Genomic DNA, 144,179 nt, shown 5'->3' with positions numbered 1-144,179 from the left:
CCCTGCGCCCCCCCCCCCCCTCTGCCCCCCTCTCCACCCCCCCCCCCCCCCCCGGCTCACGGTTAAACCCGATACGCCATCATCCGCAGTGTTAGAGAAACGGGCCGCAGCGTCATGTGGTGATCACAGGGTGGGATCATACTTGAAAAACCCTGTGCATACTGAGACCACGGTAAATATAATAGATTCTAGTAACACGTCATCGTAACTGCCAATAAACACGATTCTTTTAAGTTATTGAGGAAAAAAGGTGAGGAACACAGCAAACACACTAATTTGCTCTGAAGTGGTGCAGCGACGTTGAGTTTGCCACTCTTTTTCTTCTCTAATAATGCTAGTACAGCAACTCGCTCTTTTCCCCGCAGACATAAAAAACATGTTTAAATGGAATAAACTTGTTACCGTCTGTGTCTGCGACTACAGTCGCTTCGCAGAACACCCACCTACTGATAAATCTTTTCCTTTGATACAGATACTTCTGCAGCTTTGATTGTGCTTTAGCATGGGAAAACGATTTCCGGGCCACAAATAAATCTCTGTCAAAACAACACAATTTTACACTTCTGTACATGGGCTGCAGTTGAGCTGCTCCTCGAGAAAATTAATTCCGAGAACATCAGAGAGGAGAAAAGCCAACGTCACAACATAACAACTGTAGAGGTTACAATATACAGATGTTTCTTCATAAAGCATGAAAGTTAACACTATTATCAGATAGAACACTTGGAAATAAGTTACTCACAAATTTACCTACCATTCCTAATAGGATCAAGAAAACAGAACTGAGAGTACGCTATAGGACGTGGCACAACGCATCGAGGTGCCCAGCCTTGGTGCGTTTCATGTTCTTGTCATACCATGGATTCCAAAAGGTGTATATTAAGCAAAACGCAGAAATGGTCCTGTAACCTGACAGTCCATAGTATGTCACAGAAGCTCTCCTTGGTAAAATCCCCACATTTACGTGTGTCGGTTACAATGTCCAAAAATTTCAGTATGAATTTGCAAGTTATTCCATTTTCTGACCAGAAGATAGAGGAGATAACAGTGTAAAAATTGCCTGTCTAATTGTTACTTGCCCGAAGTTACTTGCTGCTCCCGATAGCATACGAACAGGACAAAAACGTCATGTTACAAATCGCCGGAGTAGATAATGATTTGTCCGCAGCTCGTGGTCGTGCGGTAGCGTTCTCGCTTCCAGCGCCCGGGTTCCCGGGTTCGATTCCCGGCGGGGTCAGGGATTTTCTCTGCCTCGTGATGACTGCGTGTTGTGTGATGTCCTTAGGTTAGTTAGGTTTAAGTAGTTCTAAGTTCTAGGGGATTGACGACCATAGATGTTAAGTCCCATAGTGCTCAGAGCCATTTTTAGATAATGATTTGTTCACAACAGGTTTCAGTCTTCAAGGCACAACAATCTTACAGTTATTTATAATAGATTATATGGCAATACCTGAAACTAGGTAGTCGTTTTTCCTTCGCTCTGTTTGCTACTGGAATGGAAAAAGGAATTATTAGTAGAGGTACATGATACCCTCGGCTATGTAATGTATGGTGGCTTGAGGAGAGTAGATGTAGATACAGATGTAGATGTGGAAGATCTGACAATTGAAACCGGTTGTCAGTAAAAGGTAGCTATCGGCAGCTCTTCCCAGTTGAAGTATGACATATTTTAAATTCTTACGAGTTGAGGAGCATCGCGTTCACAAAATACACGAAAAGAATTTGGCATAGATTATCTTCTAATGTTGTTTCTCTAAAACTTTAGGTAATCTATGGTTCATATCCTACGGGAAGTTTCCGTAATGGAAGCGCTTCCTTGCGGTGACCATTAGGCATTATCGGATGATTAAGTGGACCTCATCGCAAAGGATGCAGTGCACAGAGGCTACTGGCCTTCCCCTGAGCTCAATGCATTCGACCATATACCTGCACACAAAGCAATTGTATATAAGGTGGAAACAAGTGCGGAAAGAAACAAGATGACAGAGTGTCCGTCACTGATGTAAGGTCTAACGTGCCATCCCCCAGTACACTAACGTCTTCCGGAACTGGCGGGGTGGAGGGGGGGGGGGGGGGGGAGATGGTACGTTAGACACCAGTGCTTTGCTTTGTGTGCAGGTGTTGTTTTGTGGTCTTCAGCCAGAGAGCAGTTTGATGCTGCTCTCCATGCTACTCTATCCTGCGCAAGCTTAATCATCAACCACAACCTACATCCGTCTGAATGTGCTTAGTGTATTCATCTCTTTGTCTCCCTCTACGATTTTTACCCTCCACACTGCCCTCCAATACTAAATTGGTGAACCCTTGATGCCTCAGAACGTGTCCTACCAACCGATCCCTTCTTCCAGTCAAGGTGTGCCACAAATTTCTCTTCTCCCTAATTCTGTTCAATGCCTCCCCATTAGTTATGTGAACTACCCATCCAATCTTCAGCATTCTTCTGTAGCACCACATTTCGAAAGCTTCTATTCTCTTCTTGTCCAAACTATTTATCATCCAGGTTTCACTTCCATACATGGCTACACTCTATACAAATACTTTCAGAAACGACTTCCTGACACTTAAATCTATACTCGATGTTAACAAATTTCTCTTCTTCAGAAACGCATTCCATTCCATTGCCAGTTTACATTTTATATCCTCTCTACTTCGACCATCATCAGTTATTTTGCTCCCCAAATAGCAAAACTCCTTTACTACTTTAAGTGTCTCATTTCCTGATCTAATACCCTCAGCATCACCCGACTTAATTCGACTACACTCCACTATCCTCGTTTTGCTTTTGTTGATGTTCATCTTATATCCTCCTTTCAAGACACTGTCCATTCCGTTCAGCTGCTCTTCCAGGTCCTTTGCTGTCTCTGACAGAATTACAATGTCATCGGCGAACCTCAAAGTTTTTATTTCTTCTCCATGGATTTTAATACCTACTCCGAATTTTTCTTTTGTTGCCTTCACTGCTTGCTCAATATACAGACTGAATAACATCGGGGATTGGCTACAACCCTGTCTCGCTCCCTACGCAACCACTGCTTCTCTTTCATGCCCCTCGACTCTTATAACTGCCATCTCGTTTCTGTACAAATTGTAAATAGCCTCCGCTCCCTGTATTTTACCCCTTCCACCTCCAGAAGGTGAAAGAGTGTATTCCAGTCAACATTGTCAAAAGCATTTCTAAGTCTACAAATGCTAGAAACTTAGGTTTGCCGTTCCTTAATCTAGTTTCTAAGATAAGTCGTAGGGTTAGTATTGCCTCGCGTGTTCAAACATTTCTAAGGAATCCGAACTTATCTTCCCTGAGGTCTGCTTCTACCAGTTTTTCGATTCGTCTGTAAAGAATTTGTGTTAGTATTTTACAATCGTGGCTTATTAAACTGATAGTTAGGTAATTTTCACATCTGTCAACACCTGCTTTCTTTAGGACTGGAATTATTACAATTTTCTTGAGGTCTGAGGGTATTTCGTCTGTCTCATACATCTTTCTCACCAGATGGCAGAGTTTTGCCATGACTGCCTCTCCCAAGGCCGTCAGTAGCTCTAATGGAATGTTGTCTACTCCCGGGGCCTTGTTTTGGCTCAGGTCTTTCAGTGCTCTGTCAAACTCTTCACGCAGTATCGTAGCTCCCTTTTCATCTTCATCTACATCCTCTTCCATTTGCATAATATTGTCCTCGAGTACATCACCCCTGTACAGACCCTCTATATACTACTTCCACCTTTCTGCTTTATCTTCTTTGCTTATAACTGGGTTTCTATCTGAACTTTGATATTCATACAAGTGGTTCTCTTTTCTCCAAAAGTCTCTTTAATTTTTCTGTAGGCAGTATCTATCTTACCCCTAGTGAGATATGCCTCTACATCCTTACATTTGTCCTCTAGCCATCTCTGCTTAGCCATTTTGCACTTCCTGTCGATCTCATTTTTGAAACGTTTGTATCATTTACTGCATTTTTATATTTTGTCCTTTCATCAATTAAATTCAATATCTCTTCTGCTACCCAAGGATTTTTACTAGCTCTCATCTTTTTATCTACTTGATCCTCTGCTGCCATCACTATTTCATCCCTCAAAGCTACCCATTCTTCTATTATTGTATTTCTTTCCCCCATTCCTCTCAATCGTTTCCTCATGCTCTCCCTGAAACTCTCTCCAACCTCTGGTTCTGTCAATTTATCCAGATCCCATCTCTTTAAATTCCCACCTTCTTGGAGTTTCTTCAGTCTTAATCTACAGTTCATACCCAATAGACTGTGGTCAGAGTCCACATCTGCCCCTGGAAATGTCTTACAATTTAAAATGTGGTTCCTAAATCTCTGTCTTACCATTATATAATCTATCTGAAACCTTCGAGTATCTCCAGGCCTCTTCCATGTATACAACCTTCTTTTATGATTCTTGAACCAAGTGTTAGCTATGATTAAGTTATGCTCTGTGCACAATTCTACCAGGCGGCTTCCCCTTTCATTTCTTACCCTCATTCCATATTCACCTCTTACGTTTCCTTCTCTTCCTTTTCCTACTACCGAATTCCAGTCACCCATGACTATTAAATTTTCGTCTCTCTTCACTATCTGAATAGTTTCTTTTATCTCATCATACATTTCATCAATCCCTTCATCATCTGCGGGACTAGCTGGCATATAAATTTGCACTACTGTGATAGGCGTGGGCTTCGTGTCTATCTTGGCCACAATAATGGGTTCACTATGCTGTTTGTAGTAGCTTACCCTCGCTCCTATTTTTTATTCATTATTATACCTACTCCTGCATTACCCCTATTTGATTTTGTATTTATAACCCTGTATTCACCTGACCAGAAGTCTTGTTCCTCCTGCTACCGAACTTCACTAATTCCCACTATATCTAACTTTAACCTATCCATTTCCCTTTTTAAATTTTCTAACCTACCTGCCCGATTAAGGGATCTGACATTCCATGCTCCGATCCGTAGAACGCCAGTTTTCTTTCTCCTGATAACGATGTCCCCCTGAGTAGTCCCCAACCGGTAATCCAAATGGGGGACTACTTTACCTCCGGAATATTTTACCGAAGAGGACGCCATCATCATTTATCCATACAGTACAGCTGCATGCCTTCGGGGAAAATTACGGCTTTAGTTTCTCCTTGCTTTCAGTCGTTCGTAGTACCAGCACAGAAAGGCCTTTTTGGTTAGTGTTACAAGGCCAGATCAGTCAATCATCCAGACTGTTGCCCCTGCAACTACTGAAAAGGCTGCTCTCATGGGTGTGTGTGTGCAGGTATATAGGCGAATGCACTGAGCTCAGGGTTAGGCCAGTAGCCTCTGTGCATTGCGTCCTTTGCGATTAGGTCCGCTTACTCATTTCGTTGGGTGCTTTGGAGTGATGGTATCCAGAGGAACTTCAGTACTGGTATTGCTCATATCCATATTCTGCACTATGTTCTTAAAGTGAACGTTGTTATCATTAAGACATAGTAAGTTGCTGGATGTTAATATTAGCCTTAAGGAGTTAGATGTAACAACAATAAGAAACCTCACAGATTGCAAACTCTGCATGACGGTATCTGGCGTAAATGCTGACGTGTTCTGAGGGAGGGTCAACTTGGAGATAAGTACAAAAGAAGGGGCTATACAGCTGATTAATGATTTTCGACCGACCATTGATTTTAATCGTTTCTGGACACTCCATTTGCACGGTTGTCCTGTGTTGTTAATGTTTGACGTTTGATGTTTCGGAGTCACACGGATGTTGCGCTAGCCGAGTAGTAGAGGAGAAGTAATCTGGAAGTGGTGGCATGTCGGTGAACTCAAGGGCAACGCAGTGTTCACCCGTAATTTGCACGTGGTGCTATAGCGGCAATTGCTAGCGAAAATGCTGCAACCGGCCCACGCCAATATAAACGGCGTTATAACTGCAAGCTTAATAATGTTCTCACTATGCACTGGTTATGGCCGGCTGCTTAGCCCTTCTTGGCACTTCCGACCCAGAAATGCCACAGGATTGAGATAATGGGCAATAATTCAACACGGAGGGAATCAGTGCTACTCTATGATTCAAATTAAGGCATTTGTGGCAGAATTGGTTTCTGTTCTGAAACATTATTTCACTTGGCTGCACTGTTCATATCCTGATTTTATATTCACCTAATATTACACTACTGGCCATTAAAATTGGTACACCAAGAAGAAATGCAGATGATAAACGGGTATTCATTGGACAAATATATTATACTAGAACTGACATGTGATTACATTTTCACGCAATTTGGGTGCATTGATCCTGAGAAATCAGTACCCATAACAACCACCTCTGGCCGTAATAACGGCCTTGATACGCCTGGGCGTTGAGTCAAACAGAGCTTGGATGGCGTGTACAGGTACAGCTGCCCATGTAGCTTCAACACGATACCACAGTTCATCAAGGGTAGTGACTAGCCAGTTGCTCGGCCACCATTGACCAGACGTTTTCAATTGGTGAGAGATCTGGAGAATGTGCTGGCCAGGGCAGCAGTCGAACATTTTCTGTATCCAGAAAGGTCCGTACAGGACCTTCAACATGGGGTCATGCATTATCCTGCTGAAATGTAGTTTCGCAGGGATCGAATGAAAGGTAGAGCCACGCGTCGTAACACATCTGAAATGTAACGTCCACTGTTCAAAGTGCTGTCAATGCGAACAAGAGGTGACCGAGACGTGTAACCAATGGCACCCCATACTATCACGCCGGGTGATACGCCAGTATGGCGATGACGAATACACGCTTCCAATGTGCGTTGACCACGATGCCGCCAAACGCGGATGCGACCATCGTAATGCTGTAAACAGAACCTGGATTCATCCGAAAAAGGACGTTTTGCCATTCGTGCACCCAGGTTGGTCGCTGAGTACACCATCGCAGGCGCTCCTGTCTGTGATGCAGCGTCAAGGGCAACCGCAACCATGGTCTCCGAGCTGATAGTCCATGCTGTTGCAAACGTCATCGAATTGTTCGTGCAGATGGTTGTTGTCTTGCAAACGTCCCCATCTCTTCACTCAGGGATCGAGACGTGACTGCACGCCCTGTTACAGCCGTGCGGATAAGATGCCTGTCATCTCGAATGCTAGTGATACGAGGCCGTTGGGATCCTGCACGGCGTTCCGTATTACCCTCCTGAACCCAGCGATACCATATTCTGCTAACAGACATTGGATCTCGACCAACGCGAGCAGCAATGTAGCGATACGATAAACCAGGCAACGCCGATGAACTGTTGTTTGTGTATGAGAAATCGGTTGGAAGCTTCCCTCATGTCAGCACGTTATAGGTGTCGCCACCGGCGCCAACCTTGTGTCAATGCCCTGAAAAGCTAATCATTTCCATATCACAGCATCTTCTTCCTATCGATTAAGTTTCGCGTCTGTAGCACGTCATCTTAGTGGTGTAGCAATTTTAATGGTCAGTAGTGTATATACTCAGCTCAACTTCAGATACAACGATAGAAAGTTCACGAGTACATCGTATAAAACAATACCTTAGTGATCAATCTTTACAGTTCAATTCACAGTTCGATGCACATGGCCTGTTCAACGCGGTGTGGTAGGTATTGAAGACTATAAAATCCTTCTAGCATATATTGTTCCCATTTATATTGTGCCCATTCCGTGGCGTACCCGTACACGCACTTCTATCGCCAAACTCTGCTCCACACACCCGTGAGCAAGCCGGTTCCTAAGGGATTTCCTAAATTACTTTCGTGCACCAAACGATCGAACGTCAGCGGCGTACTAGCTTTGTAGTCGTATTTTCTTGAGCTACTGCTGCTTCTTACAAATCTAGGGCAACCAGTGTGCTTCTCAGAAATATTCTGGTCTCGATGTCAGTTAAGCAGGGCACAAAATGGACACTGCGGACGCGGAAACGCGTTACAGAAAAAAAATGGAATACCTACGTTCGACGGGCTATCAGCGGTCGGCAGACAGGCTGGCCCGCGCCATGCAGCGGCCGACGAAGGGGCTAAAAATTTAACGGAGCGCAAGAGCTTGCGAAAAGTTGGCCGCACCTCGCTAAAGGATTCCGATAGCCCGCGGCCGGCCGGCCGTCTCTATTCGCCGCCTTGCCGGCGGAGTTTCCGGGATCAATCACGGGCCGCGCCGCACCTGTTCCCTGCCGACTGCCAGCCCCCTGCTGCGTCTACACATCAACTCCGTAGGTCACCTTGGGGTGTTTGGCAGAGGTACTTTGTGTCCCACTCTCTCACAATTCAAGAATGACGAAGAGTAGGCTGAAGTTTAAGGGAGTCAATTTTAATGAAATTACATTTTTAAAAAAATAAACAGTTACCTTTTTTAAATTTGTTTTTAGTTAATTTGCCTTTCTTTCCTTCTGTACGTACGAACTTTGTTGTAGAACCTCTTATTTACGTGTGGTAATAAAAATTCATTTACACAGAATTAAGTACATTTAAAATTACGTGAATTCATATAACTGATTAAGAATATTTAGTTGAGAATTAAATCCTTTACATAATTCGGCCTTGGCACGCATTTTCTAAATGCAGTGGTTTTTTTTTTTAAATATTTACTGAATTCTTTCCCAGCGTTAGCTATGGAACACAAGACTGTCTCTATTAGCAGAAAATGGTTAAATATTGCCATGCCGACGTTTAATTATCATTGATAAAACACACTTCACTATACATTTAAGGTATTTGAAAGAACCAAAATTGTTAAATTTCAACGTTAACTATCCGCCTATGAATGCACAAATGTGAAACTAGTAATAAATTCCGTCAGTCTCAGGATCGCTGTAAAAGAAAAACATTTTCTTAATTCACTGCTAATTTTTATCTGCTCCCGATTTACGGGTTTGGTTAATTTTTCTTAGCAGAACAATTTTTTAAATGTGCCGCCGCTGCAAATCGTTCGGTCGCGGCACAGCCCAGCAACACCGCTAAAAATGCTGAAAATTCTTTAAAGAAATATTATAGATGACATGGGCAAGCTAATTTACATTAGTAATACACACTTTTATTAAATTATAATGTATTTAGACACAACAATAATTCAACTTACATTAGTTTGTAATTTCTCCTCTAATGGCGGCTAAATCTAGATACAGACAAAAGAAGTCTACCCATTCATAAAATGCTACGTCACAGGTTCCTCTCACTTTCAGCTCTCCAGGAAGACGGGGCAAAGAATACATACTACGTGGTGCTTTTTATACTACTGCTGACCATCAACATCTCTTTGTAATCTTACAACATTATTTTCCTCTGTGGCTGAATTTTACATTTTTGTTATCGCAGATATTGACACATTTCGCAATTACATTATGAGTATAGAAATATTACAATCATAAATACACCGACAATATTACTACAGAAAATATTACAATGATAACGAATGTCCTTTACACAAAATTAAATAATATTTTTTGTTAAATAATTACAGTATATACAAATTGCTTCATAGCGGCGTATATAGTACAATTAAATTTTAGTTTATTGATAGTGTGAGTGTTGCCAGGGAACGTCACACAATGTACGAACGAGTGGGAGGCGGAAGTACCAAGGAATGAAGAGACGAAGTTCTCTGAGCCTATAGATACTGCTATAAGGACTAGCTCACTATGCAGTTCAGTTGAAGAGCAGTGGACATCTCTAAAAAGGGCAGCTACAGACTTTGGAAAGAAAAACGTAGGAATAGAGAAGGTAACTGCAGAGAAACCGTGGGTAATAGAAGAAATACGCTGATCGATGAAAGAAGGAACTACAAAAATGTTCTGGGAAATTTAGGAATACAGAAATACAAGTCACTTAGGAATGAAATAAATAGAAAGTGCGGCGAGGCTAAGGCGAAATGGCTGCACGAAAAATGTGAAGAAATCGAAAAAAATGATTGCCGGAAGGACTGACTTAGCAAACAGAAAAATCAAAACAACATTTAGCGAATTTAGAAGCAAGTGCAGTAACGTCAAGAGTGCAATGAGAATTACGCCGTAAAATGGAGATGACTGAATGGAGAGATGGAAAGAGTACACTGAGTGCCTCTATGAGGTGTAAGACTTGTGTGATTTGATAGAAGAAGAAACAACAGAGATAGGAGATCCAGTGTTAAAATCACAATTTAAAAGAGCTCTGAAAGACTTAAGATCGAATAAGGCAGGACTGATAGGTAATATTCCGTCAGAATTTCTAATATTATTTGGGTAAGTGGCAACAAAAAGATGATTCACGTTGGTGTGTAGAATGTATGAGACTGGCGATATACCATTAGACTTTCGGAGAAAAGTCATCCACACAGTTCCGAAGATTGCAAGAACCGACAAGTGCGAAAATTATCGCACAATCAGCTTACCACCTCAGGCATCCCTGCTGCTGACGACAATAGTATATAAGAGAATGGAAAAGAAAATTAAGGATGTGTTGGAAGGCTCTAGCTTGCCCTTACGAAATGAAAGGCACCAGAGACGTAGTTCTGACGTTGCGGTTGGTAATGCAAATAAGAATAAAGAAATATCAAGACATGTTCATACGACTTGTCAAACTGGAAAAAGCGTTAGATAATGTCAAATGGTACAAGATGTTAGAAATTCTGCGATAATTCGGGGTACGCTATATGGAAAAAGGAAATTATAAGAGTGAAGGGCCAAAAACGAAGAGCTTGTATTAAAAAGAGTGTAAGGTAGGGATGTAGTCTTTCGCCCCTACTGTTCAATCTATACACCGACGGAGCAATGAAATAAATAAAAGAAAGCTTCAGGAGTGGAATTAAAATTCAAGGTGGAAAGATATCAATGATAAGATTCGATAACGACATTTCTGTCCTTATTGGAAATGAAGAAGTGAGGAAGAACTGCAAGAGCTACTGAATGGAATGTACAGTGTAATGAGTGCAGAATATGGACTGAGAGTAAATCGAAGAAAGAGGAAAGTAATGAGAAGTAGCAGAAATGAGAACAGCGAGAAACTTTACATCAGGATTGGTGATCACGAAGTAGATGAAGTTAAGGAACTCTGCTGCCTAGGCATCGAAATAACCCATGACAGACGGAGCAGGATGGATAGAAAAAGCAGACTAGTACTGGAAGAAAGGGCATTCCTGGCCAAAAGAAGTTTACTAATATCAAACAAAGGCCTTAACTTGAGGAATAAATTTCTGAGAATGTACGTTCGGAGCATAGTATTTTATGGCAGTGAAATTGGACTATGGGAAAACCGGAAAAGAAGAGAATCGAAACATTTAAGATGTGGTTGTAGAGAAGAATCTTGAAAATTAGGTTGACTGATAAGGTAAGGAATGAGGAGGTTCTCTACAGAATCGAAGAGTAAATGACTACATGGAAAACACGGACAAGAACAAGGGACTGGTAGGACATCTGTTAAGACATCAGGGGGTAACTTCCTTGGTACTAGAGCAAGCTGTAGAGGATAATGACTGTAGAGAAAGATATTCAGGAAATAACTGAGGACGTAGGTTGCAAGTGCTAATCTGAGACAAAAGGATTCGCACAGGGGAGAAATTCGTGGCGGGTCGCATCAAACTAGTCAGAAGACTGATCACTCAGAACAACAAGAACAACAAATCACTTCTCCCTCCCCCTATCTTTTCCCTGTCCCAGTCGCGGTTTCTGATCGGAAAAACGACTGCTGTTATGCTTCCGTACGAGATCGAAACTATCTAGTTTCACCTACATGGTCTCTTTGTGAGATATACTTCGGAGGAAGTAGTATGTTGGGTGACTCATTAAGGAAAGTACGTTCTCGTAATCTGAACAGTAAAGCACACCACGATGCACAATGCCTTTTTTTAGTGTCTGCTACTTGGTTCAAATGGCTCTGGGCACTATGGGACTTAACATCTGAGGTCATCAGCCCCATAGAACTTAGAACTACTTAAACCTAACTAACCTTAGGACATCACAAACATCCATGCCCGAGGCAAGATTCGAACCTGCGACCTTAGCGGTTGCGCGGTTCCAGACTGAAGCGCCTAGAACCGCTCGACCACCACGACCGGCAGTGTTTGCTACTGAAGTTAGAATAACATCTCCGTGGAACATTCGCTCGTGTTAAACGAACTTGATACGAATGCTGCAGCTCTTCTTTGGAACTCCTGTATTTCCCTGACGAATCCTATGTGGCAAGGGTCCAGGCCTGACGAGTAACAATCATACATCGGTTGATGGAGAGTTTTGTAAGCCACTTCCTTCGTGGGTGGACCACGTTTCCAGAGGATTCTTCCCACGAATCTGTTTGGTATCTGCCTTTCCTTCGATTACTTTTATGTCGTTGTTGCACTTTGACTCTCTTCGTAAGCGTACTCCCAGATATTTGACGGATTCACGTTTCCAGTGCTCGTTCACAGGCGTCTAACCATTGCCCTTTCTGCCTGTTTGTGCGCAATGTGCTACGTTAGTTTATGATGAGGGTCAACTGCTAATCCTGCACAAAGTGTCGATCCTCTGCAGGTCAACCTGCACTACGCTTCAGTTTTCCAGCGTTGCCACCTCTCTTGTTAAGGGCAGCATGCCGCTTTCCAGAACATCATTTGTAATGATGAGGTCCCATATTCCAAGGAGCGTAGGGGGACAATGCGGGAGACACGCACTGCCGATTAGGCAAGGTCCTAGCGGAGGTGGTTTACCATTGCCTTCCTCCGACCGTAAGGGGGGGTGAATGATGATGATGATAACGACACAACAACACCCAGTCATCTCGAGGCAGGGAAAATCCCTGACCCCGCTGTGAGTCGAACCCGGAACCCCATGCGTGGGAACCGAGAACGCTACCGCAAGACCACGAGCTGCAGACTATAGTTTGTATATACAGGGTAATTCCGACAGGATGTTACGAATTTTCAGAGATGACGGAGATGAGAAAATTTCAGTTTGATGTAAGGGACCCTGGTACGGAAACGATCGAGTCGAAAACTATGAGAGAAAATCGTTCTCAAACTTCCCACAGTGGAATACACGCACCAGTACTGTTGTTGCTAAGATGTAGGGTAGACAACTTTGAGACCTGGTAGGATGTTCCAAACAAGAAAAAATTGTCTGGTAAACATGGCCTCCAAAATACATACACTTGAGCACATGTTCATCTTCAATACTGTGAAACAAATCTACTGCAACCCCTTTGTTTTCCATAATTTTGGGACGAGATACTTGAGCCATGCTCACTCCGAACTATCCATTTCATTGAACTTGGCTGGCTATCTGAGTTTGGTTTCCCGCCGTGGTTGCCGTTATGCCATGGTTCTTCCTCCTTCTACATGTGGCAGCAGTGATGTGTATTGATATTTTCAGCGTGTACCATCTTTGGTCCTGAAGCTTCCTGACAGATTAAATCTGTGTGCCGGACCGAGACTCGAACTCGGGACCTTTGCCTTCGCGGGCAAGTGCTCTACCGACTGAGCTACCCAAGCACGACTCACGCCCCGTCCTCACAGCTTTACTTCTGCCAGTACCTCGTCCTACTAGTCGAAGGTAGGAGACGACTGTCTCTTGGTTGGGTTACCAACAGATCAAGTGTAGTTGGGCCCATCATCTGTCTCAGTTAAGTGTGAACATTAATGTTTCCTGGGCAGCCCTTCCCCCCCCCCCCCCCCCACCCCCACCCTGGAGGCGCCTGTGCCGTTGTCTATACTGTCCTTTTCATGGGTGTTTAATGTTCTGTTGGTAATCTAATATAGCCAATGCTTTAAAAAAAATTTTATTGTGTTTTATGTAAATCAAGGGTCTTCAGCCATATAAGTAAGTTTGAATTCTGGCAAGTGGATATTTTGCTGAATGTTACTGTTGTTGTGCTATCTTTACATTTAGTGTGCTGTCAGCCACTTAAAATTTAAAGGTTTAAGGTATTTTGAATGTTTGGAAAATCAATTGTGGGCCTTCAGCCGCTTAAAGCCTTATCCTTAAAATTTCCCCTTAAGCGAAAACATTTCGGCCTTTTGCCTTAAAAGATTATGGTAATATATTTTAAAATTATAATATATATATATATATATTATTTTATTTGCAATTTTAACTGCGTGTCTTCAGTCACTTGAAATTTATCTTGTTGATTTTCAAGCTTCGTGTTTGGAGGACTTCAACCGTGAAAGAATTGGATTTTGAAACTCGTTGTTGCAAAGGTACGGCTATGTGCCGTTTTGGTTTAAATGTATTATTAAATTACAATAAATTACAATTTTGAAGTGAAACTGACCGCTACCTTATTTGGCCATTTCCACAATCCTAATCACCTGTTCTGCCCGGCGGGTTTAGCGGCCGTTTTAACAATGTGGATCAAAACAATAAACGCTGTCTGGTAAATGTAGATTCTAAAATACAGGGTGCCCGTAATTAAAGTGGCAGTTTCAAAATATTGTAGAAAGAATACCACAGCTCATAATGGCATCAAATTTGAACAGTATATTACTGATGCAGGTGGAAACGCTGTGGAACAAAGTAATTTAACGAAACTTTTACCAACAGATGGCTATGTGAGCGTCTTTACACAAATCGGATCGGCTACAAATGACATATGAACCGCAATAAGACGGCTGTAGCTTGAGTTACACATTACACCATGCGTATTGTTCGTTGTGAATGACTGTGTAAGTTCGGCCGTTAACCATTGTGGCACTGTTAGTAGGAAGAGCCCATCAACCAATGCAAGGTTTTACCGGATTGTAAAAATCGGTTTTTAATCTTCCTGTGGCCCAAAACCGCATAGAAAGCATAATGACATCGGTTTTTGATCGTCCTGGAGCCAAAAAACGCATAAAAATCAAAATGACATTGGTTTCTACTTGTGGTGAGACTGGCAATAAACATGTTCAGTATGCTGTCCACCATTTTCTCCCACAAGTTGAAATCGAGAAACAGCATTGGAATGTCTCGGGCGTCACGTTCAGAACGTGTTACTCAATGCAAACCTTCAATGCAGCCATGTTCGTAACTGGAACACCGAACACAACTTCTTTCAGATAACCCCATATCCAAAAACCAAACGGTTTAAAATCAGGTGGTCAGGACGGCAAGGCTGTAGGAAAAACGCGTAAGAGGTCCGAGCAGATGTAATTTCGATGTATTGCTCACGCGCTGCCTGCGATATGCAAGGTATAAGAGAATCTCTGACCAGTGAGCAGTGTTGACTGCAGTAGGAACTGTGAAGCTGTAGCAGTAAGTTGTTGGCTAGTCTGCAGTCTGCTCTTGTCTGGTCTGGTGTATCGTGTTGGCTGGGCCGGTCGCGGTGCAGCGATGCCGGAGCCTGAGTATTATTGTATAAGGTAAAAAGCAGCCTCGCGCATATGTAATAATGTTATCTCAAGTCCCATGTAAATGTTTTAAAAATGACGTAATAATAATCTTTCTAATAAAAAATTACTTTTAACAACCATTCATTTCAATTTAAAGAATTTACTATTTTTTCCAATCCATGATCCTCCCGATTATTGCAAAAGAAATATCAGTTGCTCCCTTTCATAAATGACAAATCTATCGGTCAGCATTGCACAGGGCTGTGCCAAAAAAATTTATTGTAAGAGCAGATATATATGCGTTATCCGGCGACTGCATTGAGGTAAGAATTTTTCTTTTTTGTTCAGAATGATCTTTCAGGGCCATCACGCAGCACTGCTGACGTCCTAAATTTACCAGATTAAATTCACAGTTAATTATTGAAAAGTCATAAGTGAGCGACAATTTAATTGAGAGGTTTGTTACATTGTATTATTACCAGGTTACGGAAATTATTTTGTTGGGACGTTACACTGAATGAGAACGACATAATTATAATTTTTTACTGTTGAGAATTTAGGAATTTTTCTGTCTTGAGGTTACACTAAATGTGAATGAATTTTGTGGAGAGGTTACACTTGGCGACAACCGGCCAGGATCGTATTTTCTTTGTGAATTTCTGAAAAGTAGTCATATATCTGCTCTTATTTATTTAAATGTAGTTTGCATCTGGCGCAACGCATTTACTAATTTGTCACTCTTTCTTTTACAGATCATCGGCAATTTATTTCTCTTTGTTGTAATTGTGTTTGTTCGATTTTTGCTTTGTCTTTGTTTCATTTTGTGCTTAATTTTGATTTGTGAGAAAATGCCGCGAAAAACTGTTAACAGTACATCGCGATGTGCAATGAGTGAAATAGCCAACTCGAATAATTTGACCGATAATACTTGCGACACTCGGTGTAATAGTGATAATCCTCTAATTACGGACAGTTGGTGCGTGCCGACCACTGGTGGTGATTTTAATGCTAATGATGAGCAAACAAATTCAATTGTGTCCTCTGTTAATTTAACGACAATTGATAACGTGGCACGTTCTGATACAATGAACGCTGCCCAGTTTGACACACCTGGTTTGCAAAATTTGGATGGTGAACAGATAAATTTTTCTCACGAAGATGAACAATGTAGTCAAAATACGTCACATTTATTTGATTTCGATGTAGTGACCAACAGTGCACATCCAATTGGCGAACCTTTTCAAGAATCAGAGAATGACCAAATGGTTACACAAAACGTGGCAATTGCAGGTACGCCATTAAACAGCACAGAGAATAGAGTAGGTAATATTGGCATGGATCAAGTTATGGCATTATTACTACAACTTCATGAATCAAACAAACAACTTAATGAAAATTTCAAAGAACTTAATGAATCGAACAAGCAACTTAATGAAAAACAAGACAACCTTAATGAAAATCTCAAACAGTCGAATGATAAGCAAGACAACAATTACAAACAACTTAATGAAGATCTCAAACAGTCTAATGATAAGCAAGACAACAATTTCAAACAACTTAATGAACAGAACAAACAAATTAGTGAACAGATTACAGCCATTGCCGTGCAATGTCATGATACTAAAGAACATTTACGTGAGGAAATTAAGGCTTGTGCTAGGAGCAGTAGTGAAGAAATTAGATCTGTGGCACAAGAATTAAGTAATACACATGCAGCCACAACTAAATTACTTAGAGATGAAATTAGTGCAGTCGCTAAACAATGTTCTGAAAACGCAACACAGTTACGCGACGAGTTTAAATTAATGTCAGCAAAACTTTCGCGCGCACTGGATGCGAAAGTAGACACGAAATTTGACCAACAGAACAGCTAAATTGACAAACGTTTTAATCACCACCTACAAAACAGTGAAACGCGTTACCGTAAATTTATACAGGAACAGAATAAAATAAAGCAACAACTCATGGAAACAATTACTGCACAAAGACAGGAAGATAAGCGTAAATTGTTTACGAAAGCAAAAACATACATCGACAACAATATTGCTACAGTATCAGATGAAATCAAACAGTTGAACACCGAATTGCATGATGAAATCTCCGATCTTAAAACAAAAACAGACACACACACACTAGACTTTCAGACAATGACCAACAGACTTGAAAAGTTGGAATTAATACAGGATCCCGATGCCATTAAAGCAGACGTTAAGAAATTGAACAAAACCACACGTAAAATACAAAAACAAATCAATGCTTGTGATACTAAAAACGATGATCAGGCAAAAGCACTGACTGAAAAATATGATGAATTGGCCAGTCGTATTGACGTTATCGAAAGTAATAATGACACCAAATCAGACGATACATCACCTGTTTCGTTTAATCAAACACCCGAATTCCAAAATTTAATGCAGACGATCAGTGAGATAGGTTCGTCTAATAATACATTACGTAGAAAATTGTCATCCTTACAGCAAGAAGTCACGGAGATGAAAAATATTTCAGCCTTTAACACATCACAGCATACGCCACATTCCGAACATCTGTCAGACTCACACAGCCAGTATAATTTAGGTAATTTACAGAGAGCACGTGAGTTAAATTCCGAACAGTCACAGACAAACAGATTATCATACAACCCTGAACCTGTTCATGCATACAGAGACGATAATTTTGATTACAAGCACATTCTATCTGTGAGAAAATTTGAGGTATTTAAAAATGACAGAACCCAAATACATCCTTTGGACTGGATACGACAATTTGCTTCTTTATTTTCACCAGCTTGGCCTGTAATGCAGAAAGTAGCATTGGATTGGATACAACAAATTGCTTTTGAATTTTCACCGGCATTGCCTGTAACACAGAAACCAAAAATTATTTGCAGCACGTAATAGACCTCAGGAGATTCATTACACTTCGATGAATATGTGCCGTAGCGTGCACAGGGCCCCGAGCCGTAGTAGCGCTATTTCATCTTTAGTTTTCTGCACTGCTGCCTTCCTTCTACTATCCTTTATATCTATCAAAACAGCTCTTCAACTATCGATCTATCTAGGAATAAGAATGAGTAAAGAAAACCTGATATGACAAGTTTTACCGAAAGCGACAATTTTCATTAGACACTCGTGAAATAAAAAGAAATACAAGCATAATTTTAATAACAGACAAAATTTTAATTATCAGTATCGTCAAAATTATCAGCAACAGGAACCACATTTTGGTAACAATAGAGGTTTTTCTCAACAACAGCAACAAAACCAGCCGGTTAGCATACCTAACCAACAATGTAACGTGCAAGGTCAACCAAGCTTTAATGTTTCGCCGCCTACACGTATAGCGTCGGCTCCGCCAAATAGTAGCGCACAGCAACAAGGAAATAACTACGTACAGAAAACACATCATTGTAACTCGTATCGCAACGCGCCGTATAGCAATGACTATCATGACAAACGTAAAAGTAATGAGCACAATTTTCAGCGTACGTTTAATAACAGTCGGTCTTACCAGCAGCATAATCATCCGCAACAATAGATTATCATGAATGAACCAGACAGTAGTTATCATCCCGAACGTAATACGTCAGGACGAAATAACAGAACAGCACAAATAGTCGAAATGCCACAGCATCCTCCTGCAAATAACAGCACGTCAGAAAGAATTTGACTATATATAGTACAGGTTGCATCTTCCAGCAACGCAAGCAATACTTTTGACACAAAGAATCTTGTTCATGAAAATGTTATTACTTTTGACGACATCCGAGACACTCTTTTGCAGAAAAAACCAATTATTCAAAAAAAAACGTTTCCCATCCTATCATTGAAGTAAAGATTGGATCATCCAAATTTTATTTACCGTTCAGTTTAACTATTTCTTCAGCAGCATTTATTCGCGGTTTGAATACTGTACTTCCGACAGAACTAAAAGACAGAATCACAACGTACGTAGACGACATTCTTATTGCAGAAGCTAACTGGTCTGAACACAATCTGATTCTTGAACAACTGTTGCAAACTTTTCGTGCACAAGGACTCACAGTTGATCTTAGCAAATCACACTTTGGCAAAACTTCTATATAATTTCTTGGACATGTAATTTCAGCAGAAGGCATTGCGCCTGACCCGGAAAAACTTCAAGCTTTACGTGACATTACTGTACCTACGACGAAGAAACAATTACGCAGCTTTCTGGGATTAATTAACTTTTTTCGTAAATTTATTCATTACCCTGCTTTAGACACCCCTAGATTACGTCAATTGACAGGTAAAAACACTATTTGGTACTGCGATAGCCAAGCGCAGTCTGACTTTGTCAATTTGAAACAAGCTTTTTTGAATGCACCACTTTTATCACATCCAGATTTTACTAGAAATTTTTCCATTGCCACCGACAGTTTTAACACCGCTTTAGGTGTACACATTTTTCAGGAAATTGAAGAAGATGGTTCTACAGTAATTAAAAACATCGCGTTTGCGAGTCGCATTCTGTCACCTGCTGAACGCAATTATTCTGTTACAGAACTTGAAACATTATGTGTTGTATGGGCATTTACAAGATTTCGGCATTTTCTTTATGGAAGACATACGACCGTTTACACAGATCATAGAGCTATCCAGTTTTTACTTTCAGCAAAATTTACACATGACAGGTTAAGCAGATGGAAACTTTATTTACAGGAATTTAATTTTACAATTGATCACATTCCCGATATACAAAATATTGTAGCAGATGCACTATCCCGTTCTCTCAGCAACAATCATTAAGACATCGCAACCAACTTCTGCCAAGCAAATTCTAGCGTCATGTATATTCAACAAGTTGCATTCGAAAATTTTATTTCGGCATCCTTACGAGATATAGCACAAGAGCAGAGCAAAGACATCGTATGGAAAGAAATTAAACGCCTTTGGCAAGACAGGAATAATGTTGCCATCAGAAACCATTACACTGTACGCAATAATATTCTGTTTCGCCGCTCTCACCCTGACAGCAACAACTGGTTACTATGTATTCCTAACGAACTTGCTAACAAATTAATTTGGTATACTCATTTAAGTTACGCACATTACGGAGCCAGAAAACGTTTTCTTGTACTGAGACAGAACTGTTATTTTGCCAACATGAAGAAACGTATACGACGAGTTTTAACGTCATGTAAAATCTGCCAGAAAGCTAAGTCAGACACGACTTCACATATTCCTCCGTTACATCCCATTGTACCTGTTAAATTGAGACACATGGCCACTGGAGACATTTTTGGTCCGATTCCCAGATCTAATAGAGGTTTTTGTTACATCTTTGTCGCCGTTGAACTCACTTCGAAATTTGTTACCTTCACTCCGTTACGCAAAGCTACTGCTAAATCGATTTCGAAAGCATTTGTAAAACATTTTCTATTTCATGTAGGGCATGTATTGAAAGTAATTTCCGACAATGGACCACAATTTCGATCTGCTATATGGACAAGTATGTTACGAGCAAGAAACATTTCTCCGATCTATATATCCAGGTATCACGCTTCTTCGAACACTTGTGATCGCCTAATGAAAGAAATTGGTAAACTGTGTAGAATATAGTGCCATAAAAAACATATTGATTGGGATACACACATACTATCATTCCAGGATGTAATTAACTCGATACCAAATAAATCTACTATGATATCTCCGACTGTCATACTGAAAAATGTTGAACCACCCAACAAAATTAAAGAACTAGTATCTTTTCCTACATCTCGTCGACTACGCCACCATGAAATAATTGACATTGCGCTCAACAACATCAAACGTGCCGCAGAGCGCCGGAGAAGACAGCAATAACAGGTTTGTACACGCCGTGACTTTCATTGGACAGAAGATATTAGTATGTACACACTATTTATCCAACAGAGGAAAGAGTAGATGCAGTAACTTCTAACTTCTATACGCAGGTCCATATCGAATTCGCAGCATTCCTCACCCCAATGTAGTACACGTCGAAAATTTGAGAACCAGAAAAAGCAAGGGCAATCACCATGTCTCCAATATTAAACCCTTTATTGAATGAACATACTTTATGATTTATCACACTGTAATGCCATTTCCTGATTTTTATATGACCACTTACGCAATTACATTCATATGAACACTTACTGATGATTATCATATTTCTTCTTGGCAAGTGCCCGGCAACGTAAGGTTAGCAGGTCGCTTTTCTTGTCGTTATGTATCAGACCGTGCACATTTTCCATTTTTGTGTATGTATGATCGTTTTCCTATTGAAAGTAGATTTTTTGTCTGTATGCACTATGTAATCTTTAAGATATGACAAACACCAGTTGACTTTGACATTTTTTCTTATGATATCTCAATATCTTGACTATTCTACATTTTTTTGGCTACTGGATTATGAGACTGTGTGTACATTTTTGCACCTGAACACCTTCTATGTTTTGACATAATAAGTTTTCTGTCATGCTATGCTGTATGCTTAATTATATCACTAGAAACAAGTTTTTATTTAATGAGTATATGATTTAAATTCAAGATATTAATCCTTATTCATCATTTTCAGAAAGCAATAACGTGTAAAGGAAATAACTCAAACAAACCACAGTGGATTACTATGAAACAGGAATTTCACCTTCGGTATGAACGAAAGAAAATGCAATACCTTGTCATGAAGAGTAAATAGATCAGAATTAACAGGCATTAACAAGAATATACTATACACATCATATGATAACAGTCTTAACTAATTATTTTTCTTTCAGAATACGAGCGCGATTGATGCAGGCTGTCAGAACTACACATCTTAGTTTTAGTGATGAAATATGCTAGAAATAAGAAACTCTATACTATGAATAGTTGTATGAAGTAAATGGTAATATGAATGGGAATAATGAAGTGTCTTTTTTGAAGATGATAATGAATGATGATGAATAATTATATGAAGAATATGCTAATATGAATAATGAGGTTTTTCTTTGCAGGTGATGATAGTAATGAAGTTATGGTAATATGAATAATGAAGTTTTTCTTTGCAGATGAGAATAATGATGAAGTTTATATATTTACTATTAGTTAAGAGATGCTATGTAGTTATTTAAGTATTTGTTGCAGTTCGTTTTGACAGTATGTCTTATGTCGCATGGTATAATGACTGAATGTTTTGGAAAGGACAGCTAGCGTATATACATATTGAGTACACGTTTCATTACCTGTTGATTCGAAGTTCACTACTTTTCAGCATAATATGCGTTTCTTCTTTCAGCTCAATAATCCATTTTGTATTTTTTCCAGGAGAAGCTATTCATGAAATTAATGTGCTATAAGCAGTTAGTCATTAAACCTGTTCAAGTACTTGCATTTTTTTACCCATTTGTGTGTGTCATTCATGAATGTGATCACATATACTCTACTTGTTCATAACCTTGCTACAGCTGACTCATGACGAATGATGTTATTAATCCTTATTTCCAGTAATAAGTCAAAAGCAAATATTTTCTTGCCCCAGCAATTAATTATCGATCTCAACGCAATGCATTGCTAGCACAAAAAAATGTATTACCAGTCCCAAATAACGCTACCAGTTTAAGAGATATTTCTAGTTCTAAATGTAATGCAAATTTCTCAGATGTATTGAATCCATTATATCTATGTATTATTGGACCACAGACCTTGAGTAATAGTTACAGTGTGTTACATTTTTAAATATGTCCTATGTCACTTGATTGATGAGTTCTGAGTAATACTGAATGATGTTTTGTAATAATGCATAAATGCTATGCCAATAATTTCTGTAAATAATATTTTTGTTGTACTCTATAAATGCTATGCCTATAATTAACTCTCATTTTGAATGATGACTACTGAGTAATACTGAATAATGTTTTGTATAATGCATAAAAATACTTTGTAACTGGCCAATGAGTGCCAATAATTACCGCAATCAGGTGAGTTATGAAAAATGTTTTATAATATTGAATACTTGCTAAATGTTTAGTAACTGGCCAATGTATGCCAATGATTACTATAATTAGATAAATTAGGTAAATGCTATGCCATTAATTAACTCTTGCTTTGAATGATGACTTCTGAACAATGCATAAAAATGGTTTGTAACTGGCCAATGAGTGCCAATATTTACTGTAATCAGATGACTTATGAATAATGTTCAGAAATACTCCATACATAGTACAGAAATGTTTAGTAACTAGGCAATGAGTGCCAATAATTACTCAAATCGGTTGATAGACTAATGTAATTCTCAATGATGACTAGCATAAGACTTAATGTCCTTCACCTTCCTACCTAATTACCAGAAATTACTGCAATATCCGTTTGTCCTGTCCATCCTCATGATCATGGAGCACTATTTGGATTTTGCACTAATTCTACGTTGCTGAAAGAGTATGGATTCTACAGGAATGTGGTATTGAAACATCATGCTGTCCACCACCTTGAACGATGGAGATGTTATTATGATCCTACTGTTTCGTGTACCTAATGTACTACCAAAATGATAACATTGAATATTAATACGACATTTCAGTGAGTTGGCTACATTGATTAATTCTTCAGGGAAGAGAACTTCAGATTGTCTCACTTGGTGTTGTGCTTCTGTAGAAAAATATGGACTTTCAGTGCAGCTACGTGCAACCTGCTGTGCTACAACCATGCGCAATCCTTCCCATTCCTTTCCTAGTTCTTGTAAAATGGTAAAAAATATATACGGTGCGTGTGCACTTTATATCATTTGTTAATATGTTTTGTACTCATTGTGTATACATTTTGTCATTGCTTGATATGGTCTGCATTCAGTGCATGTGCACTCTATTTCATTTCATGTTCTGCACTTATATATATGTATATACTCTGTGACTGTAGACTTAGTTAATTAAGTAGATTATAAAAAAGTTTGTTGCTCATGGCAAGTCCAATTGACTCACCAGTGCTGCCAAATTTTTGCCCCCTCCCCCTCCCCCCCCCCCCCCCCTGTGGAGGGTTTTGTTAGAGGTCCGAACAGATGTAATTTCGATGTATTCCTTATGCGCTGCCTGCGATATGCTAGGTATAAGAGAATCTCTGACCAGAGAGCAGTGTTGACTGCAGTAGGAACTGTGAAGCTGTAGCAGTAAGTTGTTGGCTAGTCTGCAGTCTGCTCTGGTCTGGTCTGGTGTATCGTGGTGGCTGGGCCGTCGCGGTGCAGCGATGCTGGAGCCTGAGTATTATTGTGTAAGGTAAAAAGCAGCCTCGCGCATATGTAATAGCGTTATCTCAAGTTCCATGTAAATGGTTTAAAAATGTCGTAATAATAATCTTTTTCATAAAAAATAACTTTTAACAGCCATTCATTTCAATTTACAGAATTTACAATTTTTTCCAATCCATGATCATCCCGATTATTGCAAAAGAAAAATCAGTTGCTTCCTTTCATAAATGACAAATCTATCGGTCAGCATTGCATAGGGCTGTGCCAAAAAAATTTATTGTAAGAGCAGATATATATGCGTTATCCGGCGACGTCATTGAGGTAAGAATTTTTCTTTTTTGTTCAGAATGATCTTTCAGGGCCATGACGCAGCACTGTTGACGTCCTAAATTTACCAGATTAAATTCACAGTTAATTATTGAAAAGTCATAAGTGAGCGACAATTTAATTGAGAGGTTTGTTACATTGTATTATTACCATGTTACGGAAATTATTTTGTTGGGACGTTACACTGAATGAGAACGACATAATTACAATTTTTTACTGTTGACAAGTTTAGGAATTTTTCTGTCTTGAGGTTACACTAAATGTGAATGAATTTTGTGGGGAGGTTACAAACGACCGCTGGTAATTCCAGCATTTCCTAACTACCTCTGCAGCAGCCGAAGTACTGGCTGTGCAATGTGCGGAGAAGCGCTGTCTTGCACGGAAATGATCCTACCCACACTGCTGAAGGGTTTATGCGCAAAAAACTTTCATAGCGTTTACCAGTAACGATATAGGTAAGAAGGCCCCCAGGACTCATCTCCTCAAAAAAATATGGCCCTACGACAAACGATGTTATCAACGCTCATCACTCACTCGCTTTGCAGAATCAAGTGGTACCGGTAGATGTTTACGTGCGGATTTTCCGTTGCCCGTATTCTGCAGTTCTACGTATTGACATTTCCTTGGAGACGAAAATGGGCTTCGTCTGTCAACAGAATGTTCCATGGCCGTTCATTGTCCATTTACATGATACCAAGAAATTCCAGAGCGAGCTTTTAGCTTGCTGGGACATCAGGAGGAAGCAACTTCTGAACATGGGTGATTTTGTATGGATAGCAATGCAGGACGTTTCGTTCCATTTTATGTACCATACTGGCAGGCATGTCCAACATTCGGACAATTCCCCGTGCACTGCATCTTTGCACATCACAGCTCGACCCCTTCTGCATTGTTGTGGTAACGTCTTCGACAGATGTCGTATTACGTTTCTCCCTCTGGTACACTGCACTTCAAAAGAACCTGTCTCTTCGAATTCTGTAATCATTTTCTCGAGGCCCTTAGCAGACATAGGACCAGTATTTGTTTCGTACCCTTGAGTGGCCGTGACTCCCGCAGGGCTCCTGCAGCTTGGTCACCCTTCTAGTAAAGGAGTTTTACCAGCAGCGCGAGATCCATCATGCAAATAGTCATGATACGCGTCTCGGACTGAAACTAAGGAATAGGCGTCTGCCGCGCGATGTCGATGTGCAAATTCTGACGATTACAGCGCTCTCTATTTGTCAAATTTTCCCTAATTTTTTCCATGACTTTTCTCCCTGCGTCAGTAATGTGCTGTTCAAATTTGACGTCATTCTGAGCAGCGATTCCCTTTCTACAGCGTTTTGAAACTGGGTCTTTAATTCTGGACACCCTGTACATATCTTAAGAGCCAAGAGCACTTATTCAGTAGAAACGATGTGTTTGACAGTAGCAAAGTTGAACAAGTGCTCAGAACTCTTAAGGTATGCATTTAGGAGTCCATGTTTACAGGGCTTTCTTTTCTTTGTTTTAGTTGGTAAGACCACCTCTGAAAGTTGCCTACCCTACAATCTTAGCGACAACAGTAACAGTGCATGCATTCCACTGCGAGAGGTATCAGGACGATTTTCTCTTGTAACTTTCGACTCAGTCGTTTCAATACCAGGATCCCTGTCATCAAACTGATAAATTTACCTTTCTCCATCATCCCTGAATGTTTTTAACATAGTCACGCGCTTACCCTATATATTGCGAACAGTAATGGCCCCATGACACTCCCTTGGACATCCCCCAAGCTGTTTTTCTCATTATGTTACCTCAGAACGGAATTCTGTGTTCTGTTTGGTTCTTTACTCATGCTGAATAACGTTTATACCATCATTCTATGAGGCTATATTGCCTGTCAAGATGAACTGCGTCCTGCCTACAAAAGGGACATTACTGTGACTACATCCAAGAAAGAGAAGCAGAACTAATCCATGATCGCATCGACAATATTACAAGGAAACCAGGGATATATGAGAGCTTCCACAACAATACAAGTTGTGACATAATCGCAGCAAAATCCACATCGATTCGGGAAGATATTTTTATATTTATTCAATTTACGGAACACAACATTTTGTACATGGTAACAAGTTTCGGACTATGATTACCAGCTTCGTCCTTACAAAACAATGGACTAGAGGTATTTTGCCTTGTAAATGGCACCAAACTTGCAAAGCTGTACAACCAAAAATTAATTTACATGTAACTGACACTTCACATACCTGAATGTAAACAGTTTTCCAGTCACATCAAGCCAACATAAATAAATATGATGCAGTCAAATCAATAAGCAAAGCAAGCTTCGTTGTTATTATTTGAATATTTACGTGCGACATACACTATTCTAACAAGTATGTTGACTCAATTAGACCTGTTAATGGACTGCCGTGAAACGATGACGGACGTGCCTAACGTACAGCGCGCTGGGTGTCGCTGCAACAAATCCAATTCATATGAATTTCGCGTAAGTTATTTATGGGAAATCAGAAGTTCACAACCGTTTCAATAAGAGTCAATAAACTTGCCACAAGTGCATTCAGCAGAAGTCATATTACATAAAAGTACAAACAGGAAGGAGACTTTTTTTAATAAAAGTAACAAATATTACAAAACAGACAGTAAAAACTCGACATTGCGTAATTTGAAACAGTCGGTAACAAAAACCAGCTTTAAGTAACATTTCTAATGCAACATGAAATCGATATAAAACTAAAAATCTCCCCCTAGCGGAAAATTTGAAAAGTGAAACTATCGATATATGTACATGAATAAAATTAACATCAACTTATTGTACGCCTGTGATTTAAGTGTTTGATAGTTTCAGGTAATTTTTTAAAATACATTTCTCGTCATAATGAAGAGGTGCTAATACAAAAATAAAATGTAGTAGTTCTTCGTGGGCCAAGATTTAAACTAAGACGAGTGCAATACGACAATCTATCTTCTGACAAAAAGTAATAAGCAGCCAGTTTTATAAATGCATGTTGGCTCTGATAGGCTGGTGACAAGCGGAACTTAATCTTTAGTATAACTGTCTTGACTGATGATAATCCATTTGCCTTGAACCATAACGTCGCGGTTTCAAACTTTCACTAGCTGCCTTTTCACGAAAAGGAGTGCTAGTTGTATACTTGTGTTATCTATAAAAGAAACAAAACTAGGATCTTCTGATAATGCAAGTGGAACGTCATTTGTGTGCACGAGAAACTTCGAGGCACCTAAAATAAAAACTGCGATATGTCAAATCTGATTGCTTCCAATTCTGAGTGCCTTTCGCTATGTGATTGAAATGGAACAGGATACGATACTTTCTGACAGGCCGTTAAAACATACTTGATATGTGTCGTATTCCGTAATATGTTGTCAGTTGCATCTGTCTTATTAGCCATCAGTCTCACTGAAATGTATCATAAGTATCATTATAAACAATAAGTTAAGACTTTAGTCTCTCAACAGCTGCTGTAGTAACTCTAATAAATCATTTTGATCCTTTTGTGAAAGAGCTACTATAACAGATGTTTATGGCGAATAGTGCGATTTATAGTAGCAGCTGTTCTGTCTCACATGAAGCGGAAAATATCATGTGCAAAAAGAGTGTAAATAATAGAGACCACGAAAGACTTGTTCCACTCCAAAGGACACCATTAGACCAAAGTCATGTCGGTCTGTTTGATCCTCCAATTCGCTTTCTGCAAATTAGCCGGTTCTTTCCGGTGTTTTTCTGCCTCCATCCTTTTCATAGCCTCTGGGTCCCCTACGTCGCTTCACGGTCGGGCGGGAACGTATTCTGTCGACGAACCCGGGCGGGGTAAATACTGCGTGCTCTGGCGACGCCAGCGCTGCGGCGGCAGCGGAGAAAATTATGGGTGTAGTTCGCGTTGACAATACGGTCGAGGGGTGGGGTCGCGGCCCACGCGCGCGTCCCCACAGCCCTCTGGGAATTTTTATCGCTGCGCCTGTCTCAAATGTGTAGGTTCATAACAGCGCTCTCTTAGACAAATTGTCCGTTCGTACTCCTGTCTGCTACCTTTATATTTTTTATTTTGCAGCTGTGTTCTGCCCTTACACTGTATGCGAGAACAGCTAACTGCAGCGGAATGGTATGCAGCAGTTTTGTTCCCGGCACTGTTTAATGATGCAGAATAAGGAAGATTAACATTTTCACGCCATCTGGCACTGAGAATGGCTGGCGTTGGCCCTGAAATTCAAGCTTAAACCTGTAAGCCACTAAGCATAAACCTATATGCCACTCCAACCTCTGTCTCCGCTGTTACATTTGCATCACTGAGATCAGTTTATGATTAAAATAAACTAAAATTGCTATGCCTAGCAGTAGTGACCCTCACTGCTGCTGATCTCTCATTATATAGGGCAGCCCACTAAAAGCATTTCATTATTTCATTTGGGTATTACAAGATTTAGCGTATACTTACGTCAATATAACTTATAGGTAACGGTTCTACACGCATTGGCATTACTGAAAAGCCTTTTCTCAAAAGGTACGTCACACAAATTCTTTCATTACTGGTGATGCATTGCTAAAGATGTTCACGTAAGCTCCTCATTACGTTGTCAAGCGTTCCTTGAGAAATGGCATCTGTCTCTTCCTGTATTGTCGATTGCAGCTTGCAGCTCATCAGTCGTGTGAAGTCGCCACCTGCAGTTTATAAGAGTGAAATTTTAAATCCTGTTACGCAATCTTGTGCAAAGACTTGAGAGGGATCTGTGATGTTCTGGAACGGCAACTGAGATACCGCTATGGGTTTCGTTGCGAAGTTGCACGAACGCGTCGGATATTTCCCGGCGTTCGAGCTGTCGTTGCAGGTCCCTTATGCTTCACATAGGTTATGTAACACGTCTCACGTCATTTTCTACCCGCAAGGATATTTTCATGTGTTTGGATCAGGGAAATGATGGTTCCTTCCAAGACGCTTCGAACAGCTGCAACAAACTGCACACGACAGAACTCCTCCACTGCCTCAATACGAGCCTTCGCAGCCAAGTTCCCACAGAACTGTATTGCATACTACACTACTCAAAATAATTAGGGGAACATGACTTTGGTCGTCTGTCATACTCCACTGAAAAGTAATTGAGGACCGGGTATGTTACCAAATTATATCTTTTATCTTTAAAAAATTAAGTACTCAACAAAACGTCATTACATCCTTGATCGTTTACATAAAAACAATTGAAATGTCCGTCAGATGTCGAAAACAAAGTCTAAACAATCATTTATGCCGTCATTGGACTCTGTGAGCTTCAATAATGTGTATGTCCACTGTAAGCGTTTTTCACAGCCTGACACCTACGTGGCATGCCCCGTGTGCCTACGGAGGTCAACCTATGGTATCCGTTCCCATTTATCACTGAGAATCTATGAGAAAAGTTTTTGGAGAGCCTGTGATGGAACAGATCGCCCAAGAACGGTTGTGTCAAGCATGTAGCACATACGCTCGATTAGGATTTAGGTCGGGACTCATCGCCGATTATTCCATTACTTCAATGTCCAGGCTTAACAAGACATCCCTGCTGACGTACGCCACATACACCGTGACATTAGAAGGAATTCAAGGTAACCACCGTATACAGCAGTCGCCATATGATTCAACAGGGTGTGTTCGATGCACCATACTTGTTAGTCGTATACAACCGCTCGCTCGCAGAAAGATAAGTACCCAAAAACTGGAATTTTGCACAAGTCAAACCAGTACCCAGGAGAGGAAATAGGAGATATCCGCTGAGTTACAGATGCTTATTACCAACGTCGATTTGCAGTAGGATTTTGGAACATATGTCGTGCTAGAACACTACGAATTACCTCGAAGAAAACAACAGCGAAGATTTCCAGAACGCTTTTGACACCGTCCCCTACAAGCAGCTTCTAAACAAACGGCGTGCCTATGAATTATCACCTCAATTCTGTGACTGGATTCGTGATTTACTGCCAGAAAGGACCAGTCCGCAGTAACTGAGAGAAATTCATCCAGTAAAACAGAAGTAATACCTGGCGTTATCCAAGGAAGTGCTACAGCCTTCTGCTGTTGCCATAAATGATTTAGGGGACAATCTGAGCAGCCCTCTAAGAATGTTTGCAGACTGTGCTGCCATTTACCCTCTTGTAAACTCATAAGATGATCAAAAGAATTGCAAAATGATTTAGACAGGATATCTGTTGTTGTGGTCCTCAGTCCTGAGACTGGTTTGATGCAGCTCTCCATGCTGTTCTATCCTGTGCAAGCTTCTTCATCTCCCAGTACCTACTGCAACCCACATCCTTCTGAATTTTCTTACTGTGTTCATCTCTTGGTCTCCCTCTACGATTTTTACCCTCCACGCTGCCCTCCAGTACTAAATTAGTGATCCCTTGATGCCTCAGAACATGTCCTAACAACCGATCCCTTCTTCTTGTCAAGTTGTCACACAAACTCCTCTTCTCCCCAATTCTATTCAATACCTCCTCATTAGTTATGTGGTCTACCCATCTAATCTTCAGCATTCTTCTGTAGCACCAAATTTCGAAAGCTTCTATTCATTTCTTGTCCAAACTATTTATCGTCCATGTTTCACTTCCATACATGGCTACACTCCATACAAATACTTTCAGAAACGACTAACTGACACTTAAATCTATACTCGATGTTAACAAATTTCTCGTCTTCAGAAACACTTTCCTTGCCATTACCAGTCTACATTTTATATCTTCTGTACTTCGAACATCATCAGTTATTTTGCTCCCAAAATAGCAAAACTCCTTTACTACTTTAAGTGTCTCATTTCCTAATTTAATTCCCTCAGCATCATCCGACTAAATTCTACTACGTTCCATTATCCTCGTTTTGCTTTTGTTGATGTTCATCTTATATCCTCCTGTCAAGACACTGTCCGTCCGTTCAACTGCTATTCCAAGTCCTTTGCTGTCTCTCACAGAACTACAATGTCATCAGCCAACCCTAAAAGTGTTTATTTCTTCTCCATGGATTTTAATACCTACTCCCAATTTTTCTTTTGTTTCCTTTACTGCTTGTTCAATATACAGATTGAATAACATCGGGGATAGGCTACAAACCTATGCCACTCCCTTCCCAACCACTGCTTCCCTTTCATGTCCCTCGACTCTTATAACTGCCATCTGGTTTCTGCACAAATTGTAAATAGCCTTTCGCTCCCTGTATTTTACCCCTGCCACCTTTAGAATTTGAAACAGAGTATTCCAGTCAACATTGTCAAAAGCTTTCTCTAAGTCTACAAATGCTAGAAACGTATGTTTGCCTTTCCTTAATCTTTCTTCTAAGATAAGACGTAAGGTCAGTATTGCATCACGTGTTCCAAAATTTCTACGGAATCCAAACTGATCTTCCCCCAGGTCGGCTTCTACCAGTTTTTCCATTCGTCTGTAAAGAATTCGCGTTAGTATTTTGTAGCTGTGACTTATTAAACTGATAGTTCAGTAATTTTCACATCTGTCAAAACCTTCTTTCTTTGGGATTGGAATTATTATATTCTTCTTGAAGTCTGAGGGTATTTCGCATGTCTGATACATCTTTCCCACCAGATGGTAGAGTTTTGTCAGGACTGGCTCTCCCAAGGCTGTCAGTAGTTCTAATGGAATGTTGTCTACTCCCGGGGCCTTGTTTCCACTCAGGTCTTTCAGTGCTCTGTCAAACTCTTCACGCAGTATCCTGTCTCCCATTTCATCTTCATCTACATCCCCGTCCATTTCCATAATATTGTCCTCAACTACATCGCCGTTGTATAGACCCTTTATATACTACCTCCACCTTTCTGCTTTCCCTTCTTTGATTAGAACTGGGTTTCCATCTGAGCTATTGATATTCGTATAAGTGGTTCTCTTTTCTCCAAGGGTCTCTTTCATTTACCTGTAGGCCCCTGGAAGAAGCCTGGAGGTAGTAGAAGGTTTCAGAGAGATTATATTATGGTAAGACAGAGATTTAGGAACCTGGTTTTAAATTGTAAGACATTTCCAGGGGCAGATGTGGACTCTGATCACAATCTTTTGGTTATGAACTGTAGATTAAAACTGAAGAAACTGCAAAAATGGTGGGAACTTAAGGAAATGGGACCTGGATAAACTGACTAAACCAGAGGTTGTACAGAGTTTCAGGGAGAGGATAAGGGAACAATTGACAGGAATGGGGGAAAGAAATACAGTAGAAGATATCTGTATAATGCGAAAAATGGTAACTAACCCTAGTTAATAGAAAGTGTGAAGTCATCCACAAGAGTACTAAAAGGAATACGATAAATTTCGGTTACGCGATAAATCACATAAATCTAAAGACAGTAAGCTTAACTAAATACTCAAGGATTATAATTGGCAATAACTTAAATTGGAACGATCACAAAGATAATGTTGAGGGAAAGCAAACCAAAGACTACTGCTTATTGGCAGAACACTTAGAATATATAACAGGCCTACTAAAGAGACCGCTTACACTACATTTCTCCGCCCACTTCTGAAATACTGGGATCCGCATCAAATAGGGTTGACGGAGGACATCGAAAAATTTCAAAGAAGGTCAGCTCACTTTGTACTACCGTGAAACAGGAAGAGATTGCCACGGATATAGTACACGAATTGTGGCGGCAGGCATTAAAACAAAGGCGGTTTTCGCTGTGGCAGGACCTACTCCCAAAATTTCAATCGCCAGCGTTGTCCTTAGAGTGTGAAAATATTTTGTTGGAGCCTATCTACATAGGGAGAAACGATCATAAAAAAATAAGAGAAATCGGAGCTCACACGGAAGGATTTAATTGCTCGTTTTTCCAGCGCGCTATTCGAGAGTGGGACGCTAGAGAAGTGGCTTGAAGGTGGTTTCGATGAACTCCCTGCCAGGCATTTCAGTGTGCACTACAGAGTAATCACGTAGATGTAGATGTAGAAGTAGATGTAGATGAACAAGAGTTTTGTAAGTGACATCTTTCATGCATGAATAACACTTCTCCAGGATTTTTCCGATAACCATTAGTGTGGCGTGTACCTTAGTTACAGACAGATGTAAGTGGCTGTTGTACTTGTAATTACTAGGGTCAAAGCAGACTCACCACCGCCCAGTCGTCATCGGGCAAAGTAATATCGAGTATTTGTTGGGACTCCCATGGTGACATGCCAAGGTATTATGCTCATTATGGACTAACCGTCGCTGGAATGTATTTCCGAAATCCTCTGGCGAGGTTACAGGAAGCTGCCAAATCACAGCACCTCGATAGTTGACCGAGAGAGTGTGTACGCTCCATGACAAGACACGCATCATACAGCTCAGCACATACTTAACTTTTTTCGCCCCCCCCCCCCGCCACCCCCTCCCTTTCCCCCCCTCCGCCCCGCCCCCTCCCCCTTCCCCCAAAATTATAGCGTTACACCAAATGATTCATTCGTTTTCGTTGTACAAATATGATTGATGGACGAAGATGATTGATGCATGAATAGAACCGCAATCTCACCAAGTTTGCACCTTGGTCTCTATAGTTGCTCTATGAGAACCCCTCTGGTCACACGATACACGTCCAAGCGACAGTCAGGTTCCTTCCAAATCCAGTGTAGCAACAGTCTGTCAGTGGTCATCATAGCAGCATTGCTGCGTTTTCTGAAGTGTTCCAATGTTCTTGGCAGTGGGGATACGTAAATATGGGTCTTAATGTACCACCTAACAAGGGAACCTCCCCATCGCACCCCTCTCAGATTTAGTTATAAGTTGGCACTGTGGATAGGCCTTGAAAAACTGAACACAGATCAATTGAGAAAACAGGAAGAAGTTGTGTGGAACTGTGAAAAAATAAGCAAAATATACAAACTGAGTAGTTCATGGCATGATAGGCAACATTAGGACGTGGTAACGTGAGCAGCTGCGTAACGAAAGGTCCTTGGTTCAAATCTTCCATCGAGTGAAAACTTTAATTATTTATTTTCAGTTTATGTGACAAACTCTTATGTTTTCATCACTTTTTTGGGAGTGATTATCACATCCACAAGAAAACCTAAATCGGGCAAGGTAGAAGAATCTTTTTACCCATTCGCCAAGTGTACAAGTTAGGTGGGTCGACAACATATTCCTGTCATATGACGCACATGCCGTCACCAGTGTCGTATAGAATATATCAGATGTGTTTTCCTGTGGAGGAATCGGTTGACCTATGACCTTGCGATCAAATGTTTTCGGTTCCGATTGGAGAGGCACGTCCTTTCGTCTACTAATCGCACGGTTTTGCGATGCGGTCGCAAAGCACAGACACTAAACTTATTACAGTGAACAGAGACGTCAATGAACGAACGGACAGATAATAACTATGCAAAAATAAAGAAAGTAAAACTTTCGCTCGTGGGAAGACTTGAACCAAAGACCTCTCCTTCTGCAGCTGCTCACTCTACCACGGGACCACGGCGCTCCTGAACTCACAATCTCCTTTATGTTGCCTATGTGGCCAAGACTGATGACCAGTTTGTATATTTTGCTTATTTTTTCACAGTTCCACACAACTTCTTCCTGTTTTCTCAATTGATCTGTGTTCAGTTTATCAAGGCCTATCCACTGTGCCAAGTTATAACTAAATCTGAGGGGGGTGCGATTGGGAGGTTCCCTTGTAAGAAGAAAGATACAAGGCATTACGTCAGGCGACTTGGGGAGCCAAAGGGAACAGAGTCACATCATATTTACCACTATTCCCAATCCAGCTGTGCGTTTAGGTAGCGACGAACATCGATGCTCCAGTGAGAGGGTGCTCCATCTTACTATAAGGTTAATCCTCGGTATCAGCAGTCAGTTATGGAAACAACTACAACTGCAACATATCAAGGTATGAGGTACCCGTCACAATTTCCTCACAGAAGAAGGACCTACGCAGCTTGCACAGATAAGATTAACCTTCAGCGAATCTCGCTCATGCACCACGACGTCATAAAGATATTCAGTGCCCTACGTTCTCACATGGTGTCGATCAACCTCTCCAGAAAATGGAAAGTTGCTTTCTCGCTGAATTCCAACTTGGAGGCGAAATGTTCAGTCTCAAGTGCTTCCTGCATCGTGATGCAAAATTGAAAGCGCCAGCCATAATCTTCCGAGTTTAATTCTCTGTGTACGAAATTCTCCCTCGCTTTCTCGACTGTTGCATCTGGCACACTTGGTAGACAGGAACTTTTCGGTTTACAGAGAAAACCAGTGTCCCTAAACTGTCGATGACTGCGCAAAATGGTCTAACTGCTTGGCGCTTCATTTCCGTATTTCCCTCTGAATGCACGCTATGCTATTGTAACCAACTGATGGGCACAATACCAACTCGGTGAGTTTATGGTTCAGTTCGTGCAACACACATATTTACAAATGTAACAATGTGGAATTCAGGCAGCAGCCCCATTTGTAGATGAAATACTATGGAAAATATATAACCTTGAAAACGAGTCATCTACAGTAGCCTCGTATTTTCCTGGCAAAGCACCCGACTACTTGCTTCTTCCTCGGATGAGAAACCAACTGCGTATCAGGCATTTTCGAAAGATGACGAGGTGGTTTTCTAGATGGAATGGCTTCTGAACAGCCAAAATTCGGACTTCTGTGATCGACGTCTTTGTCTAGTCATCCATCATTGGAAAAAATGCGTCACACTGAAGGGTGAACATTGAAGGGCTAACACCATGTTTCACGGTCGTAGGTGGATTTTTTAGATAATAATCAAAACTTTATGATTACCTCTCCTAGTTTCCTGATAGGTGCTTTCCTGTAATCTGTTTCCAACTTCATACATCCCGGTGATTTGGTTTGCATTCAGTGATCTGTCGCTCTGCTATCATTAAAGCAGCTGACAGGATATGAGGGTTACAGCATAAGTTTGCGCTTAGCAGCCGCCCAGCAAAAGAAAGCTCTATCTTACAGATCTCAGAACTTCCTCTATGACTGATGAGAGCAGTTTTGATGTATGGTTTGTCCTCGACTATCTCGTCTTTTAATTCTAAATTCCCCACTTTCCCGACGAAGTTTAATCGAGTCTGTAGCACTCATGAAAGTGTTATCCAATATACTGCCATAAAATGAATGAATTCCCACTTTCTCAAAAGACGTTCATACTGATTTTATTGAAACAAAGCCAAAATTTTTCTCAAAAATCCATGACCCCCAAGAAAAGTGGTAATTCACACTCATTGCTCTGTTCTTCATTGTCCTACAAGGCTTTAGATAGTTTGTAATTAATTTGCCAAGTTCATTTTTATTGTGTTTTCGTTTTTTTTTCTCTGTTGGAACATTATCATCTACAAGTGCCAATCCTTTCTTCATGCCTCAAATGTGTCATATATTAGTCCGGCATTAGTCTCTGAATGTCATTTTTATTATTAGTTGTCTACAGTTCTAATTCATCTCTTGAGCTATACGAGTCTTTACAGGAATCTTCAAGTACTTGACAGTTTCCTCCTTTTCATTAGCTATTATTCCTCCTACAATATTAATCGATGCAAAGTGATACCTACCTGATATAGATCTCTATTTCTTTTTCTTCATATTCTCATTGTTTCCAGTTGTTTTCTCTTATGAAATTTTCATTCCTTTGTCTCTCATCGTCTTGAAATCATTTCGAATAATTTCGTTTGGTTCAGCATACCCTAACAAAAACTTATTATTGAGTGTTTTAAATTCTCGCCTTTTCTTTAACAGTTTTCATTTTTTTATTTTATTTTCTTTCCCTTTCTTCACACCAGCAGTGGGTTGCGCTGTTCTCCTTCGTACGTCTCTCAAATAGCTGTCCCTTTCGTCTACGTAAAAGCTTCATTTTTCAAGGTTTTGAATTTTTTCCTGATTTTGTTTTGGTACATCTCCCTGTTCTTAGTGAAACTGTGATAGGGGAGACCTGGCATGATTGTCACATTTTTTATTTCAATTATTTCACGCGATCACCAACATAAATATTCGCACTCTTATTTAATTAATTTGTAGTCTATAGTTTTAACAATCTGTATAAAAATAATTTATGGCTTCATAATTATTATGATGAAATTAGCATTGCCTTTTCCATTACGCGATGTCTGTGACTACCGTCTCCAGGACTGTGATTGTTGTCACAGCGATCAGGATTGCTCGTCACGAATCAATATTACGTGAAAGACACAGGTGTTTGACGAAACTAAATCCTTCCTGCATTCATATAAGTTACTTCAAGCCAAGTGAGCATTCAAAATTGAAACCTAACTAACCTATTTAACACTAATAACATAGCGGCAACCAAAATAATTCTCATGATTGTACACAAAAAGTTCAGCTGTTGAAATCACACAAGGAAAAAATAACTTCAAAGCTAATATCATTGGCCTACAACAGTAGCCTTCAGTGATAACTGGTAACAGCCGAGAAATAAAATTGTTAGGACTCTACAAAATTAATCTGAAAAACCATTCTGGTAATTTTGACAAGTAAAATGGGCACCTCCTGATGTACATTTCTCATATGCCCATTTCTTGCGGTCTGTACATTGTACGCACATTTTCCTTAATCTGCTATTTCTTTTATTGTTTTTCCTTCTTAGTTTTAGTCTTTTTCAGCTGTGGAAAGACGTTTCTTGATATACGAGGAACTTTGCTTTTTTTTCCTTTCGAGTTCCTCTTTCACAGGAGTGTCTGTGAAGACTGCCGAGCATCTATTTCTGTTGTGGTTGCTTCGTTGTTTTCTTTCTCCAGCTTTGCGGGAAGGTCTGGTACCTTTTGGAGAAACAATAGTAGTCCTAGACTAAACATTCTCCAAGCCACTGCTAGAAGGCTGGGACTCAGTTTGCCTATGTCATTAATTCGGTTATTTCAAACCTCCAAGGTTGAATTTGGTTGTTCCCTTCTTCTATGTCGGCATCACTTAGAGCAGTAGGCCTATTTAGGGTTTGATCGAAGCCAGGAGCAAATTTGTGCTCGCCAAAAACGTCTCTATTGAAAGCACAAATGCCACAAGTCTTGTAACTTTTCTGGTATTTGATAGCAGAAAGGCAAGAGGATATGCAGAACTCACTATTCCCTGAATGTCATACATTGTCATCGCGTAACCCGGATGATTTAATGTCCACGAATCACTTGCAGTATTCACGCACTTCTTCAGTGACCCGTACACTGTCTAGTCTAATGTGTGCAATCTATGGGAACATTGAGAAGGAAATGACAAAAAAACAATGCCATTATCTTTCGCATAGTTCAGCGTATTAATCAACAGATGAGAACTAAGGTTATCAAGGAGAAGAAGACAAGGACAATGTTTACAACTCTTTGTGTTAATAACAAAGAGTTTCAAAAACTCGCAAAAATGTTCTTTCATCATCCATTCAGAACGGTTACTCGCTCCACCACGAATTAATCGTTCTTCGAAGTGTATCCGAGGAAAAATGAAGAATGGTGGAATAGAGTTCCCAGTAGCAGAAACAGCAGCAACTAATGTAACTAGGCTACCTTGTAAGGCGTCAGGCAAATCCAACACCTTCCATGAAAACCCTGACATGATAAGCAAATCCAGTAGTATGTCACATAGCTCCGAATAAATCGTGACATTAAATTAACCAAAGTAATACGAGTAACGAGTGAGCAAATGAAATACCACAGACTAACACAAGAATGCCTAAATGCATGTCATACCTTCCCACCGTGAGACAGACGCAGTTCCGAGGGGAGAAACGAGAACAGAAGCCAAGAGCAGAACCGGGTTAAGTTAGAAGGCCCTATGATAAGGGACGGACACCCACGTCGCCAGCTAACCGTTAGGACCAACCCCCAGCCCATGTTAAAAGCTAGAGGCTTAGCGTGAGACTTTTTCGCGTCTCTGTTACGTTAGGACCACCTCCCCAGCCCATGTTAAAAGATAGAGCCCTCCAGAAGAACGGTATAGATCTTACTATAACGCTAAAAGGACCACACCAGCTGCAAGTTTTAGCGTGAGGCTTTTTCGCGTCCCTGTTACGCTGCAAACTTTAAAAACATAACGTTTCTCATTGGATGGACAGAATTTTTGTAGGCAGAGCTTAAGGTTAACATTAAGACCCTGATTGGTCAGATGAAAACACAGCCAGATAGTTCTTTTAAACCAACTTTGGTAAATTGTACTAAGGAGAAGTTAGGAGGGAGTTGCTTCCGAGATGGCGAGGTGAGCGGAGCTGTGCTGCCCGCCGCCCCCTGATGAACACCGACAAGGTAATAAACGCACGCAATGCCGCATAACAGTGCATAAAGCTTCACTCAGAACTGCAGAAGGCTCATCTGTTACACCCCCTCTTTGCGTAATACTAGTGTTGATCGTCAATTAAAGCTCATGGTGTTCACATTTGCCACTTGAAGTAAAAATCTGAAACGCGATGATTTTTTTGTTATATAGTTATTGAGAAGCCACATCAGCCACTGTAATTTACGACAAGTTAGATAAATAATTAAAGATAATTGGGGGTCACTGTAGACCATTTTGATAGTTTTCTCTCTTGTGAAACCTAATTTAAACCTAGACTATAGATGTGATATGGCATAGGTCATCCTTCAATCCATTGTAGAACTTGGAAACCCACTCAGGGAATATTCGTTCACATTTTTGTTGAATGCAGTTGGTTTTTACCATCCTGTATTAAAACATTTCCTTTTATCAATAGTGCAATTTATAAACAATGTTTTGTGAGTAGAATAAAATTTCCAATGATAAACTTAACTGCTTTTTCGACTTTATTTTACCAGCTAACTAAAATTAGGAAAGCCTTGAACCCCTTCCACTAAATTTAGTTAGTATTAAGATTCTTTTACAGGGAGTGCAGTGGAGCTGACGCTGAAATCGTTAAGTATTTGGTTATATCATCGCTAGTCTCACTGAACTCTTCTGAATTCTACATGTCATGTGTGGTCTGGCGTCTCCTTACCAGCAACAGGTCCCAGGTTCAAACTAGTCAATTCCCTAAAAAACATGCTCAGAGCGTCGTTGCGCGAAAGTGATAGGGAGACACAATATAGAACAAACAGACACCACGCAGAATGTTAGAAAATGGCGACCCTGCCAGGATGGTAAAATACCATGATTGAAGGTCGACCACATGCCTAACTAGGTCAGAAAAATATCCTGTAGAAAAATTTTCGTAATAAAAAAAATTTTTTTTTGAACGTTATAAATAGTCGAAAACAGTAGCTGCAGCGATAGATAGTAAGAAAGTATTCAATAGAAAGTGAGTCTGGCAGAGACAACAGCATAATTAACTTATGAATTTTAATATTGTTAGAATTAAGTTTTCTCTCCAATGCAAGCGCACAGGTGGCGGATACATCGTTGACAAGTTGGTTCTGACCCAACAAGTAAGTGAATTGATTGTCAAGTCGTGTGTGCAAAAAGTTTATGAAACGCGTGAGATCGTATGAACGCATGTTGATACGAAGTAGGGCGCGTGAATTGCTTTTAAAACAGAAAATAAGGGATTCGGAAAGATTAGCAATGGCAGATCGACACCTTGACCGAATTGAGGTAGAGACCTAACATGAAGACGGACAGAGAATAGAGGACAGTACAACAGACGATGCAGTATCGCGAGAAATAGTACAGATAACGCACCATAACGGGGATAATGTACGCCAAGGCACAGAAAACCTAGGTCAGGGGAGCAGGAAAGTAGAGAGAGAGCCGATGAGGATGCTAACTTGCGTCTTGAATACGTAGAACCCATAGTACAAGTAATCAGAGCTCCCTCACCACAGAGTACAAGGAATGCGAGCAGAAACGTGCCACAGCACAGTTCAATGCAATCGGTTGCAAACCAACAATTGGGCGAAAACACAGAGCGTAGGACGTCGGAAGAAAACGCAATAGGACGCACCAATCTGGCAGAATTATTACAATTAATGACGGAAACCATGACAAGACAAAATAAAGAAATAGCGAACAAAATTAAAATTCAGAATGCAGAAATGACGAAACAAAATGCAGAAACCACGAGACAAATGCGTGCGATTAAAGAACAAAACAAAAAAATTCAGTTACACCTAAGTCATATTGAAGACGAGGCAAAAGAATCTCGAGAAGTGATAGGAAACTTAATAACAGGTCACAATCAAACACACATTGACAAGGTACAAGCGGACGTACAAACTTTGCGTAGTGACACTCAGGACGAGATCAAAACATTACGTAACAACACCCAGGGAGAAGTCAAGAAATTAGAGAAACAGATAAACGATAAGACAAGCAGCAGGTAAAGCGCGTGAAGTTGTTGAAAACAGTGTGTTAGACAAACGTATCACAAAAGCAGCGCTGAAAAGATATGATAACCGCATAGTCAAAATAGAAGCGCAAACGAAGCGACAATCTCAGAAATTGCGAACAGAGTTGTTGCAAACCATTGAAGAGCGTAGTGAACAGGATCGAACAAGCACAGAGTCTGCGACCACATCCGTATCTGTAACAGCACCGGAAAAACAAGCAATTAACGAAGATATTACGCATTTGCGATTCCAATCACAGGCGGAAAGTAACATACGTGAAATCAGACAGCCTGCACAGCAACAAACACGTATCGAAATTCTTGATGAACAAACGTCATCACAAACACATGCGGAACCACAAATGTATGTTTCAAGACAGTTTGGATCGTGCAATGAAGCAGCAAAGTTAGCCAGACAAGATACCGAACCAATACCTGACAATGGAAAGCCAGGTCGCGAAGAGTACAGTGCAATTCGTTCAGCAACACGTTCACAACCGACGGAAGAAAATTATTGCGTACCACTCCAACGATACTACGCAAGGGTAGGCGAAAGTTACAGTGGACAATATCCAATGGATCTACCACAACCGGAAAGAACGACGGGAGAAATGATCAGAAACAAAAGTGGCGAAGAATCGCGAATTTCATATGGAACTATGACGAAGTTCGACAACGATCATTTCCTCACAGTCAGAAAATTTCAACACTTTCGAGGAGGAAATTCATTACATCCACGAACTTTTATTGATCAATTCCGAGTAGGACTACCAGAACACTGGACGCTAGCACACAAATTACACTTTATATGTGCACACATGTCAGGAACAGTCGCAGAAACCATGCAGAATGTTGCAGCGACATGCCGATCGTACGAAGATTTCAGAGAGAAGTTTCTCTCACGATACTGGTCCACCGAAGCACAGAACAGAGTGAAGTACGAACTATTACAGATCCCATATTTTGAAAATTCCGGAGAGAAGAGTCCCGTGAAATTTTTCGAATTAATGGCAAAGAAAAATCAATGCTTAGATGTATCATACAGTGACGGAGAGTTGATTAAATTATGCGCGATGAAGCTACCATTGAAATACCAGCAATCATTAGTAGGTCGCGGAGGCAATGGCGTCGAACCATTTAAAGATATTCTAAGGGAACTAGAGTTCATATTTTCGGAAGATGACGCAAGAAAAAGACGAAGCTCACGTGAAAACGAAAGCAAAAAGCAGTGGAATCCACAAGACACAGTACGAAGAAACAATAATTACGAACCATGTGATAACTTCTCACCAAGAAACGACAATAGATTTCAACAAAGAACCGGTTATGGATTTAGAAGAGAATATGGCAATAACTATAATTCACCCAGGAACGGCAACAACTATTACGGAGGGAATAACGGCAACCGGAACGGGTACTGGAGAACCAATAGACCGACAAATTATCAACAAAGAAACCACTATCAACAAGCTGAATAAGAAAAGAGAATACAGATAGAAGAGGTGGAGGTAAGACCACCAAACCCCGATAAACGTTCGAATTGACAGTTAAGCGCCCATGCCAAAGAGAATGACGCACCGACACAGGACAATTACAGCACCTTGAACAGAGAAGTAAAAATCTTATCACGAGAAGAGAAGAAGGAAGAAACAAATCCGCAGGGACCAGATGAAAACGAAGACAAGAAAATAACAATATCGTGTTGGGACGAAATTAATTGGGAGAATACTGACGAGGAAGATGAATTACCAGAGGCATGCACAACGAATGTAGGAGGAAAGGACGAAGTAATGAGTATTGCAGAGCTATTTGAGATGGAAACCAGGGAAAGCGAATTCAATGAGGATAATGCGCAGTCGACAGAAGTTGAAAATAAGTTACGAGTGGGCACACAACCCAACGTATATAATGAAGGAAGTTACGAAGCGATAATTAGAGCATTTAGATGCGATTATGTGGAAGTAGCGACGAAGAAGGAGAAGATAGACGAGGATGAGGAAAAAGTAGAGGATGTTGAAGAAAGCATAAATGAAGGAAGAAATAGAGAAGAGGAAATAAAAGAGAGAGAAGTAGCAGTCGAAGCTTATCCTACAGAAAGTTCGAATTCACAAGGGAAATTCCTAAAAAGACTCATGTATGATTCGGTGGAGGATTCGTTGATGCAAGAAGAAGAAGAACAGAGCCAACCCTTTCAAATTCATCCAATTGTGAAGGCCATGGTAAAGCAAATCCCAGTCAATATTGTAACTGATAGCGGAAGTGAACTGAGTGCGATCTCAGAAAATTTATTCATGCAGTGTAATGCCAATGAAGAATTGCCAGTTCTGAAAACACGTAAGATTAAAGTAAGAGGTCCTATTAGAAACAATCCTGCGGAAGTTACGAGACAAACAAGGTTAACTCTTTCGTGTCAAGGTCAAAAAACCGAAGCCAACTTCGTGATTATACCTAACTAACTGTAGATTTGATTATAGGTGCAGATTTTTTAAATGAGAGACGAGCTATAGTAGATATGGGGAAAGATAGCGTAACGTTCGGGAATGTCACACTTCTCTTTGAGCAAAAGCTAAAATTAGAAGAAATACCAGTTATAAACAAACAGTTAAGAACGACGCGAGATAAAGAGGATGAAGCATTAGAATGGTATGCACAAAAGGGGGAATCGCCTCAACTCATGTTAGAAGTTCATAAAGAAATCGACGAAAAATTGCAAGAAGTTCCAGGTATTTCGGAACACAGTAAAAGAGAATTAGAGGGTATTTTACGAGATAAAGCAGAGGTATTTTTACCTAAGACTGGCAGTATTAAGCACTTTCAGTACAAGTTTGAAGTAAAACAGCACAAACCATTTAGAGTGCCACCCTATACAATCCCATTAGGCTACAGGAATAAAGTATTCCAGGAGATATCTAAAATGATAGATGACGATATTATTGAACCAGCTACCTCCACATATAACAGCCCGCTCCATATTGTACAAAAACGAGATGGGAGCATCAGGTTAGTGCTTGATTCCAGACCGATCAACACAATCATAATCACTGAGACAGATCGCCCAGAAAAATTAGAGGAATTGATACAAAACTTCCATGGTGCTAAGGTATTTTCATCAATTGATTTACGGAGTAGTTTCTGGCAAATAGAATTGGCCCCAGAATGTAGAAAATTTACAGCATTTATCGTATTCGGTAGATGTTACCAGCTTAAACCATTGCCATTTGGTTTAAACATATCATCAGCAGCGTTTATTAGGGGATTTAATACTATACTCAGTCCTGAAATTTTACAAGAAATTACTTGTTATGTTGTGATGTGATTATAGCAGAACCCTCTTGGGAACATCACAACGACACATAAAATCAGTTTTTACAGATCATAAAAGAGCATGGGGTCACAGTAAATATAACAAAATCCAAATTTGGAAGGCGAGAGGTCAAATTTCTAGGATACGTAATTTCCGAGAAAGGGGTAATGCCCGACCCAGAAAAACTAATGGCAATCAAAGAATTCTGCACTCCATATAATAAGAAAACTCTCAGAGGATTTCTAGGTCTCACCGGATTCTATAAAAAATTAGGATCGACTCTCTCGCAACACCACACCTATGTGCATTGACTGGAAAAAACACGCCATGCGTATGGGATCAACAAGCCAATGAAGAATTTTTAAAAGTGAAAAACGCACTAACAACAGCACCGATTTTAGCACATCCTGATCTAACACAAAATTTTTGTATGGCCACTGATAACGTGAAAACAGGTTTAGGAGTTGTTTTATTCCAAGAATACGAACAGGCAGGGCTAAGATCATATAGAACAATTGCATTTGCCAGTCGGGTATTCACAAAAAGCGAGAAATACTATTCAGTCACGGAGCTGGAAGCATTGGCCATTGTATGGGGCTTCCAACGTTTTCGATACTTCCTATTCGGAAGAAAAACAAAAGTATACACTGACCACAAAGCATTAGAATTTCTGTTATCCGCCAAACTAACTCATGGGAGGTTAGCCAGATGGATGTTAATACTACAAGAATTTAACTTCACTATTACACACATACCAAGACCAGCGAATGTATTAGCAGATGCTTTATCACGATGTCCCAAGGGTGCATCCAATAACATAGGTTTGGAAGCAGCAGAAGACCAGTTTACAGTGTACTATATGAAACAAGTACCTTTCGAAAACTACATTACGACAGCATTGAAAAACATAGCCAAAGAACAGGACAAGGATCCCGAAATACTGGGAATCAAACACAAGTGGAGAAGTAAGGATTTTCCAGACATTCGGCAGCACTATCTCGTAAAAAACAATATTTTATTTTTTAGACGAAATGTTGCAACGAATGAATGGTTAACTTATATCCCAGATGAACTAATTAATAAGTACATATGGTATACACACTTAAGTAATGGCCACTTTGGACCAAAGAAATGCTTTTTAAAAATAAAACAAACAAGCCATTTTCCTAATAAGGAAAGAAGAATTAGAACAGTATTAGTGAAATGCAAAAAATGTATGAGGGCTAAATACATCACTTTCCAAACCAAACCACCTATGTTTCCAATAATCCCCAGAAGATTAAAACAAATAGCTGCAACAGATTTGATGGGGCCCCTCCCACGCACAAAAAATGGATATATTTTCATATTTGTCGTTTTGGAACTTACTTCTAAACATGTTACCTTGACACCATTAAATCGGGCAACAGGTCTTACTATAAGTAAAGCATTTAGACAAGATTTTCTCAGACAAGTAGGTCGAGTGGAAAGAATAATTTCGGATAATGGCCCACAATACAAATCAGTGCAATGGCAGAACACGTTAAAACAACACAAAATAAAAGCCATCTACATATCTAAGTACAAACCTAGCGTAAATCCAGCAGAACGATCTATGAAGGACATAGGCACTTTATGCCGATTATATGCAGGCAAAAGACATAACACTTGGGACATATACCTTAAAGATTTCCAAGAAGTAATAAATGAAATGCCACATAGCACTACACTACTACCTCCAGTTACTGTACTTAAAAATATTTTACCCCCAAACATAACCAGAGAAAATGTTATATTTCCTATTGTACTACGTAGACAGCACAAACAAGTCATAGCAACAGCACTCTCCAACATCAGAAAGGCAGCCATTAAAAGAAAAGAAAGAGGAGATAGAACAGCAATTAAAAGAACATTCTCAGTAGGCCAGAAAGTATTTGTAAAAACACACCATCTCTCCAGCAAACAGAAACACAAAATACATAAGTTTCACGCTGCATACAAAGGACCTGTTGTAAGTAGCCTAATTGCTCATGATAATGCTGTGGAACTAATGAACCCAAAAACAGGCAAAACCTTAGGACTTCACCATGTGAGCCATATCAAAAAGTTTGAAGATTAATTTTATTACTGGTAAATAATCAGGACAATATTTCAAGATTATGTTGCAGATAAATCGTTAGGAGAAAGAAGAACGAAGAGAGCAGAAGGTGGGAAAAAGAGAGTAGTTTCAATAAAAACAAAAACAAAAATAACACCAATAGTACCATAGATTAAGGTGAAGGGGTAAAGGGTAGATAGTCTAACAGCATGAAATACTAAAATGCTATACACCACGACACTACACAAAAATAAAAAAACACGAATTTGAGGATTTTTGTAGAAGTTAAGACTCAAAATATCTTAGAATTGTAACATGAAAAGGGCGCCGAAATTTGTAAACCTTTTTAAGAAGGCATAAAACAATGTAGGTTCTAGACATATGTTAGATGAATATAAGTAAAACTTTTTGTAAGAACCATTGTAAAAACACCAGCAAGGACGAGATGCAACGACCCACAAGTTGCAACGCGAGAAGTATCAAGAAAAAAAAGGGCGTAATTAGCAAGACACAATTCCTACAAGGCAGAAGCGTCAAGAGAAGGGAAAGGACAGCGAGACCAACAGAAGGCCCTTGTAGCTGAAGTGGGCTGTATATCTGCTGGGACAGAACACGGAACCCTGCAGAGACACGACAGGACACCGAACGCCAGAAGGGACCAGTGCAGGGACTGACAAGCAAACACTGGACTTTCACCGCTCATAAACCCCCGAATGCCCCCACTCAGCGGAGCGATCAAAAAATGGCCCGACGAGAAGACCACTTGGGCAAGCCACCACTGGAAAAAAATTTGTGTCAAAGTCACACTACCGCTATTAAACAGCACGCTGATGCACGAAACTGAAGAAAACTTCCACAAAGTGAAAATGACACGCCCAAACAATTTATCAAACTGTTACTAAGAGGAGAACTTCAAAGCGACTAGGTATCAATAAATATTTCCATATCCTGCCCAGAGAAGAACCAAGAAGCAGAGAAAAAGCAGGAAGAACAGAAGTTGAAAATTCGCAAGATTGAGACCAAGAAAGAAGATGGGTGAAGAATAGACGACATACCTTCCCAAATCCCTATCCTATCGTAAACTAGTCATCTGCGAAGTATTACAACGAAAAACGACCGCTTTCAGCGACACATAACGATGACTTTCACCCATACAAAGCCAGTAAACCACGAGATTCTGCACTCACAGCTCCATTCCATCATGGGACCTCCACAACAGCAACACACACTTGCAAAGCCAACAAGGAATGACGAACGAAGCTGTACATCAAATACTCACCCACATCCATCTCGCTCAAGTCCATCACCTTCGTGCAAAAAACATTCGCCAACCTTATGCTTAAACATTCATAGGATTGTGTGAATGTGTGAAATCAAATTATGTGATATAGGAATTGTGCAAAAGAAACGTGTGAAAAACTAAATAAGTTAAGCACACCAGACAGCTAATAAACTACAAAATAACAGTCATTGACTATGGACTTAAGTAAAAAATAGACTATTGATAAAAATAAGTCATTAGTTCTGAAAGGACAGTATATAAAGAACAAAAGTATGGCATAATAAACACTAAAACTATATGCCACTCATTTTCTCCTCATAAAAAGAAAAGAATAACTATATTTTACTTATTTTCTCCTTATAAAAACAAAGAATAAAAAATTATCTTGTTGGATGTTTTCCCTTTTTTTAACATTTGTACCATTTGTTAGGATAATATCTCAATACTTGTGTATGTATATTTCTTTGTCAAAGCAATTCTTGGAAATAATTCTGATTTGTTAGTGCAACTATGTTGAAATGAGTGTCTAGAAACAAAAACATTTTACTTGTACATGATATTTAGAAAATGTGTTAGGAATAGATTTTACTTAATTACTACATTTATAAGAAATATATATATTTATAAGAAAACCGATGTGAAAGACTCCTCACTTTCGATAAAAAACTTCTTAAAAAACAAACTTCACACTTAAATAAATAAAGAAAATAATTGAAAATTAAAAATAGCATAAAAATATTCTCTTGTCTTTTTGAGAATAATGTGGAAGAATATAAAAATATAAATTAGTAATACAAACTAGCATAGAACAGAATAATGTGGCTGAACAGTAGGCAACAAAATTTAGATAACAGAATAATTTTTGACTGGCTTAGACAACGATTCAATCATTGCCTAACTTCAGTACAAAAATTAAGTTCGAAGGGTGGTGATATGTAAGGTGTCAGGCAAATCCAACACCTTCCATGAAAACCCTGACATGATAAGCAAATCCAGTAGTATGTCACATAGCTCCGAATAAATCGTGACATTAAATTAACCAAAGTAATACGAGTAACAAGTGAGCAAATGGAATACCACAGACTAACACAAGAATGCCTAAATGCATGTCATACCTTCCCACCGTGAGACAGATGCAGTTCTGAGGGGAGAAACGACAACAGAAGCCAAGAGCAGAACCGTGTTAAGTTAGAAGGCCCTACGATATGGGACGGACACCCACGTCGCCAGCTAACCGTTAGGACCAACCCCCAGCCCATGTTAAAAGCTAGAGGCTTAGCGTGAGACTTTTTTGCGTCTCTGTTACGTTAGGACCACCTCCCAGCCCATGTTAAAAGATAGAGCCCTCCAGAAGAACAGTATAGATCTTACGATAACGCTAAAAGGACCACACCAGCTGCAAGTTCTAGCGTGAGGCTTTTTCGCGTCCCTGTTACGTTGCAAACTTGCCCGCGAAAGGCAAAGGTCCCGAGTTCGAGTCTCGGTCGGGCACACAGTTTTAATCTGCCAGGAAGTTTCATATCAGCGCACACTCCGATGCAGAGTGAAAATCTCATTCTGGAAACATCCCCCAGGCTGTGGCTAAGCCATGTCTCCGCTATATCCTTTCTTTCAGGAGTGCTAGTTCTGCATGATTCGCAGGAGAGCTTCTGTAAAGTTTGGAAGGTAGGAGACGAGATACTGGCAGAAGTAAAGCTGTGAGTACCGGGCGTGAGTCGTGCTTCGGTAGCTCAGTTGGTAGAGCACTTGCCCGCGAAAGGCAAAGGTCCCGAGTTCGAGTCTCGGTCGGGCACACAGTTTTAATCTGCCAGGAAGTTTCATATCAGCGCACACTCCGCTGCAGAGCGAAAATCTCATTCTGGAAGCATCCCCCAGGCTGTGGCTAAGCCATGTCTCCGCTATATCCTTTCTTTCTGGAGTGCTAGTTCTGCATGGTTCGCAGGAGAGCTTCTGTAAAGTTTGGAAGGTAGGAGATGAGATACTGGCAGAAGTAAAGCTGTGAGTACCGGGCGTGAGTCGTGCTTCGGTAGCTCAGTTGGTAGAGCACTTGCCCGCGAAAGGCAAAGGTCCCGAGTTCGAGTCTCGGTCGGGCACACAGTTTTAATCTGCCAGGAAGTTTCATATCAGCGCACACTCCGCTGCAGAGTGAAAATCTCATTCTGGAAACATCCCCCAGGCTGTGGCTAAGCCATGTCTCCGCTATATCCTTTCTTTCAGGAGTGCTAGTTCTGCATGGTTCGCAGGAGAGCTTCTGTCAAGTTTGGAAGGTAGGAGACGAGATACTGGCAGAAGTAAAGCTGTGAGTACCGGGCGTGAGTCGTGCTTCGGTAGCTCAGTTGGTAGAGCACTTGCCTGCGAAAGGCAAAGGTCCCGAGTTCGAGTCTCGGTCGGGCACACAGTTTTAATCTGCCAGGAAGTTTTAAAAACATTGCCCCAGCACGAAAAGTATAACGTTTCTCATTGGATAGACAGAATTTTTGTAGGCGGAGCGTAAGGTTAACATTCAGACCCTGATTGGTCAGATGAAAACACAGCCAGATAGTTCTTTTAAACCAACTTCGGTAAATTGCAGTAAGGAGAAGTTAGGAGAGAGTTGCTTCCGAGACGGCGAGGCGAGTGGAGCTGTGCTGCCCGCCGCCCCCTGACGAACACCGACAAGGTAATAAACGCACGCGATGCCGCATAACAGCGCGTAAAGCTTCACTCAGAACTGCAGAAGTCTCATCTGTTACACCCCCTTTTTGCGTAATACTAGTGTCGATCGTCAATTAAAGCTCATGGTGTTCACATTTGCCACTTGAAGTAAAAATCTGAAACACGATGATTTTTCTGTTATATAGTTATTGAGAAGCCACATCAGCCACTGTAATTTATGACAAGTTAGATAAATAATTAAAGATAATTGAGTGTCACTGTAGACCATTTTGATAGTTTTCTCTCGTGTGAAACCCAATTTAAACTTAGATTATAGATGTGATATGGCATAGGTCATCCTTCGATCCATTGTAGAACTTGGAAACCCACTCAGGGAATATTCGTTTACATTTTAGTTGAATGCAGTTGGTTTTTACCATCCTGTATTAAAACATTTCCTTTTATCAATAGTGCAATTTATAAACAATGTTTTGTGAGTAGAATAAAATTTCAAATGATTAGCTTAACTGCTTTTTCGACGTTATTTTACCAGCTAACTAAAATTAGGAAAGCCTTGAACCCCTTCCACTAAATTTAATTAGTATTAAGATTCTTTTACAGGGAGTGCAGTGGAGCTGACGCTGAAATCGTTAAGTATTTGGTTATATCATCGCTAGTCTCACTGAACTCTTCTGAATTCTACATGTCATGTGTGGTCTGGCGTCTCCTTACCAGCAACAGGTCCCAGGTTCAAACTAGTCAATTCCCTAAAAAACACGCTCAGAGTGTCGTTGCGCGAAAGTGGTAGGGAGACACGATATAGAACAAACAGACACCACGCAGAATGTTAGAACCTTGTTCTCCAGATGTGACTGACCCCACTTGATTGAAACCCTTTCGTGACACAATACGGCTAGCCTTTTGGCCTGTTGTAATACCATTCTAGCCAATGTTCCAAATACACTCCTGGAAATCGAAATAAGAACACCGTGAATTCATTGTCCCAGGAAGGGGAAACTTTATTGACACATTCCTGGGATCAGATACATCACATGATCACACTGACAGAACCACAGGCACATAGACACAGGCAACAGAGCATGCACAATGTCGGCACTAGTACAGTGTATATCCACCTTTCGCAGCAATGCAGGCTGCTATTCTCCCATGGAGACGATCGTAGAGATGCTGGATGTAGTCCTGTGGAACGGCTTGCCATGCCGTTTCCACCTGGCGCCTCAGTTGGACCAGCGTTCGTGCTGGACGTGCAGACCGCGTGAGATGACGCTTCATCCAGTCCCAAACATGCTCTCATGGGGGACAGATCCGGAGATCTTGCTGGCCAGGGTAGTTGACTTACACCTTCTAGAGCACGTTGGGTGGCACGGGATACATGCGGACGTGCATTGTCCTGTTGGAACAGCAAGTTCCCTTGCTGGTCTAGGAATGGTAGAACGATGGGTTCGATGACGGTTTGGATGTACCGTGCACTATTCAGTGTCCCCTCGACGATCACCAGTGGTGTACGGCCAGTGTAGGAGATCGCTCCCCACACCATGATGCCGGGTGTTGGCCCTGTGTGCCTCGGTCGTACGCAGTCCTGATTGTGGCGCTCACCTGCACGGCGCCAAACACGCATACGACCATCATTGGCACCAAGGCAGAAGCGACTCTCATCGCTGAAGACGACACGTCTCCATTCGTCCCTCCATTCACGCCTGTCGCGACACCACTGGAGGCGGGCTGCACGATGTTGGGGCGTGAGCGGAAGACGGCCTAACGGTGTGCGGGACCGTAGCCCAGCTTCATGGAGACGGTTGCGAATAGTCCTCGCCGATACCCCAGGAGCAACAGTGTCCCTAATTTGCTGGGAAGTGGCGGTGCGATCCCCTACGGCACTGCGTAGGATCCTACGGTCTTGGCGTGCATCCGTGCGTCGCTGCGGTCCGGTCCCAGGTCGACGGGCACGTGCACCTTCCGCCGACCACTGGCGACAACATCGATGTACTGTGGAGACCTCACGCCCCACGTGTTGAGCAATTCGGCGGTACGTCCACCCGGCCTCCCGCATGCCCACTATACGCCCTCGCTCAAAGTCCGTCAACTGCACATACGGTTCACGTCCACGCTGTCGCGGCATGCTACCAGTGTTAAAGACTGCGATGGAGCTCCGTATGCCACGGCAAACTGGCTGACACTGACGGCGGCGGTGCACAAATGCTGCGCAGCTAGCGCCATTCGACGGCCAACACCGCGGTTCCTGGTGTGTCCGCTGTGCCGTGCGTGTGATCATTGCTTGTACAGCCCTCTCGCAGTGTCCGGAGCAAGTATGGTGGGTCTGACACACCGGTGTCAATGTGTTCTTTTTTCCATTTCCAGGAGTGTATCTTTCGGTTCAAAGTTGTACCGTTTTATTACAGTAGCCATGTTACCGAAAAAGGGGCCCAAATTTGTTTTATTGGAGCTAGAAGCTCGGTTTAAGCTGGTAGCTTCAGGAGTCCTAACAGACAAGTGTTTGTGTCTCTTAATGAACCCAGAAAAGCAATCAGACCCGGCTTGTGGTTTCAGTCCATTTTGCCGGTACTTCCAGCCCATTAGAAATAGCTGACTGATAACACAATTTTCGCACTTCTTTTGGGATGAGACCGAAGCATATATCAGACGCAGCTTTTATACATTCTGCCAGTTCATTTTCAAGAGCAACTGTCAAGAATAAGTCTGTTACAATAGCAGCCTACATGCAGTGAAGGGCAGGTGACATCATTTCTTATATCCTCATAAGAAAACTTTTTACAGTAACGAGCCAATGTCCGGTACTTTATATCGTAATCATTGGAAACACTACGTATGGATTTATTTTCCAATATCACTATTCGAGCCAGTTTCAGCATAGTGTCTGCGGGTGTTAGACCCTTATCTTTTTTCCGTTCGAAATTTCTAGGCATTTTGATACTGAAAACAACAAGAAGATAGGATTGTATCAGAATTTGAAAAGGAAATACCTTCGCGGGGATGGTTGTCCCGTTGGTTGTGTGACAAGCAAACGCGAAACGCCATTACGAAAGCTTTAGCTAGTATCCAGCATTTTGTGTTTCATAACTATTTAGAAAGACCGTACATAATCTATTAAATTATACGCTACATGACTGTCGAATCCGATCATCAGAGCAGCAAAAAGTTCTGTAGTTAAATCGAAAGAAAATAATGCTTCATATTTTACTCGCCAGCACTAACTCCTCACTTAAGTGAAGGAAACATCTAAACCTTCACACAACATACGCAAATAGTGCTGCCACTCTTAACAAAGTCATTCCAGTGCAGTGTGACATCTAGTAGCCGAGTTATTAACTGTGGAACAACTAACCCGTGTGACTACTATACCCAATCTCCACTAATCTAAATTTTTAATTTCCAGCCTGATAAGTTTGTTCCTTTCCAGTTTTGTGTGTATTTTTTCTATGAATCATCATCCTAGGCCATCATCACTTGAAATTTTAAAGTCACGCCACATCTAGTACAATTACTTCATTGTTTAATAAAATATAGTAAATCATAATTTATGTTCTTTTGGTATTTATCAAATCTGCTGCCTATTTGTTTTCTTCCGAAATGAACATGTTTTTCTTCTCCACAAATTCTGACAATGTACGACCTTTGTCATTTCTGGTAACATACTCAAAGTTTCAGTGTCTTTTTCTAGTTTTTGTTCTGGTTTTACATGGTTTCCCATTATCGCGTATCAATGAGAAATGCTGCCAATAATAGTTTCTATAACCGTTCATAAAAGTCTTCCGCCTCTCAGGAAAGCCTGAGCACGTTGCTGGATAGGCTTCAACGACTCCTGTTTGCCTTTTGTTTACTCTCAGATTTGTGTGGACCAAATTAACTTTTTCTATGGAAATCAGCATGGCTTCTGAAAAAGACGATCACGCAACACTCAGATCACCTCTTCTCACCGTGCGTCTCCTTAGCGGTGCTGTGGATAGAGTAAAGCAGACAGATTCTGTATGTCTACAACTTCGAAAATTTTTTGATTCATCTACACCAAAAACTAAAATGCGCTGCCTGACAAAAGAATTAAGAACCCAGAATTGAAGGAGGAAATGAAATGAAACTCAACAACTTTCAGCATGCTGGAGAAGTTGCAGGGCAGCAACTTTTGTTCATAAGTACTACGGAAAAGCAGCCAGAGCTGCTAATCTCACTTTTATTCACTTGATGACTGGTTTCTAGTTGGGATCAACGACGCCTGTCGGACGGGTTCTGAGGCGATCCGCAGCTCGTACAGGTGGCTAGCAGAGGTGGTGAAGACTGCGGGGTGCAAACAGAGCTCGCAATTTGCAGCGTCGTCCCAGGAGTTGATCGGGGTCCTTTGGTTTGGAACCGAGTGGAGGGTCTCAAACAAAGAATACGTCAACCCTGTGACTGTCTTGGCTGCAGATTTCTAGACTTGCGTTATCGTGTGGGGATTTGTAGGACGCCCCTTGATAAGTCAGGGGTGCACTACACAAAGGAAGCAGCTGCTCGGGCAGCAGAATAATTGTGAGGGTTTTTTAGGTTAGGCTCTGATCAACACTCGCCGGTTGATATACAGCAAGGGCAGTCAAATGACATTCAGAATAATTTTATCTGTAAATTACTGAAGTATTCGTAATAAAGTTCCAGAATTTACTAGCGCTCAAACTATTCTTGGGACCGAAAGCTGGCTGAAACCCGAAGTGGAAGGCTCTGAGATATTTAACGAGTCGTAGAATGTATATCGAAAAGAAAGATTAGAGTCCGTAGGAGGGGGAGTGTTCATTATTGTTGAAAAAAGTATTGTCTCTATTGAGGTCGAAGTTGAGTGTGACAGTGAAGTCATCCGGTCAAGTATAACAGGTGTAGGTGAAGCCAAGTTAAACGTATAATGTTTTTACCGGGCGCCCGAATCAGCTGTGATTGTTCTTAGAGTCATTCAAAGAAAGTCTACTGTCAATAGCGCGTAAATACCCAGATCATGCAATACTAGTTGGAGGCAAGTTTAACCTACCGAGTATCACAAAATCTCCAAGAGAGGCGATCTTTTACAGAAGCTCGAAATTTAGTGCGGACTTTAACGCGAGAAGCCTATAACAGTTTCCACATGGAAACTTTGTCTCGAAACCTGACAGAAAATCCAAAGAGATTCTGGTCACATGTAAAGTATACTAGTGGCAAGACACAATCGATGCCTTCTCTGCGTGATAGCAATGGAAATACTATGGACGGCAGTGCTGCCAAAGCAGAATTACTAAACACAGCCTTCCGAACATCCTTCACCAAAGAAGGCGAAGAAAATATTCCAGCATTCGAATCAAGAACAGCTGCCACCATGAGCAACTTAAAAGTAGATATCATTGGAGTAGTGAAGCAACTTAAATCACGTAATAAAAGCAAGTCTTCTGGTCCACACTGTATACCAATTAGGTTCATTTCAGAGAAGGCTGATGCAGTAACGCCACACCTAATAATCATATACAACCGCTCGCTCGAGGAATAGTTCCGTAGGCAAAGACTGGAAAGTTGCAAAGGTCACACCAGTATTCAAGAAAGGCAATAGGAGTAGGCCACTAAATTACAGGCCCATATCATCCATATCATTAACGTCGATATGCAGCAGGAGTTTGGAACATACTTTGTGTTTGAACATTATGAATTACCTCGCACAGAACGGTCTATTGACACACAGTCAACACGGATTTAGGAAACGTCGTTCTTGTGAAACACAACTAGCTCTGTACTTACACGAAATGCTGAGTGCTATTGAAAAGGGATTTCAGATTGATTCCGTATTTCTAGATTTCCAGAGGGCTTTTGACACTGTACCATACAAGCGGCTTGTAGTGAAATGGAGTGCTTATGGAATATCGTCTCGGTTATGTGACTGGATTCGTGATTTCCTGTCAGAGAGGTCATGGTTCGTAGTCATCGGGTAAAACAGAAGTGATTTCTGGCGTTCCAAAAGGTAGCGTTATAAGCCCTCTGCTATTCTTTATCGTTATAAACGATTTAGGAGGCAATCTGAGAAGTCGTCTTAGGTTGATTGCAGATGATGCCGTCGTTTATCATTTATTGAAGTCATCAGAAGAGTGTAAATTGCAAAACAATTTAGAAAAGATATCTGTATGCTGTAAAAATTGGCAATTGACTCTAATTCATGGAAAGTCTGAGGTCATCCACGTGAGAGTCAAAAGGAAGCCGGTAAACTTAGGTTAAACGATAAATCAGTCAAATCTGAAGGCCGTAAATTCAACTAAATACTAGGAATTACAATTACGAACAACTTAAATTGGAAGGAACAAATGGAAAATGTTGTGGGGAAGGCAAACCAAAGACTTCGTTTTAGTGGCAGAATACTTAGAAGATGCAGCAGATCTACTAAAGAGATTCTCTAGATTACCCCTTGTCTGTCCTCTTCTGGAGTACTGCTACGCGGTGTAGAATCCTTACCACATAGGATTAAAAGAGCACATCGGGAAAGTCTAAAGAAAAGAAGCATTTTTTTGTATTATTCAGAAATAAGGAGGGAGTGTCACTGACGTAATACGGGATATGGGGTGGACATCATTAAAACAAAGGCGTTTTTCGTTGCGACGGAATCTTCACACGATATTTCGGTCACCAACTTTGTCCTCCGAATGCGAAAATATTTTGTTGACGCCTACCAACATAGGTAGAAGCGATCAACATAACAAAATAAGGGAAATCAGGGCTCGCACGGAGAGGTATAGGTGTTCTTTTTTTCTGCGCGTTGTTCGAAATTGGAATAGCTGAATTATTGTGAAGGTGGTTCGATAAACCCCCTGCGATGAACTTAAGCGTAATTTGAAGAGTATCGATGTAGATGTAGATGCAGAAGTTGACGACATACTAGGATGTTTATGGATTCATTGGGGGCGGTGGGGGGGTGGGGGGGGGTGGGGGAGGGGGGAAGGGGTACAGAAAGACAATCATGCGAAATACAGGTACACTGAAGAGGCAAAGAAACTGGTACACCTACCTAATATCGTGTAGGGACTCCGTGAGCACGCAAAAGCCCCGCAACACAACGTGGCATGGACTCGACTAATGCCTGAAGTAGTGCTGGAGGGAACCGATACCATGAATCCTGCAAGGCTGTCCATAAATCCGTTGGAGAATGAGGGGATGGAGATCTCTTCTGAAAAGTACGTTGCAAGGCATCCCGGATATGCTCAATAATGTTCATGTCTGCGGAGTTTGGTGGCCATCGGAAGTGTTTAAGTTCAGAAGAGTGTTCGTGCAGCCACTCTGTAGCAATTCTGGACGTGTGGAGTGTAACATTGTCCTGCTGGAATTTCCCAATGGACCTGAATGGATGTAGGTGATCACACAGGATGCTTATATACGTGTCACCTGTCAGAGTCGTATCTAGAAGTATATCACTCCAACTTCATACGCCCCTCACCATTACATAGCATCCACCAGCTTGAACAGTCCAATGCTGATATGCAAGGTCCATGGATTCATGAGGTTGTCTCCATACCAGTACACGTCCATCCGCTCGATAGAATTTGAAATGAGACTAGTCCGACCAGGCAACATGTTTTCAGTCATCAACAGTCCAGTGTCGGTACTGACGGGCCCAGGCGAGGCGTAAAGCTTTGTGTCGTGCAGTCATCAAGGTTACACGAGTGGGCCTTCGGCTCCGAAAGCCGATATCGATGACGTTTCGTTGAATGGTTCGGCCGTTGACACTTGTTGACGGCCCAGCATTGAAATCTGCAGCGTTTTGCGGAAGGATTGCACTTCTGTCACGTCGGATGATTCTCTTCAGGTGTCGCTGGTCCCGTTCTTGCAGGATCTTTTTCCGGTCGCAGAGATGTCGGAGATTTGATGTTTTACCGGATTCCTGATATTCACGGTACACTCGTGAAATGCTCGTACGGGAAAAGCCCCGCTTCAGCGTTACCTCAGAGGTGCTGTGTCCCATCGCTCGTCCGCTAACTATAACATCACGCTCAGACTCACTTAAATTTTGATAACCTGCCGTTGTAGCAACACTAACCGATCTAACAACTACACCAGAAACATGTTGTCTCATATAGGCGTTACCGACCGCAGCGCTGTATTCTGCCTGTTTACATATCCATGTATTTGAATGCACATGCCTGTACCAGTTTTTCTGGCGCTTCAGTGTACTTCTGAACACGTTTTGTGAAAACTGTCTTGAGCAGCCAGGTCGGCAGGCCACACGCAGTGGAAGAAATATCTTAGGCCTTGCAGCTACAAACAGGCCGGAACTTATCAACAATGTCAGTATAGAAATGTTCAAATGTGTGTGAAATCTTATGGGACTTAACTGCTAAGGTCATCAGTCCCTAAGCTTACGCACTACTTAACCTAAATTATCCTACGGACAAACACACACACCCATGCCCGAGGGAGCACTCGAACCTTCGCCGCGACCAGCCGCGCAGTCCATGGCTACAGTGCCTCAGACCGCTCGGCTAACCCTGCGCGACGTCAGTATAGAAACGAGGATTAGCGATCAAGATGTCATTACAGCAACCGTGGTTACGATAGTTAATAAGTCAGTCAAGAAGGCTAGGAGAGTGTTTCTGCTAGATACAGCAGATAAGCAGCTACTAGCATCTTACTTAACAGTAAACTGGCATCACTTAGCCTAATTCGAGTAAAATGTTTGTAGAGAAATCTTGGGCAAAGTTTAAGCAGATTGTAAATCGTGATCTGGAGAGTTATGTGCCTAGTTGTAGATGCTGAGGAAGCATAGGCTGTTGCACTCTCGGTTCAAAAGGCCACCCACAAATGACGACAAGCGAAGGTTGGTAGAAAAAGATCTATGCACGAAGCATACAACTACCACCGTCACACATTAGCAAAAGATCTGGCAGAGAACCAGAGAAAATCCTGATCTTACGTAAAATCCCTAAAGCGGGTCTAGGGCCTCCATTCAGTCTCTTGTTAACCAGCCTGGTGTGACAGTTGAAGAAATTTTAAATTTCACGTTCAAGAAATCGTTCACACAGGAGAATCGCACAAACATATCATCATTTGACCATCGGATAGACTCCTATATGGACGGCATAGTAATAAGCATCCCTGACCTAGAGAAACAACTGAAAACGCAAATAAATCGCCAGATCCGGATGGAACCCCAGTTCAGTTTTACAAAGGGTACTCTATGGCATTGGCCCCTTACCTAGCTTGAATTTACCGTGAATCTCTCACACAAGACAACTTCCCAAACGACTGGAAAAAAGCGCAGGTGAATCCAGTATATACGAAGGGTAAAAGAACGGCTCCGCAAAATTACAGGCCAATATCTCAAACTTCCATTTGCTGCAGAATCCCTGAACATATTCTAAGTTCGAATATAACAAACTTCCTTGAGACTGAGAAGCTTATGTCCACGAATCAGCATGGTTTTAGAAAGCATTGTTCGTACGAAGCTCTGCTTGTCCTTTTCTCTCGTGATACGCTGGGAACTATGTATGAAGCTCAACAGGCAGATTTCATATTTCCAAATTTCCGGAAAGCACTTGACACGGTGCCCCATTGCAGGCTGATAAGGAAAATACGAGCATATGGTGTAAGATCACAGATATCCGCCTCGAAGATTTCTTAAACAATAGAAACCAGTATGTTGTCCTCGACGGGCAGTGTTAATCAGAGACATGGCTATTGTCAGGAGTGCCCCATGGAAGCGTGTTAGGAATCCCTGGAGAGAAGGTGCTTTTCGAGAAACACTACTCAGAAAATTAGAGAAGTGGCATCTGAAGCTGATTGTCGAACGATTCTTCTGCCGCCAAAATACATTGCGTGTATTGGCCACGAAAATAAGGTACGAGACATTAGGTCTCATACGGATGCATATAGACAGTCGTTTTCCCCTCGTTCTGTTTGCGAGTGGAACAGGAAAGGAAATGAGAAGTAGTAGTACACGGTACCCTCCGCCAAGCACCATATGGCGGCTTGCAAAGTATCTATGTAGATGTTGATGCAGATGTAGACCCGAGTTATCTGTATGCTCTGTAACTGCTCGTTTGCACTTATGTGTAGGTTTGTAATCTTGACATGGTTCTTATATTTTGGAAAATACCATTTTGACTAGTTTGATGATTTGCAAAAGTTTACAGACTCGAAGCTAGTCATCTGGTCAATCTCTAACTTTGACTGTTTTTCTGTTGTACTTTAATGATACTTCACGTGTTTAGAGAGTATGTGTCGTTATTTCAGTGGTTAAAAAATCGACCCATATTTGTAGAGAACTGGGCAGAACGGACTCTCTTAGCAGTGTGATGATGCAACTCCCTGGCGTCGAATCACGCATTGATTCGGTTGGGAAGGGTGTCATAATGCCTTTGTATACCCTCCTCAGGCAAACTGCCCCACAGCTGTTATAATTAGTCATTGATATCCTGGATACCGGCAATGGGACAAAGTTAGTCCCACACGTGTACTATCTGGGACAGATCTTTATAGTATATGTCGTTGTATTACGAGTTTTCTGTTCACCAGAATTGCTGTTTTCTGTACTTTGGTGATCTTCTGCGCCCAATGCCTATTGCTGCCTCTGCTGCTGGTATTTTGTTCATTTCCGTTCTCTTATCGTTAAATAAAATATTATAATTCTGTATCGATTCTTGGTGGAAATTAGATGTGTGTAAAGCTGGGCAAGGACACTGCCGTATTGATTATTCAAATATTATATCGAGATTTGTGGACTATAATTGAAGATGCCAGTAAATGTCTATATTGGCATAAGGTCAGACTAAGTCTTGTATCACAGTGTCTGCGTAATTATTCTTAGATTGCAAGATTACATGGTGTTTCCGTCGAGGATGAAAATTTTGTGGCATGGTTCGTTTTGCGGTATCGTTAGCCTGCTGTCGATGTCGAGTTTAACTGTATTGTACCTACTATTTCAAAATTTTTATCCACGCCAACCATTATCTGTTCAATCGAGCGAGCATTGCACCACCGCGCGCTGTCTTCTAGCCACTCAAAAGATAGTTCAGTTAAAGAAAAAAGCAATGTTCTGTATCTTGGTAGCCACGGAAGTACTTCAGCATCACGCAGACTGTTCATAGAGACTCGTGTCACATATGGATGAGCATTGCCTTGTTGCAAAATAGCGCCACGACACTGTCACATGAGATGTAACACATGAAGACGGAATATGTCTGTGACGTGCCGTTGTGCCTCCAGAGTACCCTCCATCACCACGAATTGTGAGCAGACGTCATACTCTACCGCTCCCCACACCACGCTGCTGGGGTTAACACTGCAGTACCTCCACAAAACAGTGGAAGGATTCAGCCTTTCCTCAGGTCGCCCCCACATTCGCCGACGATGGTCATCCGGGGTCGTACAGAAGTGCAGACGTGAGGGGATTTCGATGTGCTTGGTGCGCATTAGAGCGATCCTCCCTTGTAGTCAGACTTGGTCGTCTGGGACCTTGACAACGATTATGCCTGCCCTCAAGCTCCCACGCAGCCCAACACTGGACCACTTTCACATCCGAATGCCCCATAAATCTGTACACTTCACATCCCGACCAACTGGCCATGTGGAGACCCACAATGAGAACCCTTTGAAACTCTGTCAGTTTCTGATAACGCTGTCTCACACGAGTATGTGGTATGCCCGTGTACTTTACAGTGACCACTCAATATCTGACGTTGTTCACGCCATTTATATGTCCTACCAGGCCTGATAACGACACTAAATACGAACAGCACTAATGCACTCATTTTTGTATGTCCAGCCTCGTGATTTGAGGTCTGGGGATCTTCAGGCGTTCACTTACGTAAGAAAATGAGACATCTGTAGCCGTCCTTGTAATGTATGCGTAGCAGTTTCGGTGTTTCAGTGCACCATCCAAATACACGATACATCAGTGGCCAACATAACTGGCTTATGCAGACTACCTGTAACTGTGATGCTGTCTCTCTATCCAACAACTATCAACTGATGGTTGGAGAGACATCACAGTTACAGGTAGTGTGCATAAACCAGTTATGTTGGCCACTGATGCAACCTGTATACGGATGGAATTAGCCTCTTCAGCATCAGCTAAGGCCTGAAGATGGTGCACCGAAGCACCGAAACTGGTAGCCGTATGTTAAATGACATTTTCTTACATTAATGCACTCTGGTGGCCATTTTAGCTGTCAGAGAAAATTATAACTCTTATGAAACATACCCTTAGAAACATTTATGAATTACCGTGCTGGTAAACCTCTTGCGTTATTTGATTTTCGAAAAGCTGAGCAAAACTGAACATACTCAGACATTTCTCTCTCTACTTATTCTGATCAACATTAAACTGACACACAATATTTTAACGCAACGCAATCTGACTTTCAATAATCCCTACAAAAGAATGGCCCTGAGTAACAATAACCTATACCTATCACAAATCACTTACCTCACAAAAATCTTCGTTACTCGAACTACTGCAATACAGCGAGTGCCAATACTGACAGCTAAATAAAAGACTCTAACTACTGAAGGCACTAAAGACTAATAAGCATAGTTATCAAATGAAAGATTTTGATAGAGAACAAACAACGTATTTACCTTAATAGTGTTCAAAAGTCATAATATATATATCACTTCATGACATCCAGCCTTACAAATTTCCTTTTTCCGACGGACACACGTCCAGATCGTCCCTCTCAAAATTCTGCCATCTCTTTCCCCGCATCCACCACTGCTGGCGGCTCACCTCCAACTGCGCAACACTATGCGCTGTCCACATTCAACTGCCCAACACTGCAATAGCAAATATTCCAACAATGCAAATCAGCCACAGACTGCACACAGCACTGTCAGTGATTTACATACAGAGCGCTACATGGCGTTACCAACACAAAAACCTAAACAGTCTACTTACATAGCCCCCATGCTTCCCACAAAAATTTTACAAATTGTTTTCGGCATTGACCAATATATATTTGTTAAAATTTTTTGTATTGACGCTAAAAAATATATCAAAGGGACACACTTATCGATACAATGTTGGTCAAAAGCAAAAATTTTCTCGCAGTCCATAAATACAGTCCTGATCATTCATCACAGTAGTAATTGCAGTTTTTTTCTCAAACTCTGAGCAGTAAAAGAAAATGCAGACGGAAGTAGTGGATTTACATGCAGTCTTGAAGAAGTAGTGTTGTCCTTCCAACAGAAAGACAGTGCTAACTCTTGATATGCAGACAGGTAATGGGCCACAACAGAGCAAACCCACAGCAGAGTCAGTCGAAGTTTTGAAGAATATTGGTAGGTAGGTCATCACAGAGCAGACCCACTGCAGTCCTGGTAGAGAGTACGGTATTGGTGGGCCATCAAAGGTGCAGACCCACTGCAGTCCTTGTAGAGATGGCCAGGAGCCATCTGTTGCGACTGTGCAGGTGCACAATCACCATCGAAGAGTCTTGCGGACAATATAGCAAGTCCATAAACCACCACTTGTGCACTCACAAACTTTTTGGAACTGTCCTTAGAACTATAATGCTGTTAAGCAGTTCTTTGCTGAATTATTAACACACGTCCACACACTAACAACCCCCCTTTTACTTTATTTTATTCTTTTTTTTACGTTTCACATATTGTGCATATACTATGACCAGCAGAAACGTGTGCAGTGAAATGAAACTTAATTTGAAGAACTGGTGTCTATACAATTATAAATTTACAACGTAAGAAACAATTACAAAGGTACAAAATACATCATAAAAGAACATAATAATACAGATAACATGTGTAGTAATACAGGCTTTAAAAAAGAATAGAAATAAACATATACATCAGTGTTACAGGAATTATGACGTAAGTAAGTAAATAAAAAAGTTAGAAGGGCTTTCGAAAGATTAACTTCACACATGAGCATTAAAACAGAACAGAATAAATTATGTCTAAACATCTTTACAAAGTAAATAACATATTATTAGAAAATTTCTACAACATAACTCTTACCAGATAAACACATAAAGACAGGAAGAACACAAATACACAAGGGTACACAAACGCGCAGCGGAATAAGACAAAAGGAAAGGACAGGGTTTGTTTTACTGCAGTATTTATCGTATCTGGTTTGTAAACAAAACTTTCTTTACTTCTTGGAGATCTCCCTTAGTTCATCATTATTCCCAAAAAGTCCTATTAATACCTGCTGTCCTTAAACCCTACTGTTTGGTACATATCCTCTTTCAAAATAATTATTTCTCATTGTACAATACTCATTTTGGCCCAAATCTTTTTCATATAACTTCTTAATCCATTTATTCCCATTCATCACAACTCATTCTTTTATATAGCCTACCCCATCTTAAGCTAACTTAAATCTACTGAGCTCAAATGTATAAACTAAGGGAAGAGGCAATGCAGCAGCACAAAACAATTAACACAAACAGCAATGACAAAAAAAAAATGCAAATTGGCAAAGCAAGCAGCAGAATGACTAAATCAGCAAAGCAAATGCAATATTACAACTAATATGAGCCAATGAGCAGCAACAAGAAAAATAAATCTGTAGTAAAACTGGCTTGGCAGTGTAATACAAAGTGACAAATGCTATAACTTATAGCTAAACATGATAAAGCTCAAGCAGAAAGAATATTACAGTAAAGATAGGAAACGTGTAATACCTTCGTCAGACCTTAACACTAGAGTGATGCATCATAAAAACTTCATCTACTAGAAAAGTTACCAAATCGTTGAAAAATTATGTATGTAATTCCTGTGAACGGAAATGTTTATTTGTGCTCCCTTTTTTAAGAAAGTAGATCATAAAATTATTATATACTGGGTCTGTAGACAGAAAACATTTCTATTAATACATCTATTAAATTTTATTTTAACCAATTCTGCAGTGCAGCTAGAAACCAGATATTGAAAAAAAAATGAGCAAATATATACATAAAGCAAGTCGTGAAACGTCATTCATTAGCCATATGGCGTTTCATAAGGCACTAAAAAATCTCTCAACTAGCAAGGCAATAGACATAAAATGTTTCTCTTCATTAGGCATTTCAGTAAATATCAGAAATAACGAGCTCCAAAGTGTAAGCATATGTTTTCAAGTATGAACGTGTCATATTTGCGGTGCTTTCTACAAAGAAATGTCAGTAGCGAGGTTAATGGGCGCTCCTTTTTTTTGTTGTGCCTCTGAGAGGCACGGCTTTTTTTTCATGCGACTGTCGCATAGCTGGGCGCCTATAGAGCATTACGTCAGGGTCACTTAGCTTTCTTACCGAAATATTTACAACAGCAGTTTCCGCTACAGTGACAGTATATATATATATATATATATATATATATATATATATATATATATATATATATATGCACACATTGTACACACATTTCATAACTCTTAAAGTACGACTCTTGGTTTCCAACATCCTGTTTCACAAATCAGAGTCCGTAATCGTTACTCATTATTCCTTACCTTATTAAATGTATACATATTCGTCGATACTTCTTCAATATTTCATCATAATAAATACGTAGAATAATCAAATTCCTCATAAAGCATCAGCTTATTGACCATAAACATACCTCAACAGCATAATACACATCGTCATCGTAATAACTTCATCATTGCAGCTTCATTCAATAATTTCAAAACCCAAAAAAATTCTCTGTTCATTTCAATAGTCATCCACCTCAAACGTACTTTAAAAGTCATGATCCCTTACCAAATACCTCATTCAAAGCTCTCATAGTATCACAATGGTTCCAAAAAAATATGAACAGTTTACAAAGTACAGACAAAATACAATTTCGTAACTGTGAATTCACTGACGTAGTAAAAAAAGAATGTTGGTCTCTCTTAAATGATCAGATAGCTGCTTAATTCTGTGTTAGAGAAATATGGTACCAATGTGTAAAGTTGTATAAGCAAATACCATATTAGCTAGGGCTCCTAGCGCTTGCCACACACTTAGTACACAAAGTAGGCGTGTACCTCCTGAGGATTAATGTAATTTATACCCTTGGGTGCTACAGATTACAGCAATGGAATGAAATGTATCACGGAAAACCTTTGTATCTTTGTAATTCAAAAATCTTTAAAAATAAATGTTTTAAGTACAAAATTAATCACTCAAATACATGTACTGTAGCGCTAAGCTGTGCGTTTTGCTGTAACATAAACTCTGTCATTACTTCAGGGTAAAAAATGTGCCAAGTGTCGTAATTATCGTCGTCCGTAAGCAAAGTTCTGTAGAAGTCACTGTATTTACCTCGTAATAAACAGAAGTGAAATGCTATGCGTATAGATATCGTAGTAATTACATACATTACTGTGATCAGGAAAGTACTATACTGTATCGTATTGTTTTGCTATGGAAAAGGCTTTCTAATTGTAGCTATACCACAAAAGTTACTACTAAAACATGTTTTATTTTCCAGAAGAATTCAGAAAAACTGTGCAAATATAAAACAGATACATCGCAAAAGCAATAATATACATTGTGTCACTCGTTAGTTGCGTCGTGATAATTATAATCGTGTAGCTGTCAAATATCCTAACCACTGTGTCATCTGGTATCTCTCAGAAAGTACTTTAAATCCAGACCGTATTTTCAAATAACCGAAGTGTTGCTTTAAAATCTCATTAGCAGTACCAGTATATGTTCTAAGTACAAAAGCCTTATAGTCGTTACGTAATAGTGCAATTAACAAGCAAGGATGTACACACACAATAATACTGTGTCGTATGTTCACTATAACAATGCATTCGTAATTACTGTCTAAATATGTTCCCTAGGTTCTGACTGGATAGTTAACTTCAAAACATTGTTGCATGTTAACGGTTCATAAGTGTGTCAAAGCGTGTAAGTAACGTGAAGTGAAAAATTTTATAGCAAAGACTAAGTTAAAAAGCAGATTATCTCTCAATAAACGGTTTTACATGTGAAATGTGGTGCAATCCATTACTCTTCCTAGTATGCAGAGTTTCAACTTCGACGCAATTATCATGTGGTATACATCGGTAAAGAACGCTCAAATTTTTCTCAAGGTTAGCGTATATGTTATTTTTCTCTGAGCCAACCAGCACACGTGAATGCCTGTAGTGCGAGTCATTGTCTGTTACCTTTGTTGTCGCGTGTCGTTACTGGGATTTGGAGATCTAACTTCTACAAATTCACTTTGTTGAGAGGGTCCTGCCCTGTTTGAATCCTGCCACTTCTGATGAAACTCAGGCCTGTCATTATGATTATATCTTCTGTCATCATGTTGGTAGTTTCTTTCTTGTGGGTTAAGTGGTGGAGAATTTCTCCCTGAATTGTAACTGCACAGTGGATCATTGCATCTGAAGTTATTCTATCTCCCTTGATAATCATTATTTCAGTTCCCATATTGTCTGTTTCTCTGGTTGTTTCTGTCATAGTCATTACCGTGGAGAGGTGATATTTCCCTGTAATTATTATTACTCTGCCAACGGTTGTCATACGGGTGGTGCCTGTTTTGGTCACCATTTGCGTTGTAAGAATAGCCTTGTCCTGTCCAGTTATTATTTCTGTCATCATGGAATAGTGACGGGCGTGACCTGTAATGATTGTTTTCCTGTACTTGCGTCCCGCGATTGTCAGTGTCAATTTCCACTTCTTGTAACACTCCATGTCGTCTTTGCAACGTCCTGGCAAAATAATATTGTAGGGAAGCAGCATACTCACGCCTTATAAAATTCACATCAGTCTTTCCATTGTGTGCCAGCCTAGTCTGCTGTAACTAACTCTGACGTCATAAATGTTGCGCAATACTTTAAAAATCAAGTAAATAACCTGAAACGTTTCTAGCATGTCAGGAGTAATACTAAATCAATATGTGTTGAATATCAGTTCAATAACTTTAAGCATTTTCTAAATTTGGACTTTTTCTGTAAAAATCATTGGCGCAACAGAAAAGAGCTAGAAACTTATAAATTTATATTTAGATTCCTTTTTCATAATAACTTAGTAGAAACAGTATTCTGGATCTCACAAATTAAAATTTTAGTTGAATTCATGATTTTCTGGTCTTTGTCCTAAAAATTAAGGAAGCAAGATAGATTAAGTACAAGAATAAATAAAGCTAGGATATTTAAATTTGAGTAGAAGGGAGATTCGCTATAATCATAAAGATGTGAGAAGTTTCAACTGAATAACTATGAAACTATAGCGATAGCGTACCTCCAAAGGGCAAGTTCACAGCTCGCCTACTGCGTGTAGTGTAATTAAATTAATTCTCTCGCCCAAAATATTTGACTTAGCCACGTCAGACTTTTATTATGATTACTTACCTGTGTGCTGATTGCACATTTAAATTGATAGCTTCATCGGCCATCAGAAAAGGAAGCAATGATTTATTCGATAACTTAAAGTGGTGCATTACCAGCCCAGCAGCTAGTCGGGAGAGCGGATTTGATCAGGCGTTCCCTTAGCCGTCCGCACCGCGGCTTTATATGTAAGAACGCTGCGTGAGAGAGAAAGGCCCCAGTTCTCTCCAGACGCTGATTAGCGCACTACCTGTGCCGGGAGTCACGTCGCGTCAGTATCATTGCTATAAACAGCCTCGGATGCCGTAATAAGTTATTCGGGATACGCGTAACCATGAAATCGTTTTCGAGTGAAGTGTTAATTCTGGGATGACTTTAATGATCTATCTTCGGTTTGCATATGTCGTATTTTCACGTGCCGACGCGGGACAGACATTCTACCATTATTTAGCGTGGCGTTTGATGAACATTATCATCAAATTATGGCGAACATTCACTTACAACATTTAATTTGGACAGTTATAGTTGCTTCAGCGCATTAGACTCTGAACTGCTCTGGTAGTTGGTTTGTGTGGATTCTTTTGGTCTGTGACTTTCAGAATATAGTGAACATTTTAGAGATAATGGTTATTTTGATTATGTATCCCAGACAATCTCCTAATTCCTCAGAGCTATAAGCTGTAGCTATAAATGTATTTCTCAGATGAAGTGGGCACTAGGAATTCTAATTACAGGCTTCGCATTTTGCTAATCACTTTCTGGTTGCCAATATTGTAGTTAGAGAGCCAGTGTTGAGAATGGCAAACAACAGCATAAATACAAAACATTTATTCTACTAATTTCCACCCACCGCCCCACATATGGTGCATCGGCCGGGAAATACAAAACATATATAACAATTATTTCCACCCGCTGCCCTATATATGGTGCATCTTTTCTACATTACATTCTACATTATATAACAAAAGATTCCACCCGCCGCCCCACATATGGTGCACCGCCCGGGAACCAAACTGAGTAAAAGTGAAAGTGATTTTTAAATATTCGGATTTGGAAGTGGAATGCGCCACGCAACTGAGCAATGGAACAGTGATAGACAGTGTTACGTGTGCATGTGGACAACGCAATTGGATTAACAACGCATCTGGATTCACGGAGCCGGCGTTGAGTCTAGCTGCACTGCTGGCATCGCGAGAAGTCAGTCTCGCCGCACTGCAGTCGTCCGCTGGAGCAACCGGAGCCGCACCTGCAGTTGCGGGCCACGCAAACACACAGCAGCCATCAAAGTGCCATCTGCAGTTCAATGCGCCGCGTCGCATCAGTAATCCTGTTACACTGCGCCGGCAACGCCATACGTCGTGCAGAAGGAACTAAGTTAAATGAAAAGCTGTTAAAAATTTTGCTAACCTGCACTAACAGACTGTCGGCGATGGAACCGCCAAAAGAAACTGAGGTTAAGCTTAAATCAGAACCTATGTCTGTTGAAGAAACTGTAAATCCAGACAACGATTCAAGTGTAAATATGCATGAAAATAGTAATGTTAAAGTGAACTGTGAAGTATTGTCTCCTGACAGTAGTGTGAAAAGGTGCAGTGATTCAACAATAGAGACCCCTGTAGTAAAGCAGAAATCAGAAATTGTTAATTTATTGGATGACAGTTTCTCTGATGAATTAAAAATGAAACAGTCATCAGAGATGGTAGAGTTTAAAATGGAGAAGTTAGATATGACTGATCAATCAGAAGTTTCATTTAGTTTTGATGATTCTGGTGTTGGAGCTAGTTTTTTGTCTCCTGAGTGTGATAAAAAGCCAGCTAGTGAGCAACCCAAAGATACTGGGGCTATTGATTTAAATGTTATATTACAAGCAATAGCTACCAGTAATGCTGAATTAAAGTCTGGAATAACTGAGGTCAAAAGCAGTAATGCAAAAATGTCAGCCAGTAATGCTAAAATGACAGCTGAATTAATGTATGAGATTGTGGCCAGCCAAACTAATTTTAATAAACGATTGGAGATAATGGACAATACCTTCAAGGCTGGTTGCAATAAGTTGAAAGAGGATCTGGACAATTTGAATTATAAAATTGATTAAAATCATGAGAATATTAAGAAAAAGGTTGCTCAACAATTTTCTGAAATGTATAAAACAGTAAAATCCGAAGTTACTGAGCTTCGCAAAGACTTCCAAATGGAAGATGCGAAGCTGGAGCACAAGTTACCAGAAAAGATCGAGGCGGAATCTGAACTGTGCTCAGATAGGTTTAAAGATGTTAATATAAAAGTAAACATATGTCAAGCAGAAGTAGACGTAATCAAAAGTGATACTACTCATATTATGCAAAGAGTAGATAATGTTGAAATAAGAGTAGAAAATATTAGTACTAACATTGCTAACATTGAGAGTAACGAAGCTTCGGTAACTTCTGGTAGTGGTAGTATGCAACAAATTGTAGCTGCAAACGCCGCTTTTATCGGGTGTCGGCAGTTCTTGCGGTTCGATCCAGATGAAAATATCCACCCGCTAGATTTCTGGAACGATTTTGAAGATGTGATTCCACCAACATGGTCTGAACGAGAGAAAATCTCATTTATTAGAAGCCATTTAGCAAGTGACGCCATGCGTTGGTCAGCTGATGTTATGTTCAAGTGTAAAACATTAGGGGAATTTAAAACAGCTTTCATTAATGAGTATTGGTCTAGTAATAAGCAAAATGAAGTGTTGAGAGAATTTTGGAGTGGAAAACGCTTCAATGTAGGCAAGGAATCTATTAAAGAGTTTGCCATGTCATGGATCTCACGTTTGTCACATTTGGCCGAAAAGCTAAAACCTGAAATGATAATACTAGGTCCTGAAGTCAAACTGCCATGGTATTGGCAAACTAGAATTATATCTGCCCCTAGAGACAATCTGGATCATTTCACTGAATATTTGGAACATGTAGAGCGTGTGGCTGCCAATGAGGAGCAAGCACGTAATAACAGAAATGCTAATAACATTAGTAGTAATTTTTAGAACGAGCAGAATGGCAATGTAAACATCAGAACAGTAGGTGTTCGCCATCCTAAGAGAGGTAGGAATTGGAGAAATAATTATCAGAACCAACAATGGCATCCAAATGATAGTAATTTTGTTCCGAACAAAATTATGCAGGTAAACAACAGTGCAGAAAGCAATGCTGTGCCAGTTAACTATAATGGAAATAAAGGAAACAGTAGTAGGCCGTGGCAGAAAAACTTGTTCCCGTCTATGAGGACACTGGCGTTCACCAGGCGGTTATTTTTCCTAAGCCAGTAATTACAGTAATTGGTAAGACGGATCAGAATACTCAGACTGAACATGTGGATGAGGGGTCGGTAGCATCTAAGGATACAGCAGAAATATTAGATCACTCACAGTATTTGATAGATACCATGTTAGAGACGCTTTCTAAGTGGGAAGAGAAAGAGAAGGCGCAGCAGTGTAACGGTAGGGAAGAGCTACAAAATACTGAATTGTCAGGTGAAGAAGCAGAAGAAATTCATGCTTATATTTACGATGAGGATGATGTGCTCTTATCTAAAGTGCCTGTACAGGATGTTGATATTGTACTAATAGATTTAGGACAGGAGGTAAGTGAGAATGTAGAGGATAGCCTGTTGGGGGTCGATGAACCCAGTAGCTGTGACCAGTTATCACTTGAGAAGGAACCCGACGATAAAAGTGAAAGGGGTTTAGCTGTAACTAGAGTTATGCCCGGTCTGGAGGCGCAGAATCGCTCAGACTACAGTAATTTGGGTTATGTTCAGCAAACTAAATGTAATGAAGTCGTGCAGAGTTTCGATTTGAAATTAATAGACCGACTGGAAAAGGCAGCAGGAAATGTAATTCAGGAAACCCCTACACACTTTGACCTAAATGTAATGAAGACAAATGTCGATCACTTTAGTTGGAGACAAATCCAAAAGGAACTATTGGATGAGTTTGAGGAACCACCTGTACAAATTAGAAGAAGCCACCCAATAATAATAGTGAATATGTTGGGTATCAAGGTACATTGCCTCTTAGACAGTGGAAGTGAGGTGAGTGCGATATCTCAGTCCTTCTTTGATGCACTACCTGGTAAGGACAAGCTTACCTTAATGAGGGTATCAGGACTAAGAATAATTGGTGCTACTGGCAAGGTGTCAAAAACGGTAAAACAAGAAGCTCTGCTCCCCTTTAACATTAATGGTAATTTAATTTATCATCCATGCTTAATTGTAAATAATCTCAGTATTGAGGTTTTAATTGGCATATATTTCTTGTCAAAACATCAGAGTGTTGTTGACTTTGAAAGAAGCCAGTTAAAAATGGTCTTGCCGATAACCGGAGTAATTACGGTACCTTTTATTGATAAACATGTAGTAACTAATGATGAAACTTACGAGTTGCCTATACGAGTTCTGAAAAGTAGGAGATATTGGGACGAAGGTGTTAATCTTAGTAAAAGTAAGCTAAACACAAAAGAAAGAAAGAAGCGTCACGACGCAAAAGCTGTACCCACCAGTTTTGAAATAGGTCAGTTAGTCCTTGTCAAAACCAAGGAAAAATCAAAGAAAATAAATGCAGAAACAAAGAAATTCATGTTCGTATACCAAGGACCTTTCAGGATCATAGAAAAACCACATGCCAATGCATATAGGCTAGAGTACCCTAAAAGTAAAAAGCTATTAGGTCTCGGGAACGTGATCGACCTAAAGAAGTTCATAGGTAGTGAATGAATTATGTAGGGAGGAGGTTGTTCTGTAACCTCTACACAGTGTGGCAGCTGTGCAGTCCCAGCTGTGTGAGATCTTCTTTCCCATTTCAGATCTCACTCACTCTTCCTCTTTCCTGCCCTCAAAAATTTCGACCTCTTCTTTCCAGACATGAAAATTTTCTGTCATGACAATCAAGCCATGAGTTCTGGAACCATTCTATCTACCGATTAGTGAAGAAAAATACCTAATGTGACAAACCTAATAGTGACAAACAATAGAGAAGTATGACGTAATTAAGATAAAATGTATTGGAGTAACAAGTATGTATAGAACGCTGGTAATATTATAAGTACAAAGTTGTTGTTTTATTGGAAATGGTCCACCAACAGTAATTTAAAAAGAGATACAAATTCGTGTACAAGCAGGATCTGAAGTGGCAGTGAAACCTATTGTATGCTGTAGAGCTAACTAATTAATAGTAAAAGAGTTTGCTTAGTGTTATAAAAAATATGAAGATAAGTTGTAAGAAAGAACTCACCTTGTGTAGCAAGGAATGGCAGTGTAATAGAATCGAACAGTGTTTGTGGTTGAGACGTGAAGGACACGTCCTTGAAATATTTATAAGGTTGGAGCTGGCCGTTATTTGATATAGTGTGGGACAGGACACACCTACACGTATTGAGGTTATGAGTTGGAGGCGTGAATGTGACCATAGGTACCCTTAGGTTAGATGAGACAGAGCAGCTCATGGTGTCCTATAGGTTTAAGGAATTTAGCATTACGCTCTGCCATAATTACTTAAAGCACTTTAGTGGTACGTCGAGAGAGACTACCTGTGGTTTCAGCGTCTGATCGAGTGGAAATGGATTGCCACATGAGCAAACTGATCAGCTGCAATACACTATAGATATGAAATAAATGTGCTATCCCATGCGTTAAATGTTAATAGAGTGAGTGTTAAATAAGTACATACACTAGCAACATAATTGAGTAACATAATGGCAGACGTGAAACATTATTTATAGCTCAACATAAATACACTTCGATGAAGTAAGTACATAATTGCAGATGTGGAACTGACACAGCAGCAGAGGACCAATAAGTGGATTTAGTATTCAACTAAACGTAGTGTGTTTTGAACACTCAGAACTGTACTATTACCACAAGTTACTCATATGTACAAAGAAGCTGAGAAGACAACTATTAATCAAATATACTCATACTATCTCTAAGAATAAGGTAATCGAAGATGAGTCAGTTAAGTAAAAAAAATACAGATTTGTCAGGAATGTACCGAGCATTGGTTCAGTGTTCTGCCGTGAAATAATAAATTGAAATCAAATAGGATTTATGATTGTACGCCTTGAGCATAGGTTTTCTCTAGTACGTGACTAACGGCGATTTGAGCCATTTGTTTATCGATTTTATGACAGTTAAGTAACCGTGAGAGTAAAATTGAAAAAGTTCTGTTAACTTTGCTCGTGAAACATATTGAAAGATAAAATGTATATATCCCCATTTCATTGTGACCCACCCTTGGATATTAAGTGAACAGAGTCTGAGGCACTCTTTTTGTTTGTTCTACAGGACAAACCAGATAATGGCAGCCTGGTAGCTGCGTGAAAGCGTGGAGTGACTTGGACACAACTCACAGTGACCCCTCCCCTTTCCCCATGTAATTTAGAGTGAACGTGAAGGATGCACACCATAGCAACTTACCCTCCTGTACCCTTGTGAATGGAAGTGTAGAACGGCAGCCAAAGCGGCTACAACCACGTGTGTAAAAATGAAATTGTTCATGATTGGTGAAATTTTCTTTCAGGTTTAGAAAAGACTGCTAAGATATAATTATCTGTTTATGTATCATGAATAACTGTGTTATTTTCTTTGAATTTGTGTATGTAAAAATGTATTTAATGGATTTAAGATTTTCATAATTTTACATATTTTTATGTGTTTGTTTGTCTAAGGCAACATGTATGCCAAACTGTTTCATTGATTTTGCTAAAATTTTGAGTGATAATGTTGCTTATTAAGTAGTGAACATCCCATCAATTTAAATAATTGAAGTAGGTAATAAGTTTTCTTTTAATATTTCTGTATGTTTACATTTAAATCTTAATTTTTCATAGGGTGTTAAGCTGTACTCTTGCTTCCATTTTTGTAATTAATTTTTTTTCTTTTCCCATTTACATTAAAAAAAATTAAGTAGAGGGTGATGTAGGGAAGCAGCATACTCGCGCCTTATAAAATTCACATCAGTCTTTCCATTGTGTGCCAGCCTAGTCTGCTGTAACTAGCTCTGACGTCATAAATGTTGCGCAATACTTTAAAAATCAAGTAAATAACATGAAACGTTTCTAGCATGTCAGGAGTAATACTAAATCAATATGTGTTGAATATCAGTTCAATAACTTTAAGCATTTTCTAAATTTGGACTTTTTCTGTAATTATCATTGGCGCAACAGAAAAGAGCTAGAAACTTAACAATGTATATTTAGATTCCTTTTTCATAATAACCTAGTAGAAACAGTATTCTAGATCTCACAAATTAAAATTTTAGTTGAATTCATGATTTTCTGGTTTTTGTCCTAAAAATTAAGGAAGCAAGATAGATTAAGTACAAGAATAAATAAAGCTTGGATATTTAAATTTAAGTAGAAGGGAGATTCACTATAATCATAAAGATGTGAGAAGTTTCAACTGAATAACTATGAAACTATAGCGATAGCGTACCTCCAAAGGGCAAGTTCACAGCTCGCCTACTGCGTGTAGTGTAATTAAATTAATTCTCTCGCCCAAAATATTTGACTTAGCCACGTCAGACTTTTATTATGATTACTTACCTGTGTGCTGATTGCACATTTAAACTGAGAGCGTCATCGGCCATCACAAAAGGAAGCAATGATTTATTCGATAACTTAAAGTGGTGCATTACTAGCCCAGCAGCTAGTCGGGAGAGCGGATTTGATCAGGCGTTCCCTTAGCCGTCCGCACCGCGGCTTTATATGTAAGAACGCTGCGTGAGAGAGAAAGGCCCCAGTTCTCTCCAGACACTGATTAGTGCACCACCTGTGCTGGGAGTCGCGTCGCGTCGGTATCATTGCTATAAACAGCCTCGGATGCCGTAATAAGTTATTCGGGATACGCGTAACCATGAAATCGTTTTCGAGTGAAGTGTTACTTCTGGGATGACTTTAATGATCTATCTTCGGTTTGCATATGTCGTATTTTCACGTGCCGACGCGGGACAGACATTCTACCATTATTTAGCATGGCGTTTGATGAACATTATCATCAAATTATGGCGAGCATTCACTTAAACATTTAATTTGAGCAGTTGACTCTGAACTGCTCTGGTAGTTGGACTGTGTGGGTTCTTTTGGTCTGTGATTTTCAGAATATAGTGAACATTTTAGAGAAAATGGTTTTTTTGATTATGGATCCCAGACAATCTCCTAATTCCTCAGAGCTGTAAGCTGTAGCTATAAATGTATTTCTCAGATGAAGTAGGCACTAGGAATTCTAATTACAGGCTTCGCATTTTGCTAATCACTTTCTGGTTGCCAATATTGTAGTTAGAGAGCCAGCGTTGAGAATGGCAAACAACAGCATAAATACAAAACATTTATTCTACTAATTTCCATCCGCTGCCCCACAATATGTCGTAAACGTTCAAGCAATTTGATTAACCAAATGCAAATAAGTTCTGAGGGATTGTATAGGTTTGACAGATAATGATTCTTATGGAACATGTCTTCGAAATATTTGACAAGACTGGAAAATTCAGATTGTTCGAAATGTTTCATCATCATGATGCTATGTTTTACTCGGTCTTGAGTAGCTTCAGACCAATATGCTGAGAGGAAGGCATGATAAAATTCTTCTTCACTGTGACAATCGTGAATGACTGACCGCATTCTTACAGCTGGTTCATTTTCTAAATAGTCACACATAAATTCTAATCTGTGCTCTAATGACCAGTTGGGAGGAAAATAATGAGAGAACTGATGAAGCCACGCTTGTGGATGAATGTTGTTGCCAGAATTCATAAATGTTTTGAACCTTGAACATGCATGTAGTAATAAACAGCTTATAGTCAGAAAGTCATTGTGTCGGCGAGTCGCATATCGGTCATTGTTACGTCGTGTCGGCGGTTCCATCTCAAAATTCGGTGCACCTTGCCAATTTCTTCCATAATTTCCGAAATGCCCTGTGTTATTATTTTGTGGCTTTTCCGTATTTCTACGTCCCTCTTCCCGTATTGGAGCGCGAGTGTCCTCTGAAAAATGTAATTGTTGTATTACTTGTATCAAGTGATCTTGTACTTCCCAGATTTCTCTTTGGTGTTGCGTATTAATTTGATTTTGATTTTGTTTAAATTTCTTAATTTGTTCATACTCTTCTGTGTCAGTGAAGGATACGGGTTTTGTGTCTTTCAGATCATCATCTACCTTTGTAGATAAGTTAGTGAACTGATCCGAAAGTTCGGCTACTTTCTCTGATAATGAACTGATTTCCTAAGTGTTTTTTTCTGAACTAAGTTTCAGAGTGTCCATTTGTGTTGAAAGCGTATCTACTGTGTCCTATAAGTTTTCCTGAGTTTTAGCAAGTTGTGTAACTGAATCGGTAGATGAAACTGAGTCAATTTTAGCTTGCAAGGCGTCGTGATTCTCATTAACAATAGTTTGCAGTTCTTTTATGGCTGCTTCATGATTCTCTACTGCATTTTCATGCTGCGAAAAAATAGGTTGGAAATGCTCATAAATTTGTTTTTTACATCATTACAGACTTCTTGACATTTCAATTAGATTTTAAGTAACTCAGCAGTTAAACCTTCACATGCTTGTTCAAGTGTGGTGTCCAACTTTTGAACCTGTTGCTGTGTTTGTCTCTGATTTTGTTTTATTTGTTGCATTAATTGCAATAATAATGTATTAGTGTCTGGGATCTGTTCCTCTATGCTTTTTGGCAGTGCATTTGCACGGGCAACATTTACATTTGGAAAAGCAGAAGATGTGTCTTGACTTAATTGAGAAAAAGGTGAAGACGCAAAACCTGAATCTACAGTATTTGCAAAATTTTGTCCTGTCATTTCGGAATCCTGAGGCGAGCTGTTGCCGACCGATCGATCAACAATGCTTCCCTGTCCACTAATTGTTTCACTGTCTACACCATTATTTGCCACCCGCTCCATTTCCCTATGCAGAACTACCAAATTACTACTTTGAATGTCTGTTAATTCATTACACGGTGGTGCTGATAAGCTACGCTCGTTGTCACTATCATTTCTCAATTTACTTTGGAGCCTAGTGTTACGTTTTTCACACGCCATAATTATCACGTACTTCACACGATAACAAGAAAAGCACAATTTGAAGAGCAAAGACAAGAAAACACATTAACATAGCACTGAAAATAATATCTAGTTAATTGCAAGTGCAACTGCGAAATACTTGGTGCAAATCTACATGCATGCCACAACTGTTTTACTGTACAACAATGAAAAACTATAACTACAAAGGAAATTCTCTCTACAATTACACACCATCAATAAACAATAGCTACACTAATTACACAGACTACAAGAAATATCAGAAGATTCCAGTGAGGTATCCTGGCAGGGTCGCCATATGAAACATCCCCTTAGAAAAATTTATGAATTACTGTGCTGGTAAACCTCTTATGTTATTTGATTTTCAAAAAGCTGAGCAAAACTGAACATACTCAGACATTTCTCTCTTTACTTATTCTGATCAACATTAAACTGACACATAATATTTTTACCACAATGCAATATTACTTTCAATAATCCCTACAAAAGAATGGCCCTGAGTAACAATAACCCATACTTTTCATGAATCACTTACCTCACAAAAATCTTCGTTACTCAAACTACTGCAATACAGTGAGTGCCAATACTGGCAGCTAAATAAAAGACTCTAACTACTGAAGGCACTAAAGACTAATAAGCATAAGAAACTTCCTGGCAGATTCAAACTGTGTGCCCGACCGAGACTCGAACTCGGGACCTTTGCCTTTCGCGGGCAAGTGTTCTACCAACTGAGCTACCGAAGCACGACTCACGCCCGGTACTCACAGCTTTACTTCTGCCAGTACCTCGTCTCCTACCTTCCAAACTTTACAGAAGCTCTCCTGCGAACCTTGCAGAACTAGCACTCCTGAAAGAAAGGATATTGCGGAGACATGGCTTAGCCACAGCCTGGGGGATGTTTCCAGAATGAGCTTTTCACTCTGCAGCGGAGTGTGCGCTGATATGAAACTTCCTGGCAGATTAAAACTGTGTGCCCGACCGAGACTCGAACTCGGGACCTTTGCCTTTCGCGGGCAAGTGCTCTACCAACTGAGCTACCGAAGCACGACTCACGCCCGGTACTCACAGCTTTACTTCTGCCAGTACCTCGTCTCCTACCTTCCAAACTTTACAGAAGCTCTCCTGCGAACCTTGCAGAACTAGCACTCCTGAAAGAAAGGATATTGCGGAGACATGGCTTAGCCACAGCCTGGGGGATGTTTCCAGAATGAGCTTTTCACTCTGCAGCGGAGTGTGCGCTGATATGAAACTTCCTGGCAGATTAAAACTGTGTGCCCGACCGAGACTCGAACTCGGGACCTTTGCCTTTCGCGGGCAAGTGCTCTACCAACTGAGCTACCGAAGCACGACTCACGCCCGGTACTCACAGCTTTACTTCTGCCAGTACCTCGTCTCCTACCTTCCAAACTTTACAGAAGCTCTCCTGCGAACCTTGCAGAACTAGCACTCCTGAAAGAAAGGATATTGCGGAGACATGGCTTAGCCACAGCCTGGGGGATGTTTCCAGAATGAGCTTTTCACTCTGCAGCGGAGTGTGCGCTGATATGAAACTTCCTGGCAGATTAAAACTGTGTGCCCGACCGAGACTCGAACTCGGGACCTTTGCCTTTCGCGGGCAAGTGCTCTACCAACTGAGCTACCGAAGCACGACTCACGCCCGGTACTCACAGCTTTACTTCTGCCAGTACCTCGTCTCCTACCTTCCAAACTTTACAGAAGCTCTCCTGCGAACCTTGCAGAACTAGCACTCCTGAAAGAAAGGATATTGCGGAGACATGGCTTAGCCACAGCCTGGGGGATGTTTCCAGAATGAGCTTTTCACTCTGCAGCGGAGTGTGCGCTGATATGAAACTTCCTGGCAGATTAAAACTGTGTGCCCGACCGAGACTCGAACTCGGGACCTTTGCCTTTCGCGGGCAAGTGCTCTACCAACTGAGCTACCGAAGCACGACTCACGCCCGTTACTCACAGCTTTACTTCTGCCAGTACCTCGTCTCCTACCTTCCAAACTTTACAGAAGCTCTCCTGCGAACCTTGCAGAACTAGCACTCCTGAAAGAAAGGATATTGCGGAGACATGGCTTAGCCACAGCCTGGGGGATGTTTCCAGAATGAGCTTTTCACTCTGCAGCGGAGTGTGCGCTGATATGAAACTTCCTGGCAGATTAAAACTGTGTGCCCGACCGAGACTCGAACTCGGGACCTTTGCCTTTCGCGGGCAAGTGCTCTACCAACTGAGCTACCGAAGCACGACTCACGCCCGGTACTCACAGCTTTACTTCTGCCAGTACCTCGTCTCCTACCTTCCAAACTTTACAGAAGCTCTCCTGCGAACCTTGCAGAACTAGCACTCCTGAAAGAAAGGATATTGCGGAGGCATGGCTTAGCCACAGCCTGGGGGATGTTTCCAGAATGAGCTTTTCACTCTGCAGCGGAGTGTGCGCTGATATGAAACTTCCTGGCAGATTAAAACTGTGTGCCCGACCGAGACTCGAACTCGGGACCTTTGCCTTTCGCGGGCAAGTGCTCTACCAACTGAGCTACCGAAGCACGACTCACGCCCGGTACTCACAGCTTTACTTCTGCCAGTACCTCGTCTCCTACCTTCCAAACTTTACAGAAGCTCTCCTGCGAACCTTGCAGAACTAGCACTCCTGAAAGAAAGGATATTGCGGAGACATGGCTTAGCCACAGCCTGGGGGATGTTTCCAGAATGAGCTTTTCACTCTGCAGCGGAGTGTGCGCTGATATGAAACTTCCTGGCAGATTAAAACTGTGTGCCCGACCGAGACTCGAACTCGGGACCTTTGCCTTTCGCGGGCAAGTGCTCTACCAACTGAGCTACCGAAGCACGACTCACGCCCGGTACTCACAGCTTTACTTCTGCCAGTACCTCGTCTCCTACCTTCCAAACTTTACAGAAGCTCTCCTGCGAACCTTGCAGAACTAGCACTCCTGAAAGAAAGGATATTGCGGAGACATGGCTTAGCCACAGCCTGGGGGATGTTTCCAGAATGAGCTTTTCACTCTGCAGCGGAGTGTGCGCTGATACGAAACTTCCTGGCAGATTAAAACTGTGTGCCCGACCGAGACTCGAACTCGGGACCTTAGCCTTTCGCGGGCAAGTGCTCTACCAACTGAGCTACCGAAGCACGACTCACGCCCGGTACTCACAGCTTTACTTCTGCCAGTACCTCGTCTCCTACCTTCCAAACTTTACAGAAGCTCTCCTGCGAACCTTGCAGAACTAGCACTCCTGAAAGAAAGGATATTGCGGAGACATGGCTTAGCCACAGCCTGGGGGATGTTTCCAGAATGAGCTTTTCACTCTGCAGCGGAGTGTGCGCTGATATGAAACTTCCTGGCAGATTAAAACTGTGTGCCCGACCGAGACTCGAACTCGGGACCTTTGCCTTTCGCGGGCAAGTGCTCTACCAACTGAGCTACCGAAGCACGACTCACGCCCGGTACTCACAGCTTTACTTCTGCCAGTACCTCGTCTCCTACCTTCCAAACTTTACAGAAGCTCTCCTGCGAACCTTGCAGAACTAGCACTCCTGAAAGAAAGGATATTGCGGAGACATGGCTTAGCCACAGCCTGGGGGATGTTTCCAGAATGAGCTTTTCACTCTGCAGCGGAGTGTGCGCTGATATGAAACTTCCTGGCAGATTAAAACTGTGTGCCCGACCGAGACTCGAACTCGGGACCTTTGCCTTTCGCGGGCAAGTGCTCTACCAACTGAGCTTTACTTCTGCCAGTACCTCGTCTCCTACCTTCCAAACTTTACAGAAGCTCTCCTGCGAACCTTGCAGAACTAGCACTCCTGAAAGAAAGGATAATGCGGAGACATGGCTTAGCCACAGCAGGAGAGCTTCTGTAAAGTTTGGAAGGTAGGAGACGAGGTACTGGCAGAAGTAAAGCTGTGAGTACCGGGCGTGAGTCGTGCTTCGGTAGCTCAGTTGGTAGAGCACTTGCCCGCGAAAGGCAAAGGTCCCGAGTTCGAGTCTCGGTCGGGCACACAGTTTTAATCTGCCAGGAAGTTTCATATCAGCGCACACTCCGCTGCAGAGTGAAAAGCTCATTCTGGAAACATCCCCCAGGCTGTGGCTAAGCCATGTCTCCGCAATATCCTTTCTTTCAGGAGTGCTAGTTCTGCAAGGTTCGCAGGAGAGCTTCTGTAAAGTTTGGAAGGTAGGAGACGAGGTACTGGCAGAAGTAAAGCTGTGAGTACCGGGCGTGAGTCGTGCTTCGGTAGCTCAGTTGGTAGAGCACTTGCCCGCGAAAAGCAAAGGTCCCGAGTTCGAGTCTCGGTCGGGCACACAGTTTTAATCTGCCAGGAAGTTTCATATCAGCGCGCACTCCGCTGCAGAGTGAAAAGCTCATTCTGGAAACATCCCCCAGGCTGTGGCTAAGCCATGTCTCCGCAATATCCTTTCTTTCAGGAGTGCTAGTTCTGCAAGGTTCGCAAGAGAGCTTCTGTAAAGTTTGGAAGGTAGGAGACGAGGTACTGGCAGAAGTAAAGCTGTGAGTACCGGGCGTGAGTCGTGCTTCGGTAGCTCAGTTGGTAGAGCACTTGCCCGCGAAAGGCAAAGGTCCCGAGTTCGAGTCTCGCTCGGGCACACAGTTTTAATCTGCCAGGAAGTTTCATATCAGCGCACACTCCGCTGCAGAGTGAAAAGCTCATTCTGGAAACATCCCCCAGGCTGTGGCTAAGCCATGTCTCCGCAATATCCTTTCTTTCAGGAGTGCTAGTTCTGCAAGGTTCGCAGGAGAGCTTCTGTAAAGTTTGGAAGGTAGGAGAGGAGGTACTGGCAGAAGTAAAGCTGTGAGTACCGGGCGTGAGTCGTGCTTCGGTAGCTCAGTTGGTAGAGCACTTGCCCGCGAAAGGCAAAGGTCCCGAGTTCGAGTCTCGGTCGGGCACACGGTTTTAATCTGCCAGGAAGTTTCATATCAGCGCACACTCCGCTGCAGAGTGAAAAGCTCATTCTGGAAACTAATAAGCATAGTTAGCAAATGAAAGATTTTGATAGAGAACAAACAATGTATTTACCTTAATAGTGTTCAAAAGTCATAATATATATGTCAGTTCATGACATCCAGTCTTACAAATTTCCTTTTTCTGACGGACACACGTCCAGATCGTCCGCTCTCAAAATTCTGCTATTTCTCTCCCTACATCCACCAATGCTGGCGGCTCACCTCCAACTGCGCAATGCTACACGCTGTTCACATCCAACTGCCCAACACTCAAGACTACAATAGCAAATATTCCAACAATGCAAATCAGCCACAGACAGCATATATCCATTTTCATACAGAGCGCTACGTGGCGTTACCAACATAAAAACCTAAACAGCCTACTTGCACTCTACCGTAGATTTCCAGGGTGGTGCCAATGAGAAAGGCGCGGCAGATTTCCTTCCCATTCCTTTCGACACTGTGGTTGGGACATTAAACTCTCGTCTTACTTCCTTCACTCTAATCGCGTACATAACCACCGATGTGTCTATGTGAAGGAAGTTATATTGGCCATGTCCTCTGGATGCTTCACTGTTTTTCTGAGGCAATGTAGGTTCCTATGACATATGTAATCTATCCTGTGATGAAGATCGGAAGTCACTGTCTTTTATGGAGAGTCATCTGGAGATAGTGAAGTAAAAGCTGACGTTTAAGCTGTGGTGGCTCAGATATCGACCCTTGCACTCTGTTTTGATCTTTAGTCGTTGATTGCGGCTCGAGTGCGAGGTGGCGCGCTCTGCCGAAGAGAAAGGGGTCATTGGAGAGATATGAGGGCAAAAGCCTCGCGAAGTAGTCACCGATTTGGCAGATGTCGGCAGTACTTGTCGTGGACTAGTCGGGGAGCCTAGGTGCTTGTGGGTCGTTGACTACTGTTGCTATGTGGATCTGGTTCACTTACCTGTAAATTGACGATTTTATGCTGTCAGACCTGGAATGTTGAAGGTATTTTAACGTGATTTTCTTGCGCTGACGTCGTTTTACTTAAACATGTTTTCTGGCCTCTATACCCACGGGTGTGTTTTCCCTGAAGTTCTTTGAAGTTCAGTTTGTCTTTTGCCCCTTAACTCTGATTTCGTAATCTTGATTTACTGCGCGGGTCGGCGTTGCGATCTGTTAAGTTCAGAGTGGTATTGAATAGTATTTCAAGTTATCCACGCCAAAGTTTGAGCTGTTTCACTAACATTGTTGCCATAAAACTCTGTGATCATTGTGGGTATTTGTTATTGTACCCTCCCCTACTACTGGAATTTACTCTGTTCTAGAGAGCACTGTGTGTTGCCAGCAGAGATCGTATTCGACAGCATTGTTATTCCACCAGATGTTTTCTGGGGAGTTTTGGGTGTTGCTACTGCATCGGATAAGCAATGACTGTAAGCCAGATTTAAATTTTGATACTTTGTGAACTAGTTTAATTACAATTTTCAAGTAGTTTTGACCCAAGCGTTTTAAGATTTTGATTTACTTGGCTTGTCACTTGATCTGGCTGTAGCCCCTCGTGTGTTTGTAATTCATATTTTGTACACTCTGTTGAAATGTGTCACCGCACTTAGGGGTTCATTCGGGTGTTCTGGGCTTAGTTGTGTTAGTTTGATTTTGTGTGTACCCCGCTGGAGTTTGCGTAAATTTATACTTATTAATATATGCTCTGTGCTCCAGGTGCCTACGTTAAACTTGGTTGCTTTGGGGACTGTACTGGCATGCGCGAGCGTGAGTGTCCGCATGCCTGTAGTCTAGCGGTACAGAGTTCGTCCCTTTGCCGGCTGTCGAGCGGTCGGCGGACTAGCAGGGCCTTAACTCTGTCTACCTCTGTGTGCGGCGGTGTTATCGGAGCGCAGTCTTTACACGGAACTCACACACAAGATAAGTTACTAACGTTTGGTTTTACCCCTCAGAGTCTTTGACACAATTTTAGAGTATTTGTATTAACAGCTCGTGTTGTTTAAGCGGTCGCTAAATTCCAAATTCAAGAAAGGGATTTTGTTTTGTTACTATAATTTCGGACTGTATATTGAGAGTGGTATATTTTGTATTGTTATTTTATTTTTATATTTCTAAAAGGAGAAGGTTCGTATGTAAATGCTGGCCTTAAAATGTTTTTGGGCGTGAAATATGGGTTTCCCTTGGGGTTGTTATCTGTTGTAAGTTTCGGGAATTGTCACTGTTCGTTCGATCCATTGTTAACTACTAAAACTGTTAATTGGATCGTGTGAAATGAAGTGTTACTTACTGATCTCTTGTCTTCTGAGAGGTTATTGTTAAGATCATCCAGACAAATTATGAAGTTCCTTTAAATTAAATTATTGTATTTCTATGTGAATGTTTCATTTTGAATTATTGTTTTAAGATCGTAAACGTCGTATGAGTTTAAAGAACCTTCATAGTTTCTTGTAAAGTTTACTGCTTGTTTGAATTTTGAAATATTTTATGAATAAATCATTTTGTGTGCAATAAACGCTGGGATGCAGTCCTCCCACTAAAATCCTTACTGGCGTTTTCGGGGCGCCGAGGTTTCTCCCATTAGTGTGATCCAGGGAAGTATAAAGAAGCTGTTACTGTGCACGTTATATACGTTAATGACTTAGCGAATAGTATTAGTTGCTATCTCTGGCTTCTCATACATGATGCACTTTTCTATGAGGAAATTGTGTTGAGGAAAAATTTTAATAATATCCGATGAGGTCAACAGAGTATCACCATGGTCAATGATCGGCAATTAGCTCTTAATGTGGAGAAGTGCAAAGTTTGACACTTCATGAAGCTTAAAACAAGGCATCCTTTGACAACAGGACTGATGAACCGCAATTTTAGGATCAGCCATATCACGCATATATTTTGTGGTAACGATACCAGTGCCATAATGTCTGTAGCAGTATCCAAAGAAATAAAATCTGTGTATTTCATCAGAACATTAAATGATTGAAAATTAAGGTAGATAGCTTCTTATATACCTATAAAATGGGGGAAATTCTGAAGGTATAGATGTTTTGTGTCTCTCTGAATACCATGTAACCGCAGGGATGGAGAGGATAAATTTAAGGGATTACAGATTAGCAGCTTATTCATGTAGAGTCAACATAGAAAAAGGAGGAGTTGCTACTTATATAAAAACTGGAAACAAAGTGAAAAATTTTGGAACAAATAGTTTTTGTGTAGATCAGATCCTTGAAGCATGTGCTTGTGAGCGGCCAGGGTGGCAGAGAGGTTCTAGGCGCTACAGTCTGGAACCGCGCGACCGCTACTGTCGCAGGTTCGAATCCTGTCTCGGGCATGGATGTGTGTGATGTCCTTAGGTTAGTTAGGTTTAACTAGCTCCATGTTCTAGGGGACTGATGACGTCAGAAGTTAAGTCCCATAGTGCTCAGAGCCATTTGAACCATTTGTGGTTGTGAGTTGCTACAGCAATATACTTCTATAGTAATTGTAACGATCTACAGATCCCCTCAAGGTAACTTTCAGCTATTAATAAAAAATCTAAAAGCATTAGTGCGCTACCTGTCAAACAAAAAGAAGCAGTTAGTGGTTTGTGGTGATTTTAATCTAGATTTCTTAAAAGATACGGATAGGAAAAATGAGCTAGAATCTTTGTTTGTTTGTTTCAATCTAGTATCTGTTGTAAATTTTCCAACTCGTGTGCAGCAGGATAGTAGGTCATTTATCGATAACATTTTCATAGACAGTGCTCAGGCAGAAACAATTAATGTGTACCCAGTTGTTAATGGGCTATGATGCACAGTTAATGGAAATAACACACATAGCACCTTACAGGTTTCATGCAGGTTCATACAAGGCAGGGAGGCTTATTGATGCAAACAGGGTAAAGTGTTTTAAGAGCTGCCTAGAAGAGGTAAAATGGGATGAAGTACACACACAAAATTATGCTGATGCCAAATTCAATTTATTCCACCGTAAATTTGTCTCAATATTAGAGAGTTGCTTTCCTGAAACGACATCCAAAAAAGCCATTACAAAGTAAGCCATGGATTACTAAGGGAATTAAGATATTGTGTAAGAGGAAGAGGGAAATATATGGACAGGTTAGAATATGTCAAGGTCCGACATTACTTGCTCACTACAAAAGATACTGTAATATTTTAAGGAAAGTCATTAGGAACTCGAGAAGCTTATGTGTTCCAACAGAAATTAATAATGTGGATAATAAGATTACAACTATATGGAATATTGTCAAACGGGAGATGTGGCAGCCTGACAGTACACAGCATACCATAGCAATAAAGCTAAATGATGACGCTGTTGAGTGATGATTCACAAGCTGCAAGTATTTTTAACAATCCCCTTCTGTATGTAGCAGCAAAAATAGGGTTAAAGGGTTCCGTTGAAAAAGCAAAAAAAAATGTTAAAAATGTCATTCACCAGAACTTTAGGCTTTTAGAAATAGCACCAATGTCCCCCACTGAAATTAAGGGAATTATAAATACACTGAAAAACAAGAGCTCATGTGTTGTTGATGGAGTCTCTACCAGAATTTTGAAGTGTTATTCTAATTTAATAAATGGAGTCTTTAGTGATACGTTTAATGCCTCTCTGGCACAGGGAATTTTTCCAGACAGACTGAAATACACATAAGAAAGGGGACAAGAGTGACTTAAATAGTTATAGACAAATCTTACTGCTGACTTCAGTTCCTAAAATATTTGAAAAAGTTATGTATTCAAGAGTAGTCTCACATTTAAGTGAAAATAATTTACTCATCATGTCATAGTTCGGATTCCGGAAGGGTTACTCAACTGAGAATGCTATCTACACATTTACCCATCAAGTAGTTCAAGCCCTAAATAATAAATTATCGTCAGTTGGGACTTTTTGTCATCTTTCCAAGGCATTTGACTGTGTGGATCATGTCACACTCTTAGAAAAACTCAGGTTTTATGGAATTGAAGGCTATGCACATAGCTGATTTGAATCATACTTAACGAACAGAAAGCAAAACGTTGCGCTGAATAACACAAATAATATTGATAGTGTGGTAAATTCTAGTGAATGGGTAGTTATGACAAAGGGAGTCCCACAGGGCTCGATTTTGGGTCCTCTGAGTTCTTTATTCATGTGAATAACCTCTCACTTAACGTTCAGCAAGCATAACTAAAACTTTTTGCAGATGACACGAGTGTTATAATAAATCCCATTCCAGAAAAAGCAGCTGAAGATATTGTTAAGGATGTTTTTCAGAGAATTATTAAGTGTTTCTCAGAAAATGGACTCTCCCTTAATTATGAAAAATCTAACTATATCCTGTTCTGTACACCGAATAGAGTCATACCGACAATTGATGTAGCATATGAACAGAGCTCAGTTAACAGAGTAGACTTCTCCAAATTTTTAGGTGTTCACATTGATGACAACTTGAACTGGAAGAAACATATTACTGAGCTTCTCAAACAATTAAGTTCAGTTTCTTTCGCTCTTCGCATAATCGCTAGTCTTGATAGTACACAGATCAGCCTCCTAACGTACTTTGCACTAGTTTTGTGGGGTAACTCACCATTTAAACATATAGTATTGATTGCACAAAAGAGAGCAGTGAGAATAATTAGTGGTGTTCACCCAAGGACGTCATGTAGGCACCTATTCAAGGAGTTAGGTATTTTAACTGCACCATAAGAGTACATATATTATCTAATGAAATTCGTTATAGATAATCCATCTCAATTTGCGAAGAACGGTGATGTTCATACGTACAACACTTGAGGGAAAAATGACCTTTCCTATCCGTTATTGAAGCTGTCAGTTGCCCAAAAAGGTGTACATTATTCAGCAACAAAAATCTTTATCATTTGCCCAACAACATAAAGTGTCTGGCAGGTAGCAGATCAAGTTTAAAATCTAGCTTAAAATAATTTCTTTTGGACAACTCCTTCTATTCCATGGACCAGTTTCTGATTCAGAACTGGTAAAAAAAAATTGCCCCACTAAATGTAGTTGCATGTGTAGAACTAAAAATTTCAGTAATACTAATATTAGCACTATTCATGTTTGTATATATATTTTGTAATCTGACTTGTTCCTCATCATATCGATAAAATAATCGTAAAAATGATCTAAGGAACATGACATATCTAAGCTAAACTAGGGAATCTATAACAGAAATTCTGCAAAATCTCAGTCGACAGACACTCGGAGACAGACGCATTACGTTTTATAAGACCTGCTTTGAAAATTTTTTCAAGCTAAAAATTAAGAATATTCTTCCGTCCACTATGTCTCTGTCGAATCAACCGCTCATATAAAACTAGGCATGTAACAGCTAGCACAGAGGTTTATATGCAGTTGTTCTTTCCATGTTCCAATCGTGAACGGAACTGGGACCACGCACTTCGTACGGTTCGCAGAGTGTAGTTGTAGATGTAAAAACTTTACGTATTTGATTTGATCCACTGGCAGTGAAAAGAAAATGAACCGTGCAGATAGACCAGTGGAGCGGCAGAAAGCATAGTGCTTTGGGCTCACTCGCTCCCGCGTGTCCCGACATTTCGTTGCCCAGAGGCCAAACGAGTGACGTCTTTTGTCGTCACGGCCGCCCACCCGGCGACGCCACTTCAACCCGCATCTCGCTCGCCAGCTGTTTGTGTTCATGCTCTGATGAGCGTCAGTGCCGCATTCTTCCTCTTACAATGTCTGACTGCCGCAGGACGAAAAACAGCACGGAGTCTTTCCGCAGAGGAAACAAAGAGGATGGCTAGCTTCCACTTCTGGGCATATGAAGTGGTAGCAAGACGGTGGAAACGCTTGACGCAGCCATGTGTGTGTGTGTGTGTGTGTGTGTGTGTGTGTGTGTGTGTGTGTCAACAGAACGCCCTTGCAGAATGGGTATTCGTTAGCCTGTTTTAGTACTGAACAAAATACCACAAAATCTAGAATTTTTAGTATCCCTCAATTCACTACATTTATTGTTTGAGCAACTCACATGACAATTTCTACAAGAGGAAGGTGCACTGTGTAGCACTAATGAAGCAGGTTGTTTCTAACTGTGGTAAAATTCTCTCATACTTGATCATGCCCGAGTTGAATAACTATAAATTTATATTAAAGTCTGCAAGTCTCCGAGCCACCTTACAGTGTGTGATGGAGGGTACTTCTGGTACCACGGAAATTAAACCCCTTCCCTATTCCTTAAGCGAATGGGGTGTGCGAGAAACGACTATTCCGATTTCTCCGATATTCTCTCAGTGCTTGTTTGATGAGACATACGTGGAACAAGTGTAAGTAGGCTGTTTATGTTTTCTTATTGGCAACGTTACATAGCACTCTGTGTGAGAATCACTGGCTGTGCTGTGTGCAGTCTGTGGCTGGTTTGCATTGTTGTCTGCCATTGTAGTGTTGAGCAGCGGCAGCTGGATGTGAACAGCGCGTAGCGCTGCGCAGTTGGAGGTGAGCCGCCACCAGTGGTGGATGTGGGGAGAGAGATGGCGGAGTTTTGTAATTTGTCATGAACTGCTACATATATTATGACTATTAAGGTAAATACATTGTTTGTTCTCTATTAATATCTTTCATTTGCTAACTATCCCTATCAGTAGTTAGTGCCTTCCGTAGTTTTAATCTTTTATTTAGCTGGCAGTAGTGGCGCTCGCTGTATTGCAGTAGTTCGAGTAATGAAGATTTTTGTGAGGTAAGTGATTTGTGAAAGGTATAGTTTAATGTTTGTCAGGGCCATTCTTTTGCAGGGATCTTTGATAGTCAGATTGCGTTGCGCTAAAAATATTGTGTGTCAGGTTAAGCACAGTCCTGTACAATTGTTCAAAGGGGACGTTTCACAAGATATGCTGTCCGACTATTCTTGGAGCATACTGCGTAGAAATTTCGACAGTAAACCTCTCCTTGATGCATAGCTCATCTCTTACAGCGTCTGCCATTGAAGTTTCTCGAGCATCCAAGCAATGTTCTTGCGTTCACTGAGCGAACCTATGACGAAATGTGCCGCTCTTTATTGCATCTTCTACATCTATTAATCCAACCTACTAAGGATCTCAGACTTAAGGGCAGAACTTTTGAGCCGTTTCTTTCGTGGACGAATTACATTTCCTTAACATTCATCCAGTGAATATCAGTCTGACATCGGCTTTTCCTACAAGTAGTTCTAAGTGATCTTAACGCTTTTTGTCGCTCCAGACGGTTACTCCGACGTATTTGACAGATGTCTTCCCCAAATTTCTGTCAGTCATGTTAGCTGACGGCAGAATGTTTGATTTATACTACAGCTGAATTACTTAGTTAAAGCAGTTTATTGGGTACTTAAAGTCAAACCCGTCGGCGCTGTTCAATCGCTGACTGGCTATTTTGTGGAACTTGTTGTGCTCTTCCACTGACTAAATCAACAAATGATGAAGCGTTGAGCCCTTTCTAGAATCTTTCTGTCTCTTCCATTAATACAGATGGGTAATGGTTTCAGACTGATGCGTTCAAGTATTAGTCCAGCACGTCTTTTGTTATAACTCTTGGTATTGGGTGGAACCTTGTATCCCAGTTTTCGGTCTAGAAATCTACCTAGCAAGTCAAACATATTTCAAGGTGGTTTTTTATTTTAGTGCTGCTATAATAAAAATTATTGTACAACTGAAGCATGAGATGCTAGTGTCAGTCAACGCAGCAACAAGAAGAATTTGGCCAAAATAATGAATATATTTATGTCAGACTTGACAAGATAAATGTTATCACATAGCATAAAAGAGTAATCATCAGCAACAAGAATGTATGTATCTAACCACAAATAACCATGGAGAAAAAGACATCAAGTCTAGCAAAGCAGCAAATCACTTAAAAGTAGTCCTAACCTCACACCTTATATAGGAGAAAAAAATATAATCATGAAATCCCAAGAAAATATCATCATCATCTACACAAAGTCTCTCCTTAATATGATATTTTCAAAACAAATTTATCATAAAGACACATTATAATTCTAGAAATACGTGCAGAATATCATAAACATCATACCATTTGCCGACATAGGCAAAGCCTGACCTATTCTCAATCCAGTAAGACCTGTTAAGAAATGCTTTAGTACAAACTTTGAAAATTCATTAGGTGCAAAACCATGAAACATGGTCTGCCAAAGCGTCTGCCACATGACCACTACCTGAACCCACTTACCATTTAATTCTGTATGTACCAAGCTGACTGTACTAAACTGCTGAAGTATATAGAGCTGTCAATCCTTAATAAAACTAAGGTAAGATGAAGATAAAAAAATGGAATATTTACAAGCACAATGTGGGTCTGTAACAGTAAAGTGCATAGGATTAAAATTTGCAAGTGCTAAAAATTGCAAGAATAAGGTTCATCATAAACATCAAAGAAAATATATGCCATAGTCTATAACGTATCTGCCTATAGGTAATAAACCAATTGCAAAGCACTCTACAATCTATCCAAAACACAAGACAAGTAAAGCATAGTATGACATGCGTACAACATTCTTGAAAAGACAAAACATGAGTATGGAAAATGATAAGATACAAATTAGGTTTAGTAGTATCAGTAGTGTGTGTATGTTGTCTGTCAAGATGTTTATGTGTTTCCTAGTTCATTCAGTACATATGAGAAAATCATAGCTTCCACAAGAACAAATAGACAAGATAATGCAGTAGCTTATTATTAGGCAAGATAAAAAAATGTCACAGTACACACTAGTAATTAGACCAGAAATGCACATTGCTGTAAGATGTAGCATGGCTGTAGCCTGTTGTATTGCTCTTATAGAGAAAAGATACTCATCAAGTATATCCAAGGTTGCAAAAAAACCTCAAGAAAGTGACAACTGCATATCATACAAAAGAATCTTTAGTGTAGTAGCAAATAGCTACAGAAAAGTTACTACTATCAACCTACCATGACTGATCTAAACTCATCTTTTATACTTATAAACCAGAAATATCATCACATGAAATAATATCGACTTCAGCGAAAACAGGGTCACTAAATCCTAACCATTACCTCAATAATACTCATCATCATCATTATCATCATTTCATCAGTAGGTTCACATAATACATTATATATGTAAGCCACATAAATCGTAATCATATACCTCATAAAATATCAGTAATCATCATCATCAAATATACAGATATACAATAACTTCATTATACAATACATCTGAAATCTACCAAAATAAAATTCCTTGATCTGTCTACATCAGTTGTCTCCCACACAAAAAACACCTCATAGCCATAATTATAAAACATCCAAATACTGTACACAAAACACTTGCAATGACAATATATCCTGAGAAAAAGAAATCGCAGCTCTTAGCAAATATTCCTTCTGACAGTAGGCAAAAATGTATCAAAGCAGCAGGCTGTAGATTACATCAAATAAATGGTAGAAAATTCTCCTGAGCAACGGCAAAGTAAATCCCAATACAAGTACAAGTCCAGAGTTATAAGATAAGACAAATAGGCTGTAGTGTATCAGTTCAGTAGTAATCCAGACCGCAGAGTAAGTCTGTTGTCTGTAAAGTTGTGTCTATGTGTCCTATTCAAAGAACTCTTTGACAAGTTACAAAATCAGGGGAAATCGAACATTATAAAACAATAAATAACAAAGTAGGTTGTGGTCATATCAGTCCAATAGTAAACAAATTCTCAGTGTAGGTACGCTGTCTATGAAGCTGTGTGCGTCCTGTGTGCGTGAAATTCTTTGACATTCGTAATATGGTGTAAACCCATACTACGTTTGGTTCTCAAACTCTCCACTTCCGAAACATTCGGATGACAAATTCGATTAATTCTGTATGGTCCGTTACAGCAAAGAAAGTATTTGCTGAATAAGCGTTTTCCTTTATGAGGCAATTTTTGTGACCTGACGAGTACTTTTTGACCTACCTGAGATGTTCGTTTGATTCCCGAAGGCTGCTCGCGTTTAATCCTCCTTTCTTCAGCTCGTTTGACGTTGCGTAAAGCTATTTCCACAATTTGATGGTGTCGTAAGCATCGTGATATAGGTATCGGCACAAGTTCTCTGATTCTGTCAGGCAGCAGTTAGTTTTTCAGTACAAGGTACGGAGAAACTAAGGAATAAGCGTTGGGAATAGAGTTGATAATATCCAGCAATGTGTAAATGTATTTGTCCCAATCTTTGTGTTTCTGGTGGCAATACAATCTGCATAGTTTACCCATCTCTTTCATAATGCGGTCAGCTGGATTTGAAGAAGCGTTATAACGGTAAATGTAAATGGGTTTGATTTTCCTGCTCGAGAGAGTGCGAGTCCAGTAACTTGACCTAAATTGCGGATAACAAAGGCGGCGGACACAGTTTTGCCAGTAGCTTTACTCAAAGGTGTGAATGAAACAAATTTCTGGGTGAGCTCTTCAGCTACGAAAATATAATTACGAAGCCGTGTCTCCTGGTAACAATAGAAACATGCAAGTAAACGGCTGCTAGATGACATAATTTCACAGGATACAACTGAGCATAAAAGGAAGATATTGTCGTCTTGGCTTTCTGGCATGATCTGCACCTCGTAAGAACACGACGAATGCGTTTCTCCATATTAAAAAAGTAAAACGTTTGACGAAGAATGAAAAAGCACTTGGGGGGGGGGGTCGATAATGAGCATGTGTATGTATGTACCAGACAAGTTTGTTAACTAGATGCTCGGGAATATAGAAATCCAGGTAGGACTGTCAGGTGTTAACTGCTTAAACAAGATATTATTCCGAACGAGATAGTATAGTCTGATAGAAGATTTAGTTTTGTCGCGCCATTGCCGTTTGATGTCTTTCCAGATCGGATCCTTGTCTTGTTCTTTAGCAATATCGGTCATCGCCGAAGAAATAAATTTTTCGAAAGCTACCTGTTGAACGTATAACACACTGAAATTGACTTGACAAAATTCTGTTGAAGAACCAGACGGAGTACTACCAAGTGAGCGGGATAATGCATCATCGACAGTATTTTCAACACTGGGAATATAGATGACCGTAAAGCGGAATTGTTGTAAATAAATAGCACAACGAAGTAAACGCTCATGAAAAGTTTTGCTGGCCTAAGAAATTGCAACGCTCTGTGATCAGTATAAACGTTGGTATGTTTGCACAAATAAGATGTAAAGGAATTAGGAAAAGACCCACACGACTGCAAAACATTCAAGTTCTGTTCTAAAATAGTTACGTTCAGCAAGAGACAAAACGTGGCTAGCGAAAGAAATGCTTTTTTTTTTTTAAACAACAGTGCCGTGTTCTTCGATCTCTTGAAACAGAGGGAGACCAATGGCCGTTTTACAACTGTCAGTAGCCAAACAGGAGTCACGTGGAATATCATGATGAGAAAGTAGAAGAGTGTTCAATAAAGCTTGTTTTAAACTGACAGATTCTTGTTGAGCTTGTTCTTCCCAGAACCAGTTGGAGTTTTTGCCGCTAAGTTGGCACAAACGTGGGGTATCGAGAGCCTTGTACTACACAAAACGATGGAACAAGCTGACCAAACCGAGAAAACTTCTGACTTGACGTTTGGAAGTGGGTGTGGTGATGTCACGCATAGCTTGCAACTTATCCGGGTCACTTTCAATGTCAGAAACAGACGTGACGTGACCTAAAAATTTGATGTTGGATTTATAAAATTCAGATTTGCTCAGGTTGATTGTAACACCACGATCAGAAAATACTTGTAATAAAGAATTCAGGGTATCATTGTGCCCATCCCAGGACTTTTCGAATAGGAGAATATCATCGACATAAGTGTAATCTTATTTTTCAAATGGTCTAGTAAAATAGAATTTAAACCTCTGATGAATGCTGCAGACGAAATGTCTTATCCAAAAAGAAGTTTAGGAAACTGTTAGAATGTGCCAAAACAGACAAAGGCCGTATATTTGTGGCAATTATGGAGCAATTCAATCTGCCAGAAACTATATTTTAAATCAAGGGAGAAGAAAACTGTGACCAGGGTGACCATATTTTCTTCGGACAAAAGTGGGACTTTCATACATTTTCTTGTCCAAAAAGTGGGACAATTTTTATTTCGCGTTAAATATCACTTTTAATGCTAACATTTCTTCTTCCTTTGCAAATATAGCCTTCACTGATATGTGCGTGTGTGTGTGTGTGTGTGTGTGTGTGTGTGTGTGCGTGTGCGTGTGCGTGTGCGTGTGCGTGTGCGTGTGTGTGTGTGTGTGTGAGAGAGAGAGAGAGAGAGTGCGTACAAAACCAAACAAAGAATGGGAAGACTGGAAACAAGTACATTTCAAGTTTTCAGAAACTTACTTATTAAGAAATGTAACATTTATAACACAAAATGTAGAAAGACATACAGTAACAATCACTACAAAAAAAAGTTCTTAGTGAACACAATGAATTTATGGTTTTGTGGATTCCACACTGCAATTATATTACTTCGAAGATTAAATTTCATTCAACAACTCAGGCTTGCCTAATAAGTATGAATAGAAGTCAGTGCAACTGTATTTACTGAAGTTTAAACAGGTCAGTAAAATACACTTAATGCTCCTCACCATAAATCTAATCCTCTCGTCTGTCCACTGTGACGATAGTAAGCTGAAAACTCTTTCAACATTTGCATTGTGGGCAGGGAGTGAGTTGAAGTACTGCGCTATATTAAGCGATTCTCTGAACTGTTCATTACACTGGCAAGATCTGAAAAACCTACACCATTTTTCATGTTTCCACTTGTTGTTTAACAAATGACTGCATATGAACTATTTCATCAAATAAGAGGCTGTCATTTACTAGAATGCCCTTTTCGTTTAGCCACATTAAAGTATTTTCAACTACTGACCATTCTGGTGGTTCTGTGAGCATCATCCATGAGAATACAGAAAACTCAACTATTCCCTGTAACCATGAGGATAAATCGTCTACTAAAGCATCATAAAACGTTGATACTGCTATGTCAAATTTCTTAACAGACTGGTCATCACAATCATACAGCAGTTTTTCTTTTAACTTAGTGGTACAAATTGTTCATGTTTTTTTAGACTTGTCAAAGCTTTGTTTAAGACTGCTAATTCTTAACATATGGAATTATTCTGTTTCTCAGTGCTCAGAATGGATTGTTGGAAAACACTTATTTGTGAATGTACAAAAAGTTTTAAATAACATTCATTTATAGGATCACTGAAAAAACTCTTTAAGATTGCAGCGCACTTTGAGTTAGTCTGTGACAAAAAGTAAGATTTCAAAGGTTCATACATTTTCAGAATCCTTTCTATGTGTGGCAACAATGAAAGCCACCATGTTTGGGAAAAGGAAAGTAAATTTTTGTACGTGACACAAACAAATTCACAGAATTCAGTGAGTTCTGCAACACGAATAGAAAAAATATGAAAATGGTTGTAAAACTTCATGACAATGCAGTCAATGTCAACAGGTAAAACATCACAACATTTTGAAGTGCGTTATGAACAACATGTGCTGGACAATCTATGCCGACAGTGTTAGAGTTTTTTAATTTTTCTTTCAGATGTGTGAAAACATTATTACCCTCTTTCTTCATTAACCCCCACAAAATTACAGTTAGTGTTGTCTGCACCAAATGCAACACACTTTGAGATGATACTGGATAACTGTATAACATGAGAAAGATAATTGGAAATTGCTTCGGATTTTTCGTTCTGATATTCATCAAGATCAAGCAATTTCGTCTGCAGTCCACCCTCACTTATAGAAAAATACTGAACTATCACAGGAAAAATTTTCTGATGCCAATGGTTGCTAGCATCAGTAGATATTGAAAAGTATTTTGCACTGTTTACAGCAGCTATTGCCTGTTACTGGGAATGCGGAGCTATAACATTGTTGATAATTACTTCACACTTTGTTCTTCCACATGAAACATTTTCTGTAATCTTAGAATCAGATAATTTTTTTTGTTCAGTTGAACACTGCAGTCATTAGAACGATAGCTTTGGTGGTGTTTAACAACATGGAATGACAGGATTCCTTCTGCTGCAGCTAAGTTTTTCTGTTCCGGTGTATTTGAAGTTACAAAATATCTCGTCTTTTTTTGCGAGGATTCTGCCGATCGAAGATTCTTCCTGTGTTTCTCTGATTCCATATGATGCTTGAGATCTGTAGCACCACCATGAGACATGGATATAGCACAGTTACATACGTTAAATTTTGCTGAACAGTCATTGTCTGTAGCAGTGAAGCAAGGAAATTTGCTCTGAAGCTCTTCCGAAAACTTTGATTTTCGTTTCGGCATCGCCACGACGTACTAGCACTTCACGAAACTGATACTGAGTGCTGCCAACAATGGCAAGCAAAAGCAAAAAAAATAAGAGTACGCAACAATTATAGTGCTTAAGCTTTACGTTATCAGGGGGTACCAACGTACGGAATGTCAGTTTCAATTGATAGTTTATAAAATCGACACTCAGAAAATATCTTAACCACTTTGTAAATGTCTGAAAATAATCCTTGAAAATCGGGACAAATTGCTTGTTTAAAAAAAAAGTCGGGACAAATTTTTGAGCCTCAAAAAACGGGACAATCCCCATTAACCGGGACGTATGGTCACCCTAACTGTGACGCCATGAAATTTCATCGGAATCTCTTCCAAGGTTTGTGGTATATCAGTTTCCGGTATAATAATGTTGTTAATTTGTCTCCAAGCGAGAACAAGCATCAGTGAAACATCTCTCTTTCGCACGATATCAAGCGGACTGTTATAAGGGCTGTTTGCCGGCAACCAGCCAGCTCCAAAATACCTCGTTGAAGCATGGAATTAATTTCTTCTGTAACTTTCTGACGATAAACAAAATGAATGGTGTAGTGTCGTCCCACAAAAGTATTGCGTGGCTTAACTTGAAATTCATAAAGAAAACCGCGAATAATGCCAGGTACATTATCAAAAATGTGAGCATGAGTTTGTAGTATTTTCCATAATTGTTGTCTATGAAAATCAGAGGCGCCTTTACAGTTGTCAACTTTGTTATGAATCGTGTCGAAAATGTCAATCACAATGACTTCAACGTTGTGGTCACAGTATGGGTCGGCAGAATTAAAGTGTGTGGTGTACCAGTCGATATTTCTATTTGAAGAAAGAAAATGCAGGTGACTGATATCTTGTCCCTAGCTAGAGAGACTCTTATCAGAATTTAAAGATATCATATTGTCGTCATTTTGTAATGAAATACAAGAGTTGTTAAAATCGAGCACTGCTTTATGTCTGTTTAAGAAATCGCTGCCCAGAATAATGAAACTATGAGAAAGTTGGCGAAAATGTGTGACCTTGAGTAGTAAATTGTAAATGAGTTTGAGATTTAACTTCAACGCTTTTACCAAGTTACGCATGAGACGCTGTAGTAAGCAGGTGTACTTGTCGCTCTGATATAGTGAAGCCGGCTTCCGACGCGTAGTGCAAGAATTTGTATTTACGCAAGATTAGCAATATTTACCTCTGATTTATATACAAACGAAACAGTTTCTTCATGTCTGCCGCTGGTAGTTTGCGTCGTAAGTGCTTAAACAGCCCCGATTTGTTTTGTTATATATGTCGCAGTTTTACCTTTTCCCAGTCAACGGACAAATATCAGTAATTTAGTCAGGGATGCCTATTTTGCTTACTTTAAAGTAAAAAATTGGCGACCAAGATAAATCACTGGCCCCTCACAAAGTCTGCAAGCAGTGTGTGGAGGGTTTGAGAATGTGGACAAAAGGAACACGCGATATACTTCCGTTACATACCCATCTTGCTAACTTTCCAGAAAATCTAGGTCATGGAAGCAAGGTAGAGGGGATGTCGGTATGATGGCTGACTACTGTTGGAGCATCAAGCGACAATGTCCCCAGGTGGAACATTGTAGGAAAAGTTATAAACGAAACTTTGTACCCTAATATCTTTGTTTTTATTATTTGTATAAACACGGTGTTACTTTTAATATTATAATAACCTTCGAATTAATGAAATATTCTAATATGCTACTACGTTTGGTTAGAACCCACTTTATTTTCCTTTTGTATGCCCAGTTTTAGTGACTTTTAGGGTAAAGACTGAGTATCCTGTAGTTTAAAAACTTGACGTGATAGAGAAAAACTGCTAACAGTTTTGAATTCAGAGACCAAAAATTAGTTCTAGGACAACAAAATGGGTGTTCCCCAGTGTTATCAAAAGAATGCTGTCAGTTGAAAAAGGTGCGAGAGTTGTCATGTGATTGTAAAGCGCCTCTTTATCTGACCGGTTTAGTAAACTGAGATTGCTGAGAATGTTCTATATTCTGATCGGTACAAATAGTGGCAAAATTATGTGAGCAGTCCTGAGAAGTGTTATCGTTATTACTGTCAGACAAGCGAGCATTAAGACTGTTAAGTTCATGTTTGATTTGACGAATAACTTGCATCTGTTCCTGCCGAAAGTTTTCAGATTATTGAAATTCTTCAGTGTCAGTGAATTTTAATTGTGCTACAGTGTCGACGAGTTTTCATCATATTCGGCTTTCAGATTGTCGTATTGGTCGTGAATTGTCGTAGTATCATCTTTAAATGACTGTAACTGTACAGCATGACTACGCGTTTTCTTTTGCAGAGTAGCAACAATTTCAATGGGTATCTATTTTCTAATTTTAGCAATAAGTAGTGCTTTGTCTTGCCGCTGCGTTTCAGGAATGGTATTACGTTGTTCATCAACGGCTGCTTCTATATCTGGCATACGTTGATTAAGGTCGTCATGAGCTGTAGTTAGTTTGCTTAAACGAGATGTGACACTGATAACCTCTGCTGTAATATCATTTATGCGATCTGCTAAAGCTTTCTAACTGTCTTAATTCGCCAGAGAGTGCTTTCTGATTATCACGGAGTGCATCTAAAGATTTTTTATGCTCTTCGAATTTGTGATTAAGCTTTCCAAATGAGTAGCCTGTGCATCATAACGTGCTGTAAGAGATTCACGATTAGTACATTTATCATTAAGTTTTTGAAGTTGCTTTGTAAGGGACTCGTTACTGTTTTTAAGGTCGTCAAAACGAGTGGACTGTTTATCAAAACGTTTCGTATGTGTGTTATTGTTTTCTTTAAGTTGTTCAGCAAAAGGCTCGGATTAGTCCACAAAACGTTCATTATTTTGTTTTTATGTTTCACCTAAGAACTGAAACAAAGGATCGAATTGAGCTTGGTGCTCGAAATTCATATTATCTGTACTCAGATGAAGCTGTTGGGTGACAGTTCTGTCGGAAAAATTCCATAAGGCTGGGTGTCTAATTTTGGAAAGATTGTGAATCTTCCATAGTTATGTGTGTGATATTACTTTTCTCAGAAAATAAAACATCAGAGTTACAACAAAGGTTATTATTGAATGCAGAATAATGTCACTATGAAGAGTGTCTACAATGTTCGTGACTTGACTATGCGGTTCCAAAAACACAGCGTCTTGCATTATTAGGTCAGAAATATGTTTACTATTAGTAGCTACAGAATGATCAGCAAAGGTATTATTGTTGCTGTCGGTTGCATTTTGCAAATGAGATATTTGCGAATTCGACGTAGTGCATGATTTGCCGATAAACATACTACGTGGCATGATGATAGAGAATATAAAAACAAATCACAAAATCACAGACGTAAAGGACAACGTCGAGAACAATATTATATCAAAGCTGAAAGGCAAAAAACAGTATTAACAAAATATGCGTTTTCCTAAAGTACAATAATAGTTAAAGTAAGATGGAGCAGTATACAATTTCTGGTTGTTTCTCAAAACATTCCTACGTCGCCCGTACTGTACAAGGACATCGCCAAGTGGAAGTTACCTAAATAAATAAAAATATCATGGTTTAAGTTACCTAAATAAACAAAAATATGTCTCAAGTACCCTGTTTCTGATTGAAAGCCTGAGCTGTGGTAGTAAATGAATTATCGTAATGAAACTTGTACTGTCATGATGTGAAAGCAAGGCTGCACTGTAATAATACTAAACTATCGTAATAAAAAGGGAAGTCTTTCATACCGTAAAAGTTAGCAATCTGACTGCAAGAATTTTGAACAGTATGAACTGCCTGAATAATTAACTTGGACATGAAACGCAGAATAATTGACTTTGAAAAATTTGATCACAAAAACTGTCTCTTCAATAACGTAACGTGGCCCTAATTGAATAAATAAATTAAAAAATATAGTTTCTCCTTACTTCTATTCTGCGCAAATCTGGATAACGCGTTGCAGTACTCCTCTGTCTTGCGCGCTGCTAAGCTAACGCTTTAAATTAATATATCTACACAGACACCTGAGAGGTGCAATGAGTTCTCTGTTAATTGCAAATCGAAATGTTTATAGAACATACTTCGTTGGATGATCCATTAAAAAGAACTGTAAAAGAAAGGTTGGTAAGAAAACAAAATTGCCCATAAATGACAACACTATGGTTTTTTTTTTTTTTTTTTTTGTATATTGAGAAAAAGTGCTGTACGCAGATTTTAGATTTAATGAACTTCTCAGTATCCAAACAATTCACTTACCCAACTCTGAAATTTAACAGCTTCCAATACAAGTTATTTCGATGGTGCAGCAATAGTGCAAAAAAAGTAACATCATTATTGCATTTACCTGAAGGTCCATTAGATTTCTTCCTTAACAAATCAGTTTCATCATCATGTCGACTGAACAAAATGATAAATTGAGACTTTAAATTTGAATCATAATATTGCCACAGCTTCCCCGCTTGCCTAACTCTAACACTGTTGAACTTCGACAGCTCTCTCTATCAAAGCTAAACATTGTCTGCTCCACTGCGCCCTCGTGCAGCTCAGAGATACTCATTTAACATCTGCGATACAGCTTAGAACATCGCTGATCGCTCACAGTCGACTCAGATACAAAAAAATTCCGATACCAAAATTATACATGACACCTGTGAGCTCTTTCATTTTTCTACGACCATTTGGTTTAGGCTAGGTATTACTTGAGATAATCGAAGATTAACAGCGTTCATCACCTGAAAAGCTGAATAGCGTTTTCATCATCTCAGGAGGGTTTAATTTTTACAAAATCATTTTTTAAAAGTTATCTTAATTATATAGTAAATGTCCTATCAACATTTCACGTTCCTAGGACTAATTGTTTAGACTGGTCATTCATACATCGACAGAACTTTGAACCACCGTTCAACCAACTTACAGATTGAATTTTGTGAAACTGTTCCTTATTGTGCATCTAAGTTTCGTGTATCTTGGACCAAAGTTCTAGGCTGGGCATCTATTCGACAAAAAACTTCATTAGTGGATCAAGTTCGAAAATCTTTCTTAGTGGGCACTTACGCCATGCGCAAAATGTTAACGCCAAGCTTTACAGTTATGCGGCCAGTAGAGTAAGCAGCACGTTGTTACGTCCGTCAGTCAGTTTCTTCTTCTTTTGCTTAATACAAGCTTCACACAGATAGCACTAAGTATTAACGACTGGACGTCCTGTTCGGCGTAGCGTTAATTTTGTATGTGGACCACTGCATAGAGTTCAGATTCCATCAACGTTAGGTAATTGAATATTGTTGTTGTGGTCTTCAGTCCGAAGACTAGTTTGGTACAGCTTTCCTTGCTACTCTGTCCTGTGCAAGCCTCTTCATCTGCGAATAACTAAATCCTTCTGAATCTGCTTACTATATTCATCTCGTGGTCTCCCTCTACAATTTTCATCCACCGCACTTCCCTCCAGAACTAAACTTGTGATTCCTTGATGTCTCAGAAAGTGCCCATTCAACTAATCCCTTCTACTGGCTAGATTGTGTTATAAATTTGTTTTCTCCCCAATTCTTTTCAGTACCTCCTCGTTATTTACATAATCTACCCTCTAACCTTCAGCATTCTTCTGCAGCACTACATTTCGAAAGCTTCTATTCTTCTCTGCCTAAAATACTTATGTTTTATGTTTCACTTCCGTATATGACCACATCCCATACCATTACTTTCAGAAAAGACTTCCTTGAACTTAAATCTATATTCAGTGTTAACAAATTTCCCTTCTTTAAAAACGCTTTTCTTGCCACTGTCAGTCAGCATTTTATATCCTTATTATTTCACTCATCGACAGTTATTTTGCTGGCCGAATAGCAAAATTCATCTACAACTTGTAGTGTCTCGTTTACTAATCTAAAGCCTTCAGCATCCCCTGATTTAATAAGACTACAGGCCATTATTTTTGTTAGCTTTTGTTGTTGATCATTGAAAACCATGCTTTCAAGACACTGTCCTTTCCATTCAACTGCTCTCTCAAGTAATTTGCTGTCTCTGGCAGAATTACAGTGTCATCAAAAAACCCCAATTTTTTCTTTGTCCTTGATTGTTATTCATACTTCAAATTTTTGTTTGGTTTCTTTTACTGTTTACTCTAAGTAGATATTAAATAACACTGGAGATAAGCTACAATCCTGTCTCATTCCCTTCTCAACCAAAACAGTAGGGCAATGGGGATACAAGAACAATTGATTATATGGGTTGCATACATTCAGGGGCAGGCATACACTCATCGGCAAACCTAATGTATGCTAATTGATTTATGACCCCATGGGGCTGATTTATGATCCCCAAAGGATAATCCAGCCCTATGAGAAATCCTCAAACCTCCCCCTACTCCTTCCCTTCTCCTCAGTGAAATCCCCAACCATCCCTCTCCCCTGCAGCAATACGAGCACACTTTTGACATCAAATTAGTTGACTAATTAGCGAAATTGATCAGTAAATTACTCCCTCTCCCTCCTGGGAAATCTCCCAGCCCTCCCCTCCTCTCCCCAACTCGCCCCCTCCCCCCATCTGGAAACTGGTCGTAAAAGGACTAGGTCTGTGCTGAGAGAGGAAAGACAGAGTGCTTTACTTTTTTTTTTTGGGTGCAACACTGTTGGCATGTGGCAGGAACAGTACATCCCCTCTGCCCCTTCTCATCTCCTTTAACCATCTCTCCATGCTGATACAACTGCTCTTTTTGAATATCATGTGCTTTTGAAGGGAGATTCTGGTGCACTTTCTTTGTGATCACCCCCTTAACCTATTGTTCTGTTCCATGTCACTTCATTTGATATCAAATTAATAGATTAATTGATTAAATTGATCAAAAAAATTTGAGGGAATACCTCAATTAAGGTACTCTCTTAACCTGTTGTGCCTCTTTCGCTATTCTGTCGAACACGAGCTGCTTCAGGTCAGACCTGAGTTAATCAAATTGCCCTCACCCACGCTATCAATTAGCTTGACTAATTAATTAACTCATTATCCTTTTTTGTGTCCCTGGTGGCTACAGCCCTCTTCTGGAAATATTGATTGACAGTCTGAACGAACCAAGAGGCTGCACTACATGCTGGCTGCTGGAAGCTGCAGTCCACCTGGGCCATAAGACTACACCGCAACACAAGAGATGCCAGCCATCTGCCATTAAGTATGCATCTACTGGTATTAGCATGTTGGCCATACAGGGATTGTTAATCAATATTAAAATTATATGATGCATACTCAGTACCCAGAGAGCATCGTTGCCCACAACTATGGACACAAGTTCCATTTTTGTGACTGTCCAGCAGCCACGTCATCCCCCAGCCATGGTTTCCCATATTTTAGACAGTGTCCTCTGCTGGGGAATTTCTGTCTCAAGTGGCTAGGTCCAGTTGCAGCACCTTCACAATCTACTCCCAAACAAAAATCTTCCACACCAGGCCAGTGGAAGTAATTGCTCCTTGTCCTCGACCTACTGTGTAGATACTGACTGAGTTAGTTCATAATACTACCAGCAGAGGACGCTGGGAGAAGCAATCTCCCCAGCACTCCTCGCTCTAATCCCTTCCTCCACTCACCCTCACTACAGTTACTTCCTGTTGAAAAAAGCGTTAGATGACAGCAACTCTTTGTTATTGTCACCAGAGAAATTCCTGCCAAAACACATTCTCAATTCCCCCATTCTCCCCCACACTCTGTCCCACTCTCCCCCACACTCGCCGACTCTCCCCCACTCTCTCCCTTCTCACCCACTCTGCCCCATTCCTCCTGCTCACCCTCACACTCCCCCACATTACCTCACTCTCCCCCTCTCCTCCTGTCCTCAACCAATCACCCCCTGCCCTCTCCAATGCTCACTGTTCCGCCCCCGCCCCCACTGCCCTTCAGCAGGCCCTACCACCCACCCTCCCACCAACTTTCACTCTCTTTATCTCCCCACCCTCCCCCCAGTCTTCCCCTTGCCCTTCTCCCGGCTTTGCCCCAGGCATCCCACCACCTGCATACCCATTCCCTGCCTAGCAGGTTCAGGAGGTTAGCACCTTCAACTGGAAAAGCGCATTCGTTCGTCACTGGCTTCCTCTGTGACGCACTCTTACTCCAGGCAGAGCAGTAATAAAAACCAACCACACTGAACCATAAATTTACCTTCAAAATCTTTTCTTAAAGAATTAACTTTGTTTACTAGCGATGCATCAAGAACGTTAACACATTTAATCACACTACATGAGCATGGAAGTAGTTGCCAGTGGGTAGCCGATGAAAACAAATTTCTTTCAACAAATGGAAATTTTGTTCCTAAAAACCCTTTCTTTAAAAAAAAAGATTTAAAAATTATGATCAGAAGGCACCCTCTAAATATGAAGTTACAATTTATTCAGACGCAGAAATAACAATTTTTTTCGCCCCCCCACCCCCCCCGACGAACCATGGACCTTTCCGTTGGTGGGGAGGCTTGTATGGCTCAGCGATACAGATAGCCGTACCGTAGGTGCAACCACAATGGAGGGGTATCTGTTGAGAGGCCAGACAAATGCGTGGTCCCTGAAGAGGGGCAGCAGCCTTTTCAGTAGTTGCAGGGGCAACAGTCTGGATGATTGACTGATCTGGCCTTGCTGTGCTGGTACTGCGAACGGTTGAAAGCAAGGGGAAACTACAGCCATAATTCTTCCCGAGGGCATGTAGCTTTACTGTATGGTTAATGATGATGGCGTCCTCTTGGGTAAAATATTCTGGAGGTAAAATAGTCCCCCATTCGGATCTCCGGGCGGGGACTACTCAAGAGGACGTCGTTATCAGGAGAAAGAAAACTGACGTTCTACGGATCGGAGCATGGAATGTCAGATCCCTTAATCGGGCAGGTAGATTAGAAAATTTAAAAAGGGAAATGGATAGGTTTAAGTTAGACATAGTGGGAATTAGTGAAGTTCGGTGGCAGGAGGAAAAAGACTTTTGGTCAGGCGAATACAGGGTTATAAATACAAGGTCAAATAGGGGTAATGCAGGAGTAGGTTTAATAATGAATAAAAAAATAGGAGTGCGGGTAAGCTACTACAAACTGCATAGTGAACGCATTATTGTGGCCAAGATAGACACGAAGCCCGCGCCTACTGCAGTAGTACAAGTTTATATGACAACTAGCTCTGCAGATGATGACGAAATTGAAGAAATGTGTGACGAAATAAAAGAAATTATTCAGATAGTGAAGGGAGACGAAAATTTAATAGGATAACTGGAATTCGGTAGTAGGAAAATGGAGAGAAGGAAACGTAGTTGGTGAATATGGTTTGGGGATAAGATATCAAAATAGGAAGCCGCCTCGTAGAATTTTGCACAGAGCACAACTTAATCATAGCTAATACTTGGTTCAAGAATCATAAAAGAAGGTTGTATACATGGAAGAAGCCTGGAGATACTGACAGATTTCAGACAGATAATATAATGGTAAGACAGAGATTTAGGAACCAGGTTTTAAATTGTAAGGCATTTCTAGGGGCAGATGTGGACTCTAACCACAATCTATTGGCTATGAACTGTAGATTAAAACTGAAAAAACTGCAAAAAGGTGGGAATTTAAGGAGATAGGACCTGGATAAACCGACTAAACCAGATGTTCTACAGAGTCTCAGGGAGAGCGTAAGGAATGGGGGAAAGAAATACAGTAGATGAAGAATGGGTAGCTTTGAGGAATGAAGTAGTGAAGGCAGCAGAGGATCAAGTAGATAAAGAGACGAGGGCTAGTGGAAGTCCTTGGGTGACAGAAGAAATATTGAATGTAATTGACGAAAGGAGAAAATATAAAAATGCAGTGAATGAAGCAGGCAAAAAGGAATACAAACGTCTCAAAAATGAGATTGACAGGAAGTGCAAAATGGCTAAGCAGGGATAGCTAGAGGATAAATGTAAGCATGTAGAGGCTTATCTCATAGGGGTAAGATAGATACTGCCCACAGGAATATTAAAGAGACCTTTGGAGAAAAGAGAACCACTTGTATGGATATTAAGAGCTCAGATGGAAACCCAGTTCTAAGCAAAGAAGAGAAAGCAGATAGGTGGAAGGAGTATGTAGAGGGTCTATACAAGGGCGATGTACTTGAGGACGATATTGTGGAAATGGAAGAGGATGTAGATGAAGATGAAATGGGAGATGTGATACTGCGTGAAGAGTATGACAGAGCACTGAAAGACCTGAGTCGAAACAAGGCCCCAGGAGTAGACAACATTCCATTAGAACTACTGACAGCCTAGGGAGAGCCAGTCCTGACAAAACTCTACCATCTGGTGAGCAAGATGTATCAGACAGGCGAAATACCCTCAGACTTCAAGAAGAATATAAAAATTCCAATCCCAAAGAAAGCAGGGGTTGACAGATGTGAAAATTACCGAACTATCAGTTTAATAAGTCACGGCTGCAAAATACTATTGCGAATTTTTTACAGACGAATGGTAAAACTAGTAGAAGCCGACCTAGGGAAAGATTAGTTTGGATTCCGTAGAAATGTGGGAACACGTGAGGTAATACTGATCCTATGACTTATCTTAGAAGCTACATTAAGGAAAGGGAAACCTACGTTTCGTGCATTTGTAGGCTTAGAGAAAGCTTTTGACAATGTTGACTGGAATACTCTCTTTCAATTTCTGAAGGTGGCAGGGGTAAAATATAGGGACCGAAAGGCTATATACAATTTGTATAGAAACCAAATGGCAGTTACAAGAGTTGAGGCGCATGAAAGGGAAGCAGTGGCTGGGAAGGGAGTGAGACAGGGTTGTAGCTCTCCCCGATGTTGTTCAATCTGTATACTGAGCAAGCAGTGATGGAAACAAAAGAAAAATTCGGAGTAGGTATTAAAATCCATGGAGAAGAAGTAAAAACTTTGAGGTTCGCCGATGACATTGTAATTCTGTCAGAGACAGCAAAGGACTTAGAAGAGCAGTTGAACGGAATGGATAGTGTCTTGAAAGGAGGATATAAGATGGACATCAACAAAAGCAAAACGAGGATAATGGAGTGTAGTCGAATTAAGTCGGGTGATGCTGAGGGTATTAGATTAGGAAATGAGACACTTAAAGTAGTAAAGGAGTTTTGCTATTTGAGGAGCAAAATAACTGATGACGGTCGAAGTAGGGAGGATATAAAATGTAGACTGGCAATGGCAAGGAAAGCGTTTCTGAAGAAGAGAAGTTTGTTAACATCAAATATAAATTTAAGTGTCAGGAAGTCGTTTCTAAAAGTATTTGTATGGAGTGTAGCCATGTATGGAAGTGAAACATGGACGATAAATAGTTTAAACAAGAAGAGAATAGAAGCTTTCGAAATGTGGTGCTACAGAAGAATGCTGAAGATTAGATGGGTAGATCACACAACTAATGAGGAAGTATTGAATAGAATTTGGGAGAAGAGGAGCTTGTGGCACAACTTGACGAGAAGAAGGGACCGGTTGGTAGGACATGTTCTGAGGCATCAAGAGATCACCAATTTAGTAATGGAGGGCAGTGTGGAGGGTAAAAATCGTAGAGGGAGACCAAGAGATGAATACACCAAGCAGATTAAGAAGGATGTAGGTTGCAGTAGGTACTGGGAGATGAAGAAGCTTGCACAGGATAGAGTAGCATGGAGAGCTGTATCAAACCAGTCTCAGGACTGAAGACACAACAACAACAACAACAACTACATGAGCTTTCGGGTTGAGAAGCTTGCTGCTCCCCTTTAATACGGCCGTAGTCACGACCGCTCACAACGACCTCTGAAAGACTACACTGGTGCAAATCTGCAACTCACCAGATTACTATAAACTAAAAATTTTAACAACTCTCACAAATACATAAACTATGCACCCCATAGGACGGATGGATATGGTACAAAACACTCACAAAAAATCACTTGCCACCGAAGGTGTAACTTGTTTTTAAAAGAAAACTCCTACGGTGGAAGGGTGGCAACTTTATATACTAAAATGACCATTTAAGTAAGAACCCATGAAATGCAGTCTTACATAAAATGTACAAACATGCTCTAAATTACACATATACCGCCTCTCAAGATGGTAGGCAAGATAAAAACATATTTCAGGAATTCGGCCTTTACACCTTAAGCAATAAATTCGTTAACACGGAATCCGACAAACATGACACAGCCAGCTATTAACGTACGGCAGACCGACAGACAGACAGACAGACACTAACTGCCAACAAATGCAGACGGGAGACAGACGAGCAAGCTGGCGACGAGAGACTGACCAAGAAAACAAGTAGAAATTAACAAGTAAATGAAACAATATATCACGAATCACTTAACTTCTAACAAACTGCGATGTCTGGCGAAGACCTGGCGCAACACCCCCCCAAAACGCTCTCCCGAATCGTCCGCTGCCAGCCGCTTCACCGGACGCAGGAAGACGCGCCGATCTCCCGTCTTACGGCGTCGCAGCTCGCACCAGCCAGACCGACGTCGTGGGTTGACTCCTGTTGCTCTCGTGTCGGCCGCGATGCCACTACCCCTCGCTATACGGTGCGGCCCACTGGACTCATGTGCGACCTTACATCCGCCGACGCTCAAGGCGGACAAGTGATCTTGTGTGTCAGTGCGCGACCGACCAACCGATCGATCCAACCGCCAATGACCGTTGCCTGAGCCACTCGAGCGACCTGACACATATTAGCACTCCGGATGACAGACAGACCCTAACTGCCTCACCAGTGCGGACGAGAGACAGACCAGGAACTGGTGACGCGAGACTGACCCAAACTCACTCCGACTGACCAACTGACAGCTTGGCGATTTTTTTCTCCTTTATTGTGATTTCATTCCCGTGCCCCATATGGGCAGGGGAGGGCTGTCAGCGACACAATCCGCCGCTCTTCAGCCGAGTGACACGACAACTAAAACAAGAATAAAATGATACATACATAAGGAGATAAAAAAGAGAAACATAAAACAGAGTAAGGGGAGAAAGTGGAGGTAAAAATACACGGACATGGAGACGTTCATAGGGGACAGTTAAAAAAAAGTCACTAGAAAGTTAAAAAACACAGTTGGCGAGTCTTCAAACACAGAGAAGACACTGAATGCGCACGCACAGGTTAAAGGTCGGCCACAGTGTTAAAAACACTTCAGAACCACACACTTAAAACCCACTTGGAGCACACACAACGAAGAATAAAGCTGCCAGGTGGGACCTGCCGAGGGAAAGGTCAGAGAGGATGGAAAAGGAGGGGAGAGCTTGGGGCAGCTGGGGAAGCGGCGGGATGAAGAGAGGAGGGGCATCAGTGGGTTCACGAATAGGCAGGAGACACATTGGGCGGGAGAGGAAGAGGGAAGACAGGGCAGGAGGGAACGCAGAGACACTGTAAGGAGGCACAAGAGATGGAGGGGGAGTAGGAGGGGGATGCCGCTTAGGAGGAGGGAGGGGGAGGAGAGCGAGCCCTGAGGAGGAGGCAGGAAGATGGGGTTAGAGTTGGTAGGAAGGGTAGATGTCAGGGCGAAGCTCATCATCCGGGAGGGATAGACAGTGGAAGTTGTGTTGCGAAAGGAGATGGAGGGTGTAGAGATGGAGAGAGGGTGGGACACAACAGTAAAGGTGTGGCAACTGGTTGGGGGTGGAGAAGAAGGGAGACACCAGGGGATGAGGGGGATCAAGGCGGCGGACAATATATAGTGTGCAGATGTGTTCAAGGAAAAGGAGAAGGTGGGGGAAGGGGATGAGGTCGTAGAGGATGCGCTTGGGGGATGGAAGGCAGATGCGGAAGGCGAGGCAGAGTGCATGGCGTTCGAGGATTTGGAGGGCTTTATAGAACCGGGCAGGGGCGGAAATCCAAGCGACGCTGGCATAACAAAGGATGGGGTGGATCAAGGATTTGTAGGTGTGAAGGATGGTGGAAGGATGCAGACCCCACGTCCGGCCAGGCAGGAGGTGGAGGCGGTTGTGAGCTTTGTTTTGGATGGTAAGGAGATGGGGAGTCCAGGTGAGGTGGCGGTCGATTGTGAGGCCAAGGTATTTGAGGATAGGAATTGGTCAAGGTGGGTTTGGAGGGTACATTGGGACCGTTGAAGGGTAGGATAAAGGGCTAGGAAGGTGGTGTCATCAGCAAACTGGAGAAGATGAACAGGAGGGGGAGGTTTGTACATATCAGCAGTGTACAGGAGATAGAGGAGAGGGGAAAGGACAGAACCTTGGAGCACGCCGGCAGAGGGGTAGAAAGTACAGGAGTTGGAATTGTGGATAGTCACATAGGAGGGACGATGGGAGAGGATGGAAGCAACGAGACGGACGAAGTTGATGGGGAGAGCATAGGTCTGGAGTTTGAAGAGGAGTCCGGGATGCCAGACACAGTCATAGGCGTTCTGGAGATCAAGGGAAACAAAGATAGCAGAGCGACGGGAGTTCAGTTGGAGGGAAAGAAGATTGGTAAGGTTAAGGAGCTGGTCGTCGGCGGAGAAGGAAGGCCGGAAGCCACATTGGGTAAGAGGAAGGAGGCAGTGCTGGTTAAGGTGGCGGTGAATACGGCAAGAGAGGAATGGCCTCGAAGACCTTACTGAAGACGGAGGTGAGGCGGATTGGACGATAGGAAGAGGTATCAGAGGGGGGTTTGTTAGGTTTAGGGAACAGCAGGACACTGGAAGTCTTCTACAGGTCGGGGTAAAATCCAGTGGAGAGGAGGACATTGTACAGGGTAGCAAGGACAGACAGGAAGGATGGAGGGGATTCCTTGAGGTGACGGTAGGTGACGCCATCATGACCAGAGGCGGTGTTGCATTTGGAGCGGAGGATGAGTGTGATGTCTTGTGTGGTGATGGGAGTGTTGATGTCTGAGCGGGGTAACCGATCTAAGTACTGGAAGCTAGGGGTGAGCCGGGGGACGGAGGCGTCAGTGCGGTCAAGGATGGTGGGGAAGAGGGAGTAATCAAAATGGGGATCGTCAGGAATGGAGAAGACCTCGGATAGGTGGGAAGCAAAATGGTTAGACTTACCGAAGTTGTCAGGAAAGGGTTGATCGTCATGGAGGATGGGGTAATGCGGGGTGGGATGGCTACCAGTAAGGTGGTGGAAGGCTGACCAGTACTTGGAGGAGTTGACAGGGAGGGTGGAGTTGAGGCCTGTGCATGTGTGGCGCCAGACCCGGCGTTTCTTTGCTGTAAGGAGGTTCCAGATATGTTGCTGTAATTGCCAGTGGTGGGTGAGAGTATCCCGGTCACAAGTGTGGAGGAAGGAGTGGTAGAGCCTGCGGGATTCCCACAGAAGAAGGACGGCCTGTGGAGGAAGCGTAGGGCGGTGAGGGTGGATGAGTTTGGTAGGGACGTGGGCCTCCACAGCGTCAGTGATGGTCTTCTGAAGGAAGGAAGAGTCATGGGTGATGTCATCAGGGTGGTGAAAGGTGAGGGGGTGGCTTTCGATCTGTAAGGCAATGGATTCCCGGTAGGCATCCCAATTGGCACAGTGGTAGTCACGGACAGACTTTGGAGGGGCAGCTGTGCAGGTGGCTGCAGTGGCAGGACAGGTAGAGGAGATGGTGAGAAGGACAGGGAGATGGTCACTACCAATGGGATCGAGGACATCAACGGCGATGCGACCAAGGAGGTTGGGGGAAGCGAGGACAACATCAGGGGTGGAGTTACTTTCAGGACAGGTGTGCTGTGGGAGAGGAACAAGGTCACCATGGAGGGTGGCAAGGAACTGATGCCACCACCGAAGGGTGGTAGGGTCACGGCTGTGGATGTTGAGGTCAGCAGCGATCACATAGGTGGAGAAGGTACAGTCAACATGGGAAATGAAGTCAAAGGGGAAAGGAGCTGCGGGTCGGATATAGATAGTGGCAAAGGTGACAGTGAGGGAAGGAAAAAATAGGCTGAGGAGAAGGTGTTTGGTTGGGTCATCGAGAAGGGGTAGTGGCCGGACAGGGAGATGCCTGAGGTGGCCTATAGCGACCCCACCTCGGGCTGGGGAAAGGGGATTGTCAGTGCAGTGAAGGAGATAAGGGGAGGTGTGGACAACATAGTGGGGTTGGAGGAAGGTTTAATTAAGGATGAAGGAGTCATCCTGGTGCTGGGAGAGGGTATGCATGAAGAGATATTTGTTTGCAGGGAGGGAGCGAATGTTGAGTTAGAGGAGACGATACTGTTGACATGCCAGGGGGTTGGAGGTGGGAAGGGTGCGGGAAGGGGAGAGAGGGGCTTAAACTAGGGTGTCTAGGCGGGTGAAGGTAAAGTGGGCCTGGTTGTGGGAGTATGTGGCGTAGGTGTTTAAGTGGAAAACACAGCGGGCAGCAAGGGAAATCTGCTGGAGTGTGTGGGGGCGCTGGAAGGGGTGGATGTTCTGCAGGACAATGGTGAGGAACCGGATGAAGTCTTCTGCTGTAGGAGGAGGGCGGAGGGAATTGTTAGGGTGGATGGGGGGGTCAATGGGGCGAATGGGGACAGTGAGTTGGTGGGAGGGTGCTTGGCTTTGCATTTGGAGGAATAGGTGCAGTGAGGTTCATTGCAGGTGTTGCAGGATGGGGGGAGGCGACTTTGGGACACTGTTTAAGGAAGTGGGAGGCTTTACAATGGGGGCAGGTGGATGGGTTTTTGCAGTTTTGGGTGAGGTGGTTGTTGTACAGAAGACAGCACTGGCAGCGGTAGGACTGAGGAGGGGAATGGGACGGGTCGACAGGGTGGCGGCGGTTGAAAATCAGGGCTCCCTGCGTGAGGAGGTCTTCGATGGAGGAGGCGGACTCTGTAAATATACGCATGAGGAAAGTAGGGCCAGAGGACTTCCAGGGCGCGGTGGGCATTCAGTTCCGCCAACACCTCAGCCTCCGTGACCACAGGGCTGAGTTTCGTGATGACGGCGGTAATGGTCGGCGGACGACGAGGCAGTTGGGGCTGATGAGGAGAGGAGGATGTAAGGAATGGGGTGAGGGATGCGTGGGGCCCAAAGGTGATGCAGGGAAGGCGTTGGAGGAGATCAGTATGGAAGGATGGAGAGGGAGACTTGATGAGAACAGAGTCTCTGCATGGGATTAGTTGGGTGATGGGTGCACTGGGGATGTACTTCCGGATTTCAAGGGTGAGGGTGCGGGCATCCAGGAATTTCGAATCAGGGTTGGCTAGGACAAAGGTATACAGGGAGGGGGCTGGAGAGGAGGGAGGTGGGGTGGTATCCATAGCGGGGTCAGTGGGAGGTGGGGTGGGCAGTGGCTTTTTGGATGAGGGAGTAGAGGAGAGGTCGCCACTGGGCCGTTTGGAAGATTTTTTTGGGGGTGTTGCCTGGGAGGAGTGATGAGGGACTGGATGGATGGGGAGGTGGAGGGAGGCAGGGCCCTTCTGTGAGGCAGTAGCACCAGATGAGAGGGTAGGGCGCTCTGTGGCGGCGACTGTGGCGCGGCGGGCGGTGACTTGGCAGGGGAAGCAGTGGTAGTTGCAGGGAGGAGAGGGGGAAAGTCGTCTCGGTGGGCGACAGGTGCGGGAGGGGCGGTGGGAGCAGGGGCAGAGGCAAGAGCAGGAGCAGCAGCAGGTGCAGTAGCAGGGGTAGGAGCAGGAGTGACATACAGGTGGGGATACAGTGACGGAGAAGAGAGAGATGGGGAGGTGGATGGGGTAATCCCAGTGGAAGCAATCCATGGCGTTACAGTGGGGGCAGGTGAAGCGGAGGTGTAGATGATGGTGGTAGTTGGGGCGTCCATGACTGCAGGCAGCAGCGAACACCGAGAGACGGCGGCAGCGGCGGCGGCAGAAGCGGCGAGCACCGAGAGACGGCAGCAACGGCGGCGGCAGCAGAAGAAGCGGCGAGCACCGAGAGACGGCGACCAGGCGGCGGCGGCGGCGGCGGCGGCGGCGGCAAGCACCGGGTGGCGGCGACCAGACGGCGACGGCGGCGGCGGCGGCGGCGGAGGCGGGCAGCAGTGACGGCGTGCAGACGGGCAACAACACGACAGGCACGGCTGGGGCTCTTCCACGTCGAAGATACACCCTGAGAGTAGCCCAGGCAGTGCGAGTCCTCGATGAGGAAGCGAGGGAATCCAACGCTCGAATTACAGCTTGGCGAGCTTATCGCGCCCCCTTAAATGCACGTGAACAGGCAACCTCACCCCTTTTCCAGCAGAGGGAGACACCAAAGCTGCGACTGACACAGCGGCGCCACCGCCAGAAACGGAGGGCGACTGCTTCACACAACGCGCTCTTCAAAACAGCAAATTTTACCACGGCTCACACACATTTATTGGTGTAATTATACTTGATCGTAGCCAAAATCTGGTGACATTCGACAATGAGCGAAGTATAGGAAATATCTCCTCCTTACGACTGTAGCTCCGGAAATATCAGTTTCTCATGTTAATCTATATTCTCCTCATAACAGGACATAATTTTCCAAGTAAAATCTTTCATTCCACTTATGGCTATCAATGCGTTGAAGTCACACTTTCCCACGTCAGATCTGTACCTCCCTAACGACCAGATGAAGTCACACCCTCGTCATTTTCTTTAGGCACTCTGACCACATTTACGTTACGTTCCAGGAGCATAATATTTCCATTCATCGTTTCTATGTGCGTATAGGATCCGAAAAATTTATGTGTATCCACATTCACACTAGCTCAGTATCGTTTCGCACTGCCCAGCAGCAAAACACTCCCGCCACATCGTCGTTATCATATTTGTTGAGGAATAAATGCAGTATTTACAATTAAAAAGCCCTTGCGTCTTTTATTTATTTTAAGTACGTCCTTGCACGATATCCAGCGTTCGACGTACCAGGAAGAACTGACACCACCAGCCAAGTCACAGACCACTGCTAATTCTCTCGAAATTTCATCGTGTCGGTGTGGCCGAGCGGTTCTAGACTCTACAGTCTGGAACCGCGCGACCGCTATGGTCGCAGGTTCGAATCCTACCGCAGGCATGGATGTGTGTGATGTCCTTAGGTTAGTTAGGTTTAAGTAGTTCTAAGTTCTAGGGGACTGATGACCACAGCAGTCCCATAGTGCTCACAGTCATTTTTTTTTTCATTGTGTCTCACAGCACTGCTCCCTATTAGAAGGCTGTCTAGTCCTCCTTCCGTCACTGACTTTGTGGATAAATATCACAGCGAGAAAAATAGCACACTAATTTGCAAGAGGAAATTCACAAACATGCAGAGCATATGCGGACTGCGTAAAGAAATTCAGATGAATAACACCTACAATTCATCGATAACGAATGACAGTGTATAAACATCCTCATATACATGTACTAATCTCCTCTGATGTATTCCTGTAATTACCACGCTAGAAATACGACAGTGTAAAGGTGTCAAAGTCTCCGCTGACTTCACAGTGTCTTATTATCCTCCATCAATGAGAAAAAAGGAAAAGTGATAAAATGGACAATGAACATAAGTCTTCTGAAGGACGATGAAACTAATGTGGATCCGCCAGAAATAGCAAGTATTTTCGTCAAATCTTTCGTAACTTCAGCAGATAAAAGCAACAATGTAAAAGAAAATGTGTGCAATCTAGAAAATATCTCAATGAATTCCACGGCATTCATACAGAAGCATAGACAGGTTTCAAGTACAATAAGGCATCTAGAATTTCCACTTTCATCTGCCTTAGAAGCTGTTAAATCATATCTCACAAGAGGAGTGGAGGAGAAATTTACTAAAACCTTTAAAATATGTTTTGAACGCCTTAGTAGAGCAAGTTATTTTTCCACATTCACTGAAACTAATTAAAATAAATTCCGTGTTTCACCAAGAGGTGAATTAGGAAACTACAGGCTAATATAATTGATTTCCATTTTTGCAGAAATCTATGAAACAATAATAAAGAATAGAATTACAATACAGATTTAGTCGTACATGTTGTGAGGAGACTATAAAGGCAACATAAGATTTATGTGGTTCTTATGAGCTTCTTTCCCCACCTAATGGAGAAAATGTGAAGTAGTAGCAGTAGTAGTAGTTTATTCATCCAGAGACAATGTACATTGCATGGATTTCGTCAAAAAATACATAGGGTTAACAATACTATACAAAATACAGATGTGCTTAGTAGACTACATAACATCAGACCACATTGAAATAGCATGTACAACTTTTATTATTTACATTGATGTATGAGAAAGACTTTTTACATGGAATACACAGTTGATATTTAGATATAACACATACAATTCTAGCACTTTTGTACATATTATTTATTTAGATCATAGCAACAGTCAGATAAAAATTACTATTGGCACAGAGTACATAAATATAATTGTTTAGTACGAAGCTATTCCAGGTATTCCTTTACACTATAATAGCAGTTGGTCATTAAAAATTTGAATACTGCTTCTTTAAATGAATTATTTCTTTCATCTTTACCGGTAGTTTGTTATACAATCTGCTCCCTTGTACGTTTGTTTGTTTCTGCGCCAAAGCCTTGTTAACTCTTTTTATATGAATGTCATTGCACTTTCTTGTGTTGTAAGTATGTAGATCCGAGTTGGATTGGAAATTGTTAATATTTCTTTTTACATTAATTACGCTTTTCTGTATATAGAGGAACGGTAGGGGTAGAATATTCAGCTGTTTAAATAATTGCTTTGAAGGAGTTAGCCTTGAACTGTTGGTAATTATTCTAACAGCTCGTTTTTGTAGAGTGAAGATGGTTTTGAGATTTTTCTTACTATGACCCAGAAAGTGAGGCCATAGGTAATAGCAGAATGTATATAAGCAAAGTAAACAACTCTGCTACATTCCCTACTACATACAAAGCTAATAACACATAAAGCAAAGCAAGCAGAGCTTAACTTATGCGAGAGATACAGGATATGGGATTTCCAGTCTAAATATTCGTCTATATGTACACCTAAGAATTTTGTGGTAGCAACTCTCACAATTTCTTTATTTTGTGTTCTGAGATCTAGATCAGAGTGTGACTTTACTTTCCTGTAGTGGATATAATTAGTTTTAGAGATATTTATGGTTAATTTGTTCACTTCAAACCAATTTTGCAAATATTCTATAACTCTGGTTGCAGATGTTGGCAATACCCAGTTAATGTCAGTTACTACAATGTTTGTGTCCTCCGCAAACAGGATTATATGAGTACCATTTACTGGAATCTTGATATCATCTATGTAAAGAAGAAATAGGAGAGGTCCTAGAACACTCCCCTGCGGTACCCCAATTGGCACAGTCTGAATATCCGATCTGTAAACAATACTTTGGTTTTTACTGTTTGTTGTTGCAATTTCTACCACCTGTTTCCTATTATGGAGATATGACTGAAATCACTTTTTAGCTACTCCTCGTATACCGACATATTCTAATTTGTCTAGCAGGATAACATGTTGGACAGTATTAAATGCCTTTGAGAGTTCCAAATTTATTCCTATTGTACTGTTGTTCTTATCTAGCCCCCTTACAATATTTTCAATGAATTGGGTGATGGCTGACTCTGTACTCATTTCTTTGCGAAAGACATGTTGGTTTACAGACAATAGATTGAATTTCTCGAGGTAATTTGTAATTCTGTTTTTCATGACTGTCTCTATTACTTTTGAAAATACCGATAATAAAGCTATTTTTGGGAAACACATCTCAAATAGGGACATGAATGTACTAGAAAAAGCATTGAGAGATGCAAAGACATCTTCCCAGGTTTCATTAGCTAACAACTGGATGAAAGTATTCACTTTTTCTGTATAGAAGTGCCTTTTGTATTCCCACTTATATTTTACTGCCTTGGGGATAGAGTAATTTATGTATGTTAATAGTGTATTGTGATCTGAAAGACCTAAGTTTGTGTTTAGTGGCTCAGTGATACCATTCTCCATATTTGTGAAAATATTGTCTAAAAGAGAAGATGACAGTTCTGTAATTCTGGTGGCATCTGTAAAGAGTGGTTTCATGTGGAAGCTGCTGAGTATGCTCAAAAGCTGTCTTTTTTCATCACTTTCAATTAACAGGTTAATATTAAAATCTCCACATAAAAATAATTTCACTTCATTACTATAAAAAGTGTTTAAAGCTGCTTCTATTTTTTTGAAGAATATGTTTTTGTCACCCAGTGGAGATCTATATATTGTAATGACAACTAGTTTTTCACTCTTCTCCTCAGTTTTTAACTCTGTGGCACATGATTCAAAATGTTTTTCTATATTTAGATGGTCCAATTCTGTTTTCACTTTGAACTGCAGTCCTACTCTTGAGTAAATGCATACCCCACCATTTTTAAAAACGCTTCAGCAATAATGTGATGCTAAATTAAACTTGCTTATATTTATGAGACTTAATTCACTAGCCTTGCACCAGTGTTGATAAACAAATACAAGAGACATCAGCAAGATTATTTAAAGCTACTTCTAGATCTAGTACTTTGTTTCTGAGGCATTGAATATTCTGACACATTATCCTGACTGTTTTGCAAGTATTTTTTCTTTTGTCATTACCTGGTAATGTGCTGCTTTTTCCATAGTAGTTGTGACTTATCTGCAAATTTTCTTGCTGATTTGTCACAATCTTTTCCTTTTCTTTGTCTGAAGCCACAAAAAATCCTTATTTAATGATGTAGATGTACCTTGTCTTTGACTCCTCCTTAGGAAGTGTTGTGTTGCTGCAACTGTTGTTGATGGTTTTGTTGCTGCTGCTACTGTTGTTGTTGGTTCAGTTGCTGCTGCTGTTGTAGCTGCTGCTGTTTCTGTGGCCGGAGGTGGTGGTGGTGGTAGTGGTAGGGGTTGTGGTGGTGGTGCTGACAGGATTCTTCATGCTGTTGCTGCCTTTGATTCTTTTATTGACAATATTTCTGTTGATGGTGGATCTGTTATTCTAGTATCTGTTGGTTTTGGTGTTGATTCCGCCGAAGGTTTAGTTGCAGTTACTGATTGTGGTTTGACCATTTGTGGTAATTTTACTGCTGCTAATGGTGATGATTTTGTTGTTTCTGTTGCTTTTGTTGTTGTTGCTACTTGTGATGAACCTGCTGTTATTGATTTTTGTGGTGTTACTGTTACTGTCGTTGATAGTGCTGTAGGTGTTTGCTGGTACCTTTTTATTTCATCCAATACTTTTTGTGCTACAATTTTCTTCCCTAGGCCATTCAAGTGAAGGCCATGAGAAGTGTGAAATCTCCGACCAATGCCACTAATATCAACAACACAAACATTTTCGAATTGACTGTATATATCGGAAAAACTCTCATTAGCAGCACTAATCTCTTTGTTCACACAAGACCAGAGTGGCAGATGATAGCGATGTGGAATGTTGACAAAGAGAATGTTTGTATGAGACAAAAGAGCCAGATGCTTTTTCAATTCTGAGGAGGCTTTAGAGGTTTCATTTTTATACACATCGTTAGAGCCACCAAACAAAGCTACAAAGTCTTTTGAAGTCAGCTTGATAATTTCATCAGTGTAAACATTCTTAATTACCTCCGAAAGGGAAGCCCCAGGCCTGACATTACTCGTAGATTTCACAACTGATGACTCATTAACAGGGGAGGCTATTCCGCGCCCGTGGCTATCAGCTAGAATGTGCAGTTTTCCCATGTGATTATGTACTTTTTGCTGTGACCTAGGCATATGTTGACATGAATTGCACGTAGGCCTATTCAGGGGAGCAGCAACGGCTGAAACATGTACCTGCGTATTTTCAAAAATATTTTCTGAAGCACTATCATCACTTATTTCGCTTAGCACTTCGTATCTGTTTCGTAATTGAATAGGTGGGTTTAGTCTGGCCCTGTAGACATTGGTATCATATTTCCTTTCTGGCGATGAATTTTCGTGTGTTTTCGGCGACGGATCAACTTTTGCACACCAAGAACGTAACTTTGTTTCGCATACGCCATTACTGCCTACTCTCCCGTACTTTTTACACGAGTTATGACTTATAGTTTTGCTACTATAGTTAATGGTTCCTGAGTGGAGTTCACTGTGCGATTTATTTACGCCCGTTGTGTTCAGCTGCGGGGATTTGTTGCACACGTGTTGTAAAACGCGTACCTCTTCCACTAACACTGCAATGATATTGTTTGTGTAATCCACCTTATTAAGTTTTTGCGCAGGATCTTCTCTGCTACATTTTGCGCAGAACCAAATCTTGCGTTTAGGATTTACGTTAACACATGAATAATGAAACACAGTTTTACATATCGTGCACATTACACCTTTAACCGCACGTTTCTTGCAGTGGCAGGGATCCGAACTTAATATTACACTTGTTTCCCCGAAAGACGATGTAGATGCTCCACATGTGTAATTCTCCTTATTACTTCTTGTGGTTCCACAGTTTTTTTCTGCGACTTTCTTTATTATGTAGCATGGCATGCACAAGTTTTCACAATACACACTGACTATGCTGCACGATAAACACGTTTCCTCATTATTTTTACACTTTTTTCCGGACTTTACACACTTGCAATCCTCACTCGGCGCCAGTGTATTGCACGATTCTGTACTCAATAGAATAAATACGTGAAATACTTCTCCCACATTGTTAATCAGAAGCCTATACGGCATGCTGATGACATGACGATTATCTGCACAATTCATACAAAAGAGAAGGTTAAAAACAAAGCAGTCCTGATTATTGAAAATGTGAGCAGATCTATGCCTCTACTACAACACCATCTTTTTATAAAATCAGTCGAAAACAGTTTACATAATGTTCATATTGTGGAGTTCATAGCGTTGGATCTCGAGCGTGTATTCATATTGAACTGCAGTGGTAGTTTAAAGACTGATTTCTGAAAAATAAAATGCTACTTGCTTTGCCTACGTATGCACAAACAGAGCGGCAAAGTCAGCTGCTACTTTCCCCAGGTAAATACCGTAGCTAAATTACTACTTACTGCTTAAATACAGACGAAAGCGCTGTGAGAAAACTGAGGAGCAAGACACTGCGACACAGAGAATGAGAACCAACAAATTATAGTAGACTACGTTCTGATTATTTTCGTTAGGCTGATATTGATTGAAAGCCGTTGAAATACGTTACTTGGACGCACATAAAGAATGTAAGTTGTACTAGACGTTTCTTAAGTGATTGTAATGTTTCATTGTTTCATGTATTTGCCGCACTTTGTTAGTAGAATTGTACTCTGTGGTCATGACAACAGATGTGGGTGCACTGTATATATTTAAATGTTTACGTCTGTAGCTAATCCAGGAAGTGAATTTTGTCGCAAGGAAAGAAATCATTCCTTCAACATATGATTTTATTTTTGTTCACATCTGGTTGTCGTGTTCTGTGCTAATGTGTATGTGGAGAGATTCCTGCTTCTCTCGAAAGAACTGTACATAGCATTAGGTTGCATTGTGTATCTACCTATCTTAGCAAAACTGATAAGGTGTAAGATCGGAACGTAACTTATAAAGGGTGTTGTGAATTGGGTTGAATACAAATTCTCCTCTGAACTGTTTACGACTGTTTAACTAAGGAATATGATGCATGCTGTGATAAGATGACTGATGTAGAGAAATGTTCTCTTATAAAAACATAATTCGGTTGATATAGTGTTGAATCTGGTTTCTCTTTTATTTCATTTAAAAGTTCGTTTTACCTGGTACGTAAACAAATCTGCCTGTTACTGCAAAATTCAAATAGTATTCCGTAACTAAACGAAAAACAATACTGTATTGCCTATTTCCAGTTTAAGGTCTGTTTGTTTAAACAGACAATACAAAATAGTTGTGTGTTTTCCAGGGTTCTTTGATGCGTAGTAGGTGTAAATAGTGGTTTGCAATAAATCTACATTTGTCATTAGTACATAGTTTTATAAGCCTCTGTCTTTTACTGTGGTGACAGCTTAAGTAAGTACAATTAACAAGTGTTGTTCATTGTATCCCTGCAGCTGTTTCTATTTTTAAAAAATTAACACAGTCTGAAGAAATTTAATGGGAATGTCTCTGAGGTTGTGTTTTGCTACATTTTAAAATAAATTTGCTTAAGTCCTTGTATCAGACAATTCACATCAGCTGTACTCCCTAATTACAGCCTGTATTTAAACTTCAGTACAGAATTTTTCGAACTCTTATAATTTATATTCCAAAATGTATACAGCTTCAGAATTAATGTCTTGAGCACGGCTTGTTTAACATATGTTGCATTCTGATAATGTTGCAGGTTTCCAAACAGAGATGTATTTTGGAGGAACGATCACCTAAAATGACATCTGAGAGATGCAATGAAGAAGATGAGTAGCCATCAGGTTCCTAACAAGCTAAGGTTCTTTTTTTTTAAGTGTCAGTCTACTTGTACAGTGGTTCCCAACCTTTTCTTTTTCTATGTAGCTCTTTTTCAGACCGATTTTCTATGGCAGAGCTCCTTCAATCTGCTGAATATCTCATCTCTTAATTGTGTTTAAGAGTAGTGTTATGAAGGAGTGAGTTTGAAGAAACGTGTTACTGGTCTGAAATACATTTACAAGACGTCGCAGAAGAAAAACTATTTATAGGTATTTACAGGAAGATCAAGCTGCTCGAATTTGCATTTTTACTCTCAGAAAAATATTCATCAAATCTTTCAGTTTGAACAGCATCTTCCTTTTTTCCTTTTAATAACTCATTTGCTACCTTGTGTACCACATCGTCTGCGATAGGCTCATACTACTAAAAAAATATAATACTAGCTTAAATATGCTATCACGACAACTGGCAAACAAAGGAATATTTTCTTGTATCCTAATCAAAGAGAAGCGTGGGCTATCCATCTTTTCAAACAGCAAGCCGTTCTTTGTGTGTGTGTGTGTGTGTGTGTGTGTGTGTGTGTGTGTGTGTGTGTGTATGTGTGTGTTTTGAGACCAAGTCAACCGAAAATACAGGCACTGATAGAGGTCTCTCGGGGCATTCCTTTCCTCCCAGTGACGTAGGTCTCGGCCTACCGGTTACATGCGTTTAAGACCGACACACATGGCGTAAGATTCACTGTAAGCTTACTTCCTGCCTTGCAGGATGGCTCCCATGCAGGATTTGTTGTCTGCTAGCCAGCGCCTCTGCATGTTATATTACAAGTTCTTAATCAGGGGCAAATTATTTAGTTTCACCTGAGTGCTTCGGTAGCTAGGTTTTCGAATATCTGTGTGTTATTACACACAGTTCCTGCGTTTACGTCAGGGTCCAGAGTAGAGTTGCGCAGCATTTGCCGATAGTCCGTTTATCTGCATAGTTTAGTTTTCCACGGTCTTTAGTATGGACAGGGACTGCGATTGTTGTGTGTGGATGCGAGCCGAGTTGGTGACACTTCGCTCTCAGCTTCAGGCTGTGATGGCTTCGGTTACATGGCTTGTGGCTGCAGTGGATGGGCACCACTGTTGTGGGCCGTCCGTGAGATCCAACGGACGTCCAGCACGTCAAAGTCCTCCGATCGGTCCTCACCGATTGCCAACCCAGTTATTGCTCTCACTGAGGCTGACCCTTCACCTGTGGTCGAGTGGGAGGTCGCCCCGGGGCGAAGCAGGCGGTGAAAGACTTCCCAGGCGGCCGCACGTAAGGCCTCCCCAATTTGTATGACAAACAGGTTCCAGATGCTGTCTGTGGCTGACACTGTCGCTGAACCAGATGCTGTCACCTACCCTGTTTCAGAGGAAACCACTCACCCTGCAACATTCGGCCAATCGCAGAGGTTGAGATCATTGGTAGTTGGAAGCTCCAACGTTAGGCGCATTATGGGGCCCCTTAGGGACTTGACTGACAAGAAGGGTAAGAAAACCAATGTGCACTCCGTGTGCATACCAGGTGGAGTTATTCCAGATGTTCAAAGGGTCCTCCCGGATGCCATAAAGAGAACAGGGTGCAGCTGTCGGTACCAATGATGTGTGTCACTTTGGATTAGAAGAGATTCTCTCTGGTTTCGAGCGGCTAACAGAAGTGGTAAAGCCTGCCAGTCTTGCTTGCAAGATGAAAGCAGAGCTGACCATTTGCAGCACAGTCGACACCGGACCTCTGGTGCAGAGCCGAGTGGAGGGTCTCAGTCAGAGGCTCAGACGGTTCTGCGACCGTGTAGGCTGCAGATTTCTCGACTTGCGCCAAAGGGTGGTTGGGTTTCAGGTTCCGCTGAACAGGTCAGGTGTCCACTATACGTAGGAGGCGGCTACACGGGTAGCAGTGGCTGTGTGGCGTGGACTGTGCGGTTTTTTAGGTTAGAGGGTCTCGGGAAAACACAAGAAGGGCTTCAGTCACAAAGGGTGCAGGTTGAACACAGGAAGAACGTAGATACAGGAACCACTGGTATAACAGTTGTAAATTGTCGTAGCTGTGTTGGGAAAGTACCAGAGCTCCAAGCGCTAATAGAAAGAATTGATGCTCAAATCGCTATAGGCACTGAAAGCTGGCTAAAGCCGGATATAAGCTCAGCCGAAATTTTTGCGAAGAACCTAACGGTGTTCCGAAAGGATAGACTAAACACGGTTGGCGGTGGCGTGTTTGTTGCTGTCAGAAGCAGTTTATTTTGCCGCGAATTGAAGTAGATACTTCCTGTGAGTTAGGATGGGCAGAAGTCATTGTTGGCAACCGGAATAAAATAATAATTGGATCCTTCTACTCCTAATTCAGATGATACAGTTGCTGAAAGGATCAAAGAAAACTTGAGTTTGATTTCAAACAAGTACCCGATTCATACGATAGTAGTTGGTGGTGACTTTAATTTACCCTCGATATGTTGGCGAAAATACATGTTTAATTCCGGAGGTACGCAGAAAATATCATCTGAAATTGTGCTAAATGCATTCTCTGAAAATTATTTCGCGCAGTTAGTTCATGAGCCCACACGAATAGTCAACTGCTGTGAAAACACACTTGACCTCTTAGCAACAAAAAACCCTGAGTTAATACCGAGCATCAAAACCGATTCAGGGATTAGTAAACACAGAGTTGTCATAGCGAGACTGAATATTGTAATCCCCAAATCCTCGAAAAATAAGCGAAAAATATACCTATTCAAAAAAGGAGATAAAAATTCGCTTGACGCCTTCTTAAGAGACAATCTCCACTCATCCTAAACTAATAATGTAAGTGTAGACCAGATGTGGCTTAAATTCGAAGAAGTAGTATCGGCAGCAATTGATAGATTTATCCCAAATAAGTTAACAAACGACGGAGCAGATGGTCCTTGGCACACAAAACTGGTTGGAACACTGTTGCAGAAACAACGAAACAAACATGCCAAATTTAAACACACGCAAAATTCCCAAGATTGGCGATCTTTTACAGAAGCTCGAAATTTAGTGCGGACTTCAATGCGATATGCTTATAACAGTTTCCACAACGAAACTTTGTCTCGAAACCTGGCAGAAAATCCAAAGAGATTCTGGTCGTATGTGAAGTATGTTAGCGGCAAGAAACAATCAATGCCTTCTCTGCGCGATAGCTGCCAAAGCAAATTTACTAAACACAGACTTTCGAAATGCCTTCACAAAAGAAGACGAAGTAAATATTCCAGAATTCGAATCGAGAACAGCTGCCAACATGAATAACGTAGAAGTAAATGTCCTCGGAGTAGTTCAAAATGGTTCTGAGCACTATGGGACTTAAAATCTGAGGTCATCAGTCCCCTAGAACTTAGAAGTACTTAAACCTAACTAACCTAAGAACATCACACACACCCATGCCCGAGGCAGGATTCGAACCTGCGACCGTAGCAGTCGCACGGTTTTGGACTGAAGCGCCTAGAACCGCTCGGCCACCGCGGCCGGCCTCGGAGTAGTGAAGCAACTTAAATCACTTAATAAAAGCAAGTCTTTGGTCCAGACTGCATAGTAATTAGGTTCCTTTCGGAGTATGCTGATGCAGTAGCTCCATACTTAACAATCATATACAACCGTTCGCTCGACGAAAGATCCGTACCCAAAGACTGGAAAGTTGCACAGGTCACACCAATATTCGAGAAAGGTAGTAGAAGTAATCCAATAAATTACAGGCCCATATCGTTAACGTCGATAAGCAGCAGGATTTTTAGAACATATATTGTGTTCGAACATGATGAATTACCTCGAATAAAGCAGTCTATTGACACACAGTCAACATGGGTTTAGAAAACATCGTTCCTGTGAAACACAACTAGCTCTTTATTCACATGAAGTGCTGAGTGCTATTGGCAAAGGATTTCAGATCGATTACGTATTTCTGGATTTCCAGGTGGCTTTTGACACTGTACCACACAAGCGGCTCGTAGTGACATTGCGTGCTTATGGAATATCGTCTCAGTTATGTGACTGGATTTGTGATTTCCCGTCATAGAGGTCACAGTTCGTAGTAAATGACTGAAAGTCATCGAGTAAAACAGAAGTGATTTCTTGCGTTCCCCAAGGTAGTGTTATAGACCCTTTGCTGTTCCTTATCTGTATAAACGATTTTGGAGACAATCTGAGCAGCCGTCTTCGGTTGTTTGCTGATGACGCTGTCGTTTATCGACTAATAAGTCATCAGAAGATCAAAACAAACTGAAAAACGATTTAGAAAAGATATCTGAACGGTGCGAAAAGTGGCAGTTGACCCTAAATAACGAAAACTGTGAGGCCATCCACATGAGTGCTAAAAGGAACTCGTTAAACTTCGGTTACACGATAAATCAGTCTAATCTAAAAGCCGTAAATTCAACTAAATACCTAGGTATTACAGTTACGAACAACTTAAATTGGAAGGAACACATAGAAAATGTTGTGGGGGAAGGCTAACCAAAGACTGCGTTTTATTGGCAGGACACTTAGAAAATGTAACAGACGTACTAAGGAGACTGCCTACACAACGCTTGTCCGTCCTCTTTTAGAGCAGTGCTGCGCCGTGTGGGATCCTTACCAGATAGGACTGACGGAGTACATCGAAAAAGTTGAAAGACGGGCAGCACGTTTTGTGTTATCGTGAAATTTCGGAGAGAGTGTCACAGAAATGATACAGGATTTGGTCTGGAAATCATTAAAAGAAAGGCGTTTTTCGTTGCGACGGAATCTTCTCACAAAATTCCAATCACCAACTTTCTCCTCCGAATGCGAAAATATTTTGTTGATACCGACCTACATAGGGAGGAACGATCACCACGATAAAATAAGGGAAATCAGAGCTCGTACGGAAAGATATAGGTGTTTATTCTTTCCGCGCGCTATACGAGATTGGAATAATAGACAATTGTGAATGTGGTTCGACGAACACTCTGCCAGGCACTTAAATGTGTTTCGCAGAGTATCCATGTAGATGTATATGTAGGTGTTTTCTGTGATAGGTCCGATGCTACTATCCTTGTAAGGTTCCTTGAATTCTACCTGCTCTGGCCAACCAGGAGTCGTGTTTGCCATCTGACGTCACAAGTCTATCACTTAATTAATGGGCATAGTTATTGTGATATTTCGAGATTAAGTAAACTACTGCGAGAATTGCGTTTGGTGCATGTTAGATCATATGTTGTTGCGTATTAAATGTAGCTAACGTATTGAACCATTATTTAAACTTGGAAGGCAATCGCTGTCTATCACCAATCTTGAGAAAATGGATTTATGTAAAGCGCTTCACCGCGACCTCGCCCGCCAGTGAAATAGCCAGAATGAAATATTCATAACATTTCTCTTACTTCATAAACGGTTTGAGATATCGAAACAAGAGTATTTTGGCATATGGTCAGTATGCAAAAATTTCTTATCTAGTGTGATATTCAAGCAACTACAGATTTTTGCAATGAAATAATGTGGTTTTTGAGGCACATCGATAGTTGGTGAAATGAGAATTGTTGTAGGTTTGGGACAACATATGAGAAGAATTGACAGTTTATTTTTATGTAGTGAATGGGCGTTTTCGTAAACTATTGACTAGACTTTCCCTCAGTTGCTGTTCTAATAATTCTGTCGCAGGTTCAACTGTATTAAAATATCAGTGGGATGAATATTTATGAAACACGCTGTTTTGGCAACAGAAGTAAATTTTAACGTGGCCGCAAGGCAACTTTCGTATTACTGAAAACTGATCCCTGGCATATGAATAAAAACAAAGGGAATAGTCTGGGCAAAATAAATTGCTACTTCTGTTGAAATTTCGGCGGAACTTTATGTAATCTAGTGTATTTTTAATAACGAATGGTATGGACTGAAACTGGCCAACAGTTTTTATTTCTTTGTTTCAGTTATCTAAGGAATATGAAAAGAATTAACAGCATGCAGTGCGCCATCTTTTCTTTCTTGTCCCTACTCAGAATAAAGGATCGAACTTTTTTCGCCATAAACGTCACCGAAGGCGCTGATAATCTGTTTACACATCGATGGTTAGCTTGCAGGATTCTGCAGATTTGAATGTCCTCATGTTTCTAAGATCTTTGAGATACATAAATAAAATCCATTGCCCATTTTCAGTGCATATCATTCAGTACTAAAAATATTTTGAAACTTCAATAGAAGTAGCGATTTATTTTCGCCAGACTTGTTATTCCTTTTTTTCCTTCAGAGAAACATTACCAGTGACAAGGTTTGAGTAATACCTGTTACCTTGTTGCCTTGTTAAAACCGGCTTCTCTTGCCAAAGCACAGCAGAGCCTACAATTATCCGTCTCATTTACATTCTAACATAGTTGAAATTTCGACAGAATACTGAAACAGTGTATTGCTAAACTAGCTACTGGGGGAAAGAAAAATCAATAGTTAATGAAAATTCCAATTCACAGTATAACTGTAAATTCTTCACATATATTGTTCCAAACGCACAGCAATTCTCGTTTCATCTGCAATCGATGGCTCTTACAAGTTACATTATTTCATTAAGGAAAGCTGTAGTTACATGAATATCGTGCTAGATATGGATGTTCCGCATATTAATCATATAGCAAAGTACTCTCCTCTTTGCGCACTATCATTCGCCAATATCTTTTTGCGATATTGCAACCCGTTTATGAGATATAAGGAATGTTATGAATATTTCATTCTGGATTTTTCGCTGGCGCGTGAGTTAGGTATGATGTGCTTAACATAAATTACATTTTCGTGAGACTCGTGACACATAGCAATGTTCTTCCCAGTTTAAAGGATAAATCATTTCGTTGGCTACATTTCATCTATGCAGCAGCATATGAACTAACATGCAGCAAACACAAATTCATAGCAATCCCTATCTTTCAATGCAGTTTTTCCGAAATTCTTGCAGTCGTTTACTTACCCCCGAAATATCACAGTAACAATGCATCAACGAAATGATAGGCAGTTATGATATAACTGACGAATTTAGCTATGAGATGTGTGAGAATCAAATTTTTTGACCGAGTAGTTTGTTTACAATCGCTTGAAAAACATCGGAGATCGGCCAGCTTGCGCACCCTGGTATTCACGAAGTCATACGAGCCCACGAAGCATCCGCGCTGAATCTCGCACGGTGAGAGAAGTTCAGCGTGCGAGAGCCGTAGACCTCCCTGCTAGCCGGCAGTCAGGCACACCGTCCAGCAAACTGGAGAGATGGTCTTAACTCCACACCTGTACAGGGCCATTACAAGAACAAGTGACTTATCATTTGGCACTCACCCTTTTTCCCTCATATACATTCGCCTGTGTTATTTTTTGCTACGAATTGTAATTCGCACTGAACACGGACCTTACACTTGAGCTCCTGTGGCAGCCCCTGTTAGTTATGATACGTCCTGTACAGAAATCTTACAGCTTAGCGCCCAAAGTGGCGTCTTACTTCGCTTGGGGCTTAAACCGATCCTCGGCCACATAAAAATGAACTACGATGTCCATCAGTAGTGGTAGTTGATCTGCCTATGACGAATAATATGCAAAAGTAAAAATTTATCAAACAGTGTTCTTGTGAACTGTATGTCATCCAATATGCAAATATTTGGACTTGCTTTTTACGCTACTTACCTTTAAAAAATTATTAAAAGTATCTTTAACTTTTGTGCTTTCTTTGATCAGTGCATTTTTTACTGGTCAATTTCTACGTGCATCTACATCTACAGGACTACTCTGAATTCACAATTAAGTGTTTGGCAGAGGATCATCGAACCACTTCCAAGCTATTTCTCTACAATTCCATTGTCTAACCTACCTTTAAGTAACTTACTCATTTATTTCATAGCGTTTTCCTATCCCACTTTTTATTATTTTTCGAACTGTTCTTCTACAGTTGCTGGAGGAGACGCCCTCTTTTCATGAAAATACCTATATCGATTCTCTGATGATTGTTCTTCATATTTACTTTGCATGGTACTCTGATACTGTTGCAACCAGATTTTAGAAACGTTTATTACGCTTGCAAATGTTATTTTTTAGGACAACAGTTTTCTAAGTAGGCTACGACTATTACAGAGTACATTGTATCTTTCCAATCTGTATGTTCGAAACACATTTTGAAGTTCTAAATTATTTTTTCATTTACTATGTTCGTAGCGCAATATTACACGGACTCCTGTTCCCACACCTCTTCTATTTCATTCATCTATGCGGGAATGTGCATGGTGGAGCTGAAAAAGAATGCTGGTAATTCAGAAGAGAGCAGTGAGGTACTTACAGTAAAAATATCACTCATATATAGGATGTTTCCGTAAGAGCGTTCAAAAATGTAACAAAACATAGAGAATGCTCCACTGAACAATTTGAGGTAGGTAACTTGGGTTCAGAGAAGCCACCATAAGGAGATATGGAAGTAAACTTGTCAACGGTAGTCAAGTCTAGCATTACTCTTTTACAGCTTATTTACAACTATCATAGGTACAAGATTACACGTACTGTGCTCACGCTATAGTGGAGTCACACCATCAAGTACGTTTTGCTGTGAATATCTGGGCCGGCACTGTAGACGAAAATCTCACTGGGCCATATGTTCTACCTGGTCGTCTGAATGGCCACCTGTACTTGAGGTTCGTGCAGAGAGTTCGACATGCGTTATCGGATACAGTACAAATGGTACGTTCATTGTGTCAATGATGATGTTCGCAGTTAGCTGTACTAATGTAAATAAAAAGTACACAGTAATATGATTTTACTCTTATTATCTCCTTAAGCTGGTTTCTCCGACCCAGATTCCTAACCTCAAATAGTCTGAAAAGCTTGTAAGAGCGTTGCGGGGTAGGTTGTACCGAGAAATAATTATTAAGAAAAAAATTCGATGCGTTGCGCCGATTCCGATTTAATTAGCACGGAAATTAGCCAATCACTTCCTTCGTCAAACTCAATAAACGTAGCTTTTGCGCACCTAGCTTCAATTTATCACTCCCGAAAAGGCACATTTTAACTGGCAATGAGTTTCCAACAAATGGTAACTCCCTGCCCCCAGACGTATGTACATTACCATATTTTAGTGGTGGCAAGAGCTTGAATTTGCGCGAGCAGTGACCCGATTGGCTAACGACAATACTAACTAAACTGGAAACAACTGTGATGTATAGAAAGGTCGTGGTTGCAATATTCTTTATTAAGCGTTATGCGTTTCAAAATTTCAGCATCAGACTGAAGTTGTGGAATTAAGTGTACAAGGAAATTAACAATAGCAAATATGTGCACAATAACACAAATATGCATCTTAGTATTCCACATATAATAATTTCAGTTGGTATCGTATATTTAAATCAAATTTTAGTAACAATCTCATGAAAGTGAGGACATAGACTGAATACCATGCATATCTCATCTCATATAAGCATATTTGGCAATGCCTTTGTCTATCCGAAGAGAACCAGTGCCAAACTGACTGTCACCGAGCGAGGTGGCGTAGTGGTTATCACACTGGACTCGCATTCCAGAGGACAACAGTTCAAACCCCCATCCAGATTAAGGTTTTCCGTTATTTCCCTAAACCGCTTCAGGCAAATTCCGGGATGCTTCCTTTGAAAGGGCACGGGCGATTTCCTTCCGCATCCTTTCCTAATTCGAGCTTGTGCTCCGTCCCTAATGACCTCGTTGTCGACGGGACGTTAAACACTAATCTCCTCCTCCTCCAAACTGAGTGTGGCGATTATATTATCTAAGAAGTAAACGGAGGTCAGTAGGTGGTGCTAGCATTATCACTGAAGTGAAGTCAATGAATAAGTTTACAAACAACAATACATTGCGATGAACTACATGCCAGAACATAGCGAACAACTTCACAAAGCTATATCTGTACTACTTTTATGGAGGAGAAACTCATACATTGACAGCATCAAATGTGCGTTGTTAGATGGCATCGTGAACGTCTTTACAGACATAGTCGTTAGTCAATAATCAAAACAGAAGACATATTTGCACATATTGGTACGCCACAATATAAACATAAAACTGACACTGATCAGAAATAAAATATAAGTTGTAAAAAAATAAGTTTACAATCATCACCATATAAAATTTGCATATACTGATGAGCCAAAATATAATGACCACCTGTTTGTAGCGTGTTGGTCTATTTTTCAAACACAGTACAGCAGCGATTCTGCTTGGCATAGATTCTACAAGTCTTTGATAGGTTTTCAGTAGTGTATTGCTTCAAATGCCTACATGCAGGTCACTAAATTCCCGCAAATTACGGGACGCTGGTTTGTCGGCACACAGCTGACGCCCGATACGTGCTCCAACGGGCATAGATCAGGGGCATTGCTGGCTAAGACGTCAATGTGACTTCACTATCGTGCTCCTCAAACCAATGCAGCACGATTCTGGCCTTGTATCGTGGAGAGTTATCCTTCTGAAAGATGTCGTCGCCATCAGAGAGGGCTTCAACCACGATAGCGTGCACGTGGTCTGCAGTACTGTTCACGTAGTTCACTGCTGCCATGGTGTCTTCAAGTACTGCCACAGGTCCCATAGAAGCCCAACTCAGTGCACCCTGTAGCATAGTTCTGCTGTCACCGGCCTGCATCTGTGGCGCGGTTCACAGTTCAAGCAGCCATTCACCTGGATGACATCATGTAAGGTCCTATACATCGATCTGGTGTAATAAGAAATGCGATTCATTCAACAGGCGACACGTTTCTATTGATCCACGGTGTAAAATCAGCGATGCTGTACCCACTGCAATCGTAACTGACGCTGTCGTTGGATCAACACGTAGGGGTCGTATGATGTGGTGCTCCATGTTCAAAAATAGCCTTTGAACGGTGTGCTGCCTACGTCAGCAGTGTACACTGTCGTCAGATCTGCCACAGATCGCTGCCTACCCTGTATCACACAGTGGGGAATCCTCGTACTTCTATGTCTTGTGATTACGCGTTATTCCACCATCCTTCAACCACTTTCCATAGGGTGTCACGACAGTGGAACGCCAACAGCCGACCAGTTTCGCCCTTTGAGAGATTCTCGTTTTCAGCTACAGCGCCACAACAATGTGCCCTTTTTCAAAACTGCTTACATCAATGGATCTTCGCTAAAATGACTGCCCAATCATCTTTCTTCTGTTTATTGTTTCTTACTGCGTCACATGCCCGCAACACTACCAGGAGGAATTCAACCTCGCGGTGGGCAGTGGTCATAATGTTTAGACTCATCAGTGTAGGCCTGTGTATCACTAGATGTAGTCCTACTAAACTAGTCGAAGACATAATAAAATACGACAGAATGATTTAGGTAAGCCTAGATCAGTGTCAACAACTGGAAAATTAAAAGAGAGAAGTTATTACGATTACGATAAAAGGAACGTTTAATTTTTTTAAAAAAACTTTAAGGGTACAATATTAGATCGTAATAACGGTTCGGCTGTTATCAGTTTACAACCATCACAATATCAAACATTACAAGAGTATGACTAACTGTAATCCTATTACAATACCCGAACGAGTAATGGATGATACTCAGTATGACCGTTTAGATAAGCTTAGAAGAGTGGCAACAATCTGAAATGAAACAGAAGCTACCATAAAAATTTTCTTTTCTCCCTCTTATTTCTTTTTCTTTACTTTGTGTTAAATATTCTAAAGATTTAATACTAGAATGTATAACAGCCTAGCTCGATGTAGACGCACGAGGACACCCCCCCCCCCCCCTCCCCCCAAAAAAATGGGTCTGAGCACTATGGGACGTAACATCTGAGGTCATCAGTCCCCTAGAACTTAGAACTACTTAAACCTAAATAACCTAAGGACATCGTGTCAGGATTCGAACCTGCGACCGCAGCAGTCGCGCGGTTCCAGACTGTAGCGCCTAGAACCTCTCGGCCACTCCGGCCGGCACCCAAAAAATATACTAGCATATTGTGGTTAGGACGTAGATTGTCTAGGCAATCGTAATGCTGAAACGGTAGTCATAGTGTTTCGGGATTAATGTATTCCCTTTGGACATGTAGTTATATGCAATGTAAAGCTAACGTGTATAACAGTGTGGAAATGCTGAATTATACCTAAAAAAAATAAGGTCTTTGAAATGGTAGCGAAACACGAATGTTCAACTTTCATAATGTCCATTTTATTGTTAGTTCATCCCCACACGCGACATACGGTTCAAATGGCTTTGAGCACTATGGGACTTAACATCTGAGGTCATCAGTCCCCTAGAATTTAGAACTACTTAAACCTAACTAACCTAAGGACATTAAACACATCCATGCCCGAGGCAGGATTCGAACCTGCGACCGTAGCAGTCGCGCGGTTCCCGACTGAAGCGCCTAGAACCGCTCGGCCACCGAGGCCGGCACACACCTCATATGGGAGATGGGAAACCTAACAGCGGTACAGGTAACCTGCTCTTCAGCCAAGGGACAACAGAATAGTAAAGTAGATGAAAAACAAGAAACCGATAGTAGAGATGCATAAATTGAATTTAAAACTTTTTAAAGACGAAACATAAAATGGATCTTTTGAGATTCACGATGGATGACTTTTTACACTGATTGCTAAAAACTGTAATAAGAAAAGGTAAAATTAAATACAATAAGTGCGTGTTTAGAACATTTAAAACATGTCGCCGAAACACTAATATGTAAAAGAAGCACATTCCTGTCACTATAAGCACATGCCACAGGATAGGGAGTCAATTGTTGAAGGAGAAAAGGTTGGCTGGTGAAGATGCTAGAAATGTGGTGGCATGAAGATGGAGGACTGGTGCATTGCAGCGATGGGGTAAGAGTGGATGCTGGGACATAAGGATGTGTGGAGTAGAGTGGGGAATTGGTGACACCAATGGTTGTTGGAAAAAGTGGGGTAGGGAAAGAAAGGTAAAAAGGAAAAAAAGGGACAGTATATGTCAGGAGTGGGGAGAGAGGAAGCCCTGATAAGGTGGACTGGTTGAGGTGGACGGCCTTGCCGCAGTGGTAACACCGGTTCCTGTCAGATCACCGAAGTTAAGCATAGTTGGGCTGGGCTAGCACTTGGATGGGTGACCATCCAGTCTGCCGAGCGTTGTTGACAAGTGGGGTGCACTTAGCCCTTTTGAGGCAACCTGAGGAGCTACTTGATTGAGAACTAACGGCACTGGTCTCGTAAACTGACATATGGCTGGGAAGCAGTGTGCTAACCACATGCCCCTCCATATCCGCATCCAGTGACGCCTGTGGGCTGAGGATGACACGGCGGCCGGTTGGTACCATTGGGCTTCATGTCCTGTTCGGACGGAGTTTAGTTTCTAGTTTAGGGTGAGGTGGTCCTATAGCTGGTAGGATGGGTAAATGTTAGGTGGAGTTTATGCTCTCGAAGGGAGAGATGGTTGAAGTTTCTTCGGGAGAGCTTGTGGGGTGTGTAAGTAGAGGGTGGATGGAATGTATTGGTTAGGGCGTGGCAGCGTGTGATAATTAGGAAGTAGAGGGGAATCAATAGGTTTATTGGTGTCGAGTTTGTGGATGGTGTAGATTGTCCAGAGATGTTCAATGTGAGCGAGGAGAGGCAGGACTGAGACAAGCTGCTAAAGGATCCTTGTGGGGAAAGGTAAACAGATGTGGAAAGGGAGGTGGAGTGCATGTTGGTCGAGGATCTGGATGGACTTATAGAACTTTGGAGGGGCAGATATCCATGTAGCATTTGCATGGCAAAGGCTGGGGTAGATTAGGTATTTGTATGTGTGAAAGCCAGTGGAGGGGTGTAGCCCTCACGTTTGGCAAATTGGAAGTTTTACTCTGTCGTCTATCTGTTGGACGGTTAGTAGGTAGGGCTTCCATTCAGTTACTGTAGGCGGGGCTTCCAATTGAGTTACCAGTTGAAGGTTAGTCCTAGGTATTTTATTGTGTTAGTTAGCTGGACAGGGCAGTCGTAAATGGTGAGGTAGAGGGCATGGAGACGGAAACTGCAGGTGGTGTGCCTATAAGTATTGCTTAGGTTGAAGGGGTTAACCTTAATGAGCCATTGGTTACACCAGGAGATAAAGAGATTGAGGTGGATTTGGAGGAATCGTTGGGATTTGTGGAGCATAGGACAGAAGGTGAGAAAAGCAGTGTCATCAGAATACTGAAGGAGGTGGATGGAAGCAGGTGGTTTGGTGGTATCAGCAGTGTGTAAGGGGTAAAGAAAAGGGGAGAGAACAGAACCTTGGGGTACTCCTGCAGTGAGTTGGCAGGTTAACGAATTGATGTTATTAACAAGAACATAGGATGAGCGATTGCAGAGGAAGGATGTAATAAGGTGGACATAGTTGATGGGAAGTGCATAAGTCAGGAGTTCTCTTAGTCAAGGGAGAGAAAGATAGCGGATTTAGGGTTTTTAGCTATTGGAATAGGAGATGGTTGAGGTTCAGGAATTGATCATCAGCAGAGGAGGGGGGACGAGAGCCACATAGGTAATAGGAAGCAAATGGTGGTGGATGCAATGGGAGAGGATGGATTTAAAGACCTTGCTAAACACTGAGGTGAGTTAGATGGGGCAGTATGAGGAGTCTGTTTGGTTTGAGGAAAAGTGGGATTTAGAAGTTTTCCACAGGTCAGGATAATAGCCCATGGAAAGGATAGTGTTATACAGGGTTGCAAGGGTCATGAAAACGGAAATAGGTGGCGACAGGTAATACAATTTTCTGTGAGACACTTGTTTTATGTCCTGGCTGTGACTGGAATGTTTAATTCTGTTTCTGGTATGACGTTCAGGTACTGGAATTTGGGAACCAGGGTTGGGACTCAGATCTGTGCCTTCATGAACAGCAGGAAATGGGAATAGTCAAAGTGATGGAGCAGTTGTCAGAGAGATAGGATGTAAAGTGATTGGCTTTGCTCAGGTCGTCAGATAAGGAAGGTTGTTGCGAAGGACTGGTAGTGAGGGATGGGATAGGTGCCAGCAATTTGGTGGAATGCTTTCCAGTAGTTAGAAGAGTTAATAGGGAGTGTAGCATTGAGTCTAGTGCATGTCTGGCGCTGGTTCTGGAGTTTTTTGGCATTGAGTAAATTTCTAATGTGTTGCTGTTGTTGCCAGTGGCGTGTGAGTGTAACTGGTCATGAGTCTGGAGGAAGGAGCAATATAAGCGTTAGGATTCATGCAGGAGTACAGCTTATTGTGGGAGAGGGGGCGATGAGTTTATATAGCGGTAGTAGGCATACAGGCGGAGACGGCATCTGACAAGGTCTGCTGCACGAAGGCTGTGGCATAGGGGATATCGTCAGGTTGCTGGATAGTTAGCGATGGCTTCCTATCTGGGTATCTATGGATTCCTGGTAGACACTAGTTGGCATGGGAGTAGTTATGGATCATTTTTGCAAGGAGATGGGGATGTCACACATGAGGATGAAGTAATGTGTAGCATAAGGTGAGGATGAGCAGTAGGTAGTCACTTCCTGTTTAGTCAAGGACTTCCACAGTGACGCTTCCAAGGAGGTTGGTAGAAGTGAGGCCGAAATCCTGTGTGGCATTGCTTCCAGACTGGGTGTGGTGTGGAATGCGAACAATGTCAGTCTGTAAAGTGACGCCGCTGCCGGCTTTCTGCAGAGGAGCTACTATGTATATTAAGGTCTATGTCAATAATTGATGTGGAAACTGTACAGTCTTGTTTGAGTAAATCATGGCGGTTGGGTGTATTAGGTTAGATGTAGACAGTAGCAGAGGTAACAGTTACGGTTTTGAAGAAGAACCTAAGGATAAGATGTTCAGTGGGAATATTGAGTAAGGGTTGTCACCAAGAAGGGATTTTTTTGTGGTGACCGATTGAAACTCCACCTCTGGGCAGGGGGAGGGGATTGTCTGTACAAGGGAGTGTATTGGGAGAAATTCGAATGCTATGATATCGTTGGAGGAAAGTTTCATTGTGGATGAAGGCATTGACATTGTTGGGAGAGAGTGTGCCAGGAAAGGGGCTTGTTAATGGGTGGGGAGTGGATGTTGTAGTATTGGATGCTATATTCCTGTCAGACCAGGATGAGAGCTTAGAGAGAGGGTTGTGTAGGTGAGGAAGTGGAGAGGTTTAAATGAAGGTGTTGAGATTGGTGGAAACGAAGTGGACTTGGTTTCAGGGAGTAGGTGCCGTGGGTGCTGAGGAGCGAAAAACAGCAGGTGGAAATAGAAATTTGACATAGGGTATGTGGTCGTTGGAAAGGGTGGATATTTCAGAGGACAATAGTGAGGAATCTGATGTTTTCAGCACTGGGAGATGGATGGAGTGAATTATTGAGATGATCAACACGACAGATGGGTACTCTTAATTCTGGTTTGATTTGTAGGTATTTAGCCTTGCACTTGGCAGAGCAGATAGGTAGGCATCATTGCAGCTGTTGCAAGAGGGAGGGGAAGCGAGGTTGGGACAGTGTTCGAGGAAGTGGGAGTCTTTACACTGAAGCGGAGAGGAGGGGAGTCTAACAGTCGGGAATGAGATGGTCATTATAAACAATGCCTGTTGGGAAACGGTAGGACTGGAGAGGGGGGTGGGGTATTTGAAGGGATTGGCTTTATGCTAGCAGTTGTAAATCAGGGCTCCCTCCATGAGGAGGTGATCAGTGGAGAGGAGGAAACTGTGGGAACTCGCCTTAAGTAGGTGGGACCTGAGTCATCTTAGATACAGGTGGCTGCACAGATATTTAAAGCAGCATTGGAACTGAGTTCAGAAACCAACTCCTCTGCCACAATCTCAGGACCTATCTTTGTTATCACAGCAGTGAATGTGCAAGGACGATGAGGAAGCTGTGGTTGTTTGGATGTGGAAGTGGTGCTAAAGGGAGTGAGGATGGCATGAGACCAAAAATAACGCATTTGATTTTGAGGAGGAAATCAGAGTTTAAGTCGGGATTCACAGACTGACAGAATCTTTCTATGGGATGATTTCAATGATCGGAACGTGAGGGATGTATTTTAGAATTTCTACAGTGTGGGTTTTGGCATTTACGAATTTGGGATCAGGTATGGAGAGAAGGAAAGTGAAAACAGCCGGGGGAGAAGATGCAGGGGATGCAGTGTGCATGTGTTTGGTAGGATCTGGAGTTGTTTGTGGTTTTTTAGTTATGGTGCTAGTAATGGGGTCAGCGTTAGGGCGCTTCTGTGGTTTTTTGGCGATCATCAGATGGGGTAGGGTTGAGGAACTGGAGGAGCTGGGATGTGACCTTACAGTAGGATCTAGTGGGTTCGGTCACATGTCGATGATAATGTGGTTTCAGGTGTTGTGACGGTAGCTTGGCAAATAGTTATTGTAGTGGGAGTTGTAGGGAAGGTGGTTGGTGTGGGAAACGTTGGAAGTGGTAGAATATGCCGTAGAGATCATAGTAAGGGCAGTGTAGGCGAAAGAAGCGACTGTGGATGGGGACGATACTGTTGGAAAAGGAGGGTGGATATAGGTCGGTGCGCCAGAGGAAGTGCTCCACATAGTGACTGTGGCAGCAGAGTAGGGTGTTGTGAAACAATGGAGCTGGTTGGAGTGTCTATTGTGGGCGAAAGAAAACAGGGAACAGAAGATCGATCGATAATTACCGGCGGCGGAGCGCCACTGGGATGGCGGAGAATGATGGCAGCGACGTCCTGTGTGATACGATGACAGCAGATAAGGATAGCAGCGGCAGTGAAGATGAAGACGACGGCGGCCAGTAGACTGTGGCGGTGGCGGCGGCGATAACAGCGACAGCAACGACGACGGCGGCAAACGAGGTGGAGGGACGTCTGCGGCGACGATCGGAAGACAACTGAACATGGCGGCGATGGCAACGGTGGCGGCGACAAGAAAACAGACACACAATAAAATGCTGTGAACATACAGAAGATAGGCTCGACGACACAAGCAAATCATGTAGGTGAACATACACATACGCAAAGCACAACGGAGTTGCCCCTACGTGACTATGTACAACAAGAGTAGCAACGAACGAATATAGAGGCAGAGACTTCCACTCAGTTGATACTGACGTGCTGTTCATAAGTTTTTTTTTCTTTATTGAGTTTCGATTACCCCCAAAGGGGGCGAGCTGGAATCAGCTTAGTATACTGCTCTTCAGCATGCAGAGTTTTTAAAACATGATAAAAAGGTAATTAATAATAAAAGCAGGCGATATAAATGGCGACTCTTAAATTGTAAAATGGCGGAAATTTGTGGAAGTTAAAATACAAACATCAAAAAAAGTTTTGCATCACCCAGATTTCCAGAACTACTGAAGACAGACGTTGACTGTTGATATTGTATCACAGACACAGTCCCTTAGACTGTTCACAGATGTCACTAACCCCACCCAAAGATGTAAACAACCTTGCATGATGGAGGA

Source organism: Schistocerca americana, chromosome 7 (genome assembly GCF_021461395.2).
Source record: "Schistocerca americana isolate TAMUIC-IGC-003095 chromosome 7, iqSchAmer2.1, whole genome shotgun sequence".
In the NCBI taxonomy this organism is placed as follows: domain Eukaryota; kingdom Metazoa; phylum Arthropoda; class Insecta; order Orthoptera; family Acrididae; genus Schistocerca; species Schistocerca americana.
This window is presented reverse-complemented; position numbering follows the sequence as displayed.